Source organism: Myodes glareolus, chromosome X (genome assembly GCF_982192425.1).
Source record: "Myodes glareolus chromosome X, mMyoGla1.1, whole genome shotgun sequence".
In the NCBI taxonomy this organism is placed as follows: domain Eukaryota; kingdom Metazoa; phylum Chordata; class Mammalia; order Rodentia; family Cricetidae; genus Myodes; species Myodes glareolus.
In genome coordinates this window covers 139,959,299-140,103,477 of record NC_142053.1, presented here as the reverse complement: position 1 = coordinate 140,103,477, position 144,179 = coordinate 139,959,299, and the positions used below count along the sequence as shown (strand labels likewise).

At 38.0% G+C, this 144,179-nt stretch overlaps 1 protein-coding gene and 1 long non-coding RNA gene across 2 annotated transcripts in view; both read right to left on the bottom strand.

The window, feature by feature from the left end:
• Positions 1 to 22,824: 22,824 nt before the first annotated feature.
• LOC125417829 (amine oxidase [flavin-containing] A) lies at positions 22,825 to 95,416 on the bottom strand. The gene is made up of 15 exons (XM_048461379.3): positions 94,195 to 95,416; positions 77,808 to 77,902; positions 71,868 to 72,005; positions 46,472 to 46,576; positions 45,696 to 45,787; positions 39,966 to 40,107; positions 37,659 to 37,808; positions 36,842 to 37,001; positions 35,925 to 36,021; positions 31,368 to 31,421; positions 28,401 to 28,458; positions 26,973 to 27,070; positions 26,037 to 26,148; positions 25,076 to 25,138; positions 22,825 to 24,892 (listed from the first exon to the last, which is right to left on the bottom strand). The coding sequence occupies exons 1-15, from the start codon at positions 95,399 to 95,401 to the stop codon at positions 24,746 to 24,748; spliced, it is 2,718 nt and encodes a 905-aa protein (XP_048317336.2). The 5' UTR covers positions 95,402 to 95,416; the 3' UTR covers positions 22,825 to 24,745.
• Positions 95,417 to 142,157: 46,741 nt separating this feature from the next.
• LOC146889088 (uncharacterized) overlaps positions 142,158 to 144,179 on the bottom strand; it is a 7,463-nt gene continuing 5,441 nt past the window's right edge. Inside the window, exon 3 of the long non-coding RNA XR_015000186.2 lies at positions 142,158 to 143,369. This is a non-coding gene — a long non-coding RNA (uncharacterized LOC146889088). The remainder of the gene's footprint in view (positions 143,370 to 144,179) is intronic.

Below are 144,179 nucleotides of genomic sequence, written 5' to 3'. Positions count from 1 at the left end.
TATTAGTGTGTGTGGTTTGATGACTGCCTTGAGTTCTAGTAATGTTTCTTTTACATAAGTGGGTGCTTTTATATTAGGGGCATAGATATTCAGGATTGAGACTTCCTCCTGATGAATTGTTCCTGTTATGAATATAAAATGTCCATCTCCATCTCTTCTGATTGATTTTAGTTTGAAGTCAATTTTGTTAGAAATAAGAATGGCCACACCTGCTTGTTTCTTAGGTCCGTTTGCTTGAAAAACCTTTTCCCAACCCTTTACTCTGAGTAGATGTCTGTCTTTGTGGTTGAGGTGTGTTTCTTGAAAAAAGCAGAATGTTGGATCCTATTTTCATTTCCATACTCTTAGTCTGTGTCTTTTTATAGGTGAATTGATTCCATTGATATTAAGTGATATTAATGACTAGTGGTTGTTGACTCCGTTTTTTGGGGGGGGTAATAGAGTTTGTGTGTTTCTCTTCTTGAGTTGTGCTTGTGAAGGGTCACTAGATGTCTGAGTTATTGTAGGCAGTGTTGGCAACGTTGGATTCCTTGGGTTATGATTTTTCTATTACTTTCTGTAAGGGTGGATTTGTGTCTACATATTGTTTAAATTTGTTTTTATCCTGGAATATTTTGTTTTTTCCATTGATAGTGAACGATAGTGTGGCTGGGTATAGTAGTCTGGGCTTGCATCCATGGTCTCTTAGTTTCTGCAGTACCTCTATCCAGGACCTTCTGGCTTTCATGGTTTTCATAGAAAAGTCAGGTGTAATTCTGATATGTTTACCTTTATATGTTACTTGACCTTTTTCCTTTGCCACTCTTAAGATTCTTTCTTTGTTCAGTATGTTTGTGTTTTGATTATCATATGATGAGGTGATTTTTTTTAATCAAGTCTATTTGGTGTTCTGTATGCTCCTTGTACCCTCATAGGAATATCCTTCTTTAGGTTGGGAATGTTTTCTTCTACAATTTTGTTGGATATATTTTCTGGGCCTTGGAGCTATAATTCTTCTCCTTCTTCTACCCCTATTATTCTTAAGTTAGGTCTTTTTATGGTGTCCCCGATTTTCCTGGATGTTTTCTGTTAAGAATTTGTTGGATTTGCTGTTTTCTTTGATCAATGAGTTTATTTCCTCTATAGTAACTTCAGTGTCTGAGATTCTTTCTTAAACCTCTTGTATTCTATTGGTTACACTTGTCTCTGTAATCCCTGTTCATTTACCAAGATTTTCCATATCCAGCCGTCCCTCAGTTTGTGTTTTCTTCATTACCTGCATTTCAGTTTTCAAGTCTTGAACTATTTCCATTACCTGTTTAATTGCTTTATCTTGATTTTCTAGGGTATCATTGAGCGACTTATTCATTTCTTCATACTTCTTGTTATTCTTCGCATCCATTTCTTTAAGGGAGTTTTTCACTTCCTGTTTAAGAGACTCTATCACTTTCATAATGTTATGTTCAAAGTCTATTTCTTCTAGGTCTTCTGGATTAGGGTGTTCAAGTCTTTCTGTTGTATGTTTGCTGGATTCTGATGTTATCATGTTGTTTTTTCAGATTGTTGGAGAAATTCTTGTACTGGTGTCTACCTATCTCTTCCTTCAAATGCCCTCCAGAAGGATGGATTTTCTGGTACAGGATCTAGGCTGCTTCATGGCCAGAGACCCCTCTGGAAAGACAGATCTTCTGGTACAGGATCCTGACCACTTGCTGGCCAGGGACCTCGTAGACAAAATGGTGCCCTTTCTGGTTGCAGACTCAGTGGGACAAAGAATATCCTGCAGCAGTTGCCCTCACCACTTTGATCCTAGACCCCCAGCCTCAAAGCAGGCTGAGTTGGGAAATCCTATGACCCCACAGATGGAGAGGGGTGCTTGGGAGGGGAAGCTGGGAAGGGATAAGAAGAGTAAGACAGGAGCCTGGGGGAAGCCCCCGCTGAATGGCCAGAAAGTTTAGGGACATGAAGGGTGCCTGAGCTCCCCTTTCCAGGGCATCAGGCCAGCCGCTGGTTGGGCACTCACTCACTCCTCTGGAAGGATGGACCTTTTGGTACAGGATCTGGGCCACTTCCACAAAGACTTAACCACGAAACAGTATTACAAACCAATCTCACTCATGACTATCGATGCAAAAATTATCAATAAAATACTGGCAAACCGAATCCAAGAACACATCCAAAAAATTATACATTATGATCAAGTAGGCTTCATCCCAGGAAGGCAGGGCTGGTTCAACATATGAAAATCTATGAATGTAATATGTCATATAAATAAACTTAACGAAAAAATATGATTATTTCACTGGATGTTGAAAACACATTTGACAAAATTCAACACCCCTTTATGATAAAGGTCTTGGAGATATTAGGGATACAAGGTTCATATCTAAATATAATAAAAGCAATATACAGCAATATATAGCAAGCCGACAGCTAACATTAAATTAAATGGAGAGAAACTCCATTTAAAATTCCAAATAACCGAGTTTAAAAATGGGATACAGAACTGAACAGAGAATTCTCAACAGAAGAATTTCAAATGGCCAAAAGATACTTAAGGACATGTTCACCTTCATTAGCTATCAGGGAAATGCAAATCAAAACAACTTTGAGATACCATCTTACACCTGTCAGAATGATTAAGATCAAAACTACCAAAGATAACCTATGCTGGAGAGGATGAGGACTAAGGGAAACACTCATCCATTGCCAGTGGGAATGCAAACTTGTGCAACCACTTTGGAAATCAGTGTGGCAGTTCCTCAGAAAATTGGGAATCAACCTACCTCAGGATTCAGCAATTCCACTCTTTGGAATATACCCAAGAGATGCCCAATCATACTGCAAAAGCATTTGTTCAACTATGTTCACAGCATCATTATTTGTAATAGCCAGAACCTGGAAACAGCCTTGATGCCCCTCAATGGCAGAATGGATAAAGAAAGTGTGGCACATCTACACATTAGAATACTATTCAGCTGTAAAAAAGAACAATGACATCTTGAATTTTGCATGCAAATGGATGGAAGTAAAAAGCACTATCCTGAGTGAGATAACTCAGACCCAAAAATATGAATATGGTATGTACTCACTCATTAGTGTATTCTAGCCGTAAACAAAGGACATTGAGCCTATAGTTCATGACCCTAGAGAAGCTAAGTAATAAGGTGAACCCAAACAAAAACATATATCGGTCCTCCTGGAAATTGGAAGCAGACAAGATCGCCAGGCAAAAGTTGGGAGCATAGGGATGGGGGTAGGGGAAAGGAAGAGGGGGATAAAGGAGTGAGAAGAGGAGGGTTAGGAATAGCTTGGGAGAATGGGATGATTGAGATGGAGGAAAGACAGATATGGGAACAGGGAAGATGATATCTTAATTCAGCGAGGCATTGTGGGGTTGTGAAGAGACTTGACTCTAGAGGAGGTCCCAGATGTCCACAGGGATGTTCCTATCCAGGACCCTAGGCAGTAGAGGAGAGGGTGCCTGAACTGGCCTTGTCCCATAGTCAGACTGATGACTATCTTGCATATCACCATAGAACCTTTGTCCAGAGCCAGATGGAGATAGAGACAGAGTCCCACATGGGAACACTGTACTGAGCTCCCAAGGTTCAGTTGAAGAGCAGAAGGAGGGAGAATTTGAACAAGGAAGTCAGGACCACGAAGGGATGATCCACCCACTGAGACAGTGTGCCTGAATTAATGGAAGCTCACCAAAGCCAGCTGGACTGGGACTGAATGAGCATGGGATTAAACTGAACCCTCTGAATGTGGCTGACAATATGGGATGACTGAGAAGCCAATGATAATGGCACTGGGTTTTGATTCTAGTGCATGTACTGGCTTTTTGGGATCCTAGTCCATTTGGATGCACACCTTCATAGGCCAGCATGGAGGGGGAAGAACCTTGGACTTCCCATAGGGCAGGGTACCCTGCCCTCTCTTAGGACTGGAGGGGGAGGGTAGGAGGGGAAGTGGGGGAGTGTGAGGGAAGCAGGTGGAGGGGAGGAAGTGGAAATTTTGATTCCTAGCATTAATAAAGTAATAAAAAATAAAATTATTTATTAAATTGCATGAGTAGTGGTATCAAAAAATCCCTTGCAATTTTAAAAAAAGTTGCATCTGCATTTCACTAAGTACAGTTGTTTTTCTTGTCATTTCCTCCCAAATAGTACAAAATAGCAGCTGTTTACAAAGTGTGTATCTTTTATTGTATTATTAGTAATCTACAGATTACTAATACTGTAATTTAAAAGTAAAATTACTATACTTTTAAAGTATACAGGAGTATATGAATACGTTATAGGCAAATAATATACCATTTTATGAAAGGAATTTGAGCCTCCACATATTTGATGACCCAGAGTCCAGGAACTAGTCTTTGCTGGGTACCAGAAGATAATTACATTTATTTAGCTACAGACAAGTATAACCCTTGAACAGAAATCTAAAATCTATCATAACTTGTATACCCAGACTGAAGCAATTTGAGTGTAATTGAGGTTAAACATGAATGAACATTCTTTTTTTTTAAAAAAAATCTTTATTTATTAAAAATTTACACCTCCTCCCATCCTCCCATTTTCCTCCCCCTCCCCCCACTCCCCCTCCCCCTTATTCTCTAGTCCTAAGAGCAGTCAGGGTGCCCTGCCCTGTGGAAAGTCCAAGGCCCTGCCTCTATCCAGGTCTAGGAAGGTGTGCATCCACACCAGATTTTGATTCTACTGTATGTAATGAAGATTCTTTTTAGTTTTTAAAAACATGTCTGCTGCGTATTGCTGCTGTTTGTGCACCTGGTTAAACAAAGTGTTGCTCTATGGATTTGTGTATTGTCTTCTTCTCTCAGAGAATATGAGCAACAGTCAGTCATATGTGTGAATATGAAGTTATCAAAAGTACACAACAGGAAATGGTGGATGAGCAGCAACTGGGTCAGGAGAAGCTGGACAAGCAGGTTGTTACACAGAAGGACAATTATATTCTGTGTAGGGTACTTTAACTCGATAGAATTCATTGACAAAGTCCTAGAATTTTCTTGTTCTATTTTGTCACCTTGTCAGAAACATAACATCAGAAGGTTTCTTGGATATATACCTGAATATCTCACCTTAGTGTAAGTGAACTCTGTTAAACAGGATCAACCTAGAAAGACCTAGTACTCAGAAGATAGGATCCTAGAGCACAGCTACAGAAAGTGACTGTATAGTCATTGGGAGATACGGTGATTCTTTGTTTCATGTCACTACTAGTTTCCTCTTTCTGCCTATGTCCTTAACAACAGCTTTTTCTCAGGTCTCGCTTGGCCTATATCTGGAACAGTAGTGTCCTTCAGTGGTTGACCTTTCCACTTTCAGTATCTTGTTCAGTGAGTGAAAAGTGTCTGACTATGTCCAGGGAACCCAAGGCTTAGCAGGAGCATGCTTCCAAAACACTTTTCATGGTTTGACCTAAGAAGTGTGTGTTCCCTGCCTGAAAAGTAAATGGGAAAGAAAACTATACTAGTTATACAGGATTCAGTTTATAATTTGAGTATGAAATGTCCACTCAAAGGTTTACTTTTCAAATGCTTGTTCTGTATCTGGCAGAACTATTATATGACATTGAAGACCCTTTAGACGTTGGAGCCTCGTTGATAAGATAGACTGCTAGTAGTAGGCCTTTGATATCACAGCTCAGTCTCGGTCTCTGGTGCTTTTGCTACTTCCTGATCTGCTATGACCTAAGAAACATCCTCCAAACTGAGTTCCATGACCAGGAACTCAGTCATGCCTTCTCTGCCACTGAAGTCCACTAAAACCCTGAGCCAAAAGAAATCTATACATTCTTAAATTATTCCCATTGGGTATTTTATAACAGTTGTGAGAAGAGAAATAGATATGGTGTTTAATCTCCCATGAATTCTGTTGTCCTCTTGAACACCCAACACATTGTGGCCCAGAGTCTCCTACTGGGACATGTAGAGGCAGGTCCCACTCCTCCTTCTGCCTTGGGTGTTTTCCTAGAGAATGGCTACATTTTGTATTTAAACTCTGTTGTGTGATATTTTGATTGTGTTCTGACAAATAAAGCTTGCTTGGAGTCGGAGGGTGGAGCTAGTCACTGGCCGACCAAAACTAACTATAAGAGTTTGGAGAACTGCAGGCAGATACGAGACAGGAAGTAGTAAGGCAGGGCTGAGAGAGGATTTCGGCCCATTTTGGAGGAAGGAACAGAAGAGGTAAGAAGCCGCTGGTGGCTGCTTCCCTGATTCTTTGATCTTTCAGGTTCTTATCCAGATGTCTGACTCTAGAAATTCTCCTTTTTTTCCCCAAAAACTAAGGTGATTTGTGTACATCCAGAACCCTCTTCTGCCCCAATGTACTGGGGCTTCAGTGGAGACCACAGCAGATGTTATACTTGGTAGGGAACCCAGATGGATGGGCAGACCAGAGAGCAATCTGCAAGTATACATGGTTGGAGCCTTCCACAGGCACATGAGAATTAATATCAGCCAGTGGGAGTGGAGATTAATAGCAGAAGGAGCTGTACGGAGAACAAAGCAGTTAAGGTAGATGCCCAGTAACCATTCACTCTCTAAAGTCATACTTGCCTTAGAGAACAGAACTTATGCCCAGTAGACTGAACAGCCCCTACCCTATGCTTCCTGAGTAAGGATTTGCTGACTGAACTTCAAATTGTATCTCACAATGAATTTCCTCTTGTTATCCCTCTGTCAATTCCTTGACAGTACCTGCACCTGTTTTCCTGAAACCCAAATTGCTGGGCCCTAGTGTAGCAAACTCACATCCCCTTATAACACTTCCTGACCACAGAGGCTTTTCTTCACCCTGGGGAGCCCATCACGTTGTTCCCTAGCAAGAGAAAGCCTTGTGCCAGGTGTGTGTCCCTTCTCCCTATAGCAGGGCAACTGGCCCTGAAGAACGACAGTTTCCATGGACACTGATCCATGGAGTAGGATGCTATCTGCCATGTACTTGACAGCATCCATATGCCAAACAATGTACGTGTCATTTCAAATTCCCTCTCTCTCTCTCTCTCTCTCTCTCTCTCTCTCTCTCTCTCTCTCTCTCTCTCTCTCTCTCCCCCTCCCCACTCTCTATACCTAAACACAAATTTTGACCGTGGATTCATATGTGAGAGTGGGGGTGGAAATTAAAGGAGTGGAAGAGCAGGTTGGCCTAATTCTGAGAAACAAGAGGTCACTATATTTTCTGGAATTGCACAGCATCCATTCTATCCCTTAGAGAAAATTGGTACAAAACTGCATTTCTTTCTTATTTTCTATATGTATTAATTTTAATTTGTTAATTTTGCATTTCAGCCAGATTCTCAACTTCCCCTAGAGACTGGGCATGTCATGAATGATTGAATGAAATAAATAATGAATAAATGCTTCTCTCTTGGATTCCAATTTAAGTCCAAGGAGCTTGCTGAGATATGAGGTCTAGTCTTGTCAATTATTTCTTCATACTGACCTCTGGTTACTAATTGACTCATTTAAATTCCTTCTTCTGAGAGCATGTTACAATGAAAATAAAAAAATTAAAGAGCAGCAAACTTGAGTTTGTGGTTGGATGCATTTAAAAACTATGTCATTGCCATTATAATATAGGGTATCACATGAAATTGGGATCCTGGGAAATGACAGTAACTTTTATTTTTTGCATATAAGTAATGCTTCATAGTAAGCCCTGAATATTAATTCAGATTCTTGGTCCTTGATTGCTTATAATTTTGTCTGTACTAAAATTTCTGGCTTCAGACAGAACTTACCAGCATCCTTTTCTATAGAAAAACAAAGGAATCCATTTGTATGGCATGTTGGGTAGATGGATAAGGTTGTTACATGCATGGAAGTGAAGAACTCAGGGTTAACAGCCACTAGGGCTCTCTTCTCCCTGTCTGAAGGAATGAAAATCTCTAAAGAGCCACACATATATAACCTATTACATAGGGTCTATTATTTGGGAAAACAGAAAGCAATCGGTTCAACTGAAGCCAACATGTTCTTCTTTTTGATTATAGCTATATTGACTAGAGTGAAGTGATGCTTTATTATGGTTTTGATTTTCATTTCCTCCAAAACAGCTATCCTTCTGCCTTGACCGCCAGAATACTGGTATTCCCTATGTAACCTATTAAGCCTAATTAAAGAACTTCAAATAGTGATGAATTAGGAGTGGAAGCAGTGCTTAGTGATCATGATGGAGAAATAACTGGGAATGAGACATTGTCAGAAATGTAGCTCTCAGGAAGTAATATTTCATCAGTGACCTAAAGGAATACCTAAGGCACAAATGGAGGAAAGAATCTTCCAGAGATAGAAAAAAGACTGGACCTTTCAGGGGATTTACAGAAACTAGAAGTCTGGATGGCTCTAAGCGGAAGTAGAAAAGTCTAAGGCAAGTCTGAGGAAGCAAATGAGAAAAGAGCATGAAAGGCCTTGAGAGTCATGATGTGCTATATCCAGAGTGCAAAAGAGCAGCTATTGAAGATAACTGAACCTGGACTGGCAGGCCATTTGGGGCTGTACTTGGTGATACATGCCTGTAATCCCAGGTACTCAGAAAACTAACTAACAAAGGTAGCTGGAGGTCAGCCTGCACTACATCCTACCACAAAATATTTTTTAAAAATGGATACATTTATTTACCCATGGGGCACATATGTGTATTGGCATGAGTGTGGACCTCAGAGGACAATTCACAAGAGCTGATTCTTTCCCCCATGTAGGGCCAGAAGGTCAAGCTCAGGTCATCATGTTTGGAGGCAAGTGCCTCTACCCAGCAAGCCATCTTGTCAGTCTTCAAAGTTGTGGAGAAAATAAAGGGATGGGGAAATAGCCGTTTGAAGCACTTAGTTAGCACACATAATGCCCTGGAATCAGTATCCAATACCAAGAATGAAAAATGGTGAAGGGATCATGTGGACTGCTTGGTCAAAGAACATCTAGGACACATTTTGGCAAGCAACGACTCACCAGAGACATTTTAATTGATGAGAAATAACTCAAGATGTGCACAACTAGAAATAATATTGGACCACAAACATAATTTTTGTGATCAAAATTTATTGTTAATAAGAGCTCTACCTTCATTATCTTATTAAATTCATTTAAGAAAAACATATGCTCAAAATCAAGATTGAAAACCAGGCCTAGCGTCTCTGGAAATGTGAGCTCTTAACATTTGTATTCTCCTTGATAGTAGGGCAACTGAACCAGTAATCTGTTTCTAAAGAAAATGCTTTGTGTGTGGGGGTGGCTGGAGAGCTGACTCAGAAGTTCAGAACAGGGGACCCAGGTTCAGTTCCCAGAATCCATATGGTATTCTTGGTAGTTACAGGAGATATGACAACCTCTTTTGACATTTACGGGCACCAGATACTCATAAATACACACACACACACACACACACACACACACACACACACACACACACACACTAAATATTAAAAAATAAAAGAAAGAGGATTACTAAATTTAAATGTGAATCTAGTAAGTAGCTTCAGTTTGGTGGTGAATGTAAGAAAGAAACCAACATGCTTTCTGTTTTAATTATTTTATGTGTAAGGGTGTTTTGCCTGCATGTATGACCATGTACCACATGTGTGCAGTGCCCATAGAGGCCAGATGAGGTCGTCAGATCCCCTAGGACTGCAGTTTGGGATGGTTGTGAGCTTTCATGCGGGTGCTGGGGATCTCTCTTTTGATGATAGTTGATGTATCTGAGATGGGGTGGTACCTGGCCGTGATTTTCACTTGCATTTCCTTCCCTGATGATGAGCAATGTTGAGTACTTTTCTACACAGAATTGTTGGCCACTTATAGATCTTCTATTGAGAAATCTCTGTTTAGGACTATTGTCCACTTTTTACCAGATTATGGTTTTTGTCTTCTTTTATTTTTGCCATTATCCTGAGTTCCTTATGTATTCTAGCTGCTAACCCTTTGTCAGACAGAGTATGCTAATAGTTTCTTTCATTCTTTATTCTGCTGGTTTTCCCTTGATGCTGAGTAACTTTTTAGTATGTTGTACCCATTGTGTATTTTTGCATCTGTTTCAGTGTTTTTGAGTTTCTATCCAAACAATTCTTGCTCATCCCAATGTCACTGTATATTTTTATTACAATTAGACCTCATATTTGTCTTTAATCCATCTTGAGCTCAGTTTTATATATGGTGAGAGATGGGTGTCTAAAAAATAAAATGATATTATTATTTCAAAGCCACATACATACTCTCATGTTTATTACATCACTGTTCTTAATAGCCAATAAATAGAAGGAACCTTTGTGTTTACTGACTGCTGAATAGTTAAAGAAAATGTATTACGTATCACACCATAGGCTGTTATTCAACCATAAAAAGGATGAAATTCTGATTTTTGAAAGCATTTATAGAACTGGAGATTATTATGTTAAGCAAAATAACATATTGACTCATACAAGCAATCTAAAAGTACTGATCTCATAGACATTGAGGGTAGAAATGGGAGAGAGCAGAAGGGAAGGAATAAATAGATGAAATTTATTAATGGGCACTAAGCCACAGTTAGGCAAAGTAAATCTGGTACTATATCTCACAGTATGATGATGATAGGTGATGACAAAATATGTACTTCAAAAACAGGTAGGAGGATTTCGAATGCTTCACCATTAGAAAATGATAAATGTAATGTGGTAGGTAAGTTTACCCTGAGTTAAACATTATAGAAAGTGTATATGCACAGTTACAGTTGTGCAATGTTTTACTCTTCTGGCTTTTTGGGGAGCCCACCACCCAGCTCCGAAATAAAACACACACAGAGGTTTATTCTTAATTATGAATACCCGGCCTTAGCTTGGCTTGTCTCTTGTCAGCTTTTCTTAAATTATCCCATCTATCTTTGACCATGGTGCTTTTATCTTTCTCTATTCTTGTATACCTTTTCTTTCATTTTTATTCTGTGTCTGGGTGTGTAGCTGGGTGGCTGGGTGGCTGACCCCTGAAGTCCTCCTCCTTCTTCTCCTATCCCCAGATTCCTTTTCTCCCAGATTTCTCCTTATATTTATTCTCTCTGCCTGTCAGCTCCACCTATTCATCTCTCCTGCCTTGCTATTGGCCATTCAGTTCTTTATCCGACCATCTAGTGTTTTAGACAGGCACAGTAAAACAGCTTCACAGAGTTAAACAAAAGCAACATAAACAAAAGTAACACAGAGGTAATATTCCCTAACATACAGTAATCTGTGATACTCCCCAAAATATGTGAATTAGAAAAATCAAACAAAATCATACTTTTACTGTTGCTGAGTTAAGTCATAGGGAAACCAGTTAAAATAATCTGGCTACTTATCTCAGGAAACACAACTTCTTGTAGCACCAAATTCTGAAATATTAAAAATATTCTTTAAAAACTATCCTGTATCTCATATAGAATGACAAAGATTCTGCATAGCCAAAACAATCCTGAGCAAGAAAAAAAGAAAGAAAGAAAACAAACAATGTGGAAGTGATCACCCATCTAGATTTTTAAGATATATTACGGACCCATAGTAATTAAAACAATAAGGTACAGACATAAAAGAGATATGCCCACCAATGGGACAAAACCAAAGACCCAAATAGAAGTACAGTGACCCTGCCAATTGTATTTACCAAGATGCCAAAAACATAAAATGGAGAAAAGAAAGCATCTCCAACAAATGGTGCTGGGAAAACTGGAGATCCACATGAAGAATAATGAAATTAGACAGTTAGCTCTCACCTTGCATAAAAGAAACTAATTCCAAATGGATCAAAGACCTCAGTGTAAAACACCGAAACTGCTGAATGAAAATATAAACAGTATCCAAAACTGCTGAATGAAAATATAAGCAGTATTCTACATGCAGTAAAGGACTTCCTGAGAAGAACTCCATTTGCCTAAGAATTAAGGCCAATGACTGACAAGTGGAAGTTCATAAAACTAAAGGGCTGCACAGCTAAATAAACAACTAACTGGGTGAAGAGGAAGTCCACACAAAGGAAGAATATTTGCCAATTATACATATGACAAATGATTAATGTCCAGAATATGTTAAGAACTAAAAAACAAAAAACAGTAAAAGGACTCAGCCATGCTCATTGCTGCTCTATCCACAGTAGCTAGGAAACTAAAGAAACATACATGTCCATCACTTGACCAATAGATAATGAAAATGTGGTAAGCATATACTATGGAATATTATTCAGCGGCAAAGAAAAAATGAAATCATAAATTTTGTAGGTAAATGGATAGAACTAGAATTGAATGATGTAACCCAAACCTAGAAAGACAAATATCACATGGTCTTACTTACTGAAAGCTTCTAGCTCCAAATCTTCAGATGTGAATACATATCCTGACATACCCAAAGAAACCAGGAAAGTCAAAAGGATCACTGCTAGAGTTGGGGCATGGGAAAGCAATAGCTAGAGGAATGGCAGGCTACAAGTGCATGATGGAGAAAACAAGGACTCTAGGAAGAGGAGGGAGATAAATACAAAAGGAAAGAAAAGGTAAAATAACAGGAAAATATCTAAAAATTTGTAAATATGCTATTAACTATTTACTAAAAACACCTATAACACATGAAAGTCAGTGTATAAATATAGTTTAAACAAAATTTTCCCAACTGAGCTAGAAATGTTCCCTCCAAAAGTCAAACCCTATCTAATAAAAGCCCCAACACCAGGTATAAGAAGCCCTCTTTTGAGTTGTTGGTCAGGGCTGTCCAAAAAACTCCCAAAATATTAAAGCTATTGCTAGTACACATCATTTCCCCCCAGAGGTGGAAGGTAAGTCCCTACAGCTGAAGGCACCATGCACTTCAGACACAGGGTCCAGAGGCCCCTGAGCTGAAAATGACCTGAAAGTGCCCTTCCTGAGAACTAGCTTTCATGGTATTTTCTGGAAACCAGTCCAAAGATCACTCCAGAAAGTCACAACCAATTAAAGTTCAGAGTGTCAGAGCCTAGTCCCAATGGCTACATCTACAAAACACTCCTGCATCTAAGTCTTAGGGAATATTACAGAAGGGGCAGAAAGATGGTGAGAGGCAGAGGATCAGGGAATTTGCTGTGAGATTGTGCCTCCTAGTGATATCAGAAACTACACCCATAAAGTCTCACTAATATGATTGTCCAAACATGAGCTGAACAAGAGCAATAACAGACAGACTAAACTGGTGGGGAAAGTCCAGGAGACCCAAACCTTACACAAAGAACCTCAGGCAACAAAGGAAAGCTGAGAGTGGGAGAAATACTCTTTAGGGAAGAATGCATCCGTTGGTTATCCACTATCAAATGGTCATCTCTGAAAACATACACGCAAGTAACATTACACAGATTAACCATGTTGTGCGTATATATATATATATATATGTATATATATATATATATATATATATGCACATGTATCAATGTAACAACAATTAAAGAAGAAAGAAGCCAAGAATTTGAAAAAGAATATAAAGGGTACATTAGTCAGGTTTCTTTTTTAGTTAACAAATAATCTTTGCAGAAAATTATGGTTTTTTTCTCAAATATCTGTCATAATAGGAATGAGCTCCTTACATCTGCTCTTCCAGTCACTTTGTCATAGAATGTTTTTTTTAAAAAAAAAGAAAGAAAGCTATCTTTTTTCATTATATGTACCAATCCAAGTTCCCACTCCTTCCCCTCCTCCTATTCCCTCCTCATACCCTTCCACCCCACCCCCATCCAATCCTCAGAGAGGGTAAGGCATATTGCTTTGGGGGAAGTCCAAGGCCCTCTCTACTATATCTAGGCTGAGTAAAGTATCCATCCAAAGAGAATAGGTTCTCAAAAGCCAGTACATGCAAGAGGGATAAATCCTGGTGCCACTGCCAGTGGCCTCTCAGTCTTCCCCAGCCATTCAACTGTCAACCACACTCAGAGGGAACTGTTTGGTCCCTTCCCAGTCTGGCTGGAGTTGGTGAGCTCCCATTAGCTCAGGTAAACTGTTTTAGTGGGTGAACCCATCATGATCTTGACCCCTGTGCTCATATTCTCACTCCTTCCACTCTTCAACTGGACCTTGAGAGCTCAGCCCATTGTTCCGTGGTGGATCTCTGCCTCTGTTTCCATCAGTTGCTGGATGAAGGTTCTATGGTGACATTTAAGATATATATCAGTCTGACTATAGGCCAAGTCAAGATCGAGCCCCTCTATTGCTTAGGGTCTTAGCTGGGGTCAAGTCAGGTTCTGTGGAGCAGTGGTTCTTAATCTTTCTAATACTAAGACCCTTTAATACAGTTCCTCATGTTGTGGTGACCCCCAACCATGAAACTATTTCATCGCTCTTTCATAACTGTAATTTTGCTACTGTTATGAATGGTAATGTAAATGTCTGGTATGTAGGATATCTGATATGGAACCCCAAAAGGGGTTACAACATATAGGTTGGGAACCACTGATCTAGAGTAACAGAATGTATGGAATGAATATATACGTAGATATATATGCATACACATATAAATATATATGTATATGTACATAGGTACACACACACACACACACACACACACACACACACACACACACACACACACGACATACAGGCTATGGTCCAGCTAGCCCCACAATGACTGGCTGCCTATGAACTGAAGGTCCAAAAATCCAGTAGCTGTTTAGTCCATGAGGCTGGATGTCTTAGCTGGTCTTCAGTATATGCTAGAATCCTGAAGAAGTAGGCTCTAATGTCAGTGAAGAGAAGGACTTGCCAGCAAGGTGAGAACAAGCAGGCAAAGAGCAAAAGCTTCTTTCCTCCATGTCCTTATAAAGGCTTCCAACAGAAGGCGTGCCCCAAATTAGCCTGGGTTTTCCCAAATCAAAAGATCTAGATTAGAGGTGTATCTTCCTATCTTAGAGATCCAGATTGGAAGCAGATCTTCCCACTTCAAATTTAGCAAAAAGCCCTCAGGTGTACATCTCCATTTTTGATTTTTAGTTAATTCCAGATGTAATCAAGTTGACAACCAAGACCAGCCATCACAAAGTGCTATATGGGAAGGTTTGGAAGGTGGAAAGGAAAGGCAGAAATGATGAAATATAACCTCAAAAAATAAAAGAATGTTCTTTATAATGTTTTACAGTTGTTCACTGGGGCTTATTTCAAGAGTTCACTTTCACTCTGCCCACAGCTATGTCATAAACTTTCCTAATTCCAACCAATTTTCTGCCTTGCTAAACCTGACTTAAAAAATAACAACCATATTTGCAATCCCTATAAATCCTTCCCTAATTTTCCATCTTAAGATACTAGACATAGAGGTGCACATCTCTAATCGTGGGAGGTGGATAAATAAGAATTGAAAATTCAAGGTCATATAATCTATATAGCATTTTGAAGGTCATACTGAGCTACACCAGACCCTGTGTTCCTTCCCTGAAAAAAGAAAAAGAAAAAAAATATTAAAAGAAAATAAGGAGAAAGGGTTAGAGAAACAGGAAGCAAAGGAGAAAAATACCTATAAAGCACTGATGTCTGTTGATGTAAGCCCCACCCTCACCTCATCACCACCCTCACTGCTCTGTTACTGTATGTTTGATGAACTTTGTTTTGATTGCTTGAACCCTTTTCTAACATTGGAGTGAGACAATGGTCTGTATTCTGTCAATTATATTTTTAAAAGACTCTGATTGCCCAGTAGCCAGGCAGGAAGTATAGGCAGGACAACCAGACAGGAAGTAGAGGCAGGTCAATGAGAACAGGAGAATTCTGGGAAGAGGATTCTGTTTTCTGCAGTCTTGTCCCAGCCACAGAAGAAACAAGATGTGACTGCCCCACTGAATAGGGTACTGAGCCATGTGGCTAACAGAGACAAGAATAATGGGCTAATATAAGTTATAAGAGTTAATAAGAAGTCTGAGCTACTAGGCCAATCAGTTTGTAACTAATGTAGATCTCTGTGTGATTTTCTTTGGGACTTAACGATTGCAGGAAACAGGCAGGACAGAAAACTCAGTCAACAAATGGTGCCCAACATGTGGACACCTACATCCACATAAAGCTTGAGAGAGCTTGGAAAGTAATTCTAGACACAAAATAACAACATTATGCATGATTTCTTGGTAGTAGCAATTTCTCAGGTCTGCTCTGCTTGCTAGAGGCAAACAAGCATTCTCATTTAAGAGAGGCTTCCAGACTCAGCTTTAGCTGCAAAGCTTTGCAGCTCTTTTAAGAGGCCCTGCCATGAAACACTTAAATAGTGTTGATGAAAAGCTGACTGCATGCTTTTTGATTTTCAGCCATAGCAGAAAAAATGCCACGCTGTTTTAAATTGACAGCTTTTTTGGGCCATCCTGCCAGCACAAACTCTGACTCTGTCAGGCAGGAGGTCCAGCTACAGAGCATGTGAATGTGGTTTGTGAGCACACTGCTTCAGCTTGCTTCCTGGCAGGGACCTTGAAATTCCATACAGTTGTGGTAATAAACATGGCTATAGCTGGTACCTCTGCCATGAGGCTGGAATCTCAGAAAGCTAAGGAATGGGGTGGATCTAGCTGTCAAAGCCATGACTTTAATGTTCTCAATATTGCTTAGCAACTTAAAGAGTCACATGGTCAGAAAAAGAGAAATATACAGTAAAGAGAGATTCAAAGATAAAGAAAACCTCTAAACGTTTTACAGTGTGTTAAAAATATATGCAGGCTTTGGAAAGAAAAGAAAAAGGTTCAAGTCCTTAAAATAAAACAAAAAGAGTAGTTGGATGTGGTGACACATACCTTTAATCCCAACATGTGGAAGACAGAGGCAGGCAGACCTCTGTGAGTTCAAGGTGTGGTGGCACATAACTTTAATCCCACCACTTGGGAGGCAAAGAAAGGTGGATCTCTGTGAGTTCAAGGACAGCCTGGTCTACAGAGTGAGTTCCAGTACAGCCAAAGATACACAAAGAACCTGTCTCAAAAAGCCAAAAATTAAAGAAATATATAAGTAAAAGTAAAAAGAAAAAGAAATAGAGGTCAAAATAAAGCCATATAAAGATGAAAAATACACAGGGAGTCTGGATACTGTATGTTATTATACTCTCTTTGAATAGTTTGAATGCTGAAGAAGGAGCAACAGCTGCTAAAAGATGCTTGTTTATAAATGCTGCTGAATTAATCTAAAATAGGTATTTTGAAAATGCCTTGACTTCAAAATTGAAGTCAAAAGGTATGTCACTTTGGAGAAGTTTTGCTTTCACTTCCACAAAAAATGAGAGGCTGTGGATTCATTCCAGATTTGATCAAGGTCAAGACCACCTGAGAAATCTCTAGTAGGAACAAATGGCACAGATGTCTGAGTTCTACATCCAGAACAGATTTAAAATGCTGCCTGAGATGATCAAGCCTTACAGGATACTCCAGTCAGGACTTGATCATAGTTCTAAATTTTCTTTAGGTCCCCATAAGATTATCAGTGCCCCCAACGAGCAGGAAGTAGCCTGGAAAACTACACCCACATTCCCAAAAAATGAACTACGGATATTTTGCTTTGTTTAGAATGTTGGTTACAAGTTGTTATGGATAGTGATCAGGAAAAAGGCTAAACAAAGGATATTAGATTCAAAGTTCTTGTTTTTTTTTTAAAGAGGGGAAAGTGCTATGAGACAATGGTCTGTATTCTGATAATTTTATTTTATATAAGCACTGATTGGCCAATAGCCAGGCAGGAAGTATAGATGGGACAACCAGACAGGAAGTAGAGATGGGTCAATGAGAACAGGAGAATTTTGGGAAGAAGATTCTGTTTTCTGCAGTCCTGTCGCAGCCACAGAAGAGGCAAGATGTGACTGCTCCACCAAATAAGGTATCGATCACGTGGCTAACATAGACAAGAATAATGGGCTAATATAAGTTAGAAGAGTTAATAAGAAGTCTGAGCTACTAGGCCAATCAGTTTATAACTAATGTAGACCTTTGTGTGATTTTCTTTGGGACTTAACAACTGCGAGAACAGGGCTGGACAGAAACCCCGACAACATAACATCTTTGGGCAGTGAACACTGGCAAATACCTAGTAAGATGTTCTTGTTTTGGGCTCTACCATACAAAAGGAGGCCTATCAGGTCCCTATGAAGGCACAATTTTCAGTCATGTGCAGTTTGAAAGGAACTCAGGCACTAGCACTCCTGCATAAATATTTCTTCTAGGTTATGAAAGGTACAAACTTAGAGGCCATTCGTGTACTTATAGAAGGTATAATACACTATACCTCAGGGTGCCAGATCCTAGCCTTTTTTATGTAAAAGACAAAACTAGGAAATTGTTTAAATAAGCTGCATGTATACATGCAATTGTGCAGGTAACTGTGTCTGTGTTTGTACATGAATATGGAAGAGAGTAAAGCCAGGATGGGTGCAAGGCAGAACACATAAAGTTTGAAATCATCAAAGGTTTTATGTGTTCCTCCTTGTTGGATGCCTGGAAGAGGAAGAGTTTGAAGAGTGGCCAATGTGACATTTAACTTTTTGTTTGTACTATCGAGGCCCACATGGTAGGCAGAATAATGGTCCTACTAAAGATGTTCAGATCCTAACCTTTCTGCCCAATGAATCTGTCCTCTTCTATCCTAGTATGGCCAGTGCCATCACAGGCAGAGATAGGAGGAGCAAAATGAAGAGAGGGCCCTGTGCTGGAGTAATGGAACAACAAGCCAAGGAATGTTGGCAGCCTTGGCAAGAAGCAGATTCTCCCCTGGAGTCTCCAGAAGGAACTAGAACTGCCAACATCTCAATTTAACTCTGTAAGACTTATTTTGAACTTGTGAAATGCAGAAACATAGATAAAAAGGAAGGGTGTGTCATGCTAAGCTACCAAGTGTGTGGTCATTTGTTACAGGGACAATAGAGCACTTGATAAAACCTGTAATGTTTAAATGGATGTCACAGCAAAGGTGGTCAGGTTGCTTGGGAAAAACTGATTTGCTGTCTTTAACTACTCCCCTTGGCCTATATGAATTTGTCCCATCTCTAGGTGAACCTACCTTAAGAACATACTGGTGCTTTCTCAGCACAGTCTAGACACTGTGCCCATCCACTGCTAGCTGCCTCCTTAATCCCACTGAGAAGCGTCACATCTGCCTAGCCCATTGTTTGCTGGTTCATTTCGTTATGAGGATATATAATAGATGGATGAATATATATACACTGGGTAACTAAGCACCTCTACTAATTTTTAAATGTAAACAAAGATCACTGATAGACGTATTTAGTATGGGTCTGGCCAAGGGTACGGTTTATCATCCTGGATGCTGACCTTGTCAAGGGTTCTTTCTGTTCAGTTCCATTTAGGTCTCTTAAGTGACCCCCTCTTCCGGGTACATGAGTCCTCCTTGAGATGCAAAATGCTGTGTTTCCTGAATTTTAACAGCCCCAAATAAGCTAGGTTCCCTTAAAGACATCTTAAATGGTTCAGGATAATAGAGTGTCTAAAATAAACACAATTTTAGTTTCCAAATCCCTAAAGTCATGTAGACCTGTATCTACCACATACCCCTGGCTAATGTAGAAGTTCAGCTTTCTTCCCTCCATAATTTTCTACCTCTCTAGGAAAAGATAGCGTTTCATGATTTTTTTTCTCCCTTTCCCTTTTTATTGCATGTCTCTTACTGTCCATGAATTTGTCTTCTTGCCCATTATTCAGAGAGACACAACAGAGTCCGAGGAACAAGCAGTTCTAACAGAAAAAAAAAAATCTTCCTCAAAAAATAGCGTAAGGAAAGGGCTATGATTATTAGTTATAAACATTTAGGTACATCCAACAACTGAAAAGAAAAAGAAGCTCTTGGGGTTTTTTTGTTGTTGTTGTTGTTGTTTTGTTTTTTGTTTTTGCTTAAGACACTGAAACTGAATGCTTGCTAATTTCCATCCTAAGTGAACAGTGCTTGACCAGTAGATGGCACTCTCTTCAAACAAATTTACTTCGCAGCACCATGCCTGGGAGATAAGGAGTCACTGCCAATGAAAATGAGTTATTCAAAAAGAGAAGAAAAGGGGGGGTGACACTGAGTTGGGTAATAGGGAGGAGTATATATGGGAGACATTAGGGGGAGAAGGGATCAATATGATCAAAATATTATATGAAATTCTCGAAGATCTTCTAAGGTAGAAAGGGGCTGTGTAGAGAAGGTAAAAGACTGGTGGCACTGGACTGTTAACAGAACAAATGAAACCTAACATTTGACACTTGATGATGCTTCTTGTGATGAGCCATGTCATCTCTTTTTTACTCTCTTTCTCTGTCTTCTGCAGGCTTTCTACTGACTTATTGCATCCGGTGATGTTTTTGGAGCCTTGAGACTACATCCTAATAACCTCCCATTAAATCTGCCTTAACCTGTGTAAGGTACCCTCAGTACCCTATGCATTTCTGTAACAGCACTACACAGAGCCCGAGTTAATAGAGTTGGTGTCTCTAATCACATGTGTGCTGATTCACTACTGAAACCTGTAGTGGCTACTTAGCACACAGCTGTTGAGTGATGTTAAGAAATCCAAGATCATTACTAGTCACAATTTAAGAGATTCTGCTTCTATTCTAAAAGGCTGATGGAGAATATTCTAAGGCTTTGCCTGCATTACTTCACCAATACAGTGAAACCTGTGAAGTAAACATTCTGAGTAGCTGTCTAGGAGCATTATAACAAATGATTCCACATTGTTGCTATAGACCTGTTAGGACTCTCATTGGTGTGCTGTTTTGTGGACCTTTTAGCATCTTTCCCATTCCTCCCTCAGCCTCAACCAGCACTCCTTTCCCCCAGTCCACACCCACGCCATACCACTCCATTTCCCATTCATGGTCTTCGGTGGTTCATGGGAAATATCTGAGGCTTATTAATAGAAAAAGCTGGCTTGCACAAAAGTGTGACTGTAAAGGAGTTTGTCAGTGGGCAGAATGATTACACATGAATTAAAGGAGGGCTAGAGTACTGTCTTGACCATATTTTTACTTGAGGCCTCCAAAGCTACCTTCCTTAACTACAGTTTAAATCAATCACTTTGATTTAAACAAAAAACGAATTATCACTTTGAGGCTTGCCTTATCTTAGAACTGTTAAGGGATTGGCCTTGGCCAAAGGGAACAAATGCTTTGAGTTAGAGAAAAGAACAAAACATTGTTGCTGTTACTTAGTAACTTCTTTGTTTTCTAGAGGAAACAGAAACTGTTGCTGTAACGTAGTGCCTTCCTTTGTTTTCCTCCTCCTTTCAAGGTCTCACCGGGTTCTTCTGTTTAGAGACTGTTTATGAATTTTTCTGTATACCATGAACAGCATAGTTTTAGATTTAACCATTTCACCATTGCCCTCCTGCTTACAAGAATTCTGCAAGTCAGCACAGAAGATGGTGGTTCCTACAGAATAGTGAGAAATCCTCCTCACCACCGCCCAGCATGGTATGGTATATAGCATGCTCTCGTCAGCCATGACATGGATATATGAGCAGGACATATGAGTAACAGGGGTTGCTAGGACTGGCACTAAAGAGGGCTTTTGCTGTGTCCTCTGTCTTTTTAACCTTCTAATGTAGGCCTCTTTTACCCACTCCAGTAATTTTACTCAGTTGGTATTTTGTGAGATTAAAAGGCATCCAAAAATAATTGGGTATTCAAATGATATAAAATAGCTTTCTTCTTTTTTTTTAAAGAGAGAGACTTGTGAACAATTTGGTTAAGCTAACCAAACCATCAGCAGCAGTTTTTAATTTTTAATGATCAGAAGTCATCAAAAGGAATCTGTACCTTTCTGAGTGACACACAACTCATAGGTCATCAACTCTCTACTTCTCTATAAGGTCTCATGCTTGCTATTCATTTGCAGCTGACTATTAAAGACAACTATTTGTAAGCATATATTTTCCCCTTGGACTTTTGTTAGTAATGTGTAGGTAGAGTTCTCCTTTAACTCATTTTCAAGATCCCTTCCAAACTTTTGTTTTTCCTTTATAAAAAATAATGTAGAAATAAAGCCGTATCTTTAATAGGGACAAATTCAGATAGTGCCATTCTATACAACCAAAGTTCAAGTCCACAATAGCTTTTACAAGACAAGGCAATTTTCTATGCTCTGTGGAACCACATACTGTCCTGCATCCTGGATCCTCCAGCTACCAGGACACGGGCTGATCCTAGTTTCATATAAGGACTTGAAAATCATAGTTACAGTTTTTTTTATTAGTAATTGTTCCTGGATCTGCCTCTTCTTTCCTTCCAGAGAGTAGCTGATAGAAGGACAAAGAGCCTAGATCTTGCCTTGATGGAGGCAGCTCTCAAGAACCTTCCCAGTTACATATTAGAATGTCCCAAGTCCTCAGTTGCAATTGCATTGCAGGCTGACCCTCCCACTGCACAATTCTGCCTTCCTCATCCCCTTAGGATGCTGTCACTAGTAAACTTTTTCTTTTGACTCAGAATCTCAGGTTGTTCTTAGGCAATCCAAAAAGTAATGAAAGAAATAGTACTAGCAACAGAATGCATCAATCATATAATGCTGTAATGAAGAGAAGACATCTATCACAAGATAATCTTTGCCCAGATAGGGAAACTGAGGCAGAGACCCAGTGATCTCCTCAAGGCATCATAAACTAATTAGGTGAGAAACCACAAATTGTAGGTAGAATACACAACTGTGGCCCAGCTAGACCAACTATATATAATATTATAGCATTTGATCTACTCCTGGGCAACCTACATAACTTGAAAACGAAACCCAGTGTTGAGAATCTGGAGTCTCAATATCAAATGCTTTTTAGAAGTTCATCCTCTGTAGATTTCTGGCTATGGGAACCCATTTTGAACCTTCTGATAGAACTATCAGTCAAACAGAGAAGTCTATCTGAAGGAAGGTGGCATCACATTTTATTAACAACAAAACCCAGTACCATACAGACAAAATTTTACTCCAGTGTCAAATCATATACATAGACAAACACCCACATGTAGTACTGGGGCCAACTTTGGACATGGAACATTGGGCACCAAGTTCACAAGCATCAAGCAAAATAAAGTTCACCGTCTTTCAGTAAAGTTTAACTTTTTTCATCATAATGAGCCCATATTTAACAGCTGTGACAAAAAGGTATACTTCTCATATCTAATTCTCATCTTAACTATTAAAAAGGCCAACTGATATTCAGAACTGTGAAGGGAATTAGGATTATCAACCTCTTAAAATGACTTTTTTTCCTCTGTCTCAGAGAAAAGATCTATGTTATATCTTTGTGGTAGACAACCTCACGTATGGTGTTTCTCAACTTCTATTACATATCTAAGCACATCTGTACTAGAAATATTTTAATACCCAAGCTGTAGCTTAATAGGATTGATATCATTAGGATGGATTAATTGGATTTCTAAGAAGCAGAAGAGGGCAAACTGCAAACTCAGGAGATTTTCAGTGTTCACTAGTTCAATGCTAATAATCTGAATACTGTTAGAACCATTGCCAGTTCAGCTGTTTAAATCATTTCTCAAGGTGTGTCAGGGCTGAGTTAATCAGTAAGTTAATACACACAACTCTAACAGATTAGTGATGAGAATTCTCACTGCAGTTTGATATGAATCCAGGCAACTCCTTATGTACTGGAGAATAAGACATCACTGAATCTTTTAAGTTAGTTAAAATGCTTTTGAATTGCAAGATAAAGCAGGGCAGAAAAACTAGATCTTTGCTCTTAGAATGGGCAAAACTTTAAAGATCTCCAGTCCTCACATCATCATCCAGAGGCTTAAGTTTATACTTAGGATAAATCTAGTGTAATAAACTTGGGTTGACTGGCATGTGCTAGCAATCTTTTAATTCTTCTTAAATAAAAAATATGTTTATATGTTTTAAAAGAGGAAATGCTTTGTGGTTGAAACCTTTGGAAAGTGTTTTTCTTTTAATTGACAGTTTTTTCAAATGGAAAAGAGAATTAGATAGGTACTATTCCAGGCTCACAATACTCCTAAGATCAAGAACTCAGTCTGGGTATAGAAAATCATTTAATTTAATGGTTGCTATAAAACCTAATAATTAAAACAAGTAATGTTATCAGATTAAGCCTTAATTTTATTTCTGTATTTGACTGTCTCAATAAATAACAATAGAGAAAATTTCATGTGTCCTTTGGTACTTGAGAGAAAATGGCATACTAATGTTTAACCATATTGAAGACACAGGTGGTTTAGGGATCCAATTCTATGATCAGATAGCCAGGGACCAAAGGGAAAATCTGCTACTTTCTTTAAATCAGCACAGAATGTTACTGACAAGGGCCAATTCATGTTTTGATACAGTCCAGAAAAGAAAGTGCCTATTGTAGTTTGTCTCACATGGAACTGGTCAGTGAGGATACCTAGAAAACATTTCAGCCACCATTTTATTCTGCACATTTGGGTAGCTACATGAAAGTCACAATAAGTCATATGTTTTATTTCTGAAACCATCAACTATTTCGTGTTAAAGGCAAGAAAAACAGAACCCAAAAATTATTCCTCACAAGTATTTCACCTTTTTGAAATCAAATACTAACGGGATTTTATTCTACCAACAAACACAAATTAGTGTAATAAACAGAATGAAACTTAATCTTATTAAAATTAGCTAGGTGATTCTTTGGATTGTTATCACTTTACAAAGACTGAGATTAAACTGAGGAGGGTTAAATCAAGTGCACTTAAATGGCCCAGTGACACAGGCTGTAATTCATCCACATTTTCCTTTTGATGGTGATGGTGCTAAGGATGATCAAGCAGGAGGCTTGAGGGTGAAAAAATTCAGGATCGCGGCAGCAGTTTAAACTTGTACAATACAAAGCAGAGAAGAGCCACAGAGGTGGAAAAACCAGTGATCTTTAGTAGACCAGGCACGGAAGGCAGGTTCCTCTCCAAGAAGGTGTGGGTAATTTCAAATGCTGGAACATCCTAGATAAATGAACATAGATCATTAACAGAAATTCTTGCACAGCTAGAAGAAACAAAGTCTATATGTAATAATGTGCATTTCTATCCCCAAGACAGTATATCAATAATAAAGGCTGAAAGAAGGGCAATGCAATTTTTTTTTGCCTTGTAGTTTGTCTATAGAAATGGAGTAGCCAAACTTACCTTAGAGTCAGGCTCTTGAACCCATATGTCTTTCTTGGCAACTTTTCCTAGATCATTCAAGACCTGAAAGAAAAATGACTATAGCATTATAATGTGACATTATATATTTTCGACACACTCAAAACATATTAAACATTGATAAACCCACAGGTAGGTGTCAAAGAAATCTATACATAATTATCAGTGTCTATCAGTGTCAGGAAATAGATGGATGAATGGATAAAGAAAATTTGTTATTCACATACAATGGAACATTAATCAGCTTAAAATAAGAATGAAATGTTATCAATTTGACAACATGGATGAGCTTAGAGGACAACACAACCTTAAATGAAATTTGTCATGCCTAGAAATACAAATAGCACATGCTATCCATTATATGCAGAAGTCAAATAAAGTGGATCTTATAGAAGTAGAAAAAATAACAGAGGCCACCAGAAATTAAGAAAGGCAACAGGGAGTAAAACAACTGAGAGTGAATAATAGGTATCAAAATATAGTTCAAAGGAAAGAACAAATTCTAACATTCTATAGCAATATAGGGTCACTATGGATAATCACAATTTACTATATAGTTTCAAAGAGCTAGAAGAAAGGATTTTGAATGATTCAAAGAAACGATACATGTTTGATATGAAGGAAATGCTAATTATCTTGATTTGATTGTTGCATATTATTCATAGGCATCAAAATATCGTGTACCCCACATACATGCTATTTGTATTTGTATACATGTCAATAAAATAGCCCAAGCATCTAGTATGTTGTAGTATATCCATATAAACATAAAACAAACAACAAGAAAGACCAGATGACAAGAATGCTGTCACAGGGCTAGGCTACAGCTCATTGGTATAGCCCATACTTCTCATGCATGATGCCTTCAATTCAATTCCCAGTACTGCTTCCTCAGACATAATTACAACTGAAAAAAGAAGTGCACCTTAGATTTCTCCCTTACCTCTCTAGCTGCTCGTTCTCCAGCTTGGACTGCTCCTTCCATGTAGCCACTCCACTGTGTAGCCGTCTCTGTGCCTGCAAAGTAAATTCTGCCTACTGGCTGGCGAATCACCCTTCAAGGAAATAAAGAGGTCACACGGAGTTAAATGGAAATGTGCTGAGGGGAAACGAGCCAATCACTGCCTTCATCTAGTCACAAAAGGAAAGGAAACCAATCAAGGAGAAAACATTCAAGAGACTCAGTCCAATGTAAAAAGCTACTCTTTGCTTTCTATATCTGTGCACAAGGTTCTTAACTATAAAGCCTGGGAGAAGTAGAATGTAAGTTTACTCGTAACTAAAGGTGATGATGACTTATTTTCAGCCAGCCAGTCAGCCTGTGAGAACATATGGGTACAGTACTCCTATGTAGCATCTCTTGAAACTGAGCAAGTAACCCTGAATCCTATGCCTACATGGCAAAGAAATAACAATGTATATGAAACATGGTATTTCTAAGTAAGGGTAGACTCCCAGGCCATGTAGATATCATCCCCTCCCATCTCAGCTGTATACATTTAGGAATTTTTCCTTTGAAGAAGAATATATGATGCTTCTCTGTTGACAAGACAGATATGTTAGACGAATACACCCATTGTCCTGTGGCTGGGTAGCCCTGTGAAAATAAATGTTGAGGAGAGTTCAAAGGGCTTCTCAAAGGACAATGTAGTTGTCTTCATCTCACAAGTGCTGCTGACATCTGACATCCTGCCTAGTACTCTGCTACAACTCTATGCATTAATATCCATTTCTCTGGGGGCATCCATTGATTTACAAGCTGGCTATTTATCTGGTATTTACAAATAAGAATATTGCCTATTTCTACAAGTCTTATTGAACACAGCTTGTTTGAATGTGTGCCAGCCCTGTGTGAGTTGGTGCAGTGATTGGGCAGTACCTTCCATACTGGGTCATGATGCCGGGAGGGAAGTAGGCTGTGTAGCAGCCTCCGGAGTACTGCTCTTCACACCAGTTCTTCTCTTCATAATGGACTGGCTGTAGTTCAATGAGAAGAAAATTACAAAAGGAAATAAAAGTAGAATTGTTACCTGCCAACAGTGAAGGCCTTGTGTATATTACATTAACAAAAAAGCTTATATTTAAAGCACAAAATGGTAATGAGACTCTGTGGAGTGTATGTGCCAGGCCCTAAGTTTGAGCCCCAGCACAATGAAAATAAATAAGAAAATTAGAAAGAAAAGAAAAGTGGAGAAGAAGGAGGAGAGGGAAAGAAAAAAAACATCAGTCCAGGAATGAAACGGAGTGGTAGATCACTTTCATAACATGCACAAGATCCCAAGTTTAATTCCCAGCACTGCAAGAGAAAAAAAGAGTACATTGTAAAATAAAAACACAGATTTTCTTAATATCTTGCCTAAGGTAGTCAAAATGTAGCCTAATAATTGGTAGCAAGGATACTCTCATCCATGTAGATTGTAGAATGTAAAGCTAAGTCTTCAGAAAATACCACTAACAATTAGTTTTTGGAAAGGTCTTCTCCAAATCCTGGAGTTAAGAAAGTGGACTTTACTTTCCAATCTACCCAGGCATCACTAATAATGGCAGGATGGGAGGGAGCAAGTAAAAGATGAGCACAAAACATTATTTCAGATCCCTTTGGTAAGCTGGGAAAAGTACATGATAAAAATACTGCTCAAAGGACACAAGATGAAAGTGCTCCTTGGGGAGCACTTTTTTCCCCCATGACTCCCCTATCACATTCTAAATGTTTAGTATTTGCACAGTTTAAACAATAATCCACAGAAAAAAGTCCTCAGCTATTGGTGGGCTCTTCAGAAGCCGTTTCCTTCTCACTACTTTCAGAAGCAGTATAAAAAAAACCCTGGGAGTGCCAAATGAGGTATGAATTGATTCTCCACATGGAAAAATGAATTAGTATATCTTTGACCAGGGCAAACATTAAGCCTGGTGTGTAAAATATATATCACAAAGCCTTCAGCAACACATGGTGACATATCTGTGATTTTTATTTAATAGCAAGCACTTGACAATGATGAAGCACAGGATCTCTGTTCTTCAGACTAATCTCAATGATCCGTGACATAATGATTGTAACCCCACGTCTCTTACTACAATTGAATGTCTATTATGCAGTAAATATTTAAAAAACCCAAAGGAATGTCATATCACAAGTTCCATGTACTTGACACTAGTTTTTAATACTTTTGGATTACTGAAATTAATTCTCTAAATTAAACACACCTGTTTCTATTCACTGCTTAAGACTTACAAGAAACCAGAACTTGCTTTAATTAACCACTTTGACCCAACAGAGAAAAGTCTGTTAAAGACTAGGGGTTCTTACATGTAAAGCTTCTTGAGATCCCAGAACTTTGGCATAGAGCTCACAGATTTTTCTCTTCCTATAGAGAAGATGTTAAATAAGTAATATGTTAAATAAGTAATAACTGATGGGCATAGTATAAACACATTAAGTTCTTGGGTACTTGATAGTGACTTCCTTAAAGAAAAAAATGAAACTTAATAGCCTTCTGTAACTATAAAACAAATAGTCAATTAATCCCTGCACTCAGCTTATATGTCTCAGTGTATTTCTGTATGGTGGTTAATATCATATGCCTCAGTATAATAATTTGAGGAAACAACAGAATTTTCTGTTTTGAAAAGTCAAAGTCTCACTATATATAGCCTGTAACTTGCTATGGAGATAAGGGTGGTTTCAAACTTGCTGTGATCCCCTTGTCTCAGCCTCCTGAGTATTGGTATTATAGGTGTATTCTACCATGCCTAGCTAATCTCTTTTTGAAAGAAGATGCAATTAAAACTCACGACTATTCCTGGTAAACTTTTTAAAAACCTATGTTACTAAATCTACCCATCTTCTAAGTTAATGGCTCTATCTCAAATATTGAATATATACTATTGACATTTACTCTTTTTAGTTTTTATATAGTTTAAACATGCAAAAATGAATCTGAAATATTTGTTAAAGGCTAATGAACAATCAGAAAATAATTTTTATGTAAATGAGGGGAAAGATGTAATTCAAACCCATAAAAAAGCATTAAGACCAGGTGAAAGAAATGGTTAAAAGTATGTATGTGTGAGTGCACACATACATGCAAGAGCCAAGCTTACTAGTATTAAAGAAAACAACTATAAAATTATACAAGTTTATGTTGCCAATTACATTAGAAAATATTTTTAAAACATAACCCCAATTTCTCTAAATAGTGTGGAACAAAATTTAAGCTTATCACTCTTGATATCATTATTTTTATACTATTGATATAACTCTTAGACTCCTATCATGTAAGTATAGGTTAAGTCAAGAAGAGGAGGTAGAATAATACATGCTACTTATTGCTATACTGTTTCTATGCAAGGTTTTAAAGGAGATAAATGTCACTCATGAATGATGTCACATAATGTTATGTGGACATGTTAATTCTAGGACTGTTAGAAAATGCTTAATTAAAAGCCCTAACATACAGGAAGAAGTCATAAGTTTAATTGCTTTCTCTGTCTAATCTAAATTCTCCATTCAAGAGATGAAGCTGAAGTTCAGTGAGCTTCAGATTCCTTTATTCAGTTAAGCAATGGGAAGGAAAACCCTTACTATTCAGAGCATTCTGCCCATAGTAGGTGCTCAATATGTGTTGAGTCAAATTCTATGCTCAGTACAGTATTGTATCCTCTTTTCTATGCCACAAAGAGATAGCAGATTCTAACTTTATGAGAGATTATAAGCAGTAATTCAGACATTCAGAGTCAGTTAAGATTATTGTCAAGACAAATAAGAATATTGTCAATCAGTATTCTAAAAAGCTTGATGTGTTTAACTTATTTTCTTGATGTATAATAAAATCTTTACTAAATTAGAACTAAACCTAAAATTCAACCGTCATTGTAATTAACTTTTAATAATAATAAAAACATAATAAAATATCATTTACTGTATTTCATAGTATTATGAGCCAAAGACAAGCTTGGACAAACACACCAGAGAATTATCTTTCCCATTCCTTTCCCTCGTTTAAATTACAACTTTTGAGAAGATATATGGAAGACAATAATGTCATACCGAAATAGGTTCTATGTATGTGTGACAGGGATGAAACACTGGGCTTCATACACACAAAATATGTGTTTTACCACTGAGATATATTCTTCACTCAGAGTAATGTATTTAGATTAGTTTGGCCTAAACAATAATAGAATATATTTTAAACTGCAGCCAAATGAGACCACCATGCACAACATTTTATAGTTGTATTAAACCACCAGCTTATCAAATTGTCTCCTCCTCATAATCACTTGAGCAGGTAGTTAAAAAAATACAAATTCTAAGTCTCTACATCAGACCTACTGAATCATATTCTATAAGCCTCAAGAGATTAGACTTTCCAAATATTTTTTGTGAGAGTTAGGCACAGTCAGTTTTGAAAACTACTGCTCTTATAACTGATGTATTCAGTAAAGGTTTGGTTTACAAAAACTTTACAGTGCAGCCCGTATGTGGAATCATAACCAAATGTCTACCTCCAGTCTGGTATTTATTTTATTATTAATAGAAAGGAAATGCAGGAAATCCAACAGAAAATGTCAAGCTTACTGTGGTGGAATGAAAAAAAATGTGGATTTGTTATCCGCTTCTTTTGACTTTGTCACATGTCAGTGGCTAAGATTTGAATGTATGCAACCCTCCAAAATTCCTATGTTAGAGTAAGTAGGATGATTCAGTAAGTACACATGCTTGCTATATAATCATGATGATTTGAGTTCAATTCCTGGAACCCATTTCAAGGTAGAAGAAAACTGATACCACAAAACTGTTCTCTGTTCTCCACTCGTGTCATGGCATGCATGAGCCAACACATATACACATGCAGACGCGCACGCACACACACACACACACACACACACACACACACACACACACACCACATTAAGTTTTTTCCTTGTTAGAACTTTATTACCAAGGTGACAGTATTCAAAGGGGAGGTGCCCTTAGGAAAAGTGGCTAAGCCATGAGGGCTCTATTACAGTATTCTGGCTACCTTCAGTTATCTCACAGGAAAAGCCTACCTCTTAACCACATAAAATGAACACAAATGTGCAAAATTAACACATGCACATAGACATTGACTTGACCAGGGAGAACATAGCAAAGTATTTTAAAAGTTGAATTGTTGAGGTTGGGAATATTTGTAAAATATTGTGCTCTTCTTGTTATTGTTCTACTATTGTTGGTGCAACAAACAAAATATAAAGGCAACATTTATTGATTTTTCAGATATAAATTGCTTACCTTATTTCTTTATGTAGTTTAGCAAGTCTATCAGCTTTCCGGGCAAGTATGAAGCTGGAGAAAGAAGCCACATTTGAATGGACAGTTATAGTCATGATAAATACATACCACTATCTACTCAGCATTAATCAACTTTCCCAACCCTCCCCTTCTCCTACAGCAAATGCCATCCTGTCTTCAGGCTTCCTCTGCATCCAAAACTCTGCTAGACTGTGAGTTCCTAATAAACAGGTAATTTCTTGCTCAATATTTTACTTCTAAAATTTAATGTCATATTTGATATTATAGAAAATTAGATGTTGGGCATATTAAGATTGCATTAGATGATTATCATGGCAATGACACTCAGTAAAAGCTGGACAATTATTAATATACACCTACTATAAATGCAATGATACACCCCTCACTCCCTGCCCAAATGCTCTTCAGAACCAGTAATCGGTGCCCTTAGCTCACAGATTAAACCCTTCCCCAGCAATTATATTCACCAGCAGATAAGTTCTTGGGTCAATATCCTGCCCCTCCTAAGAGACAACTGATAGCCAATGATTAAGTTGGCCCATTTCCTTGTCTACGTTTGGAACAACTGTGAAAGGTCATTTCAGCTTCCATATTTCTAGGAGCTGGCTGAGATCTTGGTTTAGACAACACTGACATTCAACACTCTTTCTGATTCCTTCCCTTCCACAAAGGCAGTACTCCCTAAAGTTTACCCCAATAAATCTCCTGTACCCATGTCTCTATCTCTAAGTCAGCTTCCTTGGGAAATGATTAAATAGAGCCTCCCAACAAACTAGCTCAGTAAAACTCAATTATAATCTATCTGGCCCCTTTAGTCAAATAGATCCTATATATTATGCCAATAATATTAAGTGGACATACATTTTAAAAAATTCAATTGTGAGATGAAATCCTTACTTATACTATTAATAGAAATAGATATCTTCTAAAATCCAAGGGAGGTGTGAAGACATAGCTCAGTGATAAAGCACTTGATTGGTATATAGAAAGTTCTGGATCTATTTTCCAGTACCTATTACCAATCTAAATGAACTAGTGTAATGAAACTATTTCTTCATTAAAAATGGCTAAAACTTTACTTTTTTTTCTAGAGAGATCAAATAGATAAAAGCTGAAACAGGATACTTCCTCTTCTCCTCACCCCTGAATAGAAATGTTCATCAGTTTGACTAGCAACTCTTTTAGGACTGCTATTAGAAAATGTTCTGAGAAGCAAAGATACAAAGAATGTTAACACTGGATGGAGTTTCAGAGGCAGATGCATATTATTTAAATGAAGAGATCAGCAAGAGGGATACTAGAGAATGCGGATTGAAAATGGAGGAGGAGTATCTGCAAAAACAAAGTATGGATGGAAATGCCACAATGAAATCCAGCATTTGTGTCTTAATATTTAAAAATGAATGAATTAAAATGATATTTGAACTAGTCAACATTATAGGATACAGTAATAATTTTGCTTGAGTTGGCACATTTAGTTTTGATTCAAAATTAATGAATTTGGTTATATTTTAGGTTTGTGCAACAATCAGTAAGTTTAGACTTGTATACTATTTTAAAGAAAATTACCAAGATCTGATGAAAAATTAAATTATTAGTCAGCTGATTTTGTACAGTTGTGACTTCAAAGACAGTGTTATCAACTATAAAATCTCATTAGAAATACAATAACCTTGTTCACTTTAACTATGAACAAATACTGTTCAACTTTCTTTAGCCATTTACTGTGGAAATCAAACATACTGGAGTTGCATTGGAGGCATTTAATAGTTCTAAATTACAGTTTCTAAAAGGTGATAGTTATTACAAACACAGTGCTGGTTAATTATCACTCTTGTTTTTGAGGCTCTTAGGGCCAAATGCAAAGACCAAAGTAGAAGTGATAATCTTCTACAAGGTTTTCATTATCAGGAACAAAGTACAAAGTCGGATGTGCTGGCATATATCTGCAATCCCAGCATTTAGGAGGTGGAGGCCAGAGGAACAGAAGTTAAAGGTCAGTCTCAATTACAAACCAAGTTTGGCTATATGAGAACCTGCCTCAAGAGAAAGGAAGGAAGGAAGGAGGGAGAAAGGGAGGGAGGGAGAAAGGGTGGGAGGAAAGGTGGGTTAGAGGGAGGAAGTAAGAAAGCACAAGCAATTGAACTGAGTCTGGCAGTACAGTCCTGCAATGGCAGCTACTCAGGATTCTGAAGCAGGAAAATTTAAAACCAGTTTTGCTGCAGAGTAATTTAGTGAGACCCTATATTAAAATAAATCACACTAAATAGTAGAAGACATTTGCCTAGCATGTACCAGACCCTAGGTTCAATATGCAGTGTTGTATGTACATACAAAAAACCAGGAGGGTGGAAGCTACTGACCTAATGTAACAAGAGTAGCTGGCCAACAACAGTAATGAAAAATGAAGTATTTCTTCTCAATCCTCATACTGTTGTAACAATAACAACAAAAGAGATTTACAAAAGAAAAATGATATGCGAGGCTTTGTTGACTCCCCAAGGGAGACCCTACTCCCTTTGAGGAGTAGTTTGGGGTGGGATGGGGGGAAGAAGGGAGAGTGAGGAAAGAGGAGGGAGGGGGAACTGGGGTTGGTATGTAAAATAAAAAAAAATTTAAATAAAAAAAGAAAAGAAAAATGAACAAGTTTATTATCCTTTGCAGTGTTTGTCCTTTGGTAGACACACTGGCGAAAAGTATCCTAGAAGTGGCAAGTCTGGCTTATACTACATATATAACAAAGAACAACACATTTTAGAAACAAAGAAACACAGTTTTAGGTTGGTGAAAATGGGAAATCATCAGAAGGCAAGTACACTGGAAGCTACTTTTGGAGGTCAGCTTGCAGATTCCTCTGGCTCTGTCTCTAAGCTAATAATATGCTATTTACAGTAAAGGAGAACTTATCTCCTAACATAAGTGAGATGCAACAGAGGACAAGAAACAGCCTACCTTTTTAAATCTCTGTCCTGCATTTTATTAAACAGGAGAAAGGAAAGAGATCTCTTGCATCACAATTGTTTTCAGTGGTTCTTCATATTTGAAAAAAGTAATGTCTGGCCTCCCATAAATATAAAGTACCAGTTAAACTGGAGGAATAAATTCTGGTGCTCTACTGAATAGTAGAGTGGCCATAGTTAATATTAATTTATGAAGTATTTTAAAATAGCTGAACAAAGTTTTCAATGTTCTTACCATAAAAAAATAACCATATGAGGTAAAGGATATAATAACAAACCTGATTTGATCATTCCACAAAGTAGATATTATTAAAACATTTTTCACCCAGATATACAATATACATCTTTCAGCAATAAAATAAAGTTAAAACAATAAATACATCATTTTAGGCATTTCCTAAATAATTCCAGCATACTTGGAAGAATGCCAACACATATGTCCCTATTATAAAGCCAACCAACTCCAGTGGAGCATAAGGGAAGGACATCTGAAGTTCTTCCATCTATAACTGAACTATCACTGACTTTCTGAAACTTGCACCCTGATTTGCTTTTTGTTGCCTATAGAAATGCCAAGCTGGCTAAACTACCTGGATCCTGTCTTGCTCAGTAGGACTAAAAATGAACAGGATATGTGCCTTTTTATGGTCATTATACTATATGTTCCTACCTGCCTCAGGAATTTAGTACTATTTCTTACATTACAGCCAGAGAAACAGTTAGTAACCATTTTATCAGTAGCCCAGGCAGAACCTGTTTCTGAGGTTCCTTGGAACATGGGTCTGACCCCTTTCTCTTTTAGCTTTCCCAAAATGGCATGATGCGGTATTTATTAAGCTCAACTATCTCTTTAGCAAGAAGGCCTGCATTTCCCAAAATCAGAAACCATTGATCTCAAAAAGTCATTTGACTATTATCAACATGTGTTATTTTGTTATAGTGCAACAAAATAAAAGGCTTTCTATGTATATAGAATATTTTAGAAGGACAAAGGTAGGCAACTAGGAAGGTGTGTCTCTCCTTAGCATTTTCTTTGTTAGGGCCCACTTCCTTCTCCAGAGCACTAGTTCCCAGACTGGTGAATTATCAATGTACTTCTGAAGACAAAAGAAGCATTGCTGGTGAATGATAACTACAGGCCATCCATTTGTGGCCTGGGTTATATTGATACTGATGCTTTGTATGCAACAAGTGTTTGAAAAGCAGATCAAGTACAGAGACACTGTATTTGAAAGGTTTTATAGGGTAAAGTTGTTCTCTTTCCAAAATGACTGCAGACATCCTGTCTTTAGAAAATGCTGACTATCATACAGTCTATCAGGCTGCCTTTTCCACTTTATTCTTAGCATGTAAGTTTTTATAGAGAATAGGTAGGTGAGTACAAGTTAAAAATGGTGTCATTTAGTAGTTTTCTGGCATTCTTGTGCCAAACACAAATACATTGCTATGGATATGCTAATACATAGAAACATGATATAATTTATATGTATTATTGATTGAGCCTAATTATAAAGAAATATACTTTGCCAGCACCTATACCAACACAAATTAGAAACTGCACCCAGCTCTAACTTACCCCATGATGGCAGGCACTGATCCATCCGGTTTGGTGTCATCCAGAGTGATTGCAATTGGTGCTTCCTCATCTTCAATTATCATGCATCCACAATAGTCTTAAGCAGAAGAAAATTAATTAAGAAATTAAAATTAACATTAGAGATACACACATATAAAGAATGTATATAAACTATTTTAGTAGGAGGAAAGAAAATTTTTAAAGTGCTACTATTAGCTCTAACTCTAGACCCTTGTCTAGACACACATGACTAGACAAGAACATCTATTCCTTATATGGAAAATGGCCCATCTCCATCATTTTTTCCACAAAGGGCTATGACTCATACATGGTAAAATGGTAAGATGGGGAATATGGTAAAATAGCCCTGAATTCAGGAACAAATGGAGAAAAAGATGGACTGTGTTGGAAGGAATCACTTCCATTAACACCAGAAGTTGTGAAAAGAATTCTGTTGGATATGAGCAAGAACCATATCTGGAAGGTTCCTGTTTCCTAAACCCTGCCTCATTTAATATTCACAACATCCCAATAAGCATTTATCACAAAGCCTTATAATCATTTTATGTTTAGAGACTGAGGCCAATCAACTGGTAAAGTCCAGGAATAGTAGATTTCATAGCAGCACTGTTTCCACAAGGTCCCATGGACTCATTCTGCTCATGAAGAGTAAGCAGAAAGATAAATGCCAGAAGCTTGACAGTGGTAGATCCATAATTGATATTCCTATTGCATGTCCATTTTTTTCTCCCATTGTCAACAATCACTCTTGAGGCCATTTTGTGAAATTTAGAGACAGATTTACAATTTCTCTACAAATTTAAAAACATTTATCCTTTTCTATTCAGCATATTCTCAATATCCCTAAAATGTGGTTTATTTACTTAATAGTTCAAACACAAGTAAGAGTAAACTACCCTTTTTCTTCCAGAAGGCTTCCTTGTAATACACCATGCACTTGATGACAGCCCCCATCGGAAGACGCTGAATTAATTGGGTTCTCTCAGGTGGAAGTTCTGGCTTGAAGTGGATCTTGGCAGTCAAAGTTGGTGGAATGGCACTAATTACATATTTACACTGAAATGCAATATGCAAAAGTATCACCTGACACATGAGTTGCAGCCTTTGCAGAAGATACAAAGCGTCATTAAAAGAATACCAAATCAAGACACTGTGAAGCAAGAAAATAAAACAAGGTAGGTAGGCTGGTATATTTTGTCAACTTGACACAAACTAGAGTTAACTTGGAAAAGGGAGCCACAAATGAGGAACTGCCTCCATCACACTGGCATGTTGGCTTGTCTGTGGGCATTTTCTTGATTAATGATTGATATGGGACAGCCCACCCCACTATGGATGGTATCACCCCTGGGCACATGGTCCTGAGTAGTATAAAAAAGCAAAATGAACAAGTCATGGGAGCAAGTCAATTAGTAGCACTTCTGCCTCTGCTCCTGTTTGAGTAGCTCTATTGACCTCCCTCAATGATGGATTGTGATCAAGACCTGTAAGCCAAATAAACTGTTTCTTCCCAAAGTTGTTTTTTGTTATGGTATTTATCACAGCAACAGAGAAGCAAAGTAGGATAATAAGTAAACCAATCTGTCATTCTGGAATACTTGTGGTAGATATATGCTAGAGTTAATTCTATTACTGATTAGATTATATATGATTAGAAGTTGTAGAAAGCACAAAACCTATTTATTATAAACTCCTTTGATTATAATGGGTTACCTCATAGTGTTCATGATTCAGTGTCTCTACAATGATGTTGTCATCTGTTTGGTCAATATAAGTAACAGGAGAGTTCAGTTTCACTTTATCCCCAAGAAGGTCCATCATCTTTTCACTTACTTGGCCAGCACCACCTACAAATTTCCGTTCCTGTTGGAGAAAGTAAGCAGAAAAGAAAAGTTATAAAAGGAGAATGGTGGAACATTTGTCACTAATTCATAAATCTCCTAGAAGGTAAATGCTAGGCCTCTATCATTGCCATAGCCAATTGTGGGAAAAATCATTAGAATAGAGAAATTAAGCCAAGGTACCTCAATTATCATCGCCAGCACAGCTTCTAGCAAGGAAAAGCCATTGCTACCATATAAAAGCAGAGATCAGAAAAAAAAATGTTCTCTTATGCCAATGCTGCTCTGATCAAATGCAAACAGCAAGCCTAGGAACTTCAAATTTGCACAAGTATGGTATATGTAAGGTGCCCTGAGAAGGGAAGGTAACTATGTTGATCCTAGGGGATATGGTTTCTATCTCCCTATGGAGTTATTTGCCTGAGCAGGTAAGAACATAGAAAATATTTTATTATACATGACATGAGTCTAAAAGAATAAGCTTAGCATGCTATTAGGGTTAGTAATGCCCTATCAGAAATTGCCAAATCAGGTCCTAGAAACCTGAATTTCAGCTTTTGAATATCTTCTTCTTAAAACTAACTGTAAGTTTCATAGTCATGGCAGAATATCAATATGCTTATTCTTTTAAACATTGCTAAGTATTTCTCTTGAGCAACACTGAAAGATCAGAAGTTCTCTGCCCTCTGTAACCTGCTATTCTCAGCATGAATATTGCTTAAGCACAAACCAAAAAAAAAAAAGTTAATACAGCATATTTGGTTACAGCATAGGGAATATTTTTAGCCTTCTGTAGGAGATTCTTTGAGTTATTATAAATGCATTTCAGTAAACTGTGGGACAGGACAAAACTGACAATTATGGTATTTCACTTATGAGTAGTTATACAATAACTTTTGCAACTGACCTTTAGTGAAGACACCAAAATTTTTATAAAAATGATCACAGAGTGGTTAAGACTTAAATTTATCATTTATTCTTGCTGAAGAAATTGGAATTATTTAGCACTGAATATGATCTATGTTTCCAAACAGGTGCTTTGAAATCTAGTATAGCATAAAAATCATGGACTAGTTCTATCTGTTCACTACCATTTTTTCTGTGTTTAGAATTTATTAAATCTAATTATAAAGGGGCAAATGTTAAGGTCTTCTTAAAGATATTGTGATAATAGCTTGAGAGTAAAAATCAAAATTCTACTTTCTAAAAGATCATATAGGGCTTGTCTAGAAGTATTCTGTCCCTTACAAATGAAGGATACAGACAACCCATGAGTAAGATACCTCAGAAGGTAAAATAAGTTAAACAGAGTAATACCGAGTTTCTGTTCACAGGTATACATTTTAAAAATGTAAATGTCCTGTATTAATTTGGAGACTTCAGATGATCACCTGAAGAGAACAATGGTTTATTTTGAAGACAAAGTCTAAATTCATAAAATGCACTAAGAATTCTGGAACTCAGGTAACAGCATAAGCTAGAATTTATCTGTAACAAATTAAATAACATCCTACTTGGGCATAACATTCCTAGCATTCTCTTTGGATAAGGGAGAGCTTTGCAATGAAATGTCAGAGTCTAAGGAATTGGAATTTAGTATTTAGGTTTTGCTGTTAGTTTATTATGTACTTGGTCATTGAATTGAATTGCTTCATCATTAGTAACAGAAATGTATAAAAGCAAAAAAAAAAATTGCAAGGGGACAGATAAATTCTAAAATACAACTACAGAACATACTATGAAAAGAATGGACATAAATGACTTGTGTGAATTAGAAGAGTGATTTTCATTCTACAGTGGTTAACAAGAAAGAATACTTGTGAGAAACAGGTGGGATAAAGAAGCCTATATAAAGAACAGAGATGATTTTAAGTATACTAATTTTATAAGCACTACAACTTTCTTGGAAATTAATTTACTTTTAGTAGTTTAGCTACTTCTATATAAATGACTTCATTTTTCTACATTTTAAAGGAAGGAACTTAATTATTGGGACATAATTCAAAATGAAACATTAAATTCAAAATAAAACTTTCTTTAGCTTTGAATTTTCAGGAATAAAAAAGAAATGAAAAATTTTTCAGACATAGTTTTAGATCATTTTATACTACCATACATGATCATAACAATGAAGACATTATCAAGGCATTGTTCTAGGCAAGTCAGTTTCAGAACAGACCTGGCCTCCATTGGTGACTGAGAATATCCGAGTGGTGCCACCACACTGCTTCACATACCACAAGAACCACAGGGCAGATACCTCATGAGGCTCAGAAGTCACATTGATGTTCACAAAAATAGAAGCAAATTCCCGAGCAGTTCTGTTCACAGAATAAGACTGGAAATCACATGTCATTGCATACAGGAGGAAGGAGAAAACAAAATCTTGAAAGTTATCCTCTAATCTTCACACACGTGACACATACATACTGTGAAATGTATATACCAGTCACACACACACACACACACACATCAATAATAACCTAATTAAAAATGCATACAGAACTCAGAGGAATGAACCTTTATAAAACGTAATGTAACACAAATAGAAAGTGATTCAATTTTGGAAAAACAACGACAATAACAACAAAAAAGAAAACTTCATGGTCCCAATGTATATAGGAAATCATTTGTTAACTTTTGAAAAAAAAGAAAAAGTTTTCTCCTGCTATTAAGAAATATGGTTAGCCCTAAATATGGTCTATCTAAAGATTCAATATCCTTGATCATTAGGCATACATCTCATCTACTTTAAAGATTTTCCTCACTTTTCCATCTCTTCTGCCTCCACTCTGGTCCATGTTCCTGTATAATCTCTTACATGGACAGAAAAGTGGTGAACTCTGTATTATCACCCTACATGCCTCTAGTACTCTCTGCGATGCCAAACACAATGGGAACTTTAAAAACATTTTGGTGATAAACTGAGCATCGTAACGGGGTCTGTAATCGCAGCATGCAGTAGGCAGAGGAAAGAACATAGCAAGTTAAAGGCCATGCTGATGCACACGCAAAGCTAAACTAAACTAAACTAAATACATAGTTTTAAAACACAAAACAAAATTTAAAAAATTCTATAATGGCCTAAAATGGAGAAATCTTGCATGCAGACAATATAATAGATGCATTTATAGGCTGTTCAACTCCAATTACTCATCTCACTACTTGCTCTATGTTCCAGGCATAATGACTATTCACTTGTTAAAATGTGTCAATTTCCTTCCCTTTTCAAGCCATTTCAAAAAGTTACTCCTTATTTTCTCTGTAGAAAATACTACTGCCTTATATCACTCACAGGTCTGAATCTCTCCGCTTCCTCTTGGTTAATCCTGGAAGACATTCCTCAACATCATCTTCCTTATTCTCCTCTCTGTAAGAAATACCTAACATCCCAACTACATCTAGTTTTTACTCTCTCCTATACTAACAATATGCCATTCACAAAAGATGCTGCTCCAGAAAAACCTATCTATCCTGTATCCCCATGCTTTTGTTGTCATTCATGTAAGGTACCATGTTTCTGGGGCCATTTCATAGAAAATACGATGTCCTCACTTTATATCTATTTTTGTATTTCCCCACCTTTGGCCCTATGAATTATCCTGGAATTTAGCATCTAACTCTATCTGTCTTTCCCTGACTCTCAAATTCTGCTATGACTTATTCCTGGAAGATATTACTATTCCCACATCATCCAACATCAGGCTTACCCCTAACCTTGGACTATACCTAGAAGATAACATCTCACCCTTTTGGGTCACCTAGAACATATTCTCCCATCACATAAATACAACCTTACTTCCCCTTAACCACCGTGGTACATTCTGTTTGATGTTGTATTGGCATGTAAGTGTGTAGTGTGTATGCATGTGTGTATTTTTCACATGTGTGTGGACTCATCTCCATGCATGGGGTGGATGGCAAAGGTTGAAGCAAAGTGTCGTCCTGGATCTCTCTCTGCTTTATTTATTGAAGCAGTATCTCTCAACTAAACCTGGAGCTTGCCAGTTTGGCTAATCTAACTACCCAGTTTGCCCCACAAAACCCTTGTCTCTACCTCTGGAGCACCAAGGTTACAGGCAGGCTGCCATGCCTGCCCAGCTTTTAGGTGGATCAAAAATCCTGTTCTTATACTTGCAGAGCAAGCACTTTGCTATTATCCAGCTTTGTGGTCCACTACCTACAATTCTGATCTCTTCCAATTCTTGGAGATTATTCCTGGAATATCATCCTGCCACACTATTACAGTGCTCCCTTTTCTTCCCTAACCCTGGTTCTTTTCTGTACATTTTTCATGAGGATCATATTTCATTATACTCCATTAACCTTGGCTAGCATCTTGCTGAAAGATTTTATCCTTCCTCACAACTTTCAGTTTTCCTGTCTTCCTTCCTACAATTCAATTGATCACTGTAGAAAGATAGCAATACCTCAACACCATTTACCCATCCTTTCAGCCCCTGTATCTATCAGTAACTTCTGTAATATACCATTCCATTCAAGCATCTACCTTTACTGCTCAGAGACTCAAATCCTAGAAAAATACCATCTATTAAAATTATACTACCTTCTCTGTGTTCCCATCATCCTTACTAGTCCCTCCTAGAAAATATTCACCCCCAAATGTTCATACATCCTGCCTCCCCATGTATCTTTGAGTCATTCTTGGAAGAGATCATCTACCACAATCAGTCTCACTCTCAGTTTCAACAGTACATCACTAGAATATACTATGCCATCCATAATCTTCTCTCCAATTGTCCATTGCCCCTATGAATTATTCCTAGAATATATACCATCATGGTACACAATTTTTGCATCCATTCTCATTCCTGGAAGATGCCATGTAACCTTCTTCTCCATGATGTCCTAGTGACTCACTCCTAAAAGATATCAGTCCACCATGCAATATCTAACCTATCCTATCTTACTCAAGCCCTTAAGGGTGGTGCTAGATGATATGACAAATTCTTCAATCCTTCAATATCAAGTAGGTCATCCTGGATAAACACCAAAATGCCCTTTCTCTACTTGCCTTGCCCTCAGAGTCTCAGTTTTTCTTAGAAAATAGTGTATCTCTGTACCATCCTTCTTCCAGTTCCCTCACTTCCCTATCTTGTTTCTGGAAGTCATGAATCTCCAAATTTACATGCTTCCTACTTTATGCAAGTAGTAGTTTCTCCCAGAAAAAATCCCTCTAGTAACCATATCCATCATTCTTGTCTTTCCCTGTCTATACAGTTTCTGGAATATATCCCACCCAAAAGAAGCAAACAAACCAATCAACCAACAAGCAAACAAAAACACCCAATACATTCCTGCCTTGTAGATCATTTTGGGAAGACACCATCCCAACAGTGTCAAACTCTATTTCTCCTTCATGGGTATTACCATTTCCACCAAATCTATTCTTCCTTATCTTTCCACAGTCTTTATTACTCATTCCTTGGGTATATGCCCTACTCATCAAGATTCACTCACTATTCTGGGTCATTCCTAGAAGAAATTATAAATGCACACACACCACCACCAAAACCACCACCATCACTGCTACTATTCTTGTATCCACATTACCCTAAGTCATTTCTGAAATATACTCTTTTCTTCACAAAATCCTAAGGAGTAGGACACTTTTTGCTCATCATTCATGGCAGTGGACCATCATACAAAGACAAGACCACATATCTTGTCTTTCCTGATGAATTATACCTAGAAGACACCATCTTGGTTATATTTATACTCCTCTAAGTATTCAAGCCCATATACATCATCCCATGATAATACTATCCTTCTCCATTTTTGATCATTCATCCACCATAGCTACTTTGGACTATTTCAGGAAGACACTATCCTTCCATAGCAATCACTTCTTATGTTCTAACCTTGTCCTTTCCTAGAAGATCTACTAGTAACATACATGTTTTCTCAACATGTATCTTTTCTTTCTCCCTCAGGCTCTGTGGTTCATTCCCGACATATAGCATAATTGATGTATTGTCCAACTTTCCCTGGCTCAACAAAGGTTCCTGGGCTCATTTTTGGAAGCTTTCCTTCTATTACTACACATGTTTCAAGTGTTCACTTATGTCTTTAGAAACATTCCTGGAAGATATCATTCCACTTTTAATACCTGATCTTACTGATCATGGATCCTTCCTAAAATGTACTAATCTGCTACACAATCATTCTTTTCTATTCCATTTCTGATTTGCCCTTTCTGTCCCCAAATCTGAACCTATGAGTCATTCACAGAAGAAAACATTTCTCTCTTCTCCCTGCCTCCCTGTAAGCCTTCTTTGGCCATTTCTATAAGATACTACCACTTACGCTATCTATCATTCAGCTTTCTCTCCTGCCCTTGGGTTATTCCCGGAAGAAATATCACTTCAAACCATCCATCCTTTCTGTCTCCACAGTCTCTGCAGGTTCATTCATAGAGCATATCCTGATCATAATTTCTACTTTCTCATCTCCCAGATTCTCCCTACCCTCTAACTTCCCACTCCTCCAACTCCACATCTTCTTTCTCTCTTTCTTTAGAAAACAAAGAGGCAAAAAAAGAAACAAAGCAAAATTTCAAAGAAAAGAGCACAACATACACACACACAAAGGCCATAAAAATACAAAATTGAACTATAATATACAAGTAAAAAAAATCTAGTGAGACAGAAGAAAATGTCCAAACAAAGTAATATAAGACAAATCTACAAAAAATACCACTGTTTGCTTTGTGTGGTAATCTACTGCTAGACATGGCCTACTCTTGTGTGGTTTATAAAACTGTGGGTTCATTCTTAATTGATATACAGGAGCCTCAATTTCAATTTAACATATACTGAACCAAGGAATGATTTTTTTCTATCCTTAGAACAACTAAGATTCCCTTTGTTAGGTACTTCGCTAACACTACATAATTATGTGTTCAATGTTTACCTTGCCTGTTATAAGAATATACACTACATGAGGGTAGAAGTTAAATACTAACAAATTGACCACTATCCTTCAGTCAGTGTCTGACAGAGTGCCTTCACATAGTAGGCCCAGGATAAATACATGTTAACATGTATGTAAATATTATATGTATCAATTCAAATATAGGTAAAATAAATATAAGCATGTGCCACACAGCATTTTTATCTATTACCAATGCATTTATGATAGTGGTTCCATAATATTATACAGCCTACTAGTCATATTAGTTCATATACACTCTAGAAATATTTATCTATGAAACTGACTAATACCATATTGCTTAGAAGATATCCCTATCATTATAAATCATGACTGCAATAATAAACTATAAGTTATCAAGGTAATAGTAAATCCTAAGTAAAATCATTAAATGGTTTATATTTTCATTCATCCAGACTAGCCTCACATGTACACCAATAAGGAAATTACTTTTTAAAAATCAGTTTTATTTTAATTCTTAAATATAGGGAAGGGGGCATGCATACATAACACATTTGTTGGTTGCCCTTGGGGACCAAAACAAGGGGTAAGATCCCCTCTTGTTGGAGCGATAGGCAATTGTAAGCTACCCAATAAGGGTCTCTTGATAAGTAACACCCAAGCACTCTTTACCATTGAGCTATCGTTCTAGCCTCTGAGTTTTATTTTTTAAAAAATATGCTTACAAATTGTATAACATAAAAACATAGTTACCATTTTTTATTCAAGATATGACCTACTTTCTTGAGTTTTTGATTCATTTCCTGCTCAAACCTTCTGACTTTGTTATTATCATTATATTTCTTATATTTAGATTAATATTATATTTGGATTAATAATCTTAGATTATTATATTTCTTATCTTTCCCATTACTTAACAACACTACTATTCAAGACAGGATACAAAAGATCAGAGGGAAAGATTTTTTAAAAGACGCTTTTAAGCAGTCACATATACTTTGTCCAGCAGATTTTATCAATGAGCTCTTTCATGGTCATCTTATCCCATTCCTCAGCATGTCTTGCTTGCCATGGAGCATCAACAGGGATCTGCAATGAAAGGTCATACACTCATGAGTGAAGGAAACTGCCACCATTGCTCTACTCCTCTCCAGAGAAGCCTTCATGTTAACCTCTAAAAACTTGTTTCTTGGTGTTTACAGTTGGCTTGGAAGTGCATAGAGAGGTGAGATAAATCTGGAATTCTTAATGCCTTAATGCTGTTGTCAAACAATAGTAATGACAGCATTCATAACTACAGCATGTATAAATTTACTTGTAATTGGGATAATTATGGTCATTATTAATATCAATATTATTATTGGAAGACCACACTCATTTTTAGTCCCCCAATATACTTTGATGCAGAAAGTTCTTCTCTTCTTTACTATTTAAAGTGGCAGTGTAGATACATAACTGCAGGTAGATATTTAGTAGAAATGTCATGTATATGCTCAGAGGCATAGAAGTGAAGCTACCCAGGCAGTAGTATAAGCAAGAGTGGCTTTGAATTCAGGTTCCCTTGCTGCATAGTTTTGAATAAATTATATAAACACTTGGTATCCATTTTCTCCATCTGTCAAGTGGAAATCCTTCCAGGTTTTGCAGAGTTGCTGATTATACTAGAAGGGCATGTATCACTGGAAATTAGCAATGTCCACTGTGCCTTACAAAGATATTAATCAGTTTTATTCTTCAGCAATATGATACATGCAAACCAAACACACATTTTACCTCTTTTCCCATTTCATCCATTGTCCTCCACAGATTGTTATAATCCAAATATGCCAAGGGATTCCACACAGGTGGAAACGCACCACGAAATGGGTAAGTTTTCCCCTGGAACATAACAGACAACATCATAATTTAAAATGAATAATACTTATTTTTCATTTTTTTCAAAGTTTATTAAATTATAAAAGTTTCCATTTCCGCCCCTCCTCCCAACACCCTCCCACTCCCCCCACTCCCCCTCCTCCTCCCTCTCCATCCCTAAGAGCAGTCAGGGCTTTCTGCCCTGTGGGAAGTTCAAGTTCCTCCCCCCTCCCTCCAGGTCCAGGAAGGTGAGTATCCAAACAGACTGGATCCCAAAAATCCAGTATATGCAGAGGAAACAAGTCCCAGTGTCATTGTCAATGGCTTATGAATAATACTTTTAAGTTACTTGGCATCCTAAAACCACCAGAACCAGGTTGGCCTGAGATGCAGGTCTATAATCCCACAAGCTCAGGAAGTTGAAGGAGAAAGATTTCAAATTGCCTGTGTAGATACACATGAAGATCAGGTCAACTTTGGGTATCTTCTGTGATTGCTTTCCATCTTATTTTTTTAAGGAAGCATCTGTTATTGAACTTGCAGATCACTAGTTTGATCAGCCTAGCTGGCTTAGTTGGTAATTATGTCTCTAGGATCTGTCTGTTTCTGCTCCCCTAGCCTAGAATCTTAGTCACCACTGTGTCTGACTCTTTTTTTACCAGGGTGCTTAAGAACTGATTTCAGGTCCTCATGCCTGTACAAAACCCACCAATCCTAATCTAAAACATTTTCAAGCAACAGGATCTTCTACCACATCAAGGACATTTCTTTTGATGTAAATATATTTTACCTAAATAATCCTAATTTTAATAAGATTCCTAAAATTTCTCCCAATGTTGTATTAAGTGTTTTAAGTTTATAGGAAATTATAGCTTTGACTCATTTTTACTTATTAGGACAAATAAGTATATAAAGATAAAATTCATATTAGTGTAAATGCTGAAACCATAATAGTCTTACTAATATGAATGATAGCACAAATAAATGGAAGACCATCTTTAGACACATACAAGTCACATTTCAGACCAAGTCTTAAAGGTTTTCACAGGATAAATGAAGGCTAGCTAGGCTACTATGTCTGATATAAAGAGCCAGATTATTAGCAGTGTGGAACCACAAGCATTTACCAGTTTGGGTTGTTCAACAGCCATCTTTCTTTTCTAGATGTACCCTGGTTTCCTTTTGGGAAACTGCCACTCTTCTTTAGGTAAGGATCATGGTGCCAGCTGCCATTAAAAATAGGTAGAGGCTAGATTTTTCCCAAGTCCTGATCTAGCCCAGCTATGAGCTTGTGATCTGACCTTGGTTAATCACTGTTCAAAGATTTGACCCTGTAGTTAGTTCACCATAACCAAGTACAGAAGAAAGTGGATTCTCTTCACTAAGACAGCATGCCAAACATATACTTTCTGTTGTAAAGACCATGATTCTTGTCCCTAACTTGTCAAAGTTTTCCTGCTTTCTGTAGATTCTGAAGTGTGATGTTCCAGCCTCATAAATTCCTTTGTTACCTCAAATCAGTTGGTGTGGCTCAGTACTAAGATTTCTATTGTGAAGACAGTATGATATCTAAAAACCATTTAATTTACTTTATTGTGTGACATATACTATGCTAAGCAAAAACAAGGGCAAATAGAGGGTGGACTCTTAGAAAAAGAGAGACAGACTAGATAGGGTACTATCTGAAAGTTTAGTTCATTTAGTGGCTCCTCGGGTTCTTCATCTGCAGATTAAACTAATTGCAGATAGAAAGCATTAAAAAACTATCTATACTTAACATGAACAGACATTTTCCTGTTATTATTTCCTCAACAAAAATTATAGCAATTATTTAGCTAGAATTTACATATGCTAGATATTATAAGCAATCTAAAGTTGATTTGAAGTACACAGGAAAATATGAATAGAACATACGCAAATAACATTCCACTTTATTTAAGCACTTAGGCATCCCCAGATCTTGATTTTCATAGGAAATGTTGAAATCTATCCTCTGCAAATACCAAGGGCAATTATGGTTAAAAATAAATGATGTTTCAATATTCATAAAGCACAAATCTTTCCTGCTAGTAGAATATCTCAGGAAAACTTGATTTTTATTAATAAATATCTGTAGAAAGTCAACTGCAAGCACTGCATATTATCAAAAGTTGTGCCAGACTTTCAAAAAGGTTCAAGAAATAAATCCTGATTACCAAGGCAGAAGCATAAGGCATGACAGTATGTGCATACTCTCCCCACCCCCACAACTGAATAAGAAAACATGACATCCATTAAATGACAAAGAAGCAAATTTCCTTTCCACTAGCAAATTCAAATAACCTTGGTTGATTATGTGATGTGATTTCTTATCAGAAAATACTATGTTGAAATGCTACAATACAACATTTTGAGACTCCAAATCCTTTATCACTGTCATGGCCATCATCAAACATTTATTGAACTTTCTCCATGCCTGGCAGTAGCTGAAACTCTTTATATGCGTTATCTCATGTAATACTTGCACCAGCTCTGTGGGGGCAAGGACTACTAATATTTCCATTTTATAAATAAGGAAACTAAAGTCTAGTGACAACAGCTAGGAAATAGTATAAGGGTAATTTCCTCCCCCAAACTCTTCATAAATTGTTTTCCTCACTCCTACATAGTTGATGGAACATGGAGATAGGTTTGTTTTAGATACATTTTAAACTTTACTAATAAAATAAAAAAGCTCTCACATGAGAAACTTACAAATCTTCTCTATGTGTCTTTCTGTTTCTAAAGAGTAAAATACAGAGGATGAAGCACCAAAAGTGTGATTGCCAAGGAAATGTAGCCATCTTTGGGAAAGACTAACACATTTTCTAAAAGAAACAGACAGAAACATTCTACACAAGAAAAATGGAGAGGAGAGAGGCTGGACTTACTTGATAGCCTGGGGAGCTTCAGAATAGCAGGTTCTTTTTACAATTCTTCCCTAATTGAAATCTCAAAAAAAAACTGTATTTCTTCCATAAATGACTGTACTCAAACAATAGTCATCTGAAAAACTGATATTTGCTTTGAAAAAAAAAGATTTTGAGATAGGGTCTCACTATGTAGCTTTGGCTGACCTGGAACTCAACATGTAGATCAGTGGCCAAAAAGTACTTTAAAAAATATTCTCATTAATCATTTAATGAAGTATTATAAGTGTTGTATTACTAATGAAATTTTCCTCATAGAACACCACCAACTTGAGTGTGCTTACAAAAAGTTTTAAGGGCTTCCTCAATCCAAGTGTTTATAAACACACAGAGACCCAGAAAAGGTCAAAGAACAGGGTGAAGGGAGAATCTAGCCTGGCAATCTCCTTAATGTTGAAAGCCATAAATAGTCTAAAAGATGTAAACTTTTATCATGCTGATGAAGACACCAAGTAGTTTCCTCTTTAACAGTTTTGGCTTTTCTGTTTTCATTTTCTAGAAAACATAAATCTGCTACAAAAGCACACAGATGCTGCTAGGAACTGGGAACTTTAAGGCAACAGCCTCCTCCTTTCTCACAAACACCTAAAAGGGCTTACTTATCAATGGCTACTTCTAGATTACACAACTGGAGACTACTTTGACATGTGCGGCATACTGGAAGAGGCACTGAGAAAGTCTCCTGACTAAGGGAAACATGCAGAGGCTCTCTCAGTGTCCTAAAATGAGACTCCAGAATTTATCAGCAAGGTGTCAGCAGTTTCTCAATCTTAAACAAATTCTTTTCAAGAAATGACTTTATGACCTGAGAGTAAGGCAGGGGCTCTAAAATATTGCTTCTAAATGACTAATACTTTTAAAAATAAAAGGGAATAAAGAACCTAGAGTAGCAATTGTTCAGGTTATGCCTATATTCTGAAACCATACTATCTTTTCAAAATAGCTTTTACTGTCTGAAGGACTGAAACAGCAGAAATTTATGTTGAGTAGAATACAATGTTCCTGGAATCATTCTCCCAAATCTTTAAGTTCACTTGAGAGTCGCATCTTCAGTCTATCAATGTTCATAATAATAGCAGGTTATTAACAGGACATGATAGTTTGTGGCTGTCATGAACCACAAGATACACTGTTTAGTCTAAGCAAGTAGTACTTCCTGACTGGCACAAGGAAGAGTTTCTCTTCTTAATACTTTCATATTTTAGTTAAGCAAAAGGAAGTGAGGACAATCACAGTATTTTAAGTAACTGTGCAGGCTGCCAATAAGCTAATTCTTTAATCATCTACCAAATAAAGAGCTTCTAGACTGGTTTGGGAGCATGCCTTTACAACCTATATGAATTCCTTGGGATTTGTCTGTGTCACTGTTTTGAATCAATGCCTATAAGAAAAAAAAATTTATACAATTCATAATGCAGGAAATAAAGAAATCATTCTAAAAAGAAACCCATTAATTTAGATAGCATCATTTTATTGTTTTAAAAGTTAACAAAATAATTTTCTTCCTGTTTCTGAATGCAAGTAGCCAAGTTTTCCTCAAACATAAATAACTTCCATTTTACCTAGAAGCAGCTTTCACATTTAAATTGCCATTTTTCCCACTTTTCCTTGCTGATTTTCTTTTATGTTTGGTACTGAACATCACCACCAAAAACTCAGCCCATTTAGCTCACACTCTACCACTGAGCAAAACCCTCAAATCTACATCCTTCTCTTAATAATCATACTCAAATGGTGCTTATTTCTTCATATCTCTTTACTTCCTAAAATGTGACTTGTATCCCTCTCACTAAAATTCAGATTTTTCCCCCTCAGCTCCTTATAGCTAGATCTGAAGGCATGAATTTCATCCATCCCATTAGCAATTTGCTACATCCCATGCACTCCAATGAATTTGATTGTTTTTTTTTCAAATATCTACCTACTTTCCCAGGATTCTCTCCCCATTCTTTGATCCACTGAGTGTTCAGGGTCCCATTGTCAACCTTTTCGTTTTTCTCAACCCAACTATTTCCTATCTCCCTGACAAACTTATCTACCATCTGGCTTTGTTGTTATATTTACACAGTGTCATATTTTGCATTTTTATATCTCTGTTCCCACTGTTCAGGAGTATGAAATTGTAGTTTACATCTCACATAACTTCTGCATGTTTGTTCATGAACTGGTGTTTAACAGCTCCTCACCCCATCTCAAGATTTGTACAGCAACCAGTTAGCACAGTTGATACTTGGGTAGAGTAACCCAGAGTCTATAAAAAGAAGAATCACACTGAGGTATAAATGATGCTCTCACATCAAGATTGAAGAGACTTAAGTAAATGGTTAGGTGGTTCTTCCCAAGGGATTCTAGCTATTTTCAGAAATTTAAACCAAAGCAATTATACAATCGTAATTAGAATAAACACTACAAAATATATTTTGTAAAAAATAGAAACAATACAAGTTTTTCTCTAGACTTTTGGGTAATTTTAAAAATCACTGGCAGTGCAGCCTTTAAAAGTATTTCTCTCCTTTACAGATGCCATTAATTTAGGGCTAAAGGATAGTAAAGAGAAAAATGAAAATACTGGGAGGATGCACAGCTGTTTAATAGCCATATTAGCTAGCCTATCATTCACATACCTCATAATCCTGTGTAACCATGATTATATTCAAATTTAGAACATTTTATCCATCCTGTGTATAAACTCTTACTCTGTTGTAGTCATTCTCTGTCCTTCCTCACTGCATTTTTAAGAATTGCTGAACTATTTTTCAAAAGTTGGGGCAATATTTACATTTTCTGACAGTAATGTATGATGGTTCTAAGACCTCTCTGTCTTTATGCAATACTGTTTTTGTCTTTTTAACAATAGCTGTTTTAGAGGGTGTGGCGTTTTGTTATTGTTTTGGAGAAGATCTTGATAATGTAGTATAGACTACATTAGAGTCTATACTACATAGAGAATTAAATTCATGATTCTCCTGTCGCTATTCCCTGAGTGCTATGATTATAGCTATGTGCCTCCCCATCCAGATTCAGTTTGGTTTTAAATTGAAAAGCATTTACCCAGACTAGCTAGTATCAAACCCTTGACTCAAGTGATATTTACATAGGAGGATCATAAGTTCAAGGAGAACCTGGGCTATACAGCAAGATTCTGTCTCAAATAAAAAAATATTAATAAATAAAATTAAATCTTATAATACTTATGCTCATATTATTTTTTCTTTTGTTTATTCAAGACAGGGCTTCTCTGTGTAAAAGCCCTGGCTGTCCTGGAACTCACAGAGATCCATCTACCTCTGCCTCCTGAGTGCTGGGGATTAAAGGCATGTGCCACTAATTCCCAGTGCTTACATTATTTAAGTAGAGGTTACCATATTTCCACCATGACACTTCTAAATCACTAGCTCTGCTGCTTTATTAGTCAAATAATAATATGGCTCATACTGAAGACTGCACCTCTGTAGAACAATTTGCTATTTATTATTCTAAGCTTCCCTCAAAACTCTTTTGTGCCATCTATCATCCATCCATTCATCCATCCATCTGTCTGTCTGTCTATCTATGCACACTATGGATCTATCTGTCTGCCTGTCTACCTATGCACACTATGGATCTATCTGTCTGTCTGTCTATCTATGCACAATACGGATCTATCTGTCTGCCTGTCTATCTATGCACTCTATGGATCTATCTGTCTGCCTGTCTATCTATGCACTCTATGGCTCTAATACAGAGTCTTGCACATGCTAATCAAGTTCTCTAACACTCAACTGTATCGTCACCCTCAAAAGCAGTTTTATGAATTAATGAGTAAATGTACTGGAACAGCATGATCTGGAATGGTTATATTATTTCTAAACTCCAAAGAGGATTCTCTCTCCAAGGCTAAAAAGAAGGATAGAGTAGAAAGGAAGAAGAACAGATATAAAGTACTTGGTTTTAGAGTGAGGGGAAGGGGAGGGAAATGGGAGGAGGTGGAAATTTTTAATAAAAATTAAATAAATAAATAAATAAATAAATAAACCTTAAATGGCATTAAAATGAAAACTAACAAGTTACTTATTTCACACAGAATTCACCTCTCTACTGTTTAGATTCTATTAACCTTCATTTATGGGATTATTATTTTTATTATTTTATTATTATTAAAGATTTGTCCCCAGTGTCTTCCCATAACACAGTCTTCAGGTTCTATATACTAGGACCAATAAAGTATCATATTGTGATCACTTGGCTCTTTTGTGGGTAAATTCTTCCATAGAGCATTTGAGGGAGAATCTACCTACCTTATACCAAATCATACACAAACTTATAATGGAGTTTCATGTGTTTAAGTACTTGAATAGAACAGCTAAGAGGATACAAGGGCAAGCAATTACAAAAGGCAAGAACATTTTATTTGGGAATGTAGTCTTCATTAATCTAAACAATGTTGATTAATCATTAAGCTAGAATGAACAGTATTGTTAGAGTAAGTATTCTCAACCAAGGGAGAGTTTGTTCCCTAGGTATGTTTGTGAATGTTGGCAGATAGTCTTGATTGTTACAACTGGGCACAAGATGATGTTATACATCCTATAATGAAATGGGTAGCCCTCTAAAACAAAGAGTTACCTGATCTACAATATCAAAACTGAGAAACCATGCTGAACAGAGATATATAAACTGTGAATATCATAAAATGTTGTGGGTTCCAGCTCTAATCATCATCATTATAATCATCATCGTGTGCGTGTGTGTGTGTGTGTGTGTGTGTGTGTGTGTGTACAGGCTTACACACGCTACAGCATGTATATGGAGATCAGAAGACAATCTTTTAGAAGTCAGTTCCAGTAATCCAAGTTCAAATTAGTATTAGGCAGCAATGGCTTTTAATCACCAAGCCATCTTTTCAACCCCCACTGATCACCTAAACTCTTTTTACTTCTGGTGTGGGAGAATTGTCTGTATTCTGTCAATCATATTTTAATAAAACACTGATTGGCCAGGCAGGCAGTATAGGCGGGAAAGCCAGACAGGAAGTAGGGGTGGAGCAAAGAGACTGGGAGTTTTCTGGGACACAGGAAGCTCTCTCGCCACTCCTGCGCAGACCACTGAAGAGGCAACATGTAACTTGCCCAGCTGAGAAAGGTACGGAGCCATGTGCTAACATAGATAATGATAATGGATTAATGTAAGTTACAAGGACTAATAAGGAGCCTGACCTGATGGGCCAATCAGTTTATAACCTTATGGAGTCCTGTGTGTAATTTCTCTTTGGGATTTGCTGGCTGTTGGGGTACCGGGCGGGACGGAAACCCCAACAAGCCGGCCCTCATACTACAAATGGCGCCAACGTGTGGACAACTGTATCCACATAAAGCCTGAGACAGCTTGGGAAGTAATTCTAGAACAAAATAACAGCATTGCATGGTTTCTTGGTAGCAGCAATTTCTTGGGTCTGCTCTGCTTGCTAGAGGCAAGCAAGTGCTCTCATCTAAGAGAGGCTTCCTGACTCAGCTTTAGCTGCAAAACCTTGCAGCTCTTTTAAGAGGTCCTGCCACGAAGCACTTAAACGGTGTTGGTGAAAAGCTGACCGCATGCTTTTCAGCTTTCAGCCGTAGCAGGATAAAAGCTGCGCTGTTTTAAAATGCCAGCTTTCTGGGCTGTCCTGCCAGGGCAAACTCTGACTCTTTCAGGCAGGCAGTCCGACTGAGTGTGGTCTGTGAGCAGAATGCTGCAGCTTGCTGGCAAGGACCTTGAAACACCATAGAGTTGTGGCAGTGAACACAGCTCTGGCTGGTACCTCAGCCACGAGGATCTAGCCGTCAAAGCCACAGCTTTCATCCTCTTCTTAAAGACTCAAGTGGTCAGAAAAAGAGAGATATACAGTAAAGAGAGATTCAAAGAGGAAGAAAACCTCTAAATGGTTTACAGTATGTTAAAAATATATGCAGGATAAAAGTTAAAGTTCTTAAAGTAAAAAGAAAGAGAGTAGTTGGGTGTGGTAGAACACACCTTTAATCCCAATGCCTGGGAGGCAGAGGTACTTTGACCTCTGAGACTTTAAGGGACAGAGGTAGTTGACCTCTGTGACTTCAAGGTGTGGTAGCACACACCTTTAATCCCAATGCCTGGGAGGCAGAGACAGACAGATCTCTGAGTTCAAGGTGTGGTAGCACACACCTTTAATCCTAGCACTAGGGAAGCAGAGAGGCATGGATCTCTGTGAGTTCAAGGTGTGGTAGCAAACACCTTTGAGCCCAGTACTGGGGAGGCAGAGACAGAAGGATCTCTGTGAGTTCAAGGACAGCCTGGTCTACAGTGTTATTCCAGGACAAAGATATACAGAGAACCTGTGTCAAAAAGTAAAAGTAAAGATAAACGAAATAGAGGTTAAAAATAAAGCTGCATAAAGATGGAAAATACACAGAGAATCTTGATACTGTATGCTATTATGCTCTCTTTGAATTGTTTGAATGCTGAGGAAGGAACAACAGCTGCTAAAAGACTTTTGTTTATAAATGCTGCTGAACTAACCCAAGATAGATATTTTGAAAATACCTTGGCTTCAAAATTGAAGTCAAAAGGTATGTTACTTTGGAGAAGAGATTTTGCTTTTGTTTCCACAGAAAATGAGAGGCTCTGGATTTATTCAGAGTTAAGAAAAATCACCTTTGATCAAGGGAGACCTCCTGAGAAATTTCCGGTAGGAACAGATGGCTTGGATGTCTGAATTCTACATCCAGAACAGATTCAAGACTGCTGCCTGAGATGATCAAGACTCACAGGATACTCCAGTCAGGACTTGATTATAACTCTAAATTTTCTTTAGGTCCCCATAAGATCATCAGCGCCCCCAGCCAGCAGGAAGTAGCCTGAAATACTACGCCCACATTCCCAACAAATGGACTATGGGTATTTTCTTTTGTTTAAAAAAAAAGAGGGAAATGGTGTGGGAGAATTGTCTGTATTCTGTCAATCATATTTTAATAAAACACTGATTGGCCAGGCAGGCAGTATAGGCGGGAAAGCCAGACAGGAAGTAGGGGTGGAGCAAAGAGACTGGGAGTTTTCTGGGACACAGGAAGCTCTCTCGCCACTCCTGCGCAGACCACTGAAGAGGCAACATGTAACTTGCCCAGCTGAGAAAGGTATGGAGCCATGTGCTAACATAGATAATGATAATGGATTAATGTAAGTTACAAGGACTAATAAGGAGCCTGACCTGATGGGCCAATCAGTTTATAACCTTATGGAGTCCTATGTGTAATTTCTCTTTGGGATTTGCTGGCTGTTGGGGTACCGGGCGGGACGGAAACCCCAACAAGCCAGCCCTCATGCTACATACTTGCAGTATTTCTAGATTACTTCAGAATATATTCCAGGCTACTTATTTAAATATGGAGTATAAGGATCCTATCATTAGGCCTACTATATCAGGGTGTTGAACCAGGGAATCTATATTTTTAATAAGTAGCAGATCATCCCGATACTCACTAATAGTTGTCCATTATTATATTTTAGTACTTATTTAAAAAATCATCTTATGCATTATCTATGCTTATTGGCAAAGTTAATGACATTCTTTAAATGATAAAATGCCAAAATTGTAAAAATGCTTAATTTTGTTAACACAATCTGTTTTTAATTTATGTTCATTAAACTTCAAAAATAATAAAGCTGGATATTGTAGCACATATCTGTAATTCCAGCAGCTGAGAAGCTTGAGGAGTAGGAGGATCACAAATTTGAAACCAGCAAGACCCTCTCTGTCAAAACAAACAACCCAAAACACTAAGGGAAATGATCCATTCTGTTTTAGATGTTCATTTGCTATTCTTTCCTACCTTTCTTTTTTATGGGTAGGAAGGTACAGGTGTTTATAACCCAGGCTAGCTTCAAACTTGTGATCTTCCTACATCAATCACCTATGCACTAGGATTATAGCCCCATGCCTGCCTTCCTCAATTGTTTTTAGAGAATTATTCATTTAATAATGTGGTATTCCCCTCTATATGCTGTGAATATGTTTTATTACCATTGGTTAACAAAGAAGTTGTTTTGGCCTATGGCAGGGCAGACATGAGCTAGTTGGGCAAACTAAACTGAATGCAAGGACAAAGAATGCGGAGTGAGAGACACCATGTAGCTGATGAAGGAGAAGGATGCCGAACCTTACCAGTAGGTCATAGCCTCGTGGTGATACATAGGTTAATAGAAATGGGTTAATTTAAGATATAAGATCTAGTTAGGAATATGCCTAAACTATTGGCCAAACAGTCTTGTAATTAATATAGTTTCTGTGTGATTATTCAGGTCCGGGCAGCAAGGAAACGAACGAGCAGTTTCCATTTACAATTTTACTCTTCTTATATTCTTCATATACTTCTATGTCTGATTTCTCTTGCTTTCATTGCTCCTAGATAACACTGTATTATCATTAGCAAATGCATCATAAGGTAATATAATATGGGTAGCCTCGGATGATTTTTATAAATTATATATGCCTAAAGATATTCAGTCATTTATAGTATACATTGTTTTTAACCATACGTGTAGAAAGGTATGTATGTATAAACAGATTATGTTTAAACCCCGTTAGTGCCTAAAAGACAGAATTAAATTTATGTTACTATGCTCTTAGTTCAGATTCCTGTCATACCAACTACCACCCCATCAACCTCCATGTTAGTAAGAGATAGCCAGATCAATCCTACAATGCCACTGTACTGGATTCTCCTTTGAGAACTTATCAGGCATGCCCCTAGACCTGGAAGTTATATGTATGAGCAAACAATGACCTGGAAAGATGTGGTCTCAAGAATCCCACCTAGATACCTCAGTCATAAACCACTTGTGCATCCTCTGCTGAATGACAAGAACATGGCCCCCTGGCCTTTTGCCAGGCTCACCACTCTATTATACTGATTTATACACGTGGCTAACTTTTCAGATTATTCTCAGTGCACCCAAGAACACAGACTATGCTTTAAATGTGTTTGTATCTGCACTATTTAGACTGCCCTGTAACTACGTGAGTTCCAAAAAATGTTTGTTTTAAAAAAAGATACGAAGTAGAAAATGAGGTGCCTGCTTTTTATAGCCTAGCTTGTATCACATCTAGCTTTCCCAGAAAATGTTTGATCATTTTCAACACACACAAGTCCGTCTTCTTTCCTCCCTTCCATGCCCGCATTAAAAAACAACTTTTAGTAAAATGCTAACTCAGCCATGACTTTTTGTTCGTTTTTGTTTTTTTGGGTTTTTTGTTTGATTTTGTTTTTTGAGACAGGGGTTCTATAAAGACCAGATTGGCCTCAAACTCAGAGACCCTCCTGCCTCTGTCTTCCAAGTACTGGGATTAAAGGCTTCTGCCATCACTGCCCCGCTCCGCACTGACTTTTAGTATCAGTTCTACATACAAACTTTTTCCAGCATTACTGTCAAATTGATAAGAACTTACTATATGGAAGATGATGAAGGGAACAGAGAAAAATAGAAGACTCAGTCTCCTTGTGAATTTAAATTGTAAATCTCTAAATCATTTTACATGATAGCATTTCTCACACTAATCTTTTCAGATGCTATATGAAAATGGGCTCTAGAGTCATAAATCTGGGAAATCTTGGCTTATAGTAAAGCAATCTTTTTTATTGCCTGACTCTGTAGGACTTTTAATTTGCTAATGGGAATCTTGACTCTCTAATACAAATTTAGAATATGGAGTATTTCCAAAATGTATCTGACTACCAAACTTGTACAGTGCGTGTTTTTAGATTGATGTCATTTAGAAAGTACATACTCTGAAAATATTTCCGTAGATTTTTTTTTCACATTCTTGCTTGTACTGGCAGAAGACTGAGACAACATGAGAGAACTTTCTACCTGCAACCAATGAGAAGATCTTCTCACTTGTAACCCTTCTGTATAAAAGGGTACATCATCCCATTACACAGGTGAAATAAACTGAAACGACTTGCATATCTGGTTAAAAATAAAAGGGTATCATGGGCTCTGTGCAGAATCTCTGCCATAGGCACTTCTCCCTTTGTCACAAGACAACAAAATAAGAAAATATGTCATAAAATATCAAAAAGATCAAGGCAGAATAGAGTTTGATAGCTAGACTGTTAGCTGAGTATGTCCATGTTGCATTTTCCAGCGATGGGACAGATGCAGGTCTGCCCCTGTACTGGAAGAAATTACTTAACTAGATTGCTCTAGGATCTGCAGCCACCAATCCTCCTAGAATTTGGACATCAAAGAAGTATTTTTTTAAAAAAAATAGTCACAAGTACTAAAGATTATTCCAGTAGTAGATGCACAAACAATTAATTAGCAACTGTTCTAATTTCTGTGCTCCCGGATCTCCTTTTATCACATTGCCCAGTAAGTAATTGCCAAATTGATTCCCTCCTATTATCTCCTAAGTCTGATTTTATGAGACATTTACCTCCTGGATAACTATGGAAACTAGGCCACAGAGTACTTTGACAAACACATAAAATTAAATCTCAGCTTGCAATTCACATGTGTATCATGTGAGTCTGAAAAATTACAGGAAAGGTATGGGAATGAAATAAAATGGAAGAGTTTAGTAATCATTCCCTTTGTTTGAAAGTGTTAACATGAGAACAATCTTCTAGAATGAAAAATACTTACACAAAGCTGTACATTATACTGAGTTGGAGTTAATATTTGAGAATATTTGTATGGTTCCATTGAGAATTTTCTTCTGATTACATGAAACCCAAATACAACTCAAAAAGTAAAAGGAAGTCCTGTAGAAATAGTATTGGATAGCTCAATTATTAGTTATTGACATTATTATTATTATTTGTATGTTTTTAACTTGAAATTATATTTGGGAACGATAGTTATTGATGAGGCTCTCACAACTGCCATTTTATGTCATTTCTATAAGACCTTGAACCAAAGACATTCTTAAAACTTTTTTCTCATCTTAGTAGAAACAGTCACTAAAATGCTAAGATCCATCAAGTTTTCAAAAGGTTTCTTTAAATTTGACCTAGAGGTGAAAAGGTTTTGAGTCTATATCTGAGAAAGAGAACTACACGGCAGCACCAATCTTGCCAGGTGGCAGAGTATTGAGTAATGGCAGAAACACTTTCTGGTTAGACCAACATGGGACAACTGAATTTCACTTCTTCAGGAAGTGCCCAGAATGGAATGAGAATGGGATTCATAAGACACTGGAGTGTTTTTCAGGTTTCAATTAATATAATGCAACTCTGGAAAAGTTTGAAAAATTAGGACCAAATATTAAGCATTTTGAATGCAGTTTGTATATGTTTGGTAATGAGAAGGTAGGGGTTATAGAGATGGAAACACAAAGGAAGCAAAAAAAGAAGACTTCCTGCCTTCTTTAAAAAATATTTAATGAGTTCTTACGAACTGTGAACATTCTTTGATCATATTTAGTTAACTCTTCTCAGATCCATCTCCCTTAACTACCTATCCAACTTTTGTGCATTGAAAAACATCAAGACTAATTTGTGCTGCTCAAATATTCTTGGATGTGTAACCTTCCATTGGAGCATGGTTGAGTTATCAAGAGCTAACACAGAACGTTGGACATGAAGTAACATGCCTAGTTAATGAACTATTAACACTTGATAGGTTGTAAAGGGAAGAGAAGTTAGTTTTCTCTAAGAAAGAGGATATTTTCATCTTGGATGATATCATAAAGACTAGCATAATTTCTCTGGAGAAAGCTGTTTATTTAATGTTTCATTCCACTCAGAAAGTTATTTTGACTATTAACACAAATACCAAAGCTACAAATGAAAAGGTGATTGCAGATCTACAACCTGATGCAAACAAAATCATTCATATCTCACCACTCCAAGACAGCAAGACAATCCTAGTACTTTTTAATGAATGGTTAGAGAAAATTCCTACACTGAATTATCACTAATAAAACATAAGAGAATAACCAGGAATGGTGGTGAATCTCTATAATCTCAATACTTTGAAGGTTGAGGCAAGATAGTGAGAACTTGTCTCAAAACAAACAAACCAGAGTAGAAAGGAAAGAAAAAAAGGAAGAAGAAAGAAGGATGCAAAGATCAAAAGGGCTCTGTGTGAAAAGAGATAGCACCAGTCCCTGTGTTTCACTGCTAGTACCATGAGAAGGAATTTCTATGCACAGTTAGTGGCAATGGTTGTACAACAGTGTGAATGCACATAATGACAATGAGATATACACCTAAAATGGTGAGTAATAAAAGAAAAAAATTTACTGACCTCTCTTAACTATGTTATGGGCTTACACTTTGAGTAGAATACGTCTATTGTAGAAACCACATCTGAGTGGTATTTTGGAATATATAGAACATAGAAAGGAGCTTCTGAGAAGAAATGGATAGTGGCATTTGCTTTCAGGAAAACCCAGTGTCAAAAGCTTTAAGCTTATAATTCTTTCATTTAGATCTCTGGTGATCCACAAGCAGCAAATTAAATCTTTTGAAAAAAATCTCTCAATCTCTCTCTCTCTCTCTCTCTCTCTCTCTCTCTCTCTGTGTGTGTGTGTGTGTGTGTGTGTAAGTTACTCAGAACTAAGAACTATTTATAAGCTACCTGCATAGACATTTATAATGTATATTTGATAAATCAAACTAAAGATATTTAAATATTTTAGCCGCTGTTTAAAAAAAAAATCTACCCATCAGGTCTAGTGGCACACGCCTTTAATTCTGTGTGTTTGAGAGGCAGAGGCAGATAGATCTCTGAGTTTAAGGCCAGTCTGGTCTACAGAGTGAATTCCAGGACAGCGAGACCTACACAGAGAAACCCTGTCTCAAAAAACTAAAACAAATAAACAAAAATTCTACTTGTAAATGAGAAATTCAAATGAGATAAAACATCTATAAGCACACTGATGTAAAAGGCAATAATAGTATCATGAACTCAGAAAGGATGCAGTTAGCAAATTAAAAGGGATAGCAACATCCCTTTGGTTTTTCCAGTTTCTGAAAGGGGTTTAAAGTAAAAATACAACTTCTTGAGAAAAAAGAACCATATTTTATAAATTAGTATAGAAAAGATGCTAAAATAATCTCAAAATTAAATACCCCTATTCAAAAGAAACACATTTAAACCAAGAGTCAAAAACAAGGTCATATTAGTAAGCATTGAGACAAAGTAACACAAAGGCAGACCTTTTGTCTTCTACAGGATTCTTTGGCTGAAACCAAGTTCATCTCTTAGCAACAACAACAACAACATATACTTAGTATTCTAAGACACACACATTCTGAAACATTTTTGAGCTTAGAAACCTGGAGTAAATAGTCATAGACAGAATAGAAAATCTAGTACTAGGGAACATACCAAGTTATTACTAAGTTTCTTAAGTTTTAAATAAAGCTTTATCACACTACTCACTAAAAATAGATACTTAGTGGATATTTCTGACTCCAACTTTACTTATAGAGGATGTAAAATATAGGGAGAAAGTGAGAATGCATAAATATCTCAATTTCTATTTCAAAGCAGGTCCTGAAAATGCCTGTTCAGGTTCTGATTGGGTTTTCCCTCTCCACATCCTTCACCAAACACTATAAAACCTAATAAAATGTTTCTATTACTCAATGGAACTCATTCATAAAACAAATATAATGATGGATCATCTTATTTATGAACATGAGATATTAATCACTCCAATAAGCACTTAGGATCTAATGCATCCTTTACCATCTAAAGAGGAAAAACACAGAGAGTGTCTTAAACATATTTAGATATTTAACTGATGCTATTTAAAGTCTACACTTTGGGTTAAAAATGACAAGATTAATTTATATTAATTTCACAGATCATATATGCTCATTCCGACAAAGACACAACAAATTTATACCATTTAACGAGGCAATGTGACTCATGCTTGTAATTACAGCAATCAGAAGACCTTGCCATAAGAATCACTGTGAATTTGGAGCAGAACTGACTACACAAGCAATATCTTGTCTCAATAAGAATAAGAAAAAGGAGAATGTGAATAAGAAGCAGAAGCAGAGAATAAGAAGAGAAGGAGGAATAAGAGGACATCAAACTTTGTGTACTGGATAGTTTTATCACAATTTGAAACAAGCTAGAGTCATTGAAGAAGGGAGCCTCACTGAGAAAATGCAAACTGTCTCCCTAAGATTGGGCTGTAGGCAAGCCTGTAGGATATTTTCTTAATTAGTGAATGATGTGAGAGGGACCATTAAGGTGGTGCCACTTCTGGGCTAGTGGTCCTGGGTTCTAAAAGAAAGGTAAAGTATGCCTTGGGAAGCAAGCTAATAAGCAGCACCCCTCCAAAGTCTCTCCATTAACTCCTGACTCCAAGTTCCTGTCCTATGTGAGTTCCTGCTCTCACTTGCTTTTGACAATAAACTGTAATGTGGGACTACGAGCAAAATAAACCCTTTCCTCTTCAAGCTGTTTTTGGTCATGGCATTTCATCAAAGCAATAGTAACTCTAAGACACTTCATAACACTCATAAGACATGTTCACTGTAATCATTTTCTGTTATCATGCCAAAGCATTTTCTTAGACAAAACAATTCAGGGCTTTTGTAAGACAATATAGAGAGTTATAGAGGCAATTTGTGCTATTTACTATGGTGACTTGAAGGCAAATGGCCCCCATGAACTCACAGAGAGTGGTATTGTTGGAGGTGTGACCTTACTGGAATAGATGTGGCTTTACTAGACCAAGTGTGCACTGGCAGGGGTGGGGATGTGAGGGGTTGTGGGATGAAGGGTGAGGGTGGGCTTTGAGGTTTCAGAAACTAAAGCCAGGCCTAGTGGCTTACTATCTGTTCCTGCTGCCTGTGGATCCAGATGTAGAACTCTTCAGCTACTTCTCCAGCACTTTTTCTGCCTGCCTGCCACCATGCTTCCCACCATGATGATAATGGACTAAACCTCTGAACCTGTAAGCCAGCCCCAATTATGTTTTCCTTTATAAGAGCTGGTATGGTCATGGCGTCTCTTTACTGCAATAGAAACACTAACTGAGACATGAACAATGAGAGCTGAGAGATTCTTTAGTAACTAGTTATTTTTCAATAAAACATTAATTAACAATCTTATCTAGAACAGTGAATTCAATATCTTCCTATTTTTGCTTACTATAAGAATCTCCATTTATAGTTTCCTCATCATATTGAGAACATTTACTACACTTAGTATTATAACATTGCTATTTTAGGCTTCTGGACCAAATGACTGAGCAAAATCCCACAAGCCTCATACATGGGGACACAGAAACAAACATTAGATGATGCTTAGAAAAGAAGCATCCAAAGAACTAGAACAAATACAAATTGTAAAGCTGCTTCCTGGAGTCCACCTCCCCCCATGCCCCCGCTCCCCAACACAGCACAGAAGAAGTAGAAAGAGCTTGATTTGCATTCCTTCTCAGTGGCCCTTATTTACTTGGCAGGTTAATTGGCCTCTGAAACTCAGGCCTTTTGGGTAATATGAGCTACAGTCCCTATATAAGAGCCTGCAGGAGAGTAAGAGTTGAGTGAAATAACAGAAATAAAACTTTGAAATCAGGCCTGGAACACAGTAAGGGCTCCATAGAGGAATACAGTAAGGGCTCCACTCTTATCATTACTACCATGCTGACCTTGAATAATCAAGTACATGGCAGAGATAAATTGTTTTCATTTTTTGAAGGGGGTTATTAACACAAAGTCTCATGTAATTGAAGTTTGTCTTGAACCCCTGAACCTCCTGCTTCCACTTTCCAAGTACTGGGATTATAGGTATGTATCATCAAGCATGGCTGTATGGGAGAGATTCAAATACACCATTTGTTGTCCAAAATGCAAGTGATGCATGAGTCTATCACCAAAGTTTCCATAGACTACATATTTAATAATTATGACCTAATAGAGCTATTGTGTTGAGGTGCATGACCATGAGACAGCAACAAGTCAGAGATTAATAACTACTTTGTTGTTGTTGTTGTTTGAGACAAGGTAGTATATAGACTAAACTGGCTTTGAATTTACCATCTGATGTGGGACGCCCTTCTGTATGTTATGAATATGTTTTACTACCATTGGTTAATAAAGAAAACTACTTTGGCCCATGGCAGGGATGGATATGGAAGATAGATAGATAGATAGATAGATAGATAGATAGATAGATAGATAGATAGATAGATAGATAGATAGAGATAGAGATGCAGGAAATCCAAGCACAGAGAGTGAAAAAGAGGGACAAAGAAGGTGGAGTCTGAGAGAAGCCAGCAGCCACCATGGAAGCAAGATGTGAGGTAACAAGTCACAATCTTCATAAAATGTAAACTAATAGAAATGGGTTAATTTAAACACAGCGCTAGCCAGAAATAAGCCTGAGCCATCGTCCAAACAGTTTGTAATTAATATTTAAGCCTCAGAGTGGCTTTTCAGGAACTGGTAAGCGAGAGAGAAATCTCCAGCTACAACCATCCTCCTGTCTTAGTCTCACAAGTGTACCCACACATTAAGCTAATAACTATATAATGAAAGCAACCTCAGAGTATCAATGTCAAGGCTACAAGGTACCTTTCTTTCAGTAGCTCTTATGTAACAGCTCAGTGACATTTATGCTGTGGTAAAAGAAAAATATAATAGGGGTTGAGTATGTCCTATCTCCAGAAAAATAAAGGTGTGCCTTTTCTTAGAAACAGAAATATCAAAGATCTTATTTACCTGCTAGAAAAGGACTCAGTAACAATATAGGCAATCCTAGCACCACTTTTAAAAAAATTCTCTTTCTTTAGCTTAGACACCTGATATATCATGAGCATTTCCTTAAGACTTATCATGAGCTCATCTTCTGTTAAATCTTGAAGTAGGGTTCTCTCGAAATATAATATTATTACATCAGCATTTCTAAAAGTTATGATTCCCTGTGAAATCCAGAAAATTCCATGGGTATTGGAAAGATCAACACTTAATTGAATATACTAAATTCAAAAGGTCATGTCAAGAAGGTTGAGCAGCATACCAGAATCTTATAACTTGCAGGCAACATCCAGATTCTTAAACACCAGTTTTTCATTTTAATCTTACTTTGTTTCAACTAAGAATACTGGGATGAAGAGTTGATAAGATGGTTTAGTGGGTGGAAGGGCTTGCCATCAAGTCTGATGACCTGAGTTCAATCCCTGATACATTCATAGTGGAAGAAGATACAGGTTGTTCTCTGATCTCCAAACCTGTATCATAGTATGTGCACATATACATGAACACACACATGTATGTATATACACTAAACATGATTTTAAAAAGAATAATGATGGTGTCCAGGGAGATGGCTCACAGTCAGAACAGTACTTATTATGCAAGGAGGAACTTGAGTGCAGTATTATACACCTGTAATCTCAGCATGAGGAGGGCACCAACAGGCAGGTACCTGGGTCTTGCTGACCAGTCAGTCTAGCTGAATCAGTAAGCTTCAGATTCTTGTGAGAGACTTTGTCTCAAATATAAGGTAGAAAATGTCTACATATGTGCACAGACACACATAGGCACTCATACACACACACACACACACACACACACACACACAAAGAGAGAGACAGAGACAGAGACAGAGACAGAGAGAAGAGAGAGAGACTGAATCTAGGACATATTTTCAGGGATAAGTAGACTGTTACTAGTTTCATAGCTTTTTCAAGTCACTCTATCTCACTGAACCTTAGTCTTCTCATCTGCAGAATGAGGAAAATCATGACAGCCTAGGGAACAGATAAAAGAATATAATGAGATAATACATAAAAGGGACTCAGTTCTTTTATTGTTACCCTCTAGGAACAATAAAATTCTTTCAGCACCTGACTCATTGAAAAAATGAATAACATACATGAGTCTACTCAACTGGTTTCCTACGCTTCCCAGTTGAAGTGCAGAGTAGGTTGCTATGACTATTTAAATAGTTGAACACAAAGGATTTGGTTTCCTTCTTCACATCAAAGTTTCTGTAAATGGGAACTGCTATTATTTTTACTGTTATTATTACCCATTAGGCTGGGAAAATGATATGCTTTATACAAAAGAGAAAATAGGAAATTGTTTTCACTGTGCCCTAATGAAGCCAACATTTCAAAATAGTTTGTATAATTTTTTACGGTGTTTGAGATTGAATCAAAGGCCTCCTACATACTATGCAAATTCTCTGTCCCAAGATATATCTTTAGTTGTCAGCACTTTGTAAAATCTCTTAATACTTTTTTAATCTTCTCTTAACCTCTGAGTTCTCAATATTTCTAAAGGCTACTTGTTCGTCTTCTCACCTATTATTGTCACACAATCCTAAGCATCTGAAACTACATGTTTATCAAATTTGTTAAAATTCCTGACCTCCTGGTTGTCTATTACTTTGCATAGATCACAAGTGTCCTTAATTCCTAGAAAACTCCCAATGCTTTAGCCTCCAGACCCAACATGATTATATACAGTCAGGGGAATATGTGTCTTTTGCAAAGAGGTGTGGTGACTGGTATGGAAATCATGTCATTTGGTATGAGTAAATGTCCCTTTCCCTCATAGTTTCAGGAACTGTCCTACAATAGCAGATTGTAAAGTTAATTTCTCAAGCATTTTTCTAGGTTCTAGTCACTACATGTTTGGCTCCAGTGAGAAACAATAACAGTGGAAAAGGCTATTGTTTCTTAGGTGGATCTGAGGAGCTGAGTTTAAACAATCTCTTCTTTAAACACTAGGAAATGCACAATAAATCTACATTTTCCAAGAGGAAATGCCAGGTACAAAGCAAATGAACAAAGTATTCAAAGACATGCTGGGTAACAATGCAGAAAAAGAACCAGTTCAAAAGCTAAAATGGCTTCAAATTGTTCTGTTCTTTGGGCCTTTAGAACTAGCTCCTAGGTGAATCAGGAGTTGCTTGGAACTACGAAAAAATACACAGGTATGTGTGTGTCTGTTTGTTCAAGTAAATCTACCTCCTGTGTCATGCAAATGAATTAGGAAAGGAAGTATGGTACAGCCTAGGAAGGCTATGGTAGGTATCATAGTTACTTTTCTATTGCTATGACAAAACACCACAACCGAGACAGCTTATAAAAGAATGAATTTAGTTGCTCTTACCACTTCAGAGGGTGGTAATACATAATGGTGGATCAACGCCTAGTGGCAAGAACAGCTGGAAGCTCACATATTGATTAAAAATATGAGACAGAAAGAGAACACAGCAGGAATGGCACAGTTTTTAGAAACCTGAAGGTCAATCCCCAGTAACATACCTTCTTCAACAAGGTCATACCTCCTAATCCTTCTCAAACAATTTCACCAAGTGGGGACCAAGTATTCAAAGACATGAGCCTATAAGGACCATACGTACACTCTAAGTGGGGCTTAATAGGTCATCCTAGTAGGATCATGGCAGAAACAGTGCTTAAAGCTATGTGGACTATGAAGGCCCAGCTCAAGAGGCTTTAGAGAACAACATGAACCAGGCTAGAAACCATTCTTGTGATATTTTGGTAAAGAATGGAACAGCTTTTTGCTCTTGTCCTAAGAATTTGTTTGAGACTAAATTAAAATGCAATGGACTAATTTCTTTGGCAAAGGAGATTTTAATGCAGCATATTGACTTTGCTGCTTGGTTATCATTAACTATTCTTAGGTAAGTCTACTGTGAAAGAGAGCAACTGGGGCAAAAACATAGCTTGAAATTTAATGTTGGAGCCAAGGCTTTTGCAGAAAGAGATGAGCAAGGCCTGACTGTATTGGGATAAAGGAAGGGTTGCCCTCATTATAAGACCCCATCAAACTAAGATTCCAACTTGTGAAAATAAAAGGCCTATGGAATTTTCTGCTCCTAAAAATCAACACCAAATCAAAGTTTCTACAAATGTGACTCAAGGATGTTGGGTTCACCCCAAGTTGGCATTCAAGCTTTGCAGTGTTGTCCACATGGTTCCGGTTTTGGAATCATGAAGGGTACAATGAGTAAAAGGTTGAGAAATCTTCCTCCATGGTAAAGGGGAGTTGCTGAGGCCAAGACTGGAGCAGGAGAGTCTCTACAAGGAAGACCTGAGAAGACTTGTAATGATGGAAAAGTAAAACTCAGATTTTGTTGGAAACTCCAAGATGTTAGAAGTTCCAGAGCCATGGGATATCTTTAAAGAAGAGCTGCATGCATGGAGTGAAACTACCTTGAGAGAGATAGAGAGAGCTTATCTTTGCAGGTATCAAGGCTGGGAAGATGGAACTATCTAAGCTCTTTGACATCAGACATGAAACTACAGGCAGTTTGCCCTGTCAGGTTTCAATCTTTCTTTGGTCCAGTATTTCTTTGTTTTGCCCTGATTCATCCCTTTTTGAATGGTAAAATATATTATTTGGCATTCTATTTTGGTAGTATGCAATTTGCTTTTTGATTTTACAGGTGGTGACAATTAAAAGATTGCTTATAGCCTCAGAAATTACTTTGGAGAATGGTTCCATAAGCTCCTATGTTTGGTACTCAGTTGGTAGAACTATTTGGGAGGTATGGCTTTGTTGGAGGACATGTGTCACTTGTGAAGAGTTTTGAGATTTCAAGACTTGTGTCATTCTCAGTATGCTCACTCCTCTTCCCTATCTCTTCCTTCTGCTTGCAGATTCAGATGTAACCTCTCAGCTGTTCCTGCCACCGTTTCTTTGTTCCTCTATCAAAAATACTCTAACTCCCTGAAACCATAAGCCCAATTAAATGCTTTCTTTCATAATTGACCTTGCTCATGGTGTTTTGTTATAGCAACACAAAAGTAACTAAGATAGGATCCAAAACTTGAGACTTTAAAAACTGTTACAAGAAAAAGTAGAGAAACACTTTAAGTTTAGGCATATTTCTAAATAAGGATTCCAGTTATAAAGAAAGTAATGTCAACACTGAAAAATGAAACCTCATGGAATTAAAAAACTTCTGCTAGGTCTGCATAGATCCAAGGCAGATAGTGCAGTGCTGAGAGGGGACAGTGGACACAAGCTCCCATCCCTAACTAAGAAGCTACTTCTAATCAGCAACCACTTGCAAAGGAAAAATTAGTTTGCTCCAATGGACTCTCACTGGGTCTATAAACCACACTTAAGGGTAAGCTCCATGTCCTGCAATGGTATTTGTAGATTTTTCTTTGTCTCATGCTGTTTTGGGGGGCATTTGTCTTACTGGTCTTTTGCTTGTATATTACAGTTTCTGATTTTTATGTTGTTATGATTTCTGTATGTGTATTTCTTATGCTTTTTCTTTTGTTTTTTTTTTAATTCTGGTTTGTTTTATTTATTTGTTTTCTAGAGAGAGAAAGAGAGAGAGAGAGAGACAGATCGTGTGCAGTTGGATGGAAGTGGAGGTTATGAGAGCTAGGAGGAAATAAGGGAGGAGAAACCATAATCAAAATATCCTGAACATGAAAAAAAATATTTTCAGTGGAAGAAAAGATTCTGCCTATCTGACAAACAGAGAATATCTGGAATTTATTTTAAAAATGCAAAAATCTAAACAATAACAAATCAAAAAATTCAGTCAATAAATTGAGTAATGATATGTACAGATAAGTTTTCAAAAGATGAAAAACAATCACCATTAGAGATGAAAACTACATTGAGATTTCATGTTACTATATTGAGAATGGTCACCATTAAAAAAAAAACAAATAACAACAAATCATGAGAAGGATATGGGCAAAAAGAAACACCTACACACCACTCTGGTAAAAATGTAGACTATTCTAGTTGCTATGGAAATCAGTATGGGGGTCTCTGAAAAAAACTAATATTAGATCTACCATATGGCCCAAATCTACCGTTCCTAGGTATTTACCCAAAGGACTCCTTATCAAAATATCACAGAGCTACTTACACTAAATATTCATTGCAGCATTATTCATAATAGCTAAATTATGGAACCAACCTAGGTGTCATAGGAATTTATATAGAAAATGTAGATATAAATGATGGAATTTTTCAGTTATACAAAACAATAAAATTATGCTAGAAATTTTATGCATCTGAAGCTAATTATATTAAACAAATTAAGACAATCTCAGAAAGAGAAATATTATATTTTATCTTATTTATAGTTCCTAGATTTTTATACAGATACAAAAAATTATGAAAGTAGAAGCAAAACTACCTAGGAATAAAGGAAGCTAATTGGGAGAGGGAAGAAAAGAAGGTGGAAGAATAGGAGAAGGAACATACTCAATATACAATATAGGCTTATAGGACAATACACTTACGTAATATGCAACATATCATGCAAAGTGAAAATATACAATGAAAGAATTTAAAAATTAACTTTAAAGGGAGAAAAATAGTCACAAATAAACAATCTTTCTCAAATAAAATGTTCTTGAATTGGTCATATGAATAAAAAGTCAGGCTTACCTTGACATACTGAACTAGACGCTCATTGACATTCACTTTATAAGTCTCTATGCCTAGCTCTTTAGACAAGCGTAAAATTCTGTTCTGGGTTGGTCCCACATAGGCTCCGCCAACATCTACCCATTTAACATGCTCATTCTGTAGAAAGAGGAAAAGTGATGTTACTTAAACTTTGTAATCAAGAAACCTTTTTGTCATGAAAGATCTTGTTATTTGCTAACTTAATTGTGATTTGCATGGCCTTTATAATGTACACCTGAAACTCAAAAGCTTTTTTTCTTCCACTCAAAAACGGGAACACTGTCTGACAATTCAATAGACATGTCCATTTGTAGAGCTATTGGTGAGGCTGATTCAGCAATACAACACATAAAAAAAAAAACCACTAGTACATCTTGCTGATCTAGATCCTTTGCAAATCACTTAGCATATTACATGTACTTTTCTCTAGGGTTATTGCTATAGGAGTCACCCAGGAATTTAATAATCTTAATTGCCTGATTTCTGCTAGATGAAATCTTAAATCAGCCCACATTCGTGGACTTCTGTTGATATTCTAAAATATTTCTAGGAAAAAATGGATCATGGCAAAAGTATTTTTAAAAGTATAAAAATATTCATATAGCTAATTATTTACAAATATGTACTCTCTCATACACTAAAACTATTTAATTTTTCCTTCTTAAATGCAGCTCTCCACTTTTCCAGCTTTCTATTAACGCATTTGATTTAATCAACGAATTGAATGTTGGCAACATACAACTCCTTTGTGCATTTTTAATAAGTTCTTTAATATTTGTCTTCTATTGTTTTCATCAGTTATTATGTGTACACATTGCCTTTTATCATTACTTGACTGATTATTTTTTGTAATGTAGTAATCACTGTACTTGAAAACCTTGCAGAAATAAGTAAACTTCTGAGAGTTATTTTTCTCAGAAAAGATTTATAAGACACTAATAATGCCAGATAACTGTTGATTTTCAGTATCTGAGATTTGAAGCTAGGAAGAAATGCACATGTAGCCTAGTCTTCTTGAAGCTCACCCTTAATTCTACAATGCAGGCCAACCTGAAGAGAGGGGTTGAAAACTCCTCCTCATACACATATTTCCCTGGGATGGAAGAAAATGAACAAGGGAGAAAGTCAATTAGGGAGTCCTCTCAGGGCACTGGAAAGACATTGGCTTTTTATATAAGTGAGAAGGTGAGCCTTTGGAAGGCTTAAGTAGTGCTAAGGTCTAACTTAGATTTGAACAACTCACTTTCTCTGCTGTGATAAGATAATACAAACAAGAGTAAAAACAGGGGAATCAGAAAACTAAAGCAGTAATGTTGCCTAGAGGTTATAGTGACTCCAACCATAATGTAGCAGTGACAATCATAGGAAACAATGAATTCCAGATGTATTTTGAAGACAAAGGCAAAATAATTTTACACAGAATGAACGTTGGTCTAGAAATGCTAAACAAGAACCCAAGTATGGATAAGTTGCTGTGTAGGAATGAGTCTTGCTTTTGCCGTTGTTGGCAAGAGAACCTAGGACATTTAACAAGTTAGAAAATTGTTTTACCAGTGAGCAATTCATCAGCAGCTCTCCAAAGTGAATGTTTTATGTTCCTCAACAAGAATGTACTCTAGGCATGGGGTTATACCTCAGTGATTCAGTTCTTGCCTAGTTATGTTAGGGGTTTCATGCCCAGTACACACACACACACACACACACACACACACACACACACACACACACATCAGTTTGGATGGTCAATTTTAAGATGTCTGTTCAATATATATATCTACTAATTTCTAACTTCCCTGACAGGTCAATACAGTGAACTTTAGTTAACATTTTACTTATTTCAATAAAATAGAGGTAAAAAAATCACTCAAGGTTTCCATTCTGCTTTAGCAGTAGTAGTGAAGGGTTATTTCGATTTCTTTAATCTGGATATCATAATCTTCATGTTTTCTTTCACTAACTGTCAATAGTGTCTCCTGAAGCTTCTTTAATCTCCAACATCTTCTTAAGAATAAATCAGTGTACCAATAAATTTTTATTGCTTTAACAGAGACAACAAGGAGACTCTTGAAAATTTTCAAATATTTCTTTAGAATATGACATTCTCTTTAAAGCATATAATCCTAAATGAAGCAGGAAAAAGAGTGAGGCATTTCACAAAAGGTTTCCTTAAAAATCAGAAATACTCAGATGAGGTACCTTGGGTTCTGAGGGAAGACTCTAAGAAGTGTAATTTGGGGCTCTGTCATGCTGTGCTTATTCTTTCCTATTTAGAATATGTTACTCAGCCTAAGAGGCCACAAACATGGAAATCTATTAGGGAACAAATATATTGACCTTGTGGTGGCCTTGCAGGCATTCCAGCATTATTAATTTGACTCTGTAGAATTATAGATGGTTTAATAATGAAAAATTGTTAAGTTCTGAACTTGTAGAAAAATCTATCAGAAGAAGTCAGGTGAGAATATCATATTTGGAATATTGGTTTTTTAAGCTCCAAATAGTATATATGATTTCATCTTCCACAATTATCCTGATTGATTGTTGTTTAATGTTTTCTATTAGTACCATTCTGACCCTTCATGTACCTTCTTTATCTCTCTCTAGGCATTTGAAATATAAATGCTAAGTGTTCATTTCTAAGTATTTCTAAGATTTATTTTTCATATACCAAAGAGTACCTTGCTGAATAGATGCTAATAATTCCTGTCTGCTGCTGACATATATAAATAGAGCAAAATGCCCAAGTAGCTCAAGCTAATAACATAGATTGGGATAAGCATGTCGGAATTTCATTTCCTTTACATGACTTGCTGTTAACTGAAAATCTGCAGCATTACTGGTGTTTCTATTTAATAAGCAAAAGGTTTAAATTATAAGAAAAGTAGGACTAAGGGATAACTTAATACGTATCTCTAAAATGAAAGACTATTTTTCAAAAATGACAGAAGAATCACATCTGCTAAGTGAATATAAGCAAAATATTCAAATTGTCTTTTTCACTACCATACAATGCCTTCAATTTCAGTGTGAAGATGGGCTGGTTGTGGGGATACACACCTATGATTCTATCATTCCAAAGGCTGGGGCAGTAGGATCTCAAGTTGAAAGTCAGTCTGATTACACAGAAAGAACCAATCTCAAAAATTTAAAATGAAGAGACACAATGGTGGTTCATGCTTTTAATCCCAGCACTTGGGAGATAGAGGCAAGTGGGTCTCTGCTAGTTCATGGCCAGCTTGGTCTACATATGAGTTCCAGGACAGCCAGAGCTTCACAGTGAGACCCTGTCTCAAAAACAAACAGAAAATTTAAATAAACGTACACAGGAGCTTCTTGAAAGACATATTATCTTATCACTCAGCTGAGAAGACTTGCATGTGAAAATGCTATTAGGACTTATCAAAGTTAGACTTGGGTAGGTATAGTGAAGAGAGTCTAGTCTCCTTATTCCTTTTGTTCATTTTTAATGTATACAAAAGTTTTGCCTGCATGTATGTGTGTGCACTATGGGTATGCCTCGTGCCCACAGAAGTCATAAGAGGACTTCAGACCTGGAACTGGATTTATAAATGGCTGTTAACCATGATATAGGTGCTTGGAATCAAACCCAGGTCCTCTGCAAAAGCAACAAATGCTCTTAACCAAAACCCACAGCAGACTATATCTAAGGAAAAACTCAGAAATACTCCAGATAAATTTAATGTCGATTTAAATTAAGGTAAAGGAATTGAGAATATTTTATACTGCAGAGAAGGATATCTGCAACCCCTCTCCCTGGGAAGCTTATTAAAAAGCAAATGGAAGCTGAGTGATGGTGGTGTTGCACGCCTTTAATCCCAGCACTAGGGAGGCAGAGGCAGGCGGATCTTTGTGAGTTCGAAGCCAACCTGGTCTACAAGAGCTAGTTCCAGAACAAGCCCCAAAGCTACAGAGAAATCCTGTTTTAAAAAACAAAAACAAACAAACAAACAAAAAACTAAAAAAAAAAAAAAGCAAATGGAGATTCAGAAGTCCTGAGAATTTACTCACAAATTTCCAGATGATTCCTGAGCAAAACAGAAACAGGCCTCATGGGTCTAGTGAAGTAGATGCATAATAGAAAGAATGCGTGACATGGTATGATTGGAAGAGTTACTGTACCATCCTAGATGAGATGCCATCACTCAGCTATTGCAGTAGTCATTCCAAATCCCCTTTTTTATACTGGTTTCTTCTGCCTGGGAATTTTAAATATTTGTTTTCCCAGGCTCAACCTACAGTGGAGACAGCCGCTCTGCCTAATGAGACAAATGTCTGCCTGTAGTTTATTGGTAAAAGAAAAATTCTGTTTGTCTCAGCCAAAGATGGTGCTGCGCTTTCATTCTATTTCCTTTTTTGTTTGTTTGTTTGTTTTGTAAACAAGATACCACTATTAGCACAGGCTGGTCTCATTACCCTCTTGCCTAGGCCTCTCAAGTGCAGTGCTTACTGCTGTGAGTCACAAGGCCCAGGGATTCTTGCTCCCTTGAGAGAAGACTTGCTTAGAGTCACAGTACTCACTTTGTTACCAAAATATAACAAGCCAACATGCAAAGAACGGTAGAAGAAAGGGTAGGAAAAACCTGAAACCTTAATGACAAAGCTGAACTCCTGTATTGTCCTGGAATATCTACTAGCAAATGTCTGTGAAATAATTTAATGTTTTCACTGCCTAAACCACGGTTACTATTATTGGATAGGCCATTCTGTTATTAGCCTAACAGAAACATCTACCTAGACAGGCATTCTCTTCTTCTAGTCTTTTTTTAAAAACAATATTTTTTACACCACTAGTCCACAGTCATTACAATTCTATTTGTGTATTCTACCAAAGGAGCTCATTAATGAATTTCTAACTACCACAAAGAAAGGAATTTTTCTACCTTTATCCTATATCATTTGGCACTGTTGAGCATTCCTCTTCCCTCCAGTGATAGGCTAGCATAGCAGTGTTTCAGGCTGGCCCTCCTTCTTAGCTTCTATGGCTTTTCTCTAGCTCCTTCTCCCTCTATCGCCTGTCTCATTACATGCCCTATAAACTTCCATCTTTCACCTTATTTCCTTATATCTTCTCCATATGTACTTTTTCATGAGCTCCCATAGATGTATTTGTAAATACAGTAATATTAAACAATAGTTAGCTCATAATTTCCCAGAATACTAATGTAGTCAATATATGAAAGGCAGTGATATAACAAGAACTGTGCTTCTTTTATGTAGCCAGTCTCAGACTGAGCAAAGAGGCCAAAGCAAAAAGTACACAAGATATGCTACATTTACTTCTGCATACTACAGTCACTACACTTCTTTATACTTTATATTTGTTGAATAAACAATGAACCTACATTTCTGTGTACGTGTGTTTATTGGAGCTACAAAATTACTTTTAGTACAGCCAAACTACTACATTACCTCAGGTACCTCAGGTATATACTCAATTTGATGCTCTAATATAGAGATTATAACACTGTAATAAAGTTATTTGTTGCTTTACTAGACTGTGAGTGACTGAATTCAGAGGCCATCACAGTATAGTAAGCACTTGTTGAAAAATGATCATAGTACTGTATGTCTATATCCCAGCACTTAAAAGACTGAGGTACGAGAATGAATTTGAGGGCAGCCAGAACTATAAAATGGATTTAAGGCCAGCCTTAGATACTGAGAAAAATGCTGTCTCAAAAATAAAGAAAGAAAGGAAGGAAGGAAGGAAGGAAGGAAGGAAGAAAGAAAGAAAGAAAGAAAGAAAGAAAGAAAGAAAGAAAGAAAAAGACATTTACTTGAAATAGTTTAGACTTGGTGGGCAAATGGCTTAACTGTGTGATCTTATTCAGTGCTATGACTTCAAGTGGCCCTATTTATACTTTTAAGTGACATACTATAATTATTAAAACCACTTACCCTCACAGTATATGTTCTTCCTCCAACTCTATCACGAGCTTCCAAAACCAAGACATTAATTTTATATTCAGACAAGAGTTTGGCAGCAGCCAATCCTAAAGGCAAAATAAAAGAGAAGAAGCATTAACATCTAAATGCCAGACATTCCAGACTTGATTAGATCTATCCAGAAAATGAGTAAAGGACAGTACATTTAATCTGTTGATTTTGCCATTATTGTAAGAAACTTTGACCAAATGACTAGCTTATTCATCTTGTATTTAAGGTTAGCTATTGGAAAAAATAGTAATATTTTTGAAAGTGTATCTTGTTTTCTAGAGTAGTCAAATCACACTTAGAGAATCTTCTGATTCCTCTTCCAGAAATTTGGACTGTATAAACAGATACAGGACTCAGTGATTCAGTGGAAGAACATTTGCCTACCATGCCCCATACCCAGAGTTCCATCTTTAGCACTAAAATTTTTAATTAAATAAACAGAGACTTTTTTTCTGTAAAACTTTCATACCTGTAGCAGCACTCAGATGTCTAGACTTTTCTCAACTTAAATACCACCAGCTCCTATTACTTATAGCTATATTATTAGTTCCTAAATATTGTTTCCCTCCATAGATTCTAAGATTCTTAGAGTTAGGAATTGTACTTAATTTCATTCATTAGCTCAAAGCTAATGAACAGGTTCTCATCTATAAATAAAAGCTTTTATAAAAGATACATTTCAAATCCAATATTGTAGCAGTGGAAAAGTTAAGACAGTGTTATAAATTACTATTTTATCAAAGACACATGATATCAGAAGGTGTGATCATTTATGATAATCGTAATCTAATCACCTAGCTCAGCAAGGGTTTCCCAGATTTCTCCCCTATAAAATTACATAATCACCCTCCTTTTTATACTGTACTCTTTGGAAAGAATGCTATGCATACTCTGCATTTGAACAATGGAAGTTATGGTCTACCACTTTGAGGGTACTGTATTTATATGAATTATTGAGAATTCTTCAATAATACAAATTGTTTCTTTTTCTTGTTTATTTTTTCAGTCATTATTATGGACTCATTCATATTTGTTTGGACTCCAGCATATAATCTAATACTGTATTATTTATTGCTTAAATTATTCAAATTATTCACTGGGAACTCTTTTGTTCTTGTGTGTCTTTTGCATACCTCTATGAGTTGTGTTTGTACATGTGTATGAACTTCCTTACTTTATGGTGCCACAGGATGCCCCAGACTCACAGCATCTTCCCTGCCTGTCCAAACCTTACAATCACCCATTTCTGCAGTGATCCTTGATCCCTTTTGGGGAAAGGAATAAAATTAGAAACCAAAATGTGGTGCTTTTATGATTACTGGAGTGCCATTGCTTGCATAAACTCTTAGTTCTCAGCATAAGGCTATACATATTTGTATATACTTTTTTTCAACCTGCATACATTATATTTCAAATACTATCATAGTACCTGTTTATCTTTAAACCACCTATTAAAATGAAATAAATCATACTGTAGAGGTAAATAAAAGGGAGAAAGGCTAGTTAGAATGTTAGAGAAAAATGAGTAACAGTAGAGGTGACAGTAGTAAAATAATATCAAGATATGTATATATATACATAAAAGTGGTTGAAATCACTATTTAGAGTGATTATAAAACCAATTAATTTGATAAATTTTAACGGTATATGTTCCAAAGACAGGAATAACTGCAAAATAGTTTTTTATTAGCATTTATTAGTAATAGCATTGATGTTATCACTAGCACTACTATCCTGGATTTGTCAGGGATGTAATGTGCTATAAGACACCGGAGTAAATCGGCTTGTTATCATTGAGAAGCACAATTTTTGGCGTGTGGATAAAGAATGATGACAATAAGAAAATTTCCCTGTGGCCCTAAATATTAATCTGAATAATTGGTCTTGAAATTTAAACAGGATGCTATTTAAGAAAATCAACTAGTGTTAGCCATCCCTATCCATGGATCCTCAAATAAAATCAACTATACACTGAGTGGTTTTCTTTTTTTAGAGATTGTGTCTGTCTAGCTTACCTAGCATAGTGGTGCACATCTATAATACCAGAAAGTGGATGTAAAGGCAAGAGGATCAGGACTTCAAGAGCATCTATTCACAACTATATTGTGAGTTTGAGGCCAGCCTGGGTTACATGTTATGACTGTTATGCCAAACATTTTCCATGATGCAGAATAAATGAATGTTAATGTTTCAATTAATCTTTTCATGTTGTTTGTGAAGACAATGATTAATAAAGAATTTTCATGGCAAACAAGAGGTTAGAAAACACAGAAGAGGGGCTGGAGAGATGGCTCAGAGGTTAAGAGCATTGCCTGCTCTTCCAAAGGTCCTGAGTTCAATTCCCAGCAACCACATGGTGGCTCACAACCATTTGTAATGGGGTCTGGTGCCCTCTTCTGGCCTGCAGGCATACACACAGACAGAATATTGTATACATAATAAACAAATAAATAAATAAATAAATATTTTTTTAAAAAAAAAGAAAACACAGAAGAGTTCTTTTCTTAATGCTAGCAGGTAAAACATAGACAATCTTTGCAGTCTAGAAAGATGTTTTCTTTCCTTTTTAAGATAGGGTCTTGATGGGCGGTGGTGGCGCATGCCTTTAATCCCATCACTTGGAAGGCAGAGGTAGGCAGGTCTCTGTGAGGTCAAGGCCAGCCTGGGCTACAAGAGCTAGGTCCAGGACAGTCTCCAAAGCTACAGAGAAACCCCATCTCAAAAAAAAAAAAAGGACAGGGTCTTCCTATGCAGTTCAGGCTGGCATCGAAATGCCAGCAATCCTCCTGCCTCAACCTCCTGAGTATTGTGTCTTATAGTAGGTATCCTCTTTTGTTTTCCCTCCAAATTGACAACTATAGTTGTTACATTAGGAAAGCTTCACTGAAGCTGAGCATGCTGCTGCATACTTGTAATCACAATACTCCTTAACCATGCATTCTACCCTCTCCCCAGTTGCTACAAAACTCAATGATCACTTGTAGAAAAAACAGATCTCAACTGAGCATGGTGGAATATGCCTGTAATTCCTTCATGCAGAAGGCTCATGCAGGAAGATTGCAATTTTGAGGCCCATCTGGCTGTGTAGCAAGACTACACATGTCAAAGAAAGAATTAAGTAATGGGAAGAAGGGAAAGAAAAGAAAAGGGGAAAGGGAAGGATTAAAATTAATATTTAAAATAAGTAGTCGGGGGAAAAGGAATTATGAAGAAATAGCAAAGATCCTATTTTCAAAGCATGCTGTGAAATGTCTAAAGGCTCTATGTGTGTGCTATAAACAATGAGGCTAGTGTGGTCAGATAGCAACGAATGAGGAGCATATCAAACAGAAACAAAATATGAGGACCAAGCAAGTCTTAAGCATGAGATTCTTTTTTCCTCAGCCTCCAGAGTACTGGAATTATAAGCCCATGTAACTATGCCAGCTCAATGAAAACTTGCTTCCCTAGAGCAGAGCCCCTGCTATGTTGCAGGTGTCCCAATGCTTGCTGCAGTCAGTGGGAAAACTATATGCTAAGAAAACAAAACCACATTCATATGGCTGAGGGCAACAGAGTTATCTTGTTTGTTTGTTTTACTGTTTGGTTGGTTGGTTGGTTTGGTTTGGTTTGGTTCTGTCTTTGTTGGGATTAAAGATGTGCACCACTATACCCTGCAACAGGGTAGGTTTTACTGGTACTTAGAGTTGAACATGTTATACATGCTAGCTATGTCTTATATATGTGATCTAGGCCAGCAAAGAATCACTGAGTTGTCTCTGGCCCTTATATTACTTTTAACTCAAGTAATCAAGAAAGTTTAACGAGGATAGTTACCAGGTCAATGTGTGTGTGTGTGTGTGTGTGTGTGTGTGTGTGTGTGTATGTATGCCCAATGGAGTCAGAATATTCTAAGTATTAATAGCCTATTTTTCTGATTTTTAAGCACGTATTATACTTGCTGACAGACAAGAACAAAGTATCTCAGTAGGCACACAAGCTTTTTACTGACACAAACAAACATTCCTGTTTGTCTGTCTACCTATCTGTCTATCTGGATTTTGTGCTGACTGGCAGATAAATAATTCTGTGTTTTAAAAAAGGCCAAATTTTACAATCCCTTCAATTTTATTAAGCTAAAAACATAGTACAGTCTTAAGTGATAAATAGAATTAATCTAACAGTTAACTTCAATTTGCCCTTAATTCAACAGACTGGTTGTCTAGACAATCTCAAGTTATTTGATTATTGCTCAGCATTTATCTTCACTTTAGATAAATAAATCTCACCTAAGTTGGGAAATGTAATTACTTCTTAATTTGTTATTTGTCTAAGTCTTTTGTTGAAAGTTAAGTACACTAAAAATGTTCCACAAAGATATCTCAAATTCTGAACAAAGAGAAAGTCTAAATTTAAAGCCATAAGTTTTATGAACACTAATTCTCAGATAAGACACTCCAAGGAAGAGCATTAATTTTCATAAAAGTTGAGATACTTATGCTTCTCCTTTTGGGATAAATTTCCAGAGAACACTGTTTATTTTCAAAACCCTGAGCAGTCCTGCAGCAAAATAATAATAATAATAATAATAATAATAATAATAATAAAATACTCGTTAAATTCAGCATTTCTCCACACTCTATTACTCTTTTTTTAAAAGACTGTGCATCAAAATACAGTTAGGAAAAGCTGGTTTAATCACTTTAAAAATTGTTCAAATAGTTACAGTAATAAGCTCCCATAAGCAGGGCCCTAGTTAAATAACATCATACCATCTATAACATAAGTTAAGTATGGGAGCAATGGTTTGATATAGTCATGGCTTATCCTCTATCATCTCACAAAATTATTCTATAATTACAAGTGGTATTTCCAACTTTTCATATTGATCATCACCCCAGAATGTGCACAGTTAATTTCTTACTATTTTGTGATTTGAACCCTGACTAACAGAATTCCTGTATAACTGCACACTTGGATTCAGGGACAATAAAAAGTATAATCAAACACAGTTTATATTAAAGTTTCTAGGCAACATTCTCAAAGCCGGAAAACAGAGAACAAATCCTTACAAATTTTACTGAGGGCACATAGTGAACACTTCATTGACAAATATTGAATGAATGGATGGATAAATGAATGAATGAATGAATGATCGAACGAACAAATGAATGAATGTGAGTATACAATAAAAAGGGTTTTAATGTAAGCCACAGCTCACAGTTAACTCATTTAATTTAGAAACGATCTATTCAAATGTCATTTTCATTATCGTTCATAACTTATCTAAAGTCCAGAACACTTTCTTCAAGTATTACTTCCTCCATAAAATATTCCCTTGCAATTTCCTTCAGGCAGAATTAGTTGCTCCTGACACTGTGAACCAATCTTAACCATTTGCTTGAATATCCCTCATCTTGTAATACTTTGGACACTAAGTCGTTTAGATTTCAGATTATTTGTTTAGACTTTCTATTTGTGTGGGGGGGTGTCTTGTCCCCAATTTTCTCTCTTTTTCTCTCTCTGTCTCTATATATAGAGAGAGTATTGTAATATATATATATATATATATATATATATATATATATATAGAGAGAGAGAGAGAGAGAGAGAGAGGGAGAGAGAGAGAGAGAGTATTGTGATTATGTATAATGACACATATGATATGTATTATGTATAATCACAATACTCAGGAGGTTGAGGCAGGAGGCAGGAGGATTGCTTCAGTTCAATGCCAGCATGAGCTGCATAGCAAGAGCCTGTCTTAAAAAACAAAAGAAAATGTCTTTCTAGACTGCAAAGATTGTCTGTGCTTTACCTGCTAGCATTAAAAACGAACTCTTCTATGTTTTCTAACCTTCTGTTTGTCATGAAAAAATATATATGTATACATATATATATATATATATATATATATATATATATATATATATGCAGGGGGGGGAGGATTGGGGGAAAGACCCAAATCTAAATACTGCATTCACTTATTTTAAGCATACACCTTATATGCATAGACTTAAAGTAGCTTTATGCAATACTTCTCATGTGTTTTCTGATTGTAACCTGCCACATGATGTAAGATGCAGAATTTTCCACATGTAGCATCATATAAGCACTCAAAACTTTCAGATTTTTTTATCTTCGAGTTAGGGATGCTCAGCAAGTACCAGCAGCACTTCCGATTCATAGATATAACTCCTGCTACATAGAGTGGTCTTATGTCTTTCATTAGTTACTGTATAGAGAAATGAGCTAACAGATAAACAGAGAGCACCCTCTGATCCTCTGATCAAACTCGTTTATTTCATGTAAGTCAAAATTTTATCTAATGCTTTCAAAGGCCATTGATCTTCATAATCTATAATAAATACAAAATAAACAATAAATGCATATTTAGTATCAATGGCTTCACTCCAAAATGTAAGATCTTTAAATATTAGTCTTTCAAACTGACTAAAAGTAATCTTATTGGCTGAGGATATGGCTCAGTTGGTAGAGTGCTTATATACAATGCATAAAGCCAAGATCAAGTTTGATCTCCAGAATCATAAAAACTGGCTTGGAACCTATAATCCCAGCACTTAAAATGTGGATACAGGGAAATCAGAAGTTCGGCATCATCCTCAGCTACATAATGATTTTGAAGCCAGTTTGAATACATGAGACACTGTCTCTATAAAAGAGAAAAATAGAAATGAACAGAACAAAAGACAATTTACGTTCAGAACAAAAGACAATTTACGTTCATTAGTTTTAGTATGAATGTTAGGACTACTCCATCATAGTCTATTTACTACTAACTTTCCTATGTTAGTAAACTTAGCTTTTGTTTGTTTGTTCACTTATTTGTTTGAGACAAATTTTCATATAACTCAGGCTGGTTTTGAACTTGGTATGTAGCCAAAGATCTTTATATACTGATGCTCCTCCTGCCTCTACCTCAATGCTGAGATTAAGAGCATGCATCTCAATATCCAGTTGAATTTTCTTACAATTCTTATGTTTTACCACTTCTGTGAGATCTCAGAATCAGTTCAAATTACACTACAGGCACTAGGACAATGAAAGGGTTTCAAGAACATACAATGTTAACCCAGGATAAAAGGAAAAAAGTCTATTTATAAAAATATGACCATCTTTAAAATGAAAAAATCAAATTGCTTTTAACAGATTTTCAAAGGGATATTTGTGTGGTGATTTCTTCTCCCTCCACCCTCCCTCTCCCACTTCTCTCCTACCCTTCCACCATGTGTGTGGGGTAGGGGCCTGTGGTGCATTCACCCATGTGATCACCTGTGGAAACCAGAAATTGACGTTAATCTTCCTCTACCATTTTATCAACCTATTTTTTGAAGCAGTGTCTGTCACTGAACCTGGAGCTTGCCTTTAAGTTAGATGACCCGACAAGTAAGTCCCCAGACTATGTTTCCACAGCTCCAGTCCAAATCAGCTCACCCCACTGCCAGTGCTCGACTTAGAGACTTGCACCACCATATTGACTTTTTTTTGTAGTTTTCTAGGTTCTAAACTCAGGTCCTCATGATTGTAGAGAAAACATTTTACCCGCTGTGTCATTTCCATAGCATCTTCTTTTGGTTTATGAACCAGTCTCACTCAGTAGCTCAGGCTTGTTGAAGGAGGGCTGCTTGTTTGTTTGCCGGCAGCTCAGACCCGAAATAACCACACAGAAACTGTACTCATTAAATCATTGCTTGGCCCATTAGCTCTAGCTTCTTATTGGCTAACTCTTATATCTTAATTTCACCCATTTTTATTAATCGGTGTACTGCCGCATGACTGTGGCTTACCAGCTAGAGTCCCAGCATCTGTCTCAGGCAGGGCTATGTGACTTCTCCCTGACTCTGCCTCCTTTCTCTCAGTTTAGTTTTCCCAGCCTACATAAGTTCTGTCCTATCAACAGGCCAAGGCAGTTTCTTTATTTACCAATGATATTCACAGCATACAGAGGGAAATTCCACATCACAGGCTGATCTGGAAATTACTATTTAGTCCAGGCTGACTCCAACTTGAGATAATTATCTTGCCTCAGCTTTCTAAGAGCTAGAATTAAAAAATTTAAGCTACCATACCTGGTTTTCAGGGGCATATTTTGTCCAAAAAGCTAAGAATCACTGATAACAACTGTTAAATCTCTACTCGGCATCCCAAATTATTATTTTAAAGTATATAGAGGTAAGTAGGCTGGAGAGAGGGCTTGGAGGTTAAGAGAAATTGTTGCTCTTATAGAAGAACTGGGTTCAGTTCCCAACACCTCCATGGTGATTCAAAACCATCTATAACTTCAGTTCCAGGGGAATGTCATGCTACTTTCTGACCTCCTCAAGCACCAGGCACATACACAGTTCATATACATAAATGAAGACAAAAACACTCATACATATAAAATAAAATAAATATATCTAAAATGTACAAAAAGGAATAAAAAAAGTATATTATAGGCTAGTTAGATGGCTCAGCTTATAAAGGCAGCTGCTGCACAAGCCTGGTGATCTGTTCTCAATTCCCAGAACCCACATAAAGGTGAAAATAAAGGTGTAAGGAGAGAACAGCACCTGTGTGCTGTAGCACTTGCACATTCACAATCATGCATGCATGCACGCACACGCACACACACACACCATACAGACAATAATAATAGATGTTTAAAGGCAAATATGTTTGTCACATGAGAGTTTCGAAACCTAATAGGATACCCCACATTTTTCAATGTAGCTGTCCATGAGCAACAGCAGTATAATACAGTCACATCTGTAAATTACTTTCAGGTAGCAGATACTAACTAGGTTTTAGTTCATCAATCAATCCTCAAGTTAAGTAAACACAGTTACTACAGATCCATGGATAAGCATTCACAGCAAACTAGGGAAATAGGGAATAGAAAAGGACTGTCCTGAAAGTAAGTATTTTTAAGGATCAAAGGTTTAGATGAGTCACTGAGACTTCTGGGATATTTGATAACTCATTTGCCTTTTTTGGGCTTCCATTTTGGCCCTTTTGAAATATTATGAGCAGTTACTAAGACCCTCAGAAATGGTTAATATGTAACTATCAAAGTTAATCACTTCGTTTAGCCTCTTATTGACACTCTTACCCTGGTCAATCAAATAGTGTTATTAAGTGGAGCTTTGTTTACTTTGGTCTACCAACTGGAAAAGTGCTTTTAAACAAAGACTCAGAAGCCATGGGGAAATGTGAACACATATCTGTGAAGAGACCTGGGTGCTAATTTAAACTACTACATTGTGTTAGTATAAAAGATAAAACAAACCAATTCCAGAATAAAGCATGGAAGAAAATAGTGCTAAGGAATGATGCAAAAGTAAACCCAAGGATGAAAACCTTTATGAAGCTGGTTAATTACCAAGAAAAGAAAATACTGAAATATTAGATGATATATCACATACCCAACCTCTTTTTTTTTCCTTGAGATAGGATCTCATTTATCTCATGATGGCCTAAAACATACTATGTGCTGAATTATGACCCTAAACTTCTAATTCTCCTGCTTCCACCTCCTGAGTGAAACGACAGGTGCATTAACACCATGTTAGGTTAATGCAGTGCTGGAGACCAAACCCAGGCTTTGTGCATGTTGGCAACAACTCTATCAACTGAGCTACATCCCTTGCCCACCTCCTTTTTTTCAGTGCTGAGAACTGAATTTACAGCTTTGCCTGTACTAGGCATGTGTGTACTCTACCACTGAGCTATACTCCTATTTAATCTTACCACTAAATAACAGAAACACAATTTTTTTAAAAAAAACTAGGGACTTTAAATTTCCCTAATTCACAATACTAGGTGACAATATAATAAAGACAGTGCTACCTAAAGAAAAACAAAAACTACTGTTTAAAATTACATATTTGTCACAATAAAGAGGGAAAACAGCCTAAATACTCAACTTGTCTCAAATGCTCACAATGTTTAGAAAAATTTTGTAAAGTTTTAATCTTAAAAAAATTAAACAGTTATTATGAAATCTATGCATCTCAAATGTGCACGCACATTCACAAGGCAAATACTTACAAAGTATACACACTTCTAAATCACAGGGTTGAAGACTTTTGCAAGGTCCAGTATGTGAAAGAAAGCTATAATACGTTCTCACTATTGCTGGCTACTGCTGGATCCAAATACTGCAAGATTTTTCATGTTAAAAGATCTCTGCACCACAACTGCACAGATTATGGGGTACAATTTCATCAATAATGCATTATAACATTCCTTTTCTCCATACTTGGTCTCTGTGGTACATATAATTATGTTATACTTAGATTTATTCTTAAAAAACATTTATCACATTAGCTGAGAGTTATATACAAAGTCAAATCAATTAGCACTGATTAAATGTTAAAACTGCTCATTCAATGTCAGATTCACCCAAAAGTTCATTTGACTATTTAAAAAAATATACTTTTAATCAAAATTCAATAAATTTAACTCTTGTATTATTGTTCAAAAACAACAAAAATAGCTTACACAACAGAATGAAAGCATACTGGCAGGCTTTTAATGAAAAAAATCAAATGAAAAGAAATACCCTAAAAGGCACACAATTCTCATGCCCACTGAACCTCAGAGTATCCAATAAGCAAGCTATCAAAAACCAGTGCCCTCTTTTAAAATGGAAGCTTTTTAAAAATCACTGCAAAACCACCAGTATGTGCCACCATATTGTGGGTTAAAATGCTTAAAATGATGATCCTTATAGAAATGATTTTTACAGGCAATGTATGTCAGAAAGGGGGAACTATAGTATGTAGAACTCGATGTACTAGTCATTCTTCTTGCAAAATGACTTTTCTGTCTTGGATCATGAGAAAATTCAATCCCTGCTAATTTAATAAAGTACCAGGTTCTGGTACTCTCAGTTGTGGTAGAGCTTGGCTTAAAGTTAAAAATGTTTACAGTGAGAGCTCTTTCTACATGATACTTAGCATTTATTTGAAAACAAACAAACAAAACCATTTTATTCACCAAGAACCATCCAGCATTATGACTAAGATATTTTCATTAAGTACATGCTAACTCTTCACAGTTCAGAAGCACAAATCTCACAGGAAGTCATGACACAGTGAATGCTCCAAGTAGCTCCCAGGATCACATTCCTAGAGGTACAAAGGAAAACTACTCCATCCCCACTCCCCAACCCTGGTATTTCTGTCATGCATTTAAATTAAGTACTACTTGTGTCTGGCATATACATTCATGACTTGGCACCAGTGCTCTTCTGGTGTCTACTATTTGGGATGTCTTTTTAAATTGTCATATCCCTATCTATTATGATAACTCACACTTCATTCTCAAGGTCCCAGTACTTTTTCATATTCTTAACATTAATATTCATCTCACTGTATTCATGTTGATTATTTGCCTGCTACTTCTTGTAAGAAGACAAGGGCATATTTCTGGCAGGGATACTAGTTATCTTTATATCCTTCAATCCTTGTGATCTAGCTACTGCTCAGCATATAGTAGAAGCTCTAAAATGTCTGAATAAGTTCAGGCCAGAGCTCTTGAGTTGCTTAGAGAAATAGAGTACTCCCCTTCCCTAACTGTATTCAGAGCTATGGTTAGATAATCACTAAGGAGATGCTATCAGGAGGATTACAATTGTAGGTGATTGAGCTAGGTTGCCTTTTAAAACCCTTCTGACCCAAACTTCTAAGATTCCAAAAGTCCTAAGAAGAATATATATTGTCCTAAGAAGGTAGCCTTTTTCTGTTTCTTATTTTATTCTCTAAAAAAATCATTTCAAAAAATATTGGATAAGGACAAATATCATTTTTGTCAATTATTCCATCTGTGACAATTACGACTAAGAACTAGCATCTAAAGTCTAAGAGTGATACATTGTTCTTGAAAATAAAATTGAGAACTAAGAGTCAGAAAATAAATATATCTTGCTAAACATAGATTAAACTCTCTATAAGAAAGGAGAAAAATCGATGAGAGCCATGGTGATTATCCAGATATTGCAGAACATATAGGAAGAACTGTTAGAAGCACTTCTTATGCTAAGATGAAAACACAGAAGACAAATGGACAAAATAAACAGACTAGCACTAAGACAGAAAGCACTGTGATTAAACCTCACATCCATATTGAGGAAAAGTGGGTAATACTATTTGTTCAACATGAAGCCAGATAATTGACAATGTGGATTAGGTCTTGAAACGCTGGTAATATGAGACCACTGAAGAACTTGAGTGGAAAGATGAAAAAGAAGTGCTTAAAGTCAATCAATCAAGCCTGGGAGAATACTGCATGCAGGATGGATGTGAAGAGAGTTATTGTTGTAAAGCACAACCACTGGAAATAGTAAGGGAAACTTCAGGAGTCGAGAGTGCCCTGGAAATGGGGGCTTGAACATGTAACTGAGGAAGCAGAAAATGAGTCAGTCCAGTTCAAAGAACCTAAAAAAGGGATACAAAAGGCCTGAGGATGTAAGTCGGTTGTAGATGTATATGCGTAACATATGTGAAGCCTGGAATTTATTCTCTAGCACATCAAAAAATTAGTAAGGAGGTATAGAAGATAAAAGATAAGGACATGACGGAGATGTAGCTCATTTGGCAGTGCTCACCTAGCATGCACAAAGCCCTGGTAATGCATGAAAACAAAATAGGGTATGGTGGTGCACACCTGCAATCCTAGTACTCAGGAAGCAGAGACAAGAGGATCAAAAGGTCAGGATCAGCCTTGGCAACAAGGTGACTTCAAATTCAGCCTGAACTATGTAAGAATCTGTCTCAGAAATAAATAAATTAAATAAAACAGAGAAAATGATGTATCAAAAATGATGGAAAAGACAGTATCCAATAAAAGAGTCAAGGAACTGAGGAATTTGCAGTATATAAGTGTAAAATATCCATAAAAAGATAAGTTATGGCATATGAGTTTAGATAAAGAGAAAGATTCCACTTAAATATTTGAGAACTTTCTATATATAAGGAAACATTGGAGTATAAAACAAGAAGCACAGCAGAGCCTCAAGGTGATTTTAAAAGAAAAATGAAAACATATGATCAATGGATGATAAAACTTCAGTATTCAATAGTATCATAGAAAACACGGAAGTTCTTTCAAAAGGGATGGGTTAGATTATGAATTATAAGCAGGGCTGTTTCCCTTTACAAGTACTAACACAGGATAAAAGCATTAATTAGATGGGTGGACGGAAAATACGGTATTATGGTTGTTGGAAATGTTCTGTCTTATGTTTCCAATGAAAAAATGGAAATACTATTCTTTGTACAAAGATAAGCTTTCTACATGTGAATCAATTATCAGTAATGCCATTTAGAATATGTCCTCTTCTAGAAGCTACGCAATAAGCATAACATGGCAAATGTTAATTATTGGTCATAGATTATAGTTGCATAGGTAGCATGATTAGAGTATATAAATCCTAACAAGGAACTTTTAAGGAATATTCCAAAGCATTTAAAACAGGCACAGAATTGTCCATCTTTGAGTAAACCCAGACCCATGCTTTGAAGTGTATCTTAACTTCCTTCCAGATTGCCACTGTCCTTTAACCTTTGATCTTCAAAATCTATGTTAATAATATTACTGTAAAAAAAATCTTCCAACTCAGCTTCAATAAATACATACATTTGATTCAGGAGCTGGGAGGAGTGGCCTTACCTTTAATTCTAGCACTCGCGAGATAGAAACAATAGGATCAGAGGTTATAATAGCCTCTACTACAGACAAATGTAAAATGTGAGGCCAGCCTGGACTATAGCGGACCTGTGTCAAACAAACAAACTAGGACTGCTTCATGCGATTCACATCATCGGATATGGCAAGCCTAAATAAAGAGACGTGTTATGGAGTTCACAAGAATGTTCATGTTCATGAAACATTCAGTCTGTATCTAATACCTGAGTCAGACAGGCACCACATATAGGTTAGCAATAAATCATTTTGGATGACAACACACAGAAAGGAATATTTCTAGTCAGTTTGGCTCCTAAAATCTATCAGATGTGACTGGTAGAAATGACACTAAGTCTTTTTTTCCAATGTTGCTGGTGAACTGAAAGTTGGTGTCTGGAATAAGAAAGCACATTGAGCAAACAAAAAAAAAATGTCTCTTTGATCCTCCCAAAGAAATGAACTAGTTAATAATTCCCAAGAATAGTTTCAATTTTTTGTGGGGTTTCATGTAATTTGGATGTTCTCTTTAAGAAATAAGAAATCAATGCACCCAGTATGGTAGCATACAAGTGTAATCCCAGCACTTAGAGGGGGAAGCAAGAGGATTAGAAGCTCAGAGACATTCTAGATACACAGGGATTTCAAGTCCAGCCTATGCTACATGAGACTGTCTCAATACAGTATCACCACAAAACAAAAGAAGAAAGCAAAATTGTAACATGAATCAGTATGAAGCTGGTAATTCATTTAGAATGAGATCAGAAAGGATCTCAGTTTAAGGTTCATCAGCTACATTCAAAGTACACATCTGTTGAAGACTAAATATTAGCAGTCAAGTGTGAAAAAGGAGAGAGACCAAGCAATTAGATAAAAGAAAAACAAAAGACAGGGCTCGGGATATAGCTCCCTTGATAGAGTGCTTTCCTACCAGGCATAAAGCCCTTAGGGTTAATCCCCAATACTACATAAAGCAGACATGGTATCCCACATCTGCAATCTGAGCACTTGATAGTCATATGTTAGAAAATCAGAAGTCGAAGTTCATACATGGCTACATATTAAATTGGATGCCATCGTGAGATACATGAGACACTGTCTCATAAAAAATTTAAAAAGTCAGGCTGGAGAGATAGTTCAGCTGCTAACGGCTACACTCAAAATCAAACATCAAAAAAAATTTAAAAGACAATGCTTCTTTAAGGACCACTGGAGATAAACCAAGAAAAGAAGAAGAATAAAATCCAAGCAAAATAGCAAATTGTGGTATGGTGTTAATCAATTTATATTACATATTATCATATTTATATTCCAGTGATAAACAACCACATTGCCTCTATGGTATTTGCTCAGAAAGACCAGGTTTTTGGTAACGCCAATCCACTAACCTGTAGGCACTCAACAAGTGTTTCTTGAAAAAAGAAACGAAAGAAGGAAAGAATTATAAGTCCTCCTTTTTCTAACTCTTCACCAGGATCTGCTTCCCTCCGATGCTTCAGTACAAATGCTTCCACTGGCTAGGACTACCAAAGAAGCAGTTCATTCCAGGCTGGTGATTAAGATTGTTTTCCCAGAACAGGGTGAGTCCAAAGTTACCTGCATCTAGAATTAATATATAAGCACATCTATGGTCTACTCAAAAGGGGCATACATTAAAATGGATCATTTGGAGCCACCCTATTTACTCCCTCTCCAGTCTTTCTCCCTCTTTCTAAGTGCAGATGAGGGAAAGGGGACATTTCAGTTTGGACTTCTAAATAGAGTCAAATCATAATCCCTAAAATTTTCCAAAATGACAATATAACTTGCAATTTAATAAACAAATATTGAAGCGGTCTCCAGGAAAATAAAGAAAAGGTTCGTGTACTCCTTACTTGATAAGCCATCTAAGACAGGACAAGGTGCAGGGTACTCCCTAACCCACCCTCAGCTCTTGCTTTATGAAGAGATTCTCTTTGGGCAACAAATACCCCACACTTTTAATGAAGTTCTTAAAAAAAAAAAAAAACAAAAAAAAAACACCAGAAGTGGAAAAAAAAAAACAAAGGAGTAGGTAGTTCCTTTTAAAAAAATTACCTATTCCTAAAGGATTCTAAAGGATTCTGTCTCATTTTTTACCTACTCAAATCTAAGCAATGCTGCTTTGGAGAAGAGCAGAACTGAACTAATCCTACTATGACCGACTTCAACATTCTCTGATATTCTGTTCAGAGAAAAGGATGTGAAATGAGGGAGGCCAAGCAACCACCTCAAGACTTGCAAGAGATGGTCTTAAATGGAAGAAAAGAGGTCTGCAGCTTCCCAGGGAGGAGATTAGACCTCAGCAGAGTTACTGAAACTCTCAAACCACAAATTCTTGGTTTTGTAAAATAGTAAAGGTGTTGCCCACTCACAAGACTGTTGAGAGCAGAGGAAACTCATGTAACGTTCTAAATGTAATTGCACAGCAAGAGCTAATTAATCATTAGTTTTTAGTAGTACGAGTCAAATTATTTTGCCTCCTTCCACCAGTGCATACCATCAGGAAAATGACCCAACTCCTGCTCCCATCTGGCAGGATCTGGGGCCCTGCCACAGAAACACTCTCACAAGAAGGAGAAAGATCCTGCCAAACACAACAAGAACATTGCAAGTACCTGGTCAGCCAGGGCTCCTTAAGCTACTGTAAAAGACACAAACTGACCTGAGATGCCGCCTCCAATCACGACTACGTCGAACATGTGGCCTGCGATATTAGGCTTCTCCAGACTCGTCATGGTTTGGTTGAGATTCTCCGGAGACTTGCGTTTAAAAGAGGGGACCGCCCAGGGTGGAACAGACCCTCGTACGGCCCCTAGCCTAGTGTCCGGGGGCGGAGCCGATCTTTCTATCCGTACCCGGGGGGAGCCCGGCCCTGAGGGCGGAGCAGGCCCTTGTGCAACGCCGAGGGGAGCGCTCAGGGGCGGAGCTGATCCTAGCTGAGATACCCAGGGAGAGCCCCACACACTGGGCACGGATGGCCCTAGAAAAGGCACTGGAGGGGCTTGAAAAGGAGGAGGTCCCTGCATTGAGCCTAGGGGGTTATACAGTGGGGGAGGTGGGGACCTAAATAGTGAGCTTTGTACCGGCAGCTGGGAAGGGAAACAGGGTGCAGAAGGTGATGGTGTGGATAACCAAGCAGAAACGGACAGAGAGTGCATGGGGGGGTCTTCTGCCGACACCAGTGGGATATTTTCTGGAGTGTCAGGTAGTTGTAACGAAGTCAGGGATGTGTTACTTTGTTCGGGATGTTCTAGTGGTAATCCCCAGTTGTAGCTAGACAATGAAGGTGGAGTGGGCTCCTCTACCGACCCTCGGGGAGTGCTGAACACTGAGACATGGGTAGTCCCAAATACTGACTCTAGAGAAGTGCTAGGTCTAGAAAGCACCGAAGACACTTGCCCAGAAGTCACCAAGGACCTTTGCCCAAAAGAACGGGATGAATCCGGGAGTGGGATGGATTCTAGTACAGATAAGTGCTGAGAGACAGAGCTAAGGAGGGACGAGTCCGAGGCAGGTATGGAGACCTGGTCACTCTGCCTGGGGACGTTTAAGTCCCAGGAACAAGACTTTGAGTTGGGATCATTCCTTTGGCCAGGATAATCGCTGAACTCAGAGAGGTTGGTGGAACTAAAGGAACCAAACAGCTCCTCATTGGACCAGCTCGTCTGAGCGGAGGAAAAGGGTTGGGAGGCGATCTGCCACTGAGAGTGGGAGGACTCGCGTGAGCTGCTAGAGGTGCTGTCTTGGCGGGACATCTCCACTGGGGTCAGGGGAGGGGGAGTTCGAATTCCGAGAACCCATTCAGCCTCACGCCCCCTGATGCCGCGGACACGCTTGCCGCCGCCTGGGGAGGCCTTCTTTTCGGCCATAATTCTCTCAGCGGCGGGACACAGCGAACAGCAACCCTGAACCCTCCCCTCAACAGCGCTCAGCTTTCAGGGCCCAAGCCGTTACCAGTCTGAGGCCCAACCCAAGCGCCCGGCCCACTCGGAGGCGGGGAGACGAGGCGTCGGCGCGGTGCGGCTCCGCCTTTCCCGCCAAAGTGCGCGCGAGTCGTGCGCCGCCCTCAGGGACTGGACGATACCACTGCGAACAGAGGGGGCGGCGCCTGTGAGCGGAATCCGCACGCGCAATGGTGCGGATTATTAACCTTCCAGTTTCGTAGTATCTTTTGACATGAAGATTTCTAAGCCGAGGTGGGCCCAAGAAAGCAAATATGTGAAGGAGAAAAAGCCGAAGGAAAAAGTGACGGAACTCGGCTTAGTTCAGTTTGGTCTAGCCCTCTGGTGACGTCATGGGGCGGGGCTTTCGGCAAAGCCGCACAGCCGCGCAGCTGTCTTGGACGGGCTGGCGGGGGGGGGGGGGGGGGGGGGGGGAATGGGGCGGGAAGGGTGGGGATATAGTGCCTGTCGTGTGCAGGGATTGGTAGTTTTTTGTGGTGTGTTTTCAAGGGAACAGACCAGAGTCTAAACAAGTATGCGAGAAAAGCAACTCAGATACCACAAATTAAGTGGCACTAAAGTTTAAAATCGAAAGCTAAAAGAAGCCTAAAGTGTAAATTAAAAAAAAAAGAAAGAAAAGGTGTGGGGCAGTATAGAAGAACAAAGTGGCACACACTTGTAATCAAGCATTCCGCAGGCCAGGACAGAAGGATTGCTGGCCTACTCTGTCACATGAGCTCCAGGCCCGAGGGGATTGGGGGTGGAGAAGGCTAAGGAGTGAGGGGAGTGGTAGGGAGGCAAAGGAGAGTTTAGTCTAACAGTATTCTTCCACAAACACATGGTTTTTTATTTTCTTTTGTTAAAAAAACAATTTTTATTTGTTGTCAAAATTTCATACTTCCATATAATGTAACTTGATCATATCCACCCCTCCCACACCCGAGATACCTCTTCTATTTATTTTACTTAAAGTTTCTTTCTTTTGAACATGGAGTGTCATTGTGACAATGTACTGATCAAACTGGCCTCACACTCCTGAGTTGAAGTGATCCTCCTCATCTTGGCCTCCCTGTTAATTGGGGTTATGTGTAAGCATTAGCATGCAAAGCTTCTAGAATTATTTATAAGCCCATTCATGGGAGTTTAGTTTCCTGAGTTACCATATGTCTACACAATGACGCACTAAATTACAATTTTATTGGATTCATTTATTTTGTGTGTGGGTACACATGTACCTTGGTCCTCTTGTGGAGATCACAGGAAACTCTCTGGAGTCTGTTCTATCCTACCATATATAGGTCCAGGGATCTAATTTAGGTCAGTAAGTTTGGCAACAAGTGCCTTTTATGCACTCAACCATCTCACTAGCCCCAAAACAAGATATTTTAAAAATGAAGGGCTCTGACTAATTGCAGTAATTTCCAGGATATTATTCACTTATAAAATCAAGCTGTGAATCTAAACAGCATACTTTCATACTTGTGCATTTATATCCTCATGTAAAAAATTTACTTCTCAAGAACTATAAGGATAAAATATAGATAAATGGGTGAGGATGTGATACAAAAGATAGCAAATAAATGGATTTTATGAAAACCTCCAGTTCTTAGGTATACCTATTTTAGTTGTAAATCAGCTGAAAGAGATATACAGCAAAAACTAGCACTTGCCATCAGGCAGTTAGTGTTTGATTTCAAATCACAGAACAGTCCAAATAACTGGTTTCCAACTGTTCTGTCTAGTATTCCAGGTGATAATTTAGGTCTAAAGGAACAGGATTCTCACCAGACAAGTGGAAGACCTTGCCTAGGTTTGCAACCTTATACCTCAGAGAAGTAAGTATGTTTTATTAAAATAATCTCATAGCCTTAGTTTCCAAGGCCTCTCACATGACATACCAGATTAGCAGTCATCACACTAGAGGAAGCCAGGGGTTATGCTTGTCTCAATAATTTACAGCTTTTTAGAGTGTCTATCAGTCCGAATACTACTTACCAACCAGAAGGCACATTTGTTGTAAGTAAAGTCACCAGGTAAAATTGAAACAATTTGAGTATTAAAAAAAAAAATTGTAGTGGCATCAGAGAGACAGCTCTCAGTGGATGAAAGAACATAGTGCTAAGCTTGGCAACCTGAGTTCAATCCCCAGGACACAAATGGTAGGAGGAAAAAATGAACTTCTACAAACTGTCCTCTGACCTTCACATGTGCACTGTGGTATAGGTGTGCCCCACCACACAACGAATAAGCAAATGTAATTTTAAAAACTTGTAAGGATTGCTATAGTGGCACATACCTATAATTTCTGCATTCAGGAGGATTATGATCTTGAGATTAACCCAAATTATATAATGAGTTCTAGTTTACCATGGGCTAGAGTGTGAGACTGCATCTCATAACAAAAACAAAAATGATGATAATTCTTAAAAACACAATTTCCAAAGCCCATTGTATTATATCAATGTGTTTCTGCTCTTTATCCCTGTTACAAATACAGAGAAAGGGATTAAAAATGGGAATCCCCAGCCAGTGAGATGGCTCAGCAGGTAAAAGTTCTTGGTTCACAAGCCCAAAAACCTGAATTCAATCCCTAGAGTCCATGGTGAAAGGTGAGAAACTGACCCTGAAAATTGTCCTCTGATCTTCTTAAATATGGTATGGCATGCAGTCTACAGCATGCACGCACACACACATAATGAATCAAAATGGGAAGCTCTTCTTTACAAAAAGTGTCAAATAGTCAATATAGAAATAAATGCCCACAAGGAGAAATAGTCTCATTGTGCAGCCCCCTGGCTGGGCTAGAACTTACTATATAGATTAGGTTGATGTCAAACTTGAGGTGATCCTCACAATTGTTAGTGTAACTAATAAATCTAATAAATCAAAGATGCCTTTGATTTCTCCATGTCCATGTCTCCTTCTTTAAGGGTCAATCCAGTGGGGCAGGTCAGGGACCTGGCTGGAGGACAACCATCAGGAAAGTGGATTCACCTTAAGATAATGTACTTTTCCTTCCCCAAATCCCTGACCCCTAAAATGCAGTCCTTGTGAACTAACACCAACACAGGATCCCAGATTTGGTTAGGTTGGCCTGCCTTTTTGAGTTCTGACTTTTTGAAGTATTCATTTTTAAGTTATTTTATTAACTATAAGGAGAAAAAAACATGATTTTATAAATAAGAGGTCCGGCAGTCCAGTTTCCACCTGGTGGAAATGTTGAATTTTGAATCACTTGTCACTTAATCTAATGTATATGTCCTTAAGCATAAAGCAATTAAGTACGTACTCTTGCTTACATATTATTCTTACAAAAATTAGCATCAGTTCACTCACCAGAGAGCAACAGACAAAAATCTCAAAATTTTATATAACAACTGGTCTGGCTTGTATGGTACTCTATAATAATCCCAGGATCAAGGAGGCTAAGATATTAGGATAGTGAGTTCAAGACTAACCTGGGCTATATACTAAGTCACAGACAAATCTAGAATACATAATAAAACTCTGTCTCCACAATAAGAACTGGAGTATAGCTCCCCATTAAAACAATAGGTAGCTAATTAGATAAATAGAGAGGGAGAAATATATATACCTGTGTATATATGTATGTGAGTATTACTAAACAACCCTTCTAAGTTTGTATAATATTACTCATATGTATGTTTTCAGAGCTCACCATTTGGTATCGGATAACCAATTGGTGTTTGCTTCAGTGGAAAAGACTTTTTCTCCAGTCTTCACTCAGCATTCCTTAGCTGCCCGTAGTTCTTTGGAAGGTTTGCGGCGTTGTGAGCTGTCCCCTGCCTACATTTGCATGTCTAACCATCACACGCCCTAACTACATCTAAATATTGGTCCTTATACCCACAGAAGAATGTAGTCCTTCTCCCCCATCCATGAAAGGAACTTCTCTTTGCAACAGAGACAATTACAGAAAATCACAACCAACCAATCAAAATTCAGAGTTGTGCAACCCAGTCCCAACTGGGACAACTCCTGAGCCTCAGGCTCAGGTATCATTATAAATAAATTGGCAGAAAGATTGTAAGAGCCAGAGGAACTGGGAGTTTGCAGTGAGATTCTGTCTCCTAGGAACGTCAGAAGCTAAGAAACGTATGTTGCGGGTTTTTTCCTTCTTTTAAAGTGTTCAAAATTGGCCTTAAACTCACCATCCTCCAGCCTCAGCTTCCTGAGTGCTGGAATTACAGGGATATACCACCAAACCTGGCTTATATACTTCTTTAGATTGATGTGGAAAAATAAATATGTGTCAGTTGTTGCCCTGTTCAAGAATACTTCCATCTGGTCCCGTTCAGCGCCATCTCAGCAATGACTGGGCTACTCCTCTCACATATCCCACCTCTGTAGTTTGCTTAAGGGTCAGAAGGTGGAGGTGAAGGAGACTTGAAAGTGGCCAATGGCAGTGTGGTAGCTCACACCTGGATTCTCAGCATTCAGAATGGAGTGCCAGGAGGATCACCATGAGTTTGAGATCAGCCTGAGTTACACATGAATTCCAGGACATCCTGGAATAAAGGGAGAGAGAAAGAGAGTAAAATAAACAAAAAAATCTCCAACATAATTTTTTTGATGTTAGAGATGTAATCCAGAGTCTTACACATGCTAAGAAAATATTCTACCAGTGAAGCCAAGCCCTAGCCCTGTTCAAATATAATCCATAGCTTATAAATTCACAGGGAAGGGAGAAAGGAAATTTGAACTCAAACATAGCTCTTCTTTGAATCTTTTTTTAGTTAACTATCTGATTCTTAAGACAAGAAAAGTTCATTCCTCCCATTATTGTGTTGTTCTGTTTGAATCCACATTGCATCTCTTTCTACTTTGCCTATTCCTTGAATTATCTAATTCCCTAGGAGAGGAAAAAGTAGCATATATGTTGTTGATAATCTACATTTGACACATGAACTAGTTTGGTTTTTTTGTTTATTTATTTTTACAATTTGACAGGAGTTAGGGTCATCTAGAAAGAAAGTCTTTATTTGGCAGAATGCCTCCATCAGATTGGCCTGTGGGCACGTATATGGGGGCATTTTCTTGATTTATGATGGGTATGGGAGGATCCAGTCTGTGCAGGTAGTGTCACCCTGAACGAGTCATGGGAATCAAGCCAGTAAGCAACATTTCTCCAAAATACCTGTTTCAGCTTCTGCCTCCAGGTTCCTGCCTTGAGCTTCTGCCCTGACTTCCCTAAGTGTTGGGATAGATAATCCATCTCTTCTCCAAGTTGCCTTTGGTCCTGTTTTGGTTTTTTTTTTTTTAATCACAGAAATGGAAAGCAAACTAGGACACCTAAGTTAGTCTGCTTGAACTCATATTTTGTGTTTCTGTGCATGTGAGTATGTGTTTGCAGGTATGCTTGCACATGTGTGTGCAGGCTAGAGGACAACCTCTGGTGTTATGCCTAAGAAGAGCAGCCTATCTTGTTTTCTGAGGCAGCATCACTTAGTAGGACTTGGGACGTGATGTTTCAGCTAGGCCAGCTGACCAGTCCACCTCTCTCTCTCCTCTCTAGCTCTGTCATCACGAGGTATAGTCATCCTTGTGTTTGACTTTTTATATGGGTCCTGGGATAAAGCTCATATCTTCATACATGTGTGGCAAGCTCCTTAGCAACTGAGCTATTATCTCTCCAGTCCCACAGTCCCAGAAGTTTTTTGAATGATTTATTATTAGTAGTATTAGTATTAGCATTTTGTGCACCTTTATTTGATCTTCATGGTAGCCTGCAGGAGTGAAATTGGTCTTTAGTCTATCTTGACAGTTATGACTGGGCTGGGAAAAATAGAAAACAATAAGAAAAACACTTTGAAATATGCCCTATAGTGTAAAGAAGTCCCACTGAGATATGATATATGTGGATCAAATGAAAGCACTCAGAAACATCTCCCAAGAACATAAAGCACAAATTGATTGAGTTCCTTAACAAATGACAAATTACTTGAGTGGAGAGTGATGAGAAAGGGGATCCTTAATCCCAGTTTTATGGTTCAAGAACAAGTTTTTAGCCTCAAACCCCAAGAACTGCTCCCTTTAAGAGAAGTTCCTACGTGCAGGGCAGAATATTGAGGGAAGGTTAAAACTTTCCAAACACATCATCACCAATTCTTCCTCAGATTCCAGGTCAGCAATGATATTGAATCAAGCCCCTTGGATAATTTGTTAAATGCTGGCTCTGGCTGTCTATATCAATAGTCCCTAGAGGGCCTAGAGGGGCCATGTCTGACATTTATAAACGTGTTTGCTTTTGCTTCACCTCAAAAGACAAGAGTCAGACTACCATCTGAATCATGTGGCCCTAGGCAAATTTAAGTCCAGTCTTCTTTAAATCATGCCCTGAACTTTCAATATTTCAAGACACAATTTGAAAAACAAGAAATGTTTTTAAAGCCAGGCAGTGCCCTCCTTGAGTAGATTAGCAATTAAGTTCAAATCAGCTTCACTTTAGAGATTACAGCTCCAGGCATCCCCACTGGCTGGGACCACAAAGGCAAAGGAAAATGGCATGATAAACAAACAGTTATCTACACAGTTTGATCAATATGGAACTTGAGACAAACAGGACCTTCCTTAAAAGCATCCATTTAAAGAAGGACTTGAATTATAAGCCAGATAACTAGCTTCAATTTCCTCAACCTGTTTTTTGTAAAAACACTATCTAAAAGGGCTGAAGGCAAATGCTGGCCTCCATTTCTTCCTCTTCCACACCCATTTTCCATCCTTCTCTGTCCTGCTGTGATCCCCTTAGGATGCATTGCTTTGGTGCCCTTGCCTTTAAAGTTCTGGTCGATTTGGTCCATGGGAGTGAGAACCAACAAGGGACTAAAGGACAGGAAAGAAAGTTCACGTGTTTATTCAATCGCTGTTAACATCTTGTCCCTAGCCCCACCTAATACTAAGCTGAAGTCGTGGTCTTGGTCACCTCCACAGTACTACATGTGCCATCTTCCGTAGCTTCAGCTCTCAGCTGGTATCCCTTAACACTGCTTTTCTCCATTCACAGTCATATCAAGCAGCTGCTAATCTGTGGATGCTTCAGCATCTCTGGTTAACCCAGTTCAAACCATTGTAAATATTTCAGTCTTTGGAAGTCTACTCAGAAATCCTAAGTAGTAAAGTAGGTGTGATGCCTGTATCCCAGCACACAGGAAGCTGAGACAAAATAGGATACAGAGGGAGACTGTCTCAAAACAAACCAGAAATTCCAAGTGAATCTGTTATGCTCCTTGTTGCATTTGACCCTGCAACATGACCAACTATGTAAATGGGGCCTACTATGGCAACTGATGAGCAGAACTAAAACTATACTTTGTATGTTATACTTTTGAGTGAGAGCCTGAAAAAAATCACCCAAAGATGAAGTATCGCTGGTGGCAATCCCAGCACTAAGGGTGATGGCATAAGTAGCAAAAGTTCAAGGCCATCCTGAGCTTAATAGATAGATTCTGTCTCAAAAAATATTTTTAAAAAATTATAATACAGTATATAAGCTTGATCAATATACCATTCTAAATTTGCTGCTTTGGAAAGAGTATAGGATTCTTTTCTTCAAAATCTTAGGACCGTTTAGGTAGAAGAAGATGAGCATCAATAAAACTCATTTTCAACATATTTTTTACACTTATATATTTATTTAGCATTTATTTAGTATGTTCACAAGTCTGTAAGAGTTGCTTCTCTCCTTTGACTGTGTGAGTTTGGGGGAATCAAACACAGGCTGTCAGGTCTATCTAGTCACAAATTGTTTATCCCGCTCAGCTATCTTTCCAGTCCTTTTTTTTTTTGTTTTGTTTCTTTTACATTTATTTCTCTCACTAATTTCGATTGCTTCCATGTTTGGAATTGAATTTTGAAGCTAACAGCTCTTACTGTAAGTGCAGAGCATCTATGCTTTTAGAAATCCTTCAGTTTTGCATGTGTGAGTGTGTGTGTGATTGATTGTGTCAGTGAGTGAGTGTGTGTGTTGTGTGTGAGTGTGTGTGTGTGTGTGTGTGTGTGTGTTTGAAGATACTTTCCTTTTAATTCTGTGCGTGTGTGCATGCCTGCAGTAGTCAAAGGATGGTACTACATTTTCTGAAACTGGAGTTACAGAGGGTTGCCAGTCACCTGATGCGAGTTCTGGGAGCCCTGGTCCTCTGCAAGAGTAGCAAGTGCTCTTAACCACTGAGCCTAGAAACTGTGTTCTTAAAAAGAAAAAAAAATGTCTGCTGGGTATGATGTTGCCACATGTTTATAGAACTTGGGATGCCAAGGAATAAGGATCCTGTCTTTAATAGTAAATTTAAAAAATACTTATTGATTCCATTAACTTGACTGAAATTGATTATAAGCATAGAAAATAAACTGCTGTATATCACCTGTAACCTTGTCACCAGCAAAAAATCTCAGGCATTAACTATTACATAGCTGTGTTATAAAATCCTTTTATAATCAATGTGATGCTTCAAAATTAATAAAAATCCCCAATTCTAGACCTTGCTATATAAGTTACTAATTAAAATAACCTATATTATTTTACTGTAAAATTTTAACACTTTACTATGTTTCAGTGTAATTGGTTTCCTATGTAATCATGGATATTTTGTTTATTTGGACACATTGCTATCCAGTCTGGCACAGAAATCATTAACATCATTTGCTTAAACAACCAGCCAAGACTCACCAACTGCTGAATTTTTCAAAGCCTATTGATTTATAGTGGTAATGACCACTTTAGTCATTACTCTTTGAATGATTAGAATAGTGGCTTGACTTCTATTGAGTCAGGGAGGGAATAACTTCCATGGAAAGTGTTCTTAGAAACAGGAGTCCCTGGAAACAGACAAATCCATGCTCTATTATTTTTCCTACTGTCATTTTTGAAATTTTATTTACTCACAATTAAAGAACAAAGGACAAAGCTGCCAAGTTGAATATGTCATAGGCATGGTTTACTTATAAATATTCTAAGTTCTATGAAAAACAGCAAGCAGCCCATTCAATTTCGATCTAATTTTATTTTCTGCTGAATTATCTTTGAGTTACATAGCCACCACTGCAGGCAAGTTTCCAGGGGTTCCTGTAGAAGCACTTTCATTTTGATTTTTTATTAACAACTTAGATTGTATATTATCTCTTATTTGTATTTCAGTGTAAAAGACCAGAATCTTTCAACTCACAATGACTGTAAGAAACTAATATGGTATCCTAAAATATGCCTTTTTGGTGTAATGATTATTTTGAGCTCTATTTTGGGGGAGGGGATCTAGTTTCAGATCTCTTTAAGCTAAGACCAGTATGAGACTGATTGTGTAGCCAATGCTTACCTTGAACTCTCTACATTCCTTGGTCAGCCTCTCAACTGCTATGGGTTACAGACCTGTGCCACCATGCATAACTCTTGAAATGATTAGTTTGAGAAGATACTATCACAACAGGAGAAACTCAGAAAACAGATTACCTTTGGTAGGAGAAATTATATCTACGTAGAGTGGCTCCACTTGCTCTCTCTTTCTCTTTATCTCTCCATCCCTCTCTCTCTCTTTCAGAAAAGGACAAGCAAGGGCTGGAGAGATGGCTCAGTGGTTAAGAGCACTGGCTGCTCTTCCAGAGGTCCTGAGTTCAATTCCCAGCAACCACATGATGGCTCACAACCATCTGTAATGAGATCTGGCGCTCTCCTCTGGCGTGCGGGCATACACGGAGGCAGAATGTTGTATACATAATAAATAAATCTTAAAAAAAAAAAAAAAAAAAAAAGAAAAGGACAAGCAAATGACTAGATATTGTTACCAATAATAAAGACATCAACAAATCTATATAACAAAACTTGCTATTGTTTATATGCTTACCCTTGGCATCTTTTCCTAATTGGCCTCAGACTTCTCTTTCTGTTTCAGAAAATAAGGGTATGTAAGCTTGAAAAAATGACTTGTGATTTACTCATTTTACCTGAAAATGTATCTTCTACATGTGAATTCAAGTTTCCAGAAAAAGAAGACAAACTTATTTAAGATTCTGCAAGATTGATTATAGAAATCTCATGTTTGTCAAGCATCAAAATATTGCAGGTCCAGAGCCAAAGTATCTTGGCTTCTTTAGCTTCTGTGCACAACCTAACATCCATCCTTTTAACTGTTACTATTAGGTAAATGCTTTAGGAATGCAGTAAAAGACCACTAGCTTCCACTAGCCCAAAGGATATCAAGGGCATAAGATAGCTTCTGAAGTCTATAGGTGAAATTTCTCAACATTACTTTAATCTGTTACCTGATGTTCCCATTCATGTAAAGAAAAATACTTTAATTTATGACTATCTTTTGTTTGATGACTGGTCAAACTTCATTAAACTATTACAATTTTAGAATGTGGTTCTTTAGGGTCATGGAAATCTGTGTTTCTTGGCCAGGAGTGTTAATATGTGGCTTTATAATAAACCTTTTTATTCTTTTTTGGGGTGAGAATTGGGCTTATGCATGAACACATGTATACATGAGATATAGTAGTATTAAATATTTGCTTATCTTTTCCTGTTTATCTCTCTGCTTATTTGGTAATGTCTGAGGAGTATCTGTATATAACTGAGTTTTGTTAAGACAATTTCTATCTCCTGGTTAGATTCTTCACCTCTAGTATATATTCTATGCTCTAGCAATAGAAGCTTGCTACTTTATAATGCTACCCTTTTATTGTTGCTGTTTTCTGAACTTCATTCCTCCTACATACAAATTTTTACGTGAGTAATGCTTATTAATTTTCCTATATTCAATTAATAATAGCATCTTTATGAATCTGGTTTCATCAGTAAATATTGTGAGTTCTACTTATTCCAAGTATCTGCCTTTATAAATCCAATTTATTTGTTGTCTTCTGTCCTCAATACTTTGGTTCTTTCCAGCTCCTCTCATCTTTTCTTGTATTTTTTTTGTTTTTCTTGTCATTTTCATGCTTGTTTCAAAGTTGTATGTTTGCAAATGCTTGCCATTTTCCATGTCAGGACATTTTGATGGCATCCTGTCATACTGTTCACATGAAGGTCATTAAAACAAAACCCAGAGCTCAGGTTCATCCAATCATCTCGAGCTCATTTGCCAGGAGTCTCTAAAAAGATTTAGATAGAATCAGCAGGTCTGAAACTGCCTCTGAGGAGAAGATGCATTCAATAGGATTATTCCTTTGCTTCAAGGAGGACAGCAGGTACAATAATCCTAACTCATTTAAGATATCTTCTTCCTGGTACATTAAGTCAGAGATGGCAAATCCCCAGGCTTTTAATCTTTCTTTATTTGATTTCTAGCTCTCTTACACCTCTGTTCTCTCTCTCTCTCTTTACCCCTCTGGCCCCAATCTCTAAGTAAACTGTAAAATGTTACAATTAGGTTTAAATTTATATATTAATGCATGCTTAGGTAAATTGGTCACAAGAAGAACTTCACTAAGAAAAACTTTCTAGTTTGGTTTATATTTTCATATGTTCACATTCACTTACAACCACCTTTACTGACTTGTATAATAACCTGTGATTTGTCAGTGTAAATTCTAGAAGACTTTTTTGTTTGTCTCCTGCCCCCTCCTCCTTTTCCTGTTCCTCCTCCTCCTTCTTTGATACAAACTTTTAAAATATACAGGATCTTGAACTCACAACCATCCTACCTCCACCTCTTCACTGGAATCACAGGCCTGCAGCACCATACTAGGTTCTTTCTCATATTCTCAAAGGGGCGAGAAGAAATTTCCTAGCAGAATGTTTTCCAAGGAAGATAGTGGCCTTCCCCTCTCCCACCCAGGAGATTCTGAGCACAAGGTCACTTAGCTCAGCCCAGCCAACCACCTGGTACAGGCTGATAAAGATGGCCTAACTCAAGAACAGTGGCCTTGCTCTAAGAACAAGGAGAAAGCAGACTTAACAGAATGGGAGACAGCAAAAGTCCTTGTACCCATGCCAAAGCATCTTCAAAGATTCTCTTTGTAGTTATGCCTTTAAAACCTTACCCCACAGAGGAGATACAACTCCTCTCTACACCTCGCTATAACAGGGATGGAGATGAATTCCAAACATGTTTGTATTATGCTGATTAAACCTTGCTTATTACAGTCTGGGCCTCTCTGGTGGTCTCTCTCTGGGGGTCTTGATCTGGGCACAATATATGGTGCCTTGGCCAGGAACCCCAGAGATTCCACCAGGATGATGGAAGTCCGGAGGTTTATTAGCATCTCCTGGTGAGAGAGCGCTCTTTGTCTTTTGTCTCTTGTCTCTTTGTCTCTGTCATTTTGTCTTGTGTGTCAGACTATGGCTGCATTGGTTTTGTACAGGTCGACCAATTTGTGATTTTGGTATTGACAGGTGTTCTCTGAAGTGGATGCGCTTGTACAGAGACCCTGGAGTAGCAAGGATGCCTTGTCTTCCACTTCCAGACAGTGGCCTTTCTGGCTCCGGGTCATTTCCAGACAGGGATGAGAATTCTCCCACTCCCTGGTCATTTCCAGACAGGGGCCTTTCTGGCTCCGGGTCATTTTCAGACAGGGAGTTTTGCTCCCCCAGTCCCAAGTCAATAGACAGGGGCCAGCATTCTCCAGGCCCTGGGTCATTTGCAGCTACCTCAGAGACAACTGTTTGGGTTTCTCCCACTTCAGGAGAAAATGTCACTGTGTGTCTTGTCCCAGGAATTTGTCAAAGTCTTTTTGTGTTATGTTATGGTAATTTAGCTTTGTTTTCTTTCTCTTTCCTTGACTTCTATCCTCAAGGGTCCTAAGGCTCCTAGGGAGCCCCAGCCCCCTCCCCCCAGCCATTAGGGATGGAGAGGAGAGAAGCAAAATCTTAGAGAAAGCCCAAAAGGAACTTGGCGCAGAGAGGGTAGGGAGTACATGCCTGTGACTTCGAAAGTCTTTGGGGACACTACATCAGGTGCATGGTGATCCCTGGAGTTCCAGAAAACCTGTTGTCTCTTCGTTTATTATGTTTAAGATTGGACTGACAAGAACTGAAAAATAATGAGGCAAAACTCAAATGTAAAATTCAGATGACTTGACAGCAGCCCATCTAGGGTCTGTATCCCTAGCCCTGAGCCAAAGTCTAATGGCTCCACTGCCTGGGTGCTGAGAGCTAAGCCTTGGGACTGCGGGAAATACAGTGTGGCAGAGGATCTGGGTGGGGCCTGGGGGGCTCCGAGGCCAGGGAGAAAGGACACCTGAGATGGAGTGGGTGGCAAAATCATCATGCACCCGGCTGAGGGCAGAGAATACACTGCCTGGGTGCTGAGAGCTAAGCCTTGGGACTGTGGGAAATTCAATGTGGCAGAGGATCTTTGGGGCCTGCAGGGCTCCAAGGCCAGGGAGTAGCAGCACCTGGGACAGAGCAAGAGGCAAAGTCATCAGGCACTGGGCTCAGGCAGGGGAATGCCTCTTCAGAAGGCAGGCAGTGGAGCTAGTGACTGAGAGATGCCGGCTGCAGCAGAACAGGGCAGGCCCCCTCCCTTGTTCTCTCTGTATCTTGAGGGTCTTTCTTTGCCTTAGGCAGGAGAGCGACCTACACATGGGTGGCAGGGAATTGACCGCTTGCAATTAAAAAACTGTGCAAATGTAAAACAGAAAATCTGAGATCATGGTCAGAGAAAAGTAAACAAAAAACTTTTTTTAAAAAAAAAAAAAAAGCATTGGCTGCCAAGGACACTCTCTGTGCCTCTTTTCTTTTCTGAGCCAAGTTCTTCAGTATGATAACACTCAAGGTCTCTGCTGGCCAGCAGTTTCCCGTCTTAACCCTTTCCTGTCCTGATACTGCTTATAAGAAGTTTTCAATTATACCAACCTGTAACTTTAAAAAATGTTGATTTTAAAGTAAATGTCAAAGATACATTATGTTTAAAAATGCTTTTGTTTCCACAGGAAAAAAATATGTGGGTTACAAATACTTATCACCTTTAATTAAGATACATATTTCTGCTTTTGTTTTATGCAATGTTCTGCTAAATAAAATCACAAAAAAGACTTTAATAAAAATTTACATATTTTCTAAAAAGGTTTTTATATTGTCTAAAAAACAAAAAAAGGCAAAAGACTAAAATAATAATAATAAAAATGTTTTTCTAAAAATGTCTGGCTAAACCAATAAAAAAAAAATAGAGAGCCAGACTTAAAGTTATAAAAGGCCAAAAGATGTTTGTATAATTTCTTATACCTAAATGTTTAATGGTTAATTCTGGTTTTAAAAAGCTTTGGTTGTCTTGTTAAAGGGTCATGGTTATTTTGTTAAAAAATTAGTCTTTGGTAATTATAAGTTTTGTACTTGTAATTTGTAATTTTTCTTTGAGCTCTGGTCATTAGATTCGGGTTTGAAAAAATTTGAATGTCTTTTTGATATAGATAATGTTAAAACTGTTTTATGCTGTTCTTTATTGATATACAAGAATGTCAGTTATCACCAGGAATAGCTGGGATTAGACTCCCTAAGGGGGAAAAAACAGTTACAAAGAAAACCACCAATGCCAGGTAATAGTCACCAAAAGTGTCAACTATAGCAAAGTAGGTAATAAAACATATATGCTTATAAAATGTTTCGTATTGTTAATATTTAGGTTTTAGCCTCATTGACTTTGCTAAAATCATTAAAGGTTCAATCTGACAAAAAATATAGTATATAGTTCTGGACTGTTAAAAATACAAGTTAATAATCAGTCATCCTCAAAGTACTGATATAAGTACAGGGATAAGCTTTATTTAGTCCCCTATAAATGTTTTAAAGCTTAAAAGAAGTAATTTGTAATAATAAAGTCTGTCTAATCAGAGATACCTGGACAGCCCTAAATACTTCAGAGATCTATAGAAAATGGCATTTAAAATAATGTTTAAAAGCTTGTATCAGACAGAGACTCTGAGATCCTAACAGTGACCCAAGGTCTCCAAAAAAGACTATGAGACACCACAAAGTCTCCACCTGGATAACGACAACGCTGACCACTGGGCAAAATGCCCTGATGCTATGACCTGCTGCCAGGACCCAGCCCAGATTGAAGAAAAACAGTAGGACCTTGGAGAATTGATTGTACCACTTTTGCCTAGACAAAAAAAAATAAATAAAGTCAGTCTTTTCCATGTCCCTCTTCCACAGAAACCAATCACCTTATGGGTCTGGTAAAGCCTGCTGTTCTGATACTTCTGCCTCCAGTGCTATGGAGACCTGGGTATGACTGTATATGGGTTGGTTAGTCTCTGTCATTTTTTGTTTTGTCTGTTGTTAAGTATAATTTATTTATCCTTCTAAGATCTCTGAGTGTATTAATAGTTAGGCCAGCTATAATATCAATTTAAGAACAAAAAGGATATCCAGATCTTTACACAAAGCTATGCTTGTTAGCTCATTATATATAAAGGTCTGAGGGTATAAAAGTTCATAAACATTAAGGGTTTAAAAAGTAATTTAAGATAGTACTAATAAACAATAAAACAATAATTACATACTGTTTGGATTACAAGCTCAAGATTTTCTATGGGACTCAAAGGTACGAGTCGATTTTTACTGTTTTATAGATATCTGTTATTTGCTTTTTCTATACTATGGATTTTAATATCGGCCTAAAAGTTTCAAATGTATTAACTTCTGTCCCTAGTTTAAATTTGTCTCAACAGGTTTCCCCTTGGTTGGTGGACACAAACAAGCATCAATTGCTGACACAACCTGTGGACTGTGGACTTGCTAAAAACTAATGTGGACCAGTCTAGCCGATATAAATGCTTCCTGGCTCTTCAACAAAGTCCACAAACCAAATGTTCCTAAAACTTTCTCTTTTTGACTAGCATTTTACCTTTGTTAACCCTTGACAATGACGCCCCAAAGTTAGCTGGAAGCAGTTAAAAGAATACATCGTCCAGTAATCCCTGGTTAAAATGCTAAGTCAAAAGAAATATAAAAGACTCTGTAATTTTAAGAGACAATTTGGCCAAAGTTAGCAAAACCAGCTCATGATTGAGCTGATTCTTAGGACCAAGAGGAGTGGGGAATGTGGAACTCTCACCCCTTATTCTCAAAGGGGCGAGAAGAAATTTCCTAGCAGAATGTTTTCCAAGGAAGATAGTGGCCTTCCCCTCTCCCACCCAGGAGATTCTGAGCACAAGGTCACTTAGCTCAGCCCAGCCAACCACCTGGTACAGGCTGATAAAGATGGCCTAACTCAAGAACAGTGGCCTTGCTCTAAGAACAAGGAGAAAGCAGACTTAACAGAATGGGAGACAGCAAAAGTCCTTGTTCCCCGTGCCAAAGCATCTTCGAAGATTCTCTTTGTAGTTATGCCTTTAAAACCTTACCCCACAGAGGAGCTACAACTCCTCTCTACACCTCACTATAACAGGGATGGAGATGAATTCCAAACATGTTTGTATTATGCTGATTAAACCTTGCTTATTACAGTCTGGTCCTCTCTGGTGGTCTCTCTCTGGAGGTCATAATCTGGGCACAACACTTTCTTTTCTGAAATAGAATAAGTTTATATTACATTTAGGCCAATATTTTATTTCCTCAATTACCTCCTTTGCTCTCACCAAATTTCTGATTACTGTATTGGTATTTTCATAAAGACCTGGTCAAATAGTGACTCTCTCTTTCAGAAGACCTTCCACCACTATTACTAGTCCTTATATGTCTCCCTAAGTGATTCTTTAAAAAAGTTTGTATAAATTTTATATCTCCTTACATAAAAATTAAATAATCACATATATATGTAACATGAGGGCTAATGTAAGTTATAAGAGCTAATACGAAGCCTGAGCTAATGGGCCAACCAGTTTATAACTTATGGAGACCTCTGTGTGATTTTCTTTAGGACCTTACTGGTTGTGGGAACTGGACAGGACAGAAACTCCCCCAAAACAGGCCCTCTTGTTACATATATACATATACACACCCATGTATTATGTATAATAACCTGTGATTTGTCAGGCGAGTGTCCTCTGCAAATTTCTAGGAGATTTTATACATATATTGCAGTGCTAAGGATAGAAGTCAAGGCCTCATATATATGCTAGGTGAGTGTTTTACCACTGAACTACACCTCCATTTCTTATAGATCAATTTTTTGACTTTTTTCTGTTGAATATTATTTTTGTTTAGGGTCTTTATTTAAGTATAATTCACATAACAAACTGTATATTCATACTTTAGTATAATTTGATTGTTTTCGCATATGTTTATGTAGCTGGAACTGCAACCACATTTAGGAAACTGATCATATTTGTTCTGAATGTGGTGGTGCATGCCTGAAATACCAGTACTGGGAAAGCAGAGAGGGAGGATTATGAGCTCAAGGCCATCCTGGACTACTTAGTGAGAGTATGTCTCACAACACAGTAAAATAAAGCAAAGAAAAAAGAAAGGAAGGAAGAAAGAAAAGATGGAAGGAAGAAAGAGAACATACTAGCTCCTAAAGTTTCTTTGAGCTTTTTTCTTATTTCTTATTCCTTTCTCCCACCCCAACTAAAACATTTAACTTGCAAGTATTTACCGATCTTTCTATTGTTCTTAATAAATTTGGATTTAATAAAATTTTGTATATATAGAATCAAATGGAACTTTTTATTATCTGACTTTTCCTTTGGCATAATTATTTTGAAAAAAATAATTGTTATATATTAATAATTCACTCTTTTGTTGCTAGTAGTGGAAATTTGTACATACTGACAACTGTGGATATCCTATATTTGCTTATCTATTTGCCTTCTGGTGGACATTTGGGTAATTTGAGTTTTTATTATTACAAGTAGAGTTATTGTGAATATCTGTATACAAGTCTTTGCATGGTTTTATGCTTCCACTTCACATAGATAAGTACCAACAAGTAGAATAGCTACCTTGCACAGTAGGTATTTGTTAAAGGGGAAAGAGAATCCCTCCTCAACTCTCATAAGATTAAAATCAGAACAAATGCCATTATAAAAGACATTAACAAGAAAAATTATTAGATGTACAGTGCATATCACATGGGAGAACTTTAAAGCAAAGTCACTCACGGTGTATATATGTGTGTGTGAGAGAAAGAGAGAAAATAAAGGGAAGGTTTTGGGTTTCTAGAGGTGAAAACCTGCTGGAAGAAAAATGCATGGGAAGATCCTAATGGAACAGGTCTTTTGTTTGTTTGTTTGGTTGGTTTGGTTTTGGATATTGGGTTTTTTGTTGTTGTTGGTGGTGATGGCTTGTTTGATTTTAAAGAGGGCATCATTCCATACCACTGGCTGGCCTGAAACTCACTATGTATCTCAGGCTGGCTTCAAACTTTTTGCAGTCCTTTAGCCTTGGCCCCCTAGGACTAGAATTATAGGTATAAGTCACTATGTTGTGCCTGGGATCCTGGGATAAATTTTGTTTGTAGATTCCTTAAATGTTGTATTAACTGATAAAGAATATTCACCAGTAAAGCATGTTCTGTTCCTAGACAGAAAAGAGGGAAGGTAGAGATAGTTCTTTTTGCTGCTTCTTAATTTTCTTCAGTTCAAAGATATTTTGTGGGGGCTGGAGAGATGGCTCAGTGGTTAAGAGCACTGAGTGCTCTTCCAAAGGTCCTGAGTTCAATTCCCAGCAACCACATGGTGGCTCACAACCATCTATAATAAGATCTGGCGCCCTCCTCTGGCGTGTGAGCGTACATGGAGGCAGAAAGTTGTATACATAATAAAGAAATCAATCTTTAAAAAAAAGATATTTTGTGTCGAAGAAACTGAATTTGTTTGCTTTCTATTTCTGTGATAAACAGCAAGACCAAAAGCAACTTGGGGAAGAAAGTATTTATTTCAGCTTACAACTATCAGGTCACACTCCATCACTGAGGAAGTTAGGACAGGAACTCAAATAGGACTGGAACCTTGAGGAAGGAACTGAAGGAGGGGTCATGGAGGAATGTTGCTTACTGGTCTGGTTCTCATGGTTTGCTCAGCCTTCTAAATTATAGCACACTGGAGCACCAGCCCAGGGGTGACACTGCTCACAGTGAGCCAGACCTTGACTTTCCATATTAATGATCAATGATTAACCTGATATGGGAATCCCCTCTGTACGTTGCTTGTATTGGTTAATGAATAAAGAAACTGCCTTGACCTGATAGGCAGAACTTAGGTAGGCAGAGAAGACAGAACTGAATTCTGGGAGGAAGAAAGCAGAGTCAGAGAGATGCCATGGAGCCACCGGAGACAGATGTTGGGAATTTTACCTGGTAAGTCACTGCCACATAGCAATACACAGATTAATCGAAATGGGTTAAATTAATATAAGACTTAACCAATAAGAAACTAAAGCTAATGGGCCAAGCAGTAATTTAATTAATACAGTTTCTATGTGGTTATTTTGGGGTTGAGCTAGCTGGGAGGCCAGATGAACAAGCGGGCCCTCTTCCTACATTAACCAAGAAAATGTACCGTATATTTAAACACAGGTAAATCTGATGGCATGTTCTTAATTGAAGTTTCTCTTTCCAAATAACTATAGCTTTGTCATGTTTATAAGAAATCAACCACCACGAAGACATATTTTAGGATGAAATTCTGGTATTCTGTTTTATTTAATGTTTTAATAAACTATCTTACTATTTTCCAAAATGGTAGTACTATTTTATTTCCTTCAAGCCATCTATGAGAGTTTTAGTTTCTCCATATGCTTATTCTACTCTATTGAATACTAAGAATGTTAGGTATAGTGGTTTATGCTTATAATCCCACTATTTGGGAGACATAGACAGGAGGATGAGGAGTTTAAAGGCATTCTTAGCCACAGAGCAACTTGGAGACCAGCCTAGGCTACATAAGACCTTACTTCCAAAAACTGTATGTTTAACTTGAACTGTTGAAGAAGGATGCTAAAAAGAAGTCCCACACTAGCTCAGAACTGAGTATAATAAAGGGTTATTTATTTAGGGATAGACTCACAGACCACAATCCTCTGCATGAACAGGAAGCAGGAACTGAATCACGCCACTGGAAGAGAGGCCAGACCCGTGCTTTATATCAGCATATATAGTATAAGAGACCACGCCCAAGTGCGTGGGTAACTTAAAGGCTACTGGTTGTAGGAATTTTTACAGCAAAGTGTCTTCAGAGATAAGGAATCCAGGAAAGACTCTTGAGAATGGTGAGGGGGGAAGGGGCATTAATAGATGGAGGGGATAATAGAACACATGCGATATTAAATAAGTTGGAAGAAAATACTGGAGGTTAGTGGTTTCAAATACTGGATGGGAGAGGAGGATGTGGGATTGGAGAGGATGAGGTGGGTTAACCAAAATTAAAAATATCTGAAAAAGCCTGTAGAAACACACTATGTTGTAAGACAATTTACAATAGAATTTTAAAATGGAATTTGAGCACAGGTACCTTGTATAGTTGGACAATACTTTCAGAAACCATAAATTATTAAAAGAAAATCTCAGTGCCAGAAATAGGATTCTTTCCTGTGGTCAGGTATCCTCAGAGGCCCTCTCAACAACACAGACTATTGTTATTGCTCTTGGTTACTGTAACTACATAGTAAAACCCTGTTGCTGAAGACACTGCATATTTTAGTTGCAGAGCATAAGGAAATCAAACCCAAACAGACAGGGGAAACTTGTTTCCTATTGGTTAGCTTTCATAGTGATGAAAAATACAATATAAGCTGCTGGGGAAGAAAAGACATCAATGGTGTTATCAATCATTCAGTGCTGCATGCTGTAATACTGATCTGTCAAACAGGATGTGCCCTCTATACAACAGTGGTGTGGGGTACCCAACCCTTTCCTTATTGGCTCCTTGGTAAAAAGTCCTCAAAGGAATTTATTTTTGCAATGATCATTGGTTAATGCAGAGAGGAATTACTGGCCAAAGTGATGAGAATAAGTAATTTTGAGTCCTGTTGTTGAATATTTAACTATGTAAAGATGTGTTGCATTTGTTTATTGTTGGGTCCCTAGAGGACAGGTCTTCACACCCCCACTTGATCTGTTTTGCACTCTTGTAGTGGGTTGAAAACAGGAACAAAAGCAGGAACAATCTGTTGTTTTCAGCAATGTTTCTAAGGATGCTTACCGCTAAGCCATTGAGTTACGGTGATGAGCTTCCTGCTTTTGCTGTCTTGGCCTCCCCTGCTAAGGGCTATATATACTGTGTGAGAAAGTGAAATAAAGAATTGTCTGCAGAACCTGAAGGTGTGTGTTGCGCGTTAATCCCGACCCTCGCTCAGAGGAACGACAGTTGCTGTGCTGGCGCAGCAGTTTATGCTGTGGAATATTACTTTAATTGTATGAAGATGTGTTACATTTGTTTCTGATGCATTTGTTTAATAATATACAAGTGTGTTACATTTGTTTATGCTGCATTTGTTTAGTCATGAAAAGATTTGTTGCTGTTTCACCTTCTCTGCCTAAGGCATCTGATTGGTCTAATAAAAAGCTGAACAATCAATAGCTAGGCAGGAGAGGATAGGTGGAGTTGGCAGGCAGAGAGAATAAGTAGGAGGAGAAATCAAGAACAAGAGGAAGAAGAAGAAAGAAGAAAATGGAGAGTAAGAGAGGGACCCACTCGGACCCAGAAGCCAGGTAGCCACCAACCAGACATGGAGACAGCAGCAAAGTAATATATACAGAAAGAATGAAATGTTGAAAGTCCCGAGACAAAATGTAGATAAAGAGAAACAGATTGAAATAAGATCTAAACTAAGGGTGAGCATTCAAAACTATTAAGTCTCTGTCATGATTTGGGAACTAGTTGGTGACCCAAAAGAAAAAGCCTGTGATGCAGTGTTTGGTTCTAAACAGCACATCTATATCAACCACCACAACACAGGCTCAGGAAACATCACAAAAGGGGGTAGAAAGAATGTAAGAACTAAAGGAGGAGGGCTGTGAAATTCTGTCTTCTGGACATGGTATGGCCATTGCAAACATGAACTCACAGCTGCTATTGTTATCTTCACAAGACTTGCACTAAAGCAAAATTCCAGCATTGATGGGGAGTGCCTTTTGTAGGAAGATCTAATAATTCTCTGAATTTCTGCTGTGTCTGTGGTTATGTCTCCCTTTTCATTTCTGATCTTATTAATTTGCATGTTCTCTCTCTGCCATTTGATTAGTTTGGCTAGGGGTTTGTCGATCTTGTTGATTTTCTCCAAGAACCAACTTTTTGTTTCGTTGATTCTTTGGATTGTTTTATGTGTTTCTATTTTGTTGATTTCAGCCCTCAGTTTGATTATTTCCAGTCTTCTACTCCTCCTGGGTGAGTCTGCTTCTTCTCTTTTCCAGAGCTTTCAGGTGTGCTGTTAAGTCTCCAATGTGTGCTTTCTCTGTTTTCTTTAATTGGGTACTTAGTGCTATGAACTTTCCTCTTAGCACTGCTTTCATTGTGTCCCATAGGTTTGAGTATGTTGTGTCTTTATTTTCATTAAATTCAAGGAAGAATTTAATTTCTTTCTTTATTTCTTCCTTGACTCAGGGGTGATTCAGTAGTTGACTGTTCAGCTTCCATGAGTTTGTAGGCTTTCTGGGGTTAGAATTGTTGTTGAATTTTAACTTTATTCCATGGTGATCCGACAAGACACAGGTGGTTAGTAATATTTTTTTGTATCTGTGTAAGTTTGCTTTGTTACCGAGTATGTGGTCAATTTTCGAGAAGGTTCCTTGAGCTGCAGAGAAGAAGGTGTATTCTTTCCTATTTGGGTGGAATGTTCTATAGATATCTGTTAAGTCCATTTGATTCATTACCTCTATTAATTCTCTTATTTGTCTGTTAGATTTCTGTCTGATTGACCTGTCCATTGGTGAGAGAGAAGTGTTGAAGTCTCCTACTATTAGTGTGTGTGGTTTGATGACTGCCTTGAGTTCTAGAAGTTTTTCTTTTATATAAGTGGGTGCTTTTATATTAGGGGCATAAATATTCAGGATTGAGACTTCCTCCTGATGAATTGTTCCTGTTATGAGTATAAAATGTCCATCTCCATCTCTTCTGATTGATTTTAGTTTGAAGTCAATTTTGTTGGAAATTAGAATGGCCACACCCGCTTGTGTCTTTGTGGTTGAGGTGTGTTTCTTGTAAACAGCAGGATGTTGGATCCTGTTTTTGAATCCAATCTCTTAGTCTGTGCCTTTTCATAGGTGAGTTGAGTCCATTAATATTAAGTGATATTAATGACTAGTGGCTGTTGACTCCGGTTATTTTTTTTTATTTTTGTGTAGTAGAGTTTGTGTGTTTCCCTTTTTTGAGTTGTGGTTGTGAAGGGTCACTAGATGTCTGAGTTATTGTAGGCAGTGTTGGCAATGTTGGATTCCTTGGGTTGTGATTTTCCTTCTATTACTTTCTGTAAGGCTGGGTTTGTGGCTACGAATTGTTTAAATTTGTTTTTATCCTGGAATATTTTGTTTTCTCCATTGATAGTGAACAATAGCTTGACTGGGTATAGTAGTCTGGGCTTGCATCCATGGTCTCTTAGTTTCTGCAGTACCTCTATCCAGGACCTTCTGGCTTTCATGGTTTCCATAGAGAAGTTCGGTGTAAGTCTGATAGGTTTACCTTTATAAGTTACTTGACCTTTTTCCTTTGCAGCTCTTAATATTCTTTCTTTAATCTGTATGTTCTGTGTTTTGATTATTATATGGTGAGCGGATTTTTTTTTGATCCAGTCTATTCGGTGTTCTGTATGCTTCTTGAACCTTCATAGGAATATCGTTCTTTAGGTTGGGAAAGTTTTCTTCTATAATTTTGTTGAATATATTTTCTGGGCCTTTGATCCACAATTCTTCTTCTTCTTCTACTCCTTTTATTCTTAGGTTTGGTCTTTTTATTGTGTCCCAGATTTCTTGAATGTTTTGTGATGAGAATTTGTTGGATTTGCTGTTTTCTTTGATCAGAGCGTTTATTTTCTCTATGGTATCTTCAGAATCTGAGACTCGTTCTTCCATCTCTTGTATTCTATTGTTTATGCTTGTTTCTGTAGTCTCTGTTCATTTACCTAGATTTTCCATATCCATCTGGCCCTCATTTTGTGTTTTCTTCATTGCCTCCATTTCAGTTTTCAATTCTTGAACTGTTTCCATTACCTGTTTGATTGTTTTTTCTTGGTTTCCCAGGGTATCATTTACGGATTTACTCATTTCTTCAGACTTTTTGTTATACTTCTCATCCCTTTAAGGGAGTTATTCATATCCTGTTAAATGGACTCTATTGCTTTCATAAAGGCACTTTTTCCCACTTCTTCTGGATTAGGGTGTTCAAGTCCTTCTGTTGTGGGGTTGCTGGGATCTGGTGTTTTCATATTGTTTTTCAGATTGTTGGAGAAATTCTTGCCTTGGCGTCTGCCCATCTCTTCCTTCAAATGCTCTCTATTGGATCTTCTGGTACCCTGTCAGGTTCCTTTGTTGGGCAGGAACCTCACTGACAGAAGGCCTACCTTTCCGCAGGCAGGCTATTGAAACACAGGAACTCCCTCCTGCCGGGTTGCACTTATGGCCCAGTCCCAGCGCACAAGGTGGCTGAGCTGGGGGATTTTATGGCCCCAGGAGGAAGGGAGGAATAAAGGAAGGGGTTCCTGGGTGAAAGCTGGGATGGGATAGGAGGCGAGAGAGCGTAGCAGGGTGGAGCTGCCCCTGCAGAGTGACCAGGGAGTCAAGGGATTCGGGAAATGTCTGAGCTCCTCCTTGCTGGGCTTCTGCCGCGGGTCAGGAGCAAACTCACCCCTCTGATGTATCTTCTGCTAGAGGATCAGTGCCCCTTGCTGGCCAGAAATCTCACTGAGCTGACACAGGACCTACCTTTCCGCAGGCTGGCTATAGAAACACAGGAACTCCCTCCTGCCCGGTTGCACTTACAGCCCAGTCCCAGTGCCCAGTGGGGATATTTTTGCTGCTGCTGAATCAGGAAGACCTCTTTTAAAGGAATCATGCCTCTGACTGCTTCTAGCAAACAGAGCAAGAAGCTATGTTTCTCTCTCTCTCTCTCTCTCTCTCTCTCTCTCTCTCTGTGTGTGTGTGTGTGTGTGTGTGTGTGTGTGTGCCTAGAATTCCTTTTCAAGCTCTCTCCGGATTTTATATGGATGTACTTACCCATGTTGGTGCACCAATTTGTTGTAGGAGCTGCTAGTTTGCTCTCAAATGCTCAACCCCGAAATAATCACACAGAAACTATATTAATTAAATTTAAATCACTGTTTTGCCTATTAGCTCCTGATTCTTATTGGCTAGCTCTTACATATTAATTTAACCCATTTCAATTATTTTATATTTTACCATGATGCTCATGGCCTACCGGCAAGGTTCTAACTGGCAGCTCTTGTCTTTCCCCTCTGGTGGCTCCATGGCGGCTCCATGGTGCCTCACTGACTCTATTTTCTTTCTTCCAGCATTCTGTTTAGTGTTCCCTGCCTATCACTGTTTACTTTGCTATAGGCCCAAAGCAGTTTTTTAAGATTTATTTATTTATTTATTATGTATACAACAGTCCTTCCATGTATGCTTGCATGCCCGAAGAGAGCACCAGATCTCATTATAGATGGCTGTGAGCTACCATGTGGTTGCTGGGAATTGAACTCAGGACCTCTGGAAAAACAATCAGTGCTCTTCACCTCTGAGCCACCTCTCCAGCCCCCAAAGCAGTTTTTTATTTATTAACCAATAAAAGCAACACATAGACAGAAGGACTTCCCACAACAGTGGGACTAAAATGATGAGTCTTCTGCCTTAGCTTTTGAGTGTTAGGATTATAAGTTTGTGGCACTGCACACAGCCCAGCCCTTTGTTACTTTTCACTGTGATTTCTCCCAAGTACAGTGTACTGAATGTGTTAATAACTTGTTAGTTTTTCTCTTGCTAATCTGTCTTTTGTTACAGGGGTCTATTGGAATCAAAAACTCATGAAGCTTGAAAAAAGTTAATTTTTTTCTAAAGGTAACCAGGAGAATGTCCCAGTAGAATCTTGCCATACATATCTAGTATCTGGGATCTTATTTCTGAGCAGTTAGAAACCATTGTAAAATTTTAAGAAAAGGACCTTAATGATCTAATCTATGTTATAGCTACTATGGGAAGCATGAGTTAAAGGGGATAAGTATAGCATGCAAAAACAATTAGAAGGCTATTGCATTGATTCAGATCAAAATCACCAGTGCCTTCAGAGCACTGGTGTTCAACAGCAGAACATTTGCCTACCATTCATGATTTGCCTACCATTCATGATTCTGTATTCAGTACACACACACACAAACACACAAAGATTAAGAGAGAGAGAGAGAGAGAGAGAGAGAGAGAGAGAGAGAGAGAGAGAGAGAGCTATGCATAGTTCTGTTGCAGGAGTGATTGCTCTGAGAAGTGACAGTGTGGTCATTATTTCCCAAGCCATAGGAATCTTGTATTACTTCTCACCTTCTTTTTTCTATTTTCCATCAAGGTAATCTTATAAAATGTACTAAAGTATTAGATAAATGAAATGGATTTCCATTATCAATTATTACTAGTACTTTAAGCCTGCACCTTTTCATTTATTTTTATTCTTTTTTTTTCTTTTAAGACAGGGTAACCCTATATCTCTAGATGTCCTTGAACTCACTATCTAGACTAGACTAGCCTTGAATTCATAGGTCTGCCTGTTTCTACCTCAAGAGTGCTGGAATTAAAGGCTTATGACACCACTGCCCAGTTATTTTTACCCTTATAAGGCCTGGGAAACTGGATAACAGCCTCTTCTCAGGTCCCTATAATTAAATCTAGGAGACACTGTCGGTATCTGCAGCAACAGCCTTTTCCTCTTTCCTTTTAGCTGAGGGAGAATCTAAGCAACTATATTTTTTTCTCCTTGTAGAGCTCTTACTATTCCTTGCTTATTTGTTTTGTTCTTCTCCTCTTTCTCTTCCTCCCCCACCCTCCTTCTCCCCTCTTCTTCCTTACTTTTTTCTTCTTCTTTATGAGAGATGACAGAAGACATGGAAAATAATATGACATGGGAAGAAAGAGGAACAACCCCTCATCCCAGAGTCTTTTTGAAGTCTATTGCTTTTTTTTGAAATAAGTTCATGGTTGCAAAGAGAGAGTCCCCACACTCCAATTAATCTGTCTCAAAATGGCAAAACTTTACTTCTGATACAATGAGTATGCTATTCACAAATGTGGATGAGCAAGTAAATGCACCAGGACATGAAGTTCACTTGGATTTTGGACATTTAAGTCATTTATATTCTAAAAATGCAGCCCAGCAAGGCCTTTGTGTAGAATTTGGTGGGGAAGATTAAAACATTTGTCATGATAGACATGCTAATATGGAAGTGGGAAATCACACAAGGCCTAAAAGCACTAGAAAAAGATCTACAGGCAACAAAGGAATGCTAAGAGTGGTAGAAATAGTCTTCCCAAGGGAAGAGCACAGCGACTGGTTATCCAACACCTAATGATCGGCCCTGAAATCATATGCTTATAGGGAACATACAGACTGAATAAGTTGTATCTGTCTTTTAAGGAATACATATATAAAAACATAGGTAACAACAATTAAAATTAGGTCATTAATTTGAGAAAGATCAAGAGTGGTGTACATGGGAGCAGTTGGGGGAAGCTAAATGATATATATTTAATTCAATTTCAAAAAAATAAAAAATAATTGTGAAATACACTTGGATAAAGGTCTTACAGAGTGAAAGAGATAAAACTTGAATAAAAGTCTTATATTTAAAAAGTCTTAGAAGTTGGGAGAGATAAATGGATTTTAATTTTTGTCATAAAAGTTTTCTTACACATCCATGAGTCAAGAATTCCAAAATAATTAACAAAATTTGCTGTGAAGGTTGTTGATATAGAGACAGTATTTTATTTCAAATGAAAATGCTGTGGTGTATATGTGTATGTCTGTGTGTGTCTGTTATACATGTGTGAGTGAAAGCATGCAGGTGCACATGTGGCATCAGGGAACAGCTTTGTGGAATCATTTTTCTCCTTCCATGTTTAAAAGGATAAACTCAGATCACCAGGCTTATATAGCAAGGGCCTTTAGAGCATGAGCCATCTCCCTAGCCTGTTGTGGAATATTAGTTTAAGATGTATTACATTTGTTTATGCTGTGGAATATTTGTTTAAAGATGTAAAGGTATGTTGTGTTCTTTCATGTTGCATTTGTTTAAGTCTGTGAATATGTGTTACTTTGCCAGCCTAAAACACCTGTTTGGTCTAATAGAGAGTTGAACGACCAATAGCAAGGCAGTGGAGAGGGATAGGCAGGGCTTCTAGGCAGAGGGAATAAATAGGAGGAGAAATCTAGGGTCAAAGGAGAAGGAATAGCAAGAAAAGGAGACAAGAATGCCAGGGACCAGCCTCCCAGCAACCCAGCCGGCCATGGGAGTAAGAAGTAAAGAAAGATATATGGAATAAAGAAAGGTAAAAGATCCCAAATACAAAATGCAGTTAAAGTGAAACAGATAATTGAAATTAGAAAAGCTGGCTAAGAAACAAACTAAACTAAAGCCAAGTATTCATAAAGTAAGACTAAGACTCCATGTATTTATATGGGAGCTGTGTGGTAGATCCCCAAAGAGTAAAAATAATCAACTACACTAGCCCCTAGTTTTTTTCTCTTTTGCTTTTATTTGTTAACCGTTTTATTTCTAAACTCTCCTCTCCTCAAAAAATGTAACTATGTTCTGTTAATCCCACTGGGCAAGAATAAGACTACTACCACAATTTTGAGCTTATCTTGGCCAGCATGATGGACTCTTGTCAGATTCATTAGAGAGTTCCCAGAAAATGGCCACAAGCTATATACCTCTTGCCTTCATCCAATGGGGGCAAGTATACATCCTGGTTATACTTCCTGCCTATGTACCTCCCACCTACTTGTGATCAACCATATCCAGTGCAGTTGGGTTAAATTTGTTCAGGAAAATAAAAAATATATGGTTTGTTATCTTATTTGATCAACAGCCTCCAGCATCTCAGGAAGTGCCTGTCCATGGACAATGGGCATACAGCCTAGAGGGTTTTTTTTTTGTTTTATGAATCTCTTGGGCACAGTAATTAAATCTTATAACTTTAGCTCTTACAGTTCATGTTTGGCCTACCTACCAAGACAAAACAAAGCAGCAAAGGAAAAGGCTTTTGTAATGCCATCCTACTTCACCTGTTGTGTTTTCAAGTCATTCTCATTTTTTTTCTTAGTTGCCAGTCCCTTTCCACAGCCAAACTTTCTGAGTTCCCTAATTCTACACCCAGTATATGCATCCAATTGTTACTTACTGTCCCTATCCTACCTGCCTTTGTGAATCTACGTAATATAACTTGGCTAGCATATTGTTTAGCTTTCTCCAGCAATCTGCATTCCTTCTGTCCCCAAAGCACTCATATCCCTTCACTTTCAACACTCTTGAATTTCACTCTGATTTTCTCTCATATCTTTTCTTCTACCTGTTCCCGGATATTATTTTTGCATGTTAGTATTTTCCTCTTGGCTCCTGGTCACTCCATGCCCTTTGACTAATGAATTCCTGTACTCTTATGATCTCCGTTACTAGTGTCAGAGCTCTAAAAATGCCTGAAGATGAGCACTGGTCATTGCAAAGAGGTTCTCTCTGTGATTTATTTTAATTTGCTTTAAGGGTAGAGTCACGGAAGGGAGTACAATTTTCTTCCATCTCCCACTGGGAAGTCTCACTACTCATCTCAGAAAAGAAGACCATGCCTGTAATTATTCAGCCACAAATAAGGCTCCACTTCCAATTTCTAGGTTTCTAGAGCCATGCACGTGCACATGCAGACAAGCCCTTAGGCAGAAGTGTCTGAATGTTAAAGGGCCCTGCGTGACTCACGTGTGTGTATGCATGGTTATATCCACCACACATGACTCAGCTAAGCCCTTGCGTGCTTGTGTGAGCCCCGCCATCTGCATATGACAGTCATGTCAACTCCCTGTGAGCAAGCACTAGGCAGCTTTTAAAAAGCTGGATGCACCATCTTTCTCTCTCTCTCTCTGCACACTGACTTCCCTGGCCTGTGCACGCCCCCTTTAATAAACTCCTAAGCAGGTTTATTGCATATTTTGTGGTTCTTTCTCACTTGAGTCAGGTAATTTCATTGGTGCTGTGCCAGGTAATTTCATTAGTTCATTGGTGCCATGAGACTTGGGAGGCTCTCCCATCCCAGTGCCTCTCTTGGGATCAGGATCCAGAATCGGGTATTTTTTTTTTCTACAACAACCATGTGTTCCATATGTCTGAACACGATTTCTCCACACAACACCAGCTTCAATTGGTGAGTTTCCCTCATTCTGGTCAGCTTAACCATTTCTCTGAACCCAAGGAATTGACTGTTGAGCTCCTGGAAATCTAGTGTTCTTAAAAACAGGGGGAAAGCCCCCAAACACCATCTTTAAGGCTACAGTTGAGCCCTTCACTGGCATTCATTTCTGGATTGCGTCCCTTATCTGAAATCATGTTTGGATGGCCTGGGGTCAGTCTTCCCATGACTGGGAGCCCAGGGTTCCTCAGATTCTTCTTTCTCTCTCTTTTTTTTCTAAACAGCAGGTTGATAGCTCTTACCCATGCCTTCCAGATAGCAAAGGGACAATCTTTAAATGTTTACACAGATTCCAAATATGTCTTTCATATCCTCCTGTCCCACACAGCTATCTGGAAGGAGTGTGGGCTTCTTATGATGAAAGGAGGACCCGTTACTATTTCAGGTTACATTATGGACTTATGAAAAACCTCCCATCTCCCAAAGCTATAGGAATTATTCCCTGTCGGTCTCATCAGACCAACAGTTAACATTATTTCCAAAGGAAATAACTGGACTGACTAAGCAGCTAGAACAGCAGCATTCCAGAGCCCAAACCTACCACAATCACCTTAGGGGGTTCATACAGTACAGCCACATTCTCACAGACACCCCCTGACACCTAACAAATTCTGTTCTACCTACCTCAGCTCTTTCATCCTAATAACAAAGCTCTGTTTCATTTTATCAAGGCTCACCTTCAACCCACTCCTGATGACTTAGAGTTCTTAAAAGCTATCACTACCTCTTGTCAAATCTCTCAAAAGTCAGATCCCAAGACCAAATATTGTAGCTTCTTTTTTCCCACTCACCAGGCCAGGGACTTCCTGCCAGGAACTGACTGGCAGCTGGATTTTATTCATATGCCCACAGTCAGTAGAGTTAAATATCTCCTGGTTTTGGTGGACACTGTGTCTGGGTGGATTGAAGGGTATCCCACCACTAACAAGAGGGTCCAGATTATATCTGCTTTGAGAAATCATCCCCGGGTTTGGAATCCCAACCTCTCTTCAGTCAGATAATGGCCCAGAGTTTACTTCCCAGATTTCGCAAACTTTTTCTAAGGCTCTTAACATTCCCTGGCATTTTCATATCCCATACCACCCTCAGTCTTCAGGGAAGGTCGAACAAACTAACCGTTCCTTAAAAAGTGTTCTTGTTAAAATGTCATTTTAACACATTCACCTTGACTGGGTAAAACTTTTGCCTCTGGCCCTTCTTAGGCTTAGGGCTCTTTCCCAACCCCCCCTTTCCATCTCACCCTTTGAACTCATGTATGGGTGGCCAGTTTTAATTCCTGGCCTCTCACCTAAAACCTCTCCCCTTCCTGATCACCTGCTTACTCTGCTGTTATCCGACCTTCGCTCCCTATTATGGGATTTTACGGACTACTCATTACCTCAACCATGTGCTAATTCATGCCCACCACCAATTAAAACAGGGGATCAAGTACTATTCTCTCCCCCAGATCAACCCCTCTTACCCCTTTCCCCTAAATGGCAGGGCCCCTTTAAAGTAATTCTTGTACCTCCCACAGCTGCCAAGCTCGAGGGACTTCCTCATTGGAGTCACCTGTCCCACTTTAAACCTTTCACTCTTCCAGCTCAAGATACCCCCTCATATGCGGCAATTCAAACAGGGCCCTGCTCCCTTAAGTTCCAAAGGGCACCAAGATGAGCCACTCTTTCTCCAGTTCTGGAAAAATAAAAGTCTCATCACTGTACTCAACTCTCCTGTGCCAAAAACTCCATATGTTCTCCCTCTTCCTCTTTCTCCTGTCTGCTTTACCAACTTCTCTATATTTCCAATGTCATGCTTAAATTTCCAGTTAACCACTCAGCTGTTATTACAGGAACCATCACTAAACATAGAGCCGGAGGTACAAGGACTGGTAAATGCCCAGTTGGTAAGAAACAATAACGAGTTTGCAGCTCCAAACTCCAAAAACTCACAAAACAGACTTTAACATAACAGGTGTATCACTGACTGCAGCAGTGTCTCCTGGATGTTAAGGTAATACCATGATGCTAAAGGAAAACAAGTGTGTTAAGATTTGCTTCAGGTAAAACATTAAGGGGTCTAATAATTCCCCTTTCCAATAATTCCCCTTTCTTTTCCTCTCCCCTCCCCACAATCTTCCATTCCTACATTATATTATTGTAATCATAAGCTTTTAATATTTCTAAAATTTATTTCTTTTTAAACATTTTTCCCATAAGCTCCAGGGAGCCAATTGGACCTACCTAAATGGACCAGACTTGCCCAGAATAAGTATCATTTAATTCTTTCCTTATCATTCCTGGTCTTGGGAACCCCTGGGAAATTCCCTCCTCTTTCCTGTCCAAAGAACCCCCCTCTGTCTTCCATCTTGGGACTCTCCTCCCTTAATCACCAGGATCTAATTTTTTTTTCCGGATATAATTCTCTGCCTTTCCAGCATCTTGCGAGGTCCAAGCTGCCAGCCAGCCAGTTCCACAGAACCCAGAAAAACACAACAGTAATCAGCCACTCCAGGACAAGGTCAAGCATCTCAACTCCCTGACACTCACAGAATCAGCAAAAAGCAGTCTCCAGAGGCCTCACAATACCTACAAAATTAGCATGAAGCAGCCATGAGAGACCTTACGATGCCCCATTCCCACAGATTAAGACCCTCAAACTCCCAAATTTTTATAATAAATGAAAGGGTGGAATATAATTATTCAGCCACAAATGAGGTTGCACTTCTAGTTTCTAGAGCCATGCACATGAAGACAATCCCTCAGGCAGAAGTGTCTGAATTAAAGGGCCTCGTGTGAACCACGTGCGTGCATGCATGGTTACATCCATGTATGACTCAGCTAAGCCCTTGCACGTATGCTTGAGCCCCTTCATCTGCATATGATGTAGTCACACCAACCCCCATTGCGCATGAGCTAGGCAGCTTTTAAAAAGCTGGACTCACCATCTTTCTCTCTCTCTGCACACTGATTCCCCAGGCCTGTACACCTCCCCCTCTAATAAACTCCTAAGTGTTTTGTTGTGTGTTTTGTGGTTCCTTCTCACTCGTGCCAGGTAATTTCAGTGCCTATTTGAGAAGACTTTGTTTCTAGATGCTGTCAGTCCCATGGGCTCATTTAAATGCCAAAGGGAATCATTTTACAAGCTAATTTCTGTCCCTGGGTCTATTAGTTTCCTTAATAATCATTTAAGGTCTCTCAAGACCTTCCTCTTCTCTGTGAAGAAAGATGTGTAACCTTCAACTCATCCTTATCTAACTTTCCTTAGGTGTGCAGGGTTCTAATGTTGTTGAGAAAGCAGTGTCCTTTTACCTATTTAATGTTTTGTCACTTCATTGCAGTGAACTTTCAGGTGGCGGAGGAAACTAACACCATTTGTCAGCGGGCTGCTGTGATGTAGACACAGCTTCATGCTGTAACTTATAGCAGCCTGGGGAGTTCTTCTCAGCAACCTTCACCCAAGTAAAGCTTGATGCATGGTTTTTCAGAACAAGCTAATATAAAACAGAGCTGGAATGTATTAAAAGTTGTTTTTAAAATATTTAGGAATGGGGGTTAATAGTGAGAATGATGCTCAGGGAAAGAAGAGAGAGTGGGATACATTTCTCAATGGACAGTTTCACTTCGTTGTCTTTACTACAGCCATATACGCCTCTTTGGTAGACTATTAAAATGACCTCAGAAGGTTGCTGAGGCCCCTGCAGCTCTTTGTTCATAAAGGAGCCACAAGTTGACTCTCCTATTGGATCCTGACAAAGATATATCTGAATGCAGCCTAAATCTCGTCATTTTTTCATAGACACCTTACTACATCTAACAGATCTAGAATGCAACGCAGCTTCTTATGGGAAATACAAACATTCCTCTCCCAAATATGGTGACTGAGCTTGAGGCATGATAGAAACTTAGTCTATTAGAAGCAGATAATAAGTCAGTATAGAAAAGCAGAAAAAATTCTTGGGGCCATGATGGGAAAGTGAAAAAAAGAACAGCAACCCGGGGCCTTTGCTAGGAAAGTAGCAAGAATTCCAGCACAACTGAACATCAAAGTCACAAACTTCAGTGTGATTTGGATCAAGGTCTTAAAAGTCTAGGGGAACTCCTCAAACTAGTGAGTGTAGCAATATAGGTGTCTCTATCCCTTTACCACTAACAAAATGAAGGCAGTTACGGAGAAACAGTTGCAGGAGAGTTCTTTTTGCCTTCCTTTTTGACTAAATACAATATATAGATTTCCAAATACTAAAGGCACTCTAGCACCTTCTCTAGGAAGAACAAAGACAACATTGGGCCCTACTTAACCTGAAGATGTTTTACAAAGCAGATGAAAGTATAACCGTCTGAGAAATAAGCCCTGCCTTGCCAGGAAGAAATTGCTTGCCTTTCCCTCACATTTGATATGCAATGTCAACAGTCTTGTTATCTCAGCTTTCTTCCCTTCCACGCCCTCCCCCTCCCAACCTTTATCACTTTTACTTACATAACTGGACTGAATGGTGTTCTTAACAGCAGCCCTGGAGGCCTGGCTTGAAACTGACTTTCAAAAAGAAGTTGTGCGAAAGCTGTGACCAACAAACTGTCAAAGAAAAAACACAGACAGACCCAGAGACAAAGAACTTCACTACCTTTTGGAAAAAGGAGCAGGAATTTTCCATCCACTGCCTTGACCTGAACATTTTCAGATTGCCTTGTCTGGGACAAAGGGGAATGAAAAAATGACAGACACACATCAGAAGAGCCATACAGAAAAGCTGGGGTCAGGTGAGCTGTCTGCTCTGATGAAAGTGAAGCAGCAGCCTGAAACCTCAGCTTCTTTGTTATATACAGGGGCATGAGGAGGTCTACTCTCAGTAGAGGATCTCTATAGGGGAGTAGTCTCCGGCTGCAGTGATCCCAGGAATAGGAAACTGTGTCTGACAATTTTCTGAACATATTCTTTTTATTTAGGCTCAAGGTCAACAGTTCATCAACATCCATAGTCTGACTAGGACAAGGTCTTGCCATTCCTATGGGTCTAAGATACTGGAAATTTGAACATGGACATGCTTATTTCAACAATACACATTTGCTCTCCCAAATTCACCATTCCATAAGAAAAACCTTGAGATGCAGGGCAGTGGTGGAACAGGCCTTTAATCCCAGCACTCAGGAGGTGGAGGCAGGTGGGTCTCTGTGAGTTCAAGGCCAGCCTGGTCTTGAACAAGAACTAGTTCAAGGACAGGCTTCAAAACTACAGAGAAACCCTGTGTTGAAAAACAAAACAAAACAAAACAAAAAACAAAAAAAAACAAAAAAAGAAAGAAAGAAAAAAGAAAAGAAAAACCTTGAGATACTTCCTTTTTTGAAAATGGGGAAATCTTTGAGGTGGAAGGTCTATCACATTTGCCTAAGACCTGAATCTGAATTAATAAACTGACTCTTCCATCAGTCTCTGCTTCCATTTGGCTTTTTGTTTCTTGGTCAGATTTGGGCCTCTGAGTGGTTATTGGGAACAGGTGGGCAAGAGAGAAACTGGTCCAGTGGGACTGTGGGATAGTAAAAAGTCTTCCAGCCACAACTTCATATTAGAATAACAGTGTTACAAGAAGAATCTAGATGAACAAGATTTGCCTATGTTTGATTGACAGGTACAGCTTCCCCCATGTACTGCTTTTATAGATTAAATTTCTTTTCCATTTATCAGCAGGCTGCTGTGATGGAGACACAGCTTCATGCTATAACTTGTATAAGAGTGATGCTTCTTTTTTATTTGATATGAATGATGCTCAGGGAAAGAAGAGAGTGTGGGATGCATTTCTCAATGGAGAGTCCCACTCCATTGTCTTTACTACAGCCATATATGCCTCTTTGGTAGACTATTAAAATGACCTCAGAAGGCTGCTGAGTAACTGAAATGTATTATAAGGTGCTTCGAGAAGTGTACCCAACAACAAAAATGTAGGAATTAAGGGTGCCTTTATTGTAAGTAAAAGTTAATATAGGGACAAGTGAGATGGCTCAGTGGATAAAGACACTTGCCACCAACCTGACTTTGAAACTGAGAACTCACCCCACATGGTGAAAAGAGAGAAGTTACACATGCAAGTTGTCTTTTGACCTCCACATGTGCACTGTGGCATTTGTGTGAACGGCCATGTGCACACATATACATATTATTTTGTTAGAATTCTTGACTTATAGCTGGCAAGAGATTTCAGTCAGATGCTCCAGTGAAGGAATTCATTTCTTTCCCCTGTCACCAAATTGTCTACCTTTGTGCCCTGACTTACCTTGTCTTATCACTTGTCTGAAATGTTTACTTGTTTTCCTATTTGGAGACCATTTTTTATATGGCCCAGCAGGATGGCCTGATGCTTGTTATGTACTTACTTTGGCTCTACCACAGGAGTAGAAGGGACAACAACTTGATGTTGCTCTCTGTACAGCCTGAAGATCTTCCAGGGACCTCTCCTCCATTAAATCAAGCTTTTGACTTCTGCCACAAAATTTCAGGATGAGTCAGTGTGAAACAGAATTGGAGTTTATTGAGTTTACAGACTCAAAGAGCCAGGCCTGAGTGCATACATAAAAAGATACACATTTAAGTGAAATATCTATAGCTACTCATGTGCTTTTATGACTTTTGAAGTTATATTTTTCAAAGGTAGTAATGTATAACTAGGTTTAAAGATTACATAAAACACTTCAGAATTAAGAGATGAATTGGTTTCTTTCTTTCTTTCTTTTAATCTGAAAGACTTTCTTAGCAGGACTGAGGATACAGTTCAGTGAGCCTGGAGCCTTTCTAGCACACCAAAGGTCCTTGATTCAATTCTTCAACACTCTGTAAATCAGGGTAATGGCACAGGGGTCTGTAATCTCCTTCTCCGGAGGTGGGAGCAGAAGATTCTGGTGATAAAAGTTGTCTCCCAGTCTCAGCTAGCTTTTGACACCCCTGAACTACATAAAACCATGTTTTAAAACTCCCACAACAGGAAATTCAGATCAACTGCCTAACAGGGTGTGGTTAGATAGAACTCAGGGGATGGTAGGAAGAACCAGGAATTCAAGACCATTTTATAGATGAGATTGTATAATGGCTTATGAAGTTGCTTGTTCAGATTTATGGGTGAGAAAGGATTGCCAATAAAGCTAAAATCAAGATCATATTATTTTATGATGACATATATTTTGACCTTTAGCATGAGTTATTAGCTGTTTTAATGCTCTTATTTGTATCTCATCAGTTAATATATTTCTATTGCAGTAAGTCTTTGGTATGGTATGGCCAATTTTATCAAAATTCTTGATCCTAAGAGAGCAAGAGATATAAGCCAGATTAAGAAGGCTAACAGGATTCTTCTCTTTCCCCATGACCCTCAGTTTTCCCTGTCTTTCTTTCTTACCTTTGTTAAGGTCAACCTTGAACTAACGGTGGCCCTGCCTCAGCCTCCTGAGTGTTAGAATTGATAAGTGATGACATGCCCATCTGGAAATGCACTAGTTGTTTTTAAAGATGCACTGTAAGCTACCATTCAAGGCAATTTCTTTGAGAATTACTAGAGTGACTCTTATATGGAATATCTCATTAACAAAATTGTCCATTTTTCTTATTATGCTTACTGTTGAATTATAGGACTTCATTTCTACTAAGAACCTATGAGTGTTGAAGAAAAAATTATTTTTCTTGTCCACCATCATCATATACTTTGTGGTGCTTGGGGACCTAACCCAGTGTCTTGCTGGGCTTAGTGACAGAACTCTTCCCTAGCACATGTGATGCTCTTGGTTTGTTCCTGAGCATCACAACAAAAAGAAAAGCATTGGGCATGCTAGGCAAGTATTCTACTCCAGAGCTCAACATTCCTCCTCCTCCTCCATTGTCTAAACGAGTGGTATCATCTTTGATCTGGCAAAAACACTAGTTTCTACATGAAATGTTATCTGATTGTTACTATTTGTTTAGGTCCCACTGCTAGTGCAGGTATTAAATTAATTTTTGGTATAACTTATTCATTTAGTTAGTTATAGACAGGGTTGCTATGTAACCCTGGCTGGCTTGTTATTCATTATATAGTCTAGGCTGTCCTTGGACTCATAGTACTCTTCCTGTATCAGTTTCTCAGGTGTGTGCTTGCTTTGCTTGTCTTTACTATTTTTAAATCCTTAAACATATACAAAACATTGATTGTAATATAAAATAGCTATCTAGAAACTACAAAAGCAGGATCTTTATTAAGACAGAGTCTCATATAACCGAGATTGGCCTCAAATTTGCTATATAGCTGAAGATATTGAACTTCTTAATGTGGTGCTTGGGGAGCTAAGCCAGTGTCTTGCTGAGTTTAGTGACAGAACCCTTCAACTTCCCAGTGTTAAGATTAGATGCATGTACCATCATGCTCAGTTTTCTGCTGTGCTAGGGATCAAACTCAGAGTTTTGTGAGTGCGAGGTAAGCACTCTGCCATATGAGCTAATTCCTCAGGCCCAAACAGTTCCATAGAACTTAGAGATTTTTTCACATAGAAAGTTTTGACCTGTAATCTAATAGCGTAGTTGTCATTATTTTCATGGAATTTATTTTCTCAACATAGAAGAAAACTATTAATTATATGGTCAGTGCAACACTACGTATGTATCAAAAAGCAAAATAAAACACAAACATACATACTTGTATTATTAATATGTCACAACTTGGAATAGTGACATATTTCCATATATTAGCTTTTTTAATATTCATATATATACTTTATATAAATAGTAATACATATGCGTGCTTGTGTGTGTGTGTGTGTGTGTGTGTGTGTGTGAGACTAAGTTCAGAAGCAAAGCTAATCTTGAAGCTAAAGGGGTCTTGGCTTTTCACAGCTGTTTGTAAACTTATACTGTAGGCCATCAGTTCTATATAAGTAATGCTTACCTAAATTGTAGTAGTTACTAATAAAAACTCAGGAGTCAGACATTGAGATAAAAACCTGATAAATTCTAAAAAAAAGCAAAGGGGCGATTGGCTGACCTTACTTTCCACATTTTCACATTCAAAAAGTCTCAGAAATCCTCCTCAGTCTCCCCTTCTCTCTTCCTGTCCCTCCCTAGCTGACTTCCTCAGTTTTCCAATATCTCTATGGCTAATGTAAGTCAGCCGATTGCTACTGACTCTACAGCAGAGTGGCAGTGTGAACAATTCTCTCACGACATACATACCTATATTACACAACCTTAATAACTGTCTATGTCACTTAGGGTTAGGTATCTTGACAGAGTGTAAATTATTCATTTCTGAAAATTTCTCAGGAAAGTCTTTTCACAAACAAAGATACACATTTTTCAATTCTTTTTTTGAAGCATGCAAACATTGACTATGAGTGCAATGTGTGGAGGCCAAAGGTCAGCTTCGGTAATCTTCCTCTATCACAACTTCAGTTTTTAGATAGAGTCTATCACTGAACCTGAATCTTGCAGTTTCAGCTAGACTAGCCTGGCACTAAGTACTCAGGAGCCACTGACCTTTTTCACTCCTGTCCTGGAATTACAGTCACTTCTTGCCACACCTGGCTTTTGCATGAGTCCTGGGGATCCAAATTTGCAACCTCATGCTCACACAGCTAATGCTTTATCCACTGAACCAACTCCCAGTCTTGAAAATTCTCCTTTTCCTCAAGGTTTTAAAGTTCTCAGCCTTACCAAATTCTAGTGTTTGTCCCATACTTTTGGGAGACTGCCCTGTTGTTTTCTACCAAAATTATTGCATGACACATTTAGACAGACAGAAAGAAAAGAACAAAGTTTATATCATTTCTAATCGTCCAAGTGGGATGTTCCCTTTTTACTCTGTATTTATTCCCTCAGGACAAATATCTGTAATAAGAGATTACATGTCATTTATAACATCTGAATAGAACTTAACTGGCTTGAGATTAGTAATCATTATCAGTGTATTAGTTATCTATGGCTACATAATAAGTTCTCCTCAAATTTAGGAACTCAAAACAACAAACACTAAACACATGGTGGTAGACAACTATAAGCCCAACATTCAGGAGCTTCAAGTTCAATAATTTGAAGATGGCTAAGGTTATAACAAGTTCCAGGTTACCCTGTGCTAGAATATGATCAAATTTTACCCTGTCTCAAAAAATTTTGTTTCAAATTTAAAAAATCCAAAAAGATACATTATGTCTTGTATGTGCTTACATAGCTTTTATTATGTCCCAGTTATGGATCTGAAATTCAAGTGTGGTGGCTTAACTGAGTACCTCTACTGGCTTAATGAGTACCTCTGGTTCTGGTTCTTCTACATGTTGCTATCAATGTGTCTTCTGGGACCACAGTCATCCTAAGTTTCTACCAAAGGACACCCACTCCAAAATTCCAATTTTTGGTTGGTTGTCTCTGTTTCTCTAAAGTTTCTTTCCATATAGGCCTCTTAACAGAAAACCTCAGAATGTAGATGTTGGCTTCATCAGAGCAAGCATGTAGCATGAATAATAAAATCCCAGAAATTGGGGTTCAAACCGAAAACCAGAAAAGCAAAGCAGCCAAGCCACTCAAGAAGTCTTACCTCTCCCAAGGCTGGGTGACTGCAAACTAAGTCAAGCTAAGGCTCTCTCCTCTCATTTTATATTTTCTCTATTGCTGGGATTAAGAGTATATGACTCCCTCGGGTTGGAATTAAAGATGTGAGGTACCACTCCATAGATTTGTTTCTGCATTTATCTTGTGTAGCCCAGGGTAGCCTTGAACTAACAGGGATCTGTCTGACTCTGTCTTCCAAATCCTGGGATTAAAGGTGTGTGTCACCATTACCTGACCTCTAGTGGCTTTAGCTTTGCCTCTGGTCTTCTGGTAAGATTTATTTATCAAAATACAAATAATATATCACTACACAAGCAAAAAGTGCCAAAAATAAAATGTGATTTATTAATCTATATTTTTCAAGAGATTTCTATTTCTTTCTCATTTTTTTCCATGTCTCTGAGGTGCTGGGGACTGAACCAAGGGCCTTATGAGTGCTTGAAAACTGATCTGTGGGTGAACTTGTTTCCTAGACCCTTTCTATTGAAGTTAAATTTATGTTGAGTAATTCTGTAAAAAGAAGAAATCCCTAGAGAAACTAAATTTAGTAGAAGTTATATCATAAACAGAGACAGAATTCACACAATGGCAGCACCCCGAATTAACAAAAGTTCTGAGAGCACCACCCAGCAGGGTAGGCAGGCAGTATTTATAAAAAACAGAATAGGTCAGACTGATCCCAGCACTCAGGAGGCAGAGGCAGGCAGAGCTCTATGACTTTGACATCAGTCAGGTCTACAGAGTGACCTGGACTACACAGGACAGTCAGAACTACACAGAGAAACCCTGTACTGAAGAACCAAACTAAACTAAACCAAGCCACATCAAACCAAACCAAACTAAAAGAAAACAGAAAGAAAATCAAAAGGCAATAGATGCGTAGAAATAGCTGAATTTGACTACATTTTGGTGTTTGTCTTTTAAAGATATCTGAGCACACTGGATCCTATGATTTGCTGAAAGCTAAGCTGCTATAATGGGCGGAAACTCAGTTACTTGTCATAAGAATATATTGTTAAGTTGCAGTTTGTTTCCACTTTACATTAGGTTACAGTTGGTCATGTGCCATGGTGGGTTTGGCTAAATTTAATTTAACAATTCTAAAATATTTTTGGGTTTTTAAAAAGAGTATTTAATATAGCCATTGCATGCATTCTTCTCTGTTATGCTCCCCATGTTGGCCTCCAATACCTAGGGTCAAGAGATCTTTCTACAAGTATATGGTCTAGATTTGGGCTGTTTTCTGAATATTTGATTACAGTGTTCTTGTCTTGTTTCATGAGCACAACATTTTTGTTACCTGTGTGTGTATGTGTTGGGGAAGGAATGTCAGAGGTGGTTGCCAGGGATTGAACATAGGACATACCAGGCAAATACTTTACCTTTGAGTTATATTTCCAGGCCTCTGTTTTTCTCTTAACTATTTAAGAATGTTGATAACTGAAGTATTTGTATCCCCATAAGGCTGCCTCTATGTTAAAAATTCTGTTGAATGTTTGACTCCAGGTGAGCAAAACATGGGGATTGTAAGAGAAGTAATACTAAATGTCCAGAGCCATAATTATCTTGGGATATCTGTGGCTTTTTAGAAAAAAATTCATTTATCTTTAATCCTTGGATATGAACTAACATTCTTATGATTACTTGGCAATGGGATACTTGGAGTGTATTAAGATTAGCAGATTGCCACCTTCAGCAACCCTAGAGCTAAGAATGTGACAAGATAACTCCTGAAACCTATGGGATAGAGTTTCCTATTTTGCTATACTCCACCAACCAAACATCATCACCAAGGAATTTGTTGAATGCATTGATTTATGACACCCTTTGTTCCTTGGTTTGTGAATGTTTATGTAAAAGGTTTTATTTCAGTACATGTTCAGAATAACATGAATTTGTATTCTTGGGCCATGAACAATTATAGATTGTGGCTCAGAATAAACAATTTTCTAATTTTTTTTTCTTAAATTAAAATTATTTTGTGCTATCATCCATCATGAAAGTGAATAATCAGACCAACAATGTGTGTAATGACTGCTGCTTCCTACTTGAAAATTACCCTGAGTCTGGAATCTCCATCTCCCTCTCTCAGAGTCTTATGTAAGCTGAGTTAGCCATGGTCTTACCATGTAACTGAGGTTAGCCATGATCTCACCATGTCACTCAGAAAGACATTAAATTCCTATTCCTCCTACCTCTGCCTCTCAAGTGATGGACTTTCAGGCATAACCACAATGCTCAGTTCTCAAGAACTCTTTTGTGGCTGTCCCTAAACAGAAACAAAGAAATTCTGAAAAATATAGTTCAGCCTACTCAAAGTGACTCACTTTAAAATCATCCTCAAACTATTCTTTAAAATTTCTAAAACTATTGACCAAAACATTTGAAAGTGTATGTTATAGACATTTATTAATCTAACATTTATTGACTCAATATATTGGTTTCAAAGAATTTACAGTTGCATAGGAAAGGCAGACAGACTGATGGAGAGCAAGACTCCAGACTGATTTCCAGAACTTTACATTCTCTGGTTACAAAAATCTATTCCTCATTCTATATCCCTTCACTGACAGATCTTTGTATAGTTTTTTCAGAACCTCTAATGATCTCCACCACAAGCTTTTTCATCACCAATCTCTGGGTACTTACTTACTTGTTTCTCACCACAACCTTTATCATCACCAGTCTGTCTCTGAGTACTTATTTATCTGTTTCTCACTGCAACCTTATTTTGGTTCATAGTAGTCTTCTTTCCTATTTCCTCAGATCCTAATCCCCAAATATTTTTTTTGTTTTCTAACAGTACTCATAGCTATGACATCATGCACACTAGGCAAGTGTTCTTTCTACCACAGAGCTACAGTGCCACCTACATCCTCCAAGCAACAATAAGTCTTATGTCAGTCCCCATCTTTCTTCCTGACTCTATTGCTCTATTTTTCTCCTTAATACATACAACCTTATGATATAACTTTTATTTTCCTGAATGCTTTGTTTTCCTGTCTTTATCTATTGCAATGTAAATTCTATATGACCTCCATGGGTACCAGACATGCATGTTGGTACACAGATGTGTGCAGACAAAACACCAACACACATAAAATAAAATAAACATCTGGAATAAACAAAAATGGCAGAGGGGTTTTAAAATTCACCAGGTTTTTCTGTATATTCAGATAATTAAGTATTCCTCATTGTGTCAGAGCCAGTGGTAAGTGCTCTTGCTCCATTTAATTCTATTTGCTGTTGCAGACACATACAGAAAGGTTACAGTCGGCAGATTACCTCGCTGGAGGTTGCAGCCATGTAATTGGATTTTGGATAATAGTTGTATATGTAACTGGGAGGAAGTAATGTGTTCTGAAAGAAATTCACTCAGGATGGAGGGGCTTCTGTGACTCGAGTGGCTATAGAGCACAGTCTGCCACCACTTGTGCTGTTATACAATGTGAGAAACAATCTTTGCTACATTAAGCCACTGAGACTTTACCGATATTTTACATTTTTTCTGACAGACACATCTACCCACTATTCATAAGGGCCTGTGACCAAAAAAAAAACCCAGAAATTAAGTTAGATTCTTTCCTTTCCTTTTCCCCTCCTTTCCTTTCTTTTCCTTCCTTCTTTCCTCTCTCTACTCTCCCTTCCTTCCTTCCTTCCTTCCTTCCTTCCTTCCTTCCTTTTCTTATTTCTAACAAGATAGGATTTGAACCCGACACACATACACACACACACACCTCTGTCTCACTTAAAATGAAATAACAAAATTCTTTAAGCTGGTGAAACACAGGCCTGGAACTATAGTCACACAGGTCATTCTGATCTAGCACTACAGGTAACCACAGACTCACTAATATAGTGATAATAAATGAACAGAGGAATAGCTTGTCATTTTCTTTTTATCACAGTTCTTAGCTGAATTGTATGACATAGATGAACAACTACTAACTATAGTCTGTGCTATTGCAGTGCTTTGATTGAAAAGTTGTTCCCACATGTTGATAGGAAGAAGCACTATTAGGAGATGTGGCCTTGCTAGAGTATTTTCTTGGATGAAGTGTTACTGGGATTAACTTTGAGGTCTCAGAAGCTCAAGCTAGGCCTAATGCATCTCAGTCTCTTACGCCTGTCTACACATTCAGATTTAGAACTCCCAGTTACCTCTCCAACACCATGTCTGCCTGCTTGCCACCATGATAACAATGGACTAAACCTCTGAAACTGTAAGCCAGCTCCAATGAAATGTTTTCTTTTATAAGAGCTGCTGTGGTTATGGGTCTCTTCACAGCAATAGAAGCCCTGAGATAGCTGTTCTTGCCGAGCAGTGCAGTTCTAACAACTAAGTGCTTACTTACTGTTCAGCCAATCTTTTGGTTTTTCAGATGGTTTCAGTGTCTTGCTGTGGGCTCAAGAGATTCTTGTGCCTCAGCCTTCTAAGTGTTGGGACCATAGGCTCATGTCTCTGTTTCAGTCTGTTTTGTTTTGTTGTTGAAACAGGGCCTCTTGGAACCGAGGACAGTCTCAAACTAACTATGTAGCTGACACCGACATTAAATTCTTCACCCTCCTCCCTCTCCCTTTCAAATGCTGGAATTTCAAGTGTGAGTACTGCAACAGACTTGATTGCCTTTAGCTCTTATCTCTCAAAACAAATCCTTTTTCTTTCCTGTCTGGAAAACCACATCCTGCCCCACAGGAAAAGGGTGATCTGACTCCCTGCCAGAGACAAGAATTTGTTCCCTGGATCTCTTAAGGAAGGATCTGCTTCATATCCACAGGGAGCATAGTCATCAGGTCGTTCGACTCCTTAGAGGCAGCCTAACCTGGAGAGAGCAGCTAGATGCATTGTTGGAGGTCGGGCCTTTCTGGAGCACCCACTATCCAATGAATCACATGAGGAAGAGATATAAAAGCTCCACTATTTGGGCCTGGGGTGATTTTAAAGAAAATGGCCCCCAAAGGGAGAGGCACTATTACGAGGTGTGACCTTGTAGGAGGAAGTATGTCTCTTTAGGGATGAGCTTTGAGGTTATGCTCAAGCTAAACCCAGTGTCACACATCACTTCTTGTTGCCTGCAAAAGATAGGACTCTCAGCTCCCTGTCCAGCACGATGTCTGTCTGCAGTCCACCATGTCCTGCTGTGATGACAATACACTGAAGCTCTGAACTGTAGGTGAGCCACCCCAATTAAATATTTATCTTTATAAGAGTTGTCATGGCCATGGTGTCCCTTCAAAGCAATAGAAATCATAAAAACAGACAGGGCCTAACAAAGAGCAGCCCAAATGGGCAACATGATGTTCTGAGATTCTTATTGGACTTAACTGATTGGTCTGTATTGAGCCTGTGTGGTCACCTATCTTCTTCCTCTGTTTCCTGTTCCTTTCAAGCATGTTCACCTGTAGTAAGTTTTGTTCTTTAAAAAATAATTCTGGGGTAACCGCAGCTGCTAGTCCAGGCAGAGAGGGCTAGAGCGGTGCAGGTTCCCCGCGGCGAGTGGCAGCAGGCGGGTGAGCAGACAGTGCAGTAAATAGACTTAAGGCTAAACTTAAAGCTAGACATTTATTGCTTAAAGAAGAGGCAGAGAGACAGAGAGACAGAGAGACATAGAGACAGAGGAGACATATGTGTATATGCCAAAAAGGGGACAGAAGGAGGGTTAAGATGGCGACGGGAGAGGTCAGAAGTGGCTGGGAGTGGGCGTGACTTGCCCCTTAAAGGGACGAGACCAAAAGAATAACATTCCTGTGTCCTGTGCTTTTCTGCAAATCCCCACACCCGATACAGGACATGCTTCCTGTACCGGACCACGTGTCTGGATCAATATCCTAGGAGTTGAACAGACACACACACAGAGTCTGGATCATTTGCCCAAAGGGTAAATGTCAATCTTTATTCAGCACACGTCAGGCTTATATACTTGGAGGCAAGAGGATGAGAGCCCCCTCCCACCTGGGAGTGTGAAGAGGGGTGTTGACCGCCCGCTTGGTGCCAGCGGCCGGAGCCTCCATGCAGGGGGTATCGAGCTGGGAACCCTGACAGACAGATGGGAGGAGATTTAGGACACCTGTGAGGACCTTCTTAGCAGGTGAAATTATCATAGCAATGACAGAAACAAGACTTTGAACTAATTCCCTCCAGCTGCCAGAATGAGCAGGGGAAGCTAAGCTGGTTAGTGTAAACAATTCTTGAATCCTGTGCTTAGGCCTCAAGGAACAGGGAAGACAGGGCCCTACATGTCCCCCTTTTATATAAAATATGAAGACTAGATCCTGTCTTAGGTGGCACGGCATCAGACATGAATCCTTACCCGTCTCCGGAGAGTGTGCTCAGGTCTAACACAACCCTGTCTTAGGTTGGAGAAAGTCTGCCAGAGACCTTACCAGTCATAGGCTCACTAGTCAAACATTGAGTTCAGCCAGATTTAGGCTGAAAGATATTTTGAGGCGAATGCCAAAAGGACTTGACCTGAGTAGTCCTGACTCTGGCTTCATGAGATCATGAAGGTCACGCTCCAGCATATATAAGCATTTTCAAAGGAAATTGCGCCCGCACAATTTCTGAAAAAATCTGCCCAGAATAGAGCCCCTTGAGTAGGGCTACAGCACCGGTGAATGGAGCCCCTGGAATAACTAGCCAGACTAAATGACAGCCAATTAGCAAATTTTGTATTCCGGGGTCCAAGAAAAAGCAGCAAAAATCTTTCCTGTGATCAGCAGAGGTCAAAAACCCATACCCAGTTTGTAAAGATTAACTACAGTATCCAATTGTGAATTTGGCTTAAATTGAATGGCCATGGCATTTCAGCCTGCGTTGAGAAGTTACTCATAGTGCCCAGAATCAGTTGACAGGATAAGAAAAACTGATAGCAAGCAATAACTGACAGATCAAGGGGAAATTCAGTAGTACATCAATTGTACAGCAACAACAATACAGCAATGACTGATAGATCAAGGGTAGGGAGGTGGATCCAGGCACTGGATAGCTTTTCAGGAAACTGCCAGCTCCACAGCAATCAGGTTAGACAGCTCCACAGCAGAGGCTTTGTCCTCAGGCTTCTGGACAGATGTACAGTATGCAGCAGCACCCAAATGGACTGGATCTTTAGGAGAGACATAAACAAACTCTTCTCCCAGGTTAATATTTAAGAGTAATTAAAAACTTTAGGTTAAAATTTAGTACAGCCAGTACTGGATGTAGGCTGGTCTTGAACTCATAGAGACCTATAGGTCTCTGCTCCAAAGAGTAAATCCTATTGGCCTGTGCCACTGCAGCAGGCCTCATATAGGGCTGAATAGCCAACCTCAAAACATCTTCTGAATCAGCTCCACCTGGAACTTTTCCAGGGGCAGAAAATAATTATCTGATCCAGTACATGAGCATTTACATAACTGGATAGAATTATTAAAATTGTTATTTTTATGGGAGCATATTACCTCCCGCCAAAATTAGAGAAATAATTAATAGGATCTTTAGAACTGAGAAGCTTCCGTATAGCACAGGACAGTCAACAAGACACACCTGGCTATAGACTTGGAAAATCTTTATCAGTCATCAATCCATATAAAAAACATAAGGACTCCAGAAATTGGTCCTCCAAAGAACAATTAATTAAATAAAAATATATGCAATAAACCTAAACCGGAAACTCTTAATAGACAAACTTAAAAATGACTGAAAGACATTTAAAAAACTCTTGAGACTCCATCTTATTTTATGACATGACCAAGATCAAATATTGCTCATAACTTATACTTAAGAGAAACTCCTTCACCATAGATGGAAATGTAAACTGGCATAGTCACTTTGGATCCTAGTATGTTGAAATCTTAGAAAATTAGGCAACAAACCATCCCAAGACTTAGTTATGTCTCTTTTGGGCCTAAATACAAAAGATGTTTGACCATGTCAC

Coding starts and splice junctions, on each gene's coding strand:
- LOC125417829 (XM_048461379.3), bottom strand. CDS start 95,401: ATGGCCGAAAAGAAGGCCTCCCCAGGCGGCGGCAAGCGTGTCCGCGGC. Junction 37,002..37,658: donor TGAATCATGAACACTATGAG/GTAACCCATTAT, acceptor ATTGCATTTCAG/TGTAAATATGTAATTAGTGC. Junction 24,893..25,075: donor TTCAAGAGCCTGACTCTAAG/GTAAGTTTGGCT, acceptor TCATTTATCTAG/GATGTTCCAGCATTTGAAAT.